General features: G+C 48.2%; 1 long non-coding RNA gene across 1 annotated transcript; it reads right to left on the reverse strand.

The window, feature by feature from the left end:
* Window positions 1-23287: 23287 nt before the first annotated feature.
* On the reverse strand, window positions 23288-100561 carry LOC140403452 (uncharacterized). Its single transcript, XR_011938320.1, has 2 exons — window positions 100373-100561; window positions 23288-23541 (listed from the first exon to the last, which is right to left on the reverse strand). It is a non-coding gene; the product is annotated as an uncharacterized lncRNA (long non-coding RNA).
* Window positions 100562-144179: the final 43618 nt, after the last annotated feature.

A 144179-nucleotide genomic window follows, 5' to 3' on the forward strand; every position in this document is an offset into this window, starting at 1 on the left:
ATACCTGTCAGTCCACAGTTTGATTGACAGCTCCAAGTTGTAGAAATGTATTTGAGTGAAGGTGTAACTAAAACTGCTTGTTGTTAAAATGCTTGTTGTTATTAGGGATCAGGTTGTTGAAGGAATTTAAATGTGGTGAATGGGGTTTTAGCAATTAAATAGTGAATCAGCGGCGTGAACCGCTCCAGCGCCGTGGGCCAGAATCGGTAGTCCCCACGCCCGTTTCACGCCGTCGTGAAACGCGAGGCCGTTCACGATGGCGCAAACACTCTGTCTCCATTTCGGAGAATCGTGCCCAGAGAGAGAGAGAGAGAGAGAGAGACAGAGAGAGAGAGATACACACAGACAGAGAGAGAGAGACAGACAGAGAAAGAAACAGAGAGAGACAGACAGAGAAAGAAACGGAGAGACAGGCAGAGAAAGAGACAGAGAGGGAGAGACAGAGAGAGAGAGAGAGAGACAGAGAGATGAAAGAGAGAGAGTGAGGCAGACAGAGAGACAGCGAGTGAGAGAGACAGAGAGAGAGAGAGAGAGAGAGAGACCGAGAGATGAGAGAGGGGCAGACAGAGATTCAGCGAGTGAGAGAGATAGAGACAGAGACAGAGAGAGAGAGACAGAGAGAGACAGAGAGAGAGAGAGATAGAGAGAGAGAGAGAGAGAGGCAGAGAGGCAGAGAGGCAGATAGAGAGGCAGCGAGAGAGAGAGACAGAGACAGAGAGAGGAAGAGAGAAACAAGTTTGGCAGGTTGAGGAGTTTAGGACTGGAGGACTTGTCTAAACGTTAGAGCCACACTTGCTGGAAGTGAAATTTAAAAAACAGAAGTGTGAAACTCTGTTCCGCTGGCAATTCATGCAAATCAATTGTTAATTTTTAACCAGAGGTTGATAAATTATTGCTAAGCAAAGGTACTGAGGGACATGGGGCAAAGATAGGAGATGGAATTTGATCGGAGATCAATCATGAGGCAGAACATGCTTGAGGGCTAAATGGCTAACTGCTGTATCGTTCTATGTTCTATGTTCCTGTTCCTATGTTCCCAGGATGAGAATGCCAGGTAACCAATGATGGGTCATGTGACAAGACCGCCAGCAACCCATTCAACCTGAGTTGGCAACCCTGTGAATAGGATACCTCACCATACATGTCCATTTTCTTATAGCAAGTGCCTTGTTCCGTCAGTGACATGTATTTAATTTAACCGCCAACAAATAAGGATTATTATTATCGTGAATAGAAATAATTTTAACCTCCTCCAACCACCTCGTCTTTGCCTCCAAGCCCCAGTGCAGGATGACAATCTAGGGCAGGATTGAGAGAATACAGTTTTGTTGGAGGGGCCATCTTTAGGGTGACACGTTGAACTGAGATGATAATTGTTATAACCTGCCTGCTTACCATTGGCTGGGGACTAATGACAATCCCACAATCCTGTGGGAGTATGAGCTTCCCCAATGAGGGGGGCGGAGAAACCATTAATAAACTCCATGTATAAATAAACCTGGCCAGTTTGGAACCAGCAGGAAGGAGTGTGCAGCAAGGGAAGTTGTTGCTGCTGTTATATATATATGTTATTGTAAATAAATGCTATTACTTTGTATCCTTAAAACTCATGCTGGATTCTTCGTGGCCCTTACAAAACTGGCGACGAGGGTTAAAGTGAATAGCTGTCTACACTGCTGAAGCCACCTCCCTGGATTTTTGTTGGATACAGTTTGGAAGTTGTTTTCTATTATACCATGCCTCTGTACGGACGTTTGGATGATTTTGATGCTGCGCTGGAAAGCCTGAACCAGTACACAGAACGGATGCGTTACTATTTCCTGGCAAACAATATCACTGAAAACGGGCGCCAGGTGGTCATATTGCTCACCGCCTGCGGCCCGCATACGTTTGGGGTGATGAGGAGCCTTAGGTACCCAGCTGCGCCAGACACCGAAACGTTTGATGAACTTGTGAATATAGTGGGGCAACATTCTAACCCAACCCCGTCCACGATAGTCCAGCGTCACCGGTTTAATACCGCTGAGAGGACCCCTGAAGAATCCCTTGCCGACTTTCTATCCAGGCTACGCAGGACTGCGGAGTACTGTGACTATGGTGAGACCTTGTCAGAAACGTTACGCGACCGTTTGGTTTGCGGTATTAACAATGCGGCCACCCAGAGAAAGTTGTTAGCTGAGCCAACATGGACTTTTCAACAGGCCATTCAAATAGTATTGCCCAGAGAGAGCGCAGAACGAGGAGTGCAGGAGCTACAGGGAATGGAAGTGCATGCCTTGGGGCGCAACCCCTTCCGTCCGAAAATGTCCCCCCGCACTCCTGCGGTACCTTGGGCGAGGCAACGTCCGGACCGACGCCAGTGGCCGTCGGACATTCCTCCCCTAGGGGAGCCTTCTCCAGAACCAATGGATGAGGAGCCATGTCCGTGTCAGACTTGTAGGCGCCGACCCTGTCGCGGACGCCGGTCCTGGGGGCGCCAGAGGCGCCGTCGTTCCGACTGAAACTGGGACCAGCCCAGGGGCTGTACCTTCCATGTGGATGAACCTGCGGCGACTACTCCTGAGGACGTGGAGACGGAGGACGACTGCCTGCAGCTGCATTGTGTGGCAGCTCCCAGTGTGGCCCCCATTAAGGCGACAGTACGGGTCAATGGTCACCCGCTTGAGATGGAGTTGGACACTGGCGCAGCGGTCTCCGTGATTGCCCAGAGGACATTCGACAGCATCAAGCATAGTATACAGACCCTTACATTAACCGACTCACAGGCCAGGTTGGCCACCTACACGGGGGAACCACTGGACATTGCAGGAACTACAATGACCCCTGTTGTTTATGGACGCCAGGAGGGGCGTTTCCCACTTATTGTGATGCGCGGCCAGGGGCCCAGCCTGTTGGGTCGGGACTGGTTGCGCCATTTGCGGTTGCAATGGCAGCACATCCTCCAAACAGTTTCTGGAGGGTTGACTGAGGTGCTAGGACGATACCCAGATATATTCCAGCCTGGTTTGGGGAAAATAAAAGGGGCCGTAGCCTGTATCCAAGTCGAACCAGGAGCCACGCCGCGCTATTTCCGGGCGCGTCCGGTGCCTTACGCCTTGCTCGAGAAGGTAGAAGGGGAGCTCACTCGTTTGGAGAGTTTGGGTATTATCAGGCCCGTCCGTTTTGCTGACTGGGCAGCACCAATTGTACCTGTAATGAAGCCAGATGCCACAGTTCGCTTGTGTGGCAACTATAAACTTACAGTGAATACGGCTTCCCGACTTGACCGATATCCAATGCCTCGCATAGAGGATCTCTACGCGAAGCTTGCAGGCGTACTCTCGTTCACAAAATTAGATATGAGTCACGCCTACCTACTGTTGGAGCTGGACCTTGCCTCCCAACCATATGTAACAATTAATACACACCGGGGCCTGTATGAATATACACGGTTGCCCTTTGGAGTATCCTCTGCCTGTGCTATATTTCAACGTACGAAGTCTTACAACATCAGGTTAAAGTCCAACAGGTTTGTTTCGATGTCACTAGCTTTCGGAGCGCTGCTCCTTCCTCAGGTGAATGAAGAGGTCTGTTCCAGAAACACATATATAGACAAATTCAAAGATGCCAAACAATGCTAGGAATGCGAGCATTAGCAGGTGATTAAATCTTTACAGATCCAGAGATGGGGTAACCCCAGGTTAAAGAGGTGTGAATTGTCTCAAGCCAGGACAGTTGGTAGGATTTCGCAGGCCAGATGGTAGGGGATGAATGTAATGTGCCATGAATCCCAGGTCCCGGTTGAGGCCGCACTCATGTGTGCGGAACTTGGCTAGAAGTTTCTGCTCGGCGATTCTGCGTTGTCGCGCGTCCTGAAGGCCGCCTTGGAGAACGCTTATCCGGAGTTCAGAGGCTGAATGCCCTTGACTGCTGAAGTGTTCCCCGACTGGAAGGGAACATTCCTGCCTGGTGATTGTTTCGCGATGTCCGTTCATTCGTTGTCGCAGCGTCTGCATAGTCTCGCCAATGTACCACGCTTCGGGACATCCTTTCCTGCAGCGTATGAGGTAGACAACGTTGGCCGAGTCGCACGAGTATGTACCGCGTACCTGGTGGGTGGTGTTCTCACGTGTAATAGTGGTATCCATGTCGATGATCTGGCACGTCTTGCAGAGATTGCCATGACAGGGTTGTGTGGTGTCGTGGTCACTGTTCTGAAGACTGGGCAGTTTGCTGCAAACAATGGTTCGTTTGAGGTTGCGCGGTTGTTTGAAGGCAAGTAGTGGGGGTGTGGGGATGACCTTGGCAAGATGTTCATAGTCATCAATGACGTGTTGAAGGCTGTGAAGAAGATGACGTAGTTTCTCCGCTCCGGGGAAGTACTGGACGATGAAGGGTATTCTGTCGGTTGTGTCCCATGTTTGTCTTCTGAGGAGGTCGGTCCGGTTTTTCGCTGTGGCGCGTTGGAACTGTCGATCGATGAGTCGAGTGCCATATCCCATTCGTACGAGGGCATCTTTCAACGTCTGTAGATGTCTGTTACGCTCCTCCTCGTCTGAGCAGATCCTGTGTATACGGAGCGCTTGTCCATAGGGGATGGCTTCTTTAATGTGTTTAGGGTGGAAGCTGGAGAAGTGGAGCATCATGAGGTTATCCGTGGGTTTGCGGTAAAGCGAAGTGCTGAGGTGACCGTCCTTGATGGAGACGAGTGTGTCCAAGAATGCAACTGATTTTGGAGAGTAGTCCATGGTGAGTCTGATGGTTGGATGGAACTTATTAATGTCATTGTGTAGTCGTTTCAGTGATTCTTCGCCGTGGGTCCAAAGGAAAAAAATGTCATCGATGTATCTGGTGTATAACATCGGCTGAAGGTCCTGTGCGGTGAGTAGGTCCTGTTCAAACTTGTGCATGAAGATGTTGGCGTATTGGGGTGCGAATTTGGTCCCAATGGCTGTTCCGTGCGTCTGAATGAAGAACTTGTTGTCGAAGGTGAAGACGTTGTGATCCAGAATGAAGCGGATGAGTTGCAGAATTGCGTCTGGAGATTGGCAGTTGTCGGTGTTGAGTACTGAGGCTGTTGCAGCAATGCCGTCGTCATGGGGGATGCTGGTGTAGAGTGCCGAGACGTCCATTGTTACAAGGAATGTTCCTGGTTCAACTGGTCCATGGGTGCTGAGTTTCTGTAGGAAGTCCGTCGTGTCACGACAGAAGCTGGGTGTACCTTGTACGATGGGTTTCAAGATGCCCTCGATGTAGCCAGAGAGGTTCTCACACAGGGTCCCATTGCCTGAAACGATAGGGCGGCCTGGTGTGTTGGCCTTATGTATTTTCGGGAGGCAGTAGAGATCTCCAATGCGGGGAGTACCTGGGATGAGAGCACGTAGGGTGCTCTGAAGATCTGGATCCAAGGTCTTGATCAGTCTGTTAAGCTGGCGGATGTGTTCCTTGGTCGGATCTGCGGGTAACTGTCTGTAGTGTTCTTGGTTGTTCAGTTGTCGGTATACTTCTTTGCAGTAGTCCGTTCTGTTCAGTACGACAGTGGCCCCCCCTTGACGTCAGGAGTCGCGTCAATGCCAGATTCATCAGTCGCATTCACAAGACAACCCCGAACGTCACCCAAGCACAACGCAATGCCATCCGCGCTCTCAAGACCAACCACAGCATCGTCATCAAACCAGCAGACAAAGGGGGGGCCACTGTATCAGCTCTCAAGACCAACCACAGCAGCGCTCCGAAAGCTAGTGACATCGAAACAAACCTGTTGGACTTTAACCTGGTGTTGTAAGACTTCGTACTGTGCTCACCCCAGTCCAACTCCACATCATTTTTCAACATGTTATGGAGGGCATTTTGAGAGGTTTACCACATGTCGCTGTCTACTTAGATGACGTTTTGATTGCAGGGACGTCGGAGCAGGAACATTTGGAAAATCTGGAGGCAGTCCTTAGACGCTTTTCGGAGGCTGGAGTCCATTTACGTCGCACAAAGTGCGTATTTCAGGCAAAGGAAGTAGTCTACCTAGGTTATCGGGTGGACCGCGAAGATTTGCACCCCGTCGCAGAGAAGGTGCGTGCGATTCAACAGGCCCCCGCCCCGACTGACACTTCGCATCTTGGTTCTTTTCTCGGTCTCGTAAACTATTACGGGAAGTTCCTCCCCAATCTGGCAACTACGCTGGCCCCGTTGCACCTTCTGCTAAAGAAAAATCACACCTGGATTTGGGGTCAGCCGCAAGGAACCGCTTTCCGGCGGGTAAAGCAACAATTGTCGTCGTCTGGGTTACTAACCCACTATGATCCTGGAAAGCCTTTGATCGTCACATGTGATGCTTCCCCGTATGGTATTGGGGTCGTCCTGTCCCACAAGATGGAGAACGGGCCCGAGCAGCCGATAGCTTTCGCCTCTCGCACAGCGGAAAAAAAGTACGTGCAGATCGAGAAGGAGGGCCTGGCAGTGGTTTTTGCGGTGAAACGCTTCCACCAGTACGTGTATGGCCGCCATTTCACTATCGTGACTGATCATAAGCCTCTGTTGGGACCTTTGAGAGAGGATACGCCAATACCTCCCATTGCTTCCGCACGGATCCAGCGCTGGGCTTTGTTGCTTGCTGCACACGAGTATTCTCTGGAGCACAAACCAGGAACGCAGATAGCAAATGCCGACGCACTGAGCCGATTGCCTTTATCGACCGTCCCCATGTCGACCCCCACAACCGGTGAGGTGGTTGCAACCCTAAATTTTATGGACACCTTGCCTGTCACGGCATCACAGATCAGTGAGTGGACCCAGACGTAGCCAGTCCTGTCAAAGGTTCGGCACATAGTCCTGTATGGTGGGCAGCATAGACAGCTCTCAGGCGAGATGCGGGCATTTTCCTCCAAGCTGTCAGAATTCAGCGTGGAAGACGGCATCCTCTTGTGGGGGACACGTGTGATTGTCCCGGAAAAAGGCCAGGAGCTGATACTAAGAGACTTGCACAATGGGCATCCAGGTGTGACCAAAATGAACATGTTGGCCCGGAGTTATGTCTGGTGGCCAGGCCTCGACACCGACATTGAGAAGGTGACCCAAAACTGCTCCATTTGCCAGGAGCATCAGAAGCTTCCGCCGGCCGCGCCCCTACATCACTGGGAATGGCCAGGGCGGCCTTGCGCACGCTTGCATGCAGATTTCGCAGGCCCTTTTCAAGGATCCATGTTCCTTCTATTAATCGACACCCAGCCTAAATGGCTAGAGGTGCTTAAGATGCAGGGGACAACGTCCTGCGCAACAATCAAAAAGATGCGTTTGACTTTTCGTACGCATGGCCTCCCCGAGGTGCTGGTCACGGATAACGGCACTCCATTCACGAGTGAGGAGTTTGCGAGGTTCACGAAGATGAACGGCATACGCCATATCCGCACTGCCCCTTACCACCCGGCTTCAAATGGGTTGGAAGTGCAGACATTCAAAAGAGGCCTAAAGAAGCAGTCTTCCGGATCAATGGACACAAGACTGGCTCGCTTTTTGTTTACGTATAGGACCACCCCCCATGCGGTGACTGGGGTAGCTCCTGCAGAACTCCTACTGGGCCGGAGACTTCGCACCCGCCTTAGTATGGTTTTCCCGGACATTGGCGCAAAAGTATGCCACACACAAGAACGGCAGGGACAGGCATTTTCTCGGCATCGGCCGATTCGGCAGTTTGCGCCCGGTGACCCAGTGTTCGTTCGGAATTTTTCTGGTGGTGCCCAATGGGTTCCTGGCGTAAACTTTTCGCCAAACGGGCCCTATATCTTACCAGGTGCAAGCCCAGGGTCGTCTCCAGCGCAAACATGTAGACCACGTTCGGTCCAGAAGACTATCCCCTCCAAAGATTCCCCGCCCCCGGAGCTCATTCCTACAGCCGCAGAGACCAGAGACAAGGGAAGGTAGTCCTCACAATCTTCCTCTGGTGCCTCACTCAAAGCCTGCGCAGGTCGTTACAGAACCGCGCGGAGATAGAGACGCTGACATGACGGAGGCAGCAGACTCTGACTCCGAGATGGAGACACAGGACGCATCAGAAGGGGAATCCTCAGCCCACGGGCCGTGGATGTACAACCGTTATGCCGTTCATCACAGAAGTGCCGGTCTCCGTCTCGTTACACGCCGCCTGATCCAGCGCCGCGTGTAAATGGTGTCCGGCCTGTGGCAAAACGAGTCCGACGCCCTCCTTCGCCAGGGTCTTCGGTGGATTCCTTGGACTTTGGGGGGGGGAGTGATGTTATAACCTGCCTACTTATCATTGGCTGGAGACTAATGACAATCCCACAATCCTGTGGGAGTATGAGCTTCCCCAATGAGGGGGGCGGAGAAACCATTAGTAAACTCCATGTATAAATAAAGCTGGCCAGTTTGGAATCAGCAGGAAAGGAGTGTGCAGCAAGGGAAGTTGCTGCTGCTGTTATATATATATATATATGTTATTGTAAATAAATGTTATTACTTTGTATCCTTAAAACTCGTGCTGGATTCTTCGTGGCCCTTACAAAAATAATAATGATAATCTTTATTATTGTCACAAGTAGACTTACACCACAACAAAGTTACAGTGACTATGCAAAGATAGTGACCCAAGCCAGGAATCGAATCCGGGTCCCTGGCGCTGTGAAGAAACAGTGCTAACCACTGTTTCCTGCCTGTTCCGATTGATGCTAAAATCCTATGACATTGGTATTCCCCCAGCATCCTGGCCAACATCTATCCCACAATTAACACCACTTAAAGCAAATTAACTAATCAGTTATTTCATTGCTGTTTGTGGCACTTTGCTGTGTACAAATTAACTGTTATATTAGCTGACATAACAACAATGGCAACTCTTTGGAAGTAATCATTCATTGGCCATAAAGTGCTTTGCAATGTCTCGAGATAGAAATAAAGACTTGCATTTATGTGGAGCCTTTCACAGCCACAGGACATTCCAATACACCTTAACCAATGAAGTGCTTTTCCAATGCAGGAAACGCATCAACCAATTTGCTCCCACAGACAGCAATGTGACAATTGTTATATTACCACTACTGGTAATATATTATATTCTTTTACCTTTTCCTCGATATTCTCCTGGATAGCCAGATGTGTAGCGTTGACAAAGAATATACAATAAGAAGATTGATCAAAACTAATTTATTTAACACTACTAAACTAAATGGAGTTAGCACACTCTACTGAGTTACAGATAATAAACTAATGATACTGAATCTGTAGTACAGTATTCAATATTCTATCTAACTAATAAACTACACTATGACTTAATCTCGTGCTATATTCCTCTATTCAACTTTCACTCTGCTCTCTTCATGTTCTCCTCAGCTTCTCCCAGAATTCCTGGAGATTCTGCCTTATATACAGCGAATTAGTGACGCCCTCGAGTGTTTGATTTACACATAGATTCCATGTATAATGCCAGTATAGTAAAGGGTTAATATCTATCATTACAACAATGACCGGACAATCTACTTTTGTGATGTTGATTGAAGGATAAATGTTGCCCGGGACGCCAGCGGAGAGCACCTGTGCGCTTCTTCGATACAGTGCCATGGGAACCTCTACATCCAGCCGAGAGAGCAGTCGGGGGCTCCAGTTTAATATCCCATTGGAAAACTGGCACCTCTGGCAGTGCAGCACTCTTTCGGCGCTGCACCTCAGTCAGCCTTGATTTGTGCGCTCAGGTCCGGGGACTGGGACTTGAAGCCACAACCTTGTTGCTCAGAGTCAAAACTATTGCCAACTGAGTCCCAGCTGGCACTGAGATTTGTGAAAAGTCCAATGCAAATTATTTATTTGCCTCTTCTATTTATAACAGCAATACACTTGCGTTTTCTCATTGCGTATTGTTATTCAGCATTGCCTTCAATTAATTGACTATGCCCCAGTGGGGACACTTGATGCAGGATGATTGTGATATTACTGTGATGTGGTTCTCCGGGAGCTTGTTGCTGCAGACTGGAGGCTTGTAATTCCGTGGAAGTGCCCAAATTGTTTTAAACGTATTTGTAACATCAGCTGAATATGATCAAAAGTTCAAGGCATGCAAAAGTGTTAGATGTTTGACAGAAAAGAAATATTAATCGGTAGGGGTGGTGACAGCTCTAACTTGATTGCTGGAAGTTGCATTGACTGTCAATGGAAATGGTTGTTTTAAATGCAACACTTTTATTGTTCAGGTTCTACCTAAGGGAGAAGAGAGTGCTAATTATTAATTACATAGGTGGTTGGGTTATGATGTGTTAACTACCTATGAGTAGCGATTATTTTTATCATCACCATAGGTAGTTGTCACTTAACTGGTGGGTATCATGTAACATATTCCAGGAACCACCCACAGAGTGCTCCTGCTTCAGTGGATGCACAGAGGGACTGTAACAAATAAAAGGGCAATTTTCTATCTGACTCTTGAGCAGTAACACAAAACACGCTGTAATAAAACAGGCAAGGTGGGTGTACTCAGTTTTAATTCTATACCATGATAGGGGAGCCTGAGGCAGTAATGCTTGCTGCGGCTGTGAATGTCTTTCATATTCATGAATGAAAAAACACAGCAATGCCATTAGAGGTGCGATGTTATTATAAATATACATCGGTTGATGCAAGCAACAGTCTTTGGAGATTGGTAAGTTATTACAATAAGGATCCTGTTCCTTATTTTCCCTTGACGAAGAAGTGAATGTGGGCAACAAAGCCAGGAATCCGAGTTATTCCCCATGTCTGAGCTTCAAGCTACTGCAAAGTATTTCCAATGCTCTGCAGTATCTGAATTCTGGTTAAATCCGTTTCCTTTTGACACACCAGCCACTTTTAATTCAATCTCAGATCTGCAATGGGGTCATGGCATGTGCTATTTGGCCTATTGATGACATGGACATTGTGGTAAACCACTGTGTTCTGATATGAGAGGTTGTACGGAAGAACCTACACTACAGGGGCGAAATTCTCCGGAAACGGCGCGATGTCCGCCGACTGGCGCCCAAAACGGCACCAATCAGACGGGCATCACGCCGCCCCAAAGGTGCGGAATGCTCCACATCTTTGGGGGCCGAGCCCCAACATTGAGGGGCTAGGCCGACGCCGGAGGGATTTCCGCCCCGCCAGCTGGCGCGGAAATGACATATCGGGGCGGCGCGGGAGCGGCTGCGGCCGCTGTCAGTTTCCCGCGCATGCACAGTGGAGGGAGTCTCTTCCGCCTCCGCCATGGTGGAGACCGTGGCGGAGGCGGAAGGGAAAGAGTGCCCCCACGGCACAGGCCCGCCCGCGGATCGGTGGGCCCCGATCGCGGGCCAGGCCACCGTGGGGGCACCGCCCGGGGTCAGATCGCCCCGCGCCCCCCCCCCAGGACCCCGGAGCCCTCCCGCGCCGCCTTGTCCCGCCAGTAAATAGGTACTTTAATTTACGCCGGCGGGACAGGCAATTTAATCGGCGGGACTTCAGCCCATCCGGGCCGGAGAATCGAGCGGGGGGGGGGGCCGCCAACCGGCGCGGCCCGATTCCCGCCCCCGCCGAATATCCGGTACCGGAGACTTCGGCAATCGGCGGGGGCGGGATTCACGCCAGCCCCCCGCGATTCGCCGACCCGGCGGGGGGTCGGAGAATGACGCCCCTGATTGCAGACTTGGCAGTGTGATGACGCACACCATCAACTGGCACAGAGCATGTGCACTGCGGTCCTGAACGTCATTGCCGGTTCCGTTCTGCTGAGCGGGAACGACTCAAGATGAGGAGGTAAACGGAAGCAGCACTGGGCTGCTAGCTAGAAACATTACAAAGCTAAGCCCAAAGAGCTTTGTTCCCACTGAGACGCAAGGTAAGAGGAGCTTGGATTTTCACAGAATCCCTACACTGCAGAAGAAGGTCCATCGAGTCCTGCACTGGCCCTCCGAAAGAGCACCCCACCTAGGTCCACTCACCCGCCCTAGGCCCACTCACCCGCCCTAGGCCCACTCACCCGCCCGAGGCCCACTCACCCGCCCGAGGCCCACTCACCCGCCCGAGGCCCACTCACCCGCCCGAGGCCCATAACCCCACCAAGGGGCAATTCAGTATGACCAGTCCACCTAACCTGCACATCTTTGGACTTTGGGAGGAAACGGGAGCACCCGGAGGAAACCCACGCAGACACAGGGAGAATGTGCAAACTCCATACAGTCACCCTAGGCCGGAAATGAACCCGGGTCCCTGGCACTCTGAGGCAGCAGTGCTAACCACTGTGCTGCCGTGCCAAGCTGACTTTCTTTCTTGTGAGAATATGCAGGAAATTTTAGCTAGTGTGAAACTGGATTTTCGTTGGATTTGATAGAGGTCTCGTTATGTTTTCCTTTCTCATACTCCCTTAGAATCCACTAGAACCACGCCAGTGGCTTTCTGTGATGCCATCTGCACCGATATCTCCTGCTAAATGGCCAGCCAGAACTGAAAACACCAAAAGAGTTTAATGAGCCAAATGATCTTTTTTAAAATCTTGATTTTCGCCCAGTCACGAAGGTGATGTTCGTTGTCCCACAGCAACACTTCATAAGCTGGCAGAGGACAAGGTTTCTATCACCACTGGGTACTCAGGAAATGTGCCTGTGTTCCCCGTGGATCTGTGGGATGGCGCACTGTGTTTGCATAAGGGATGTAGGAAAAATCAAATATCCTTCAGGACCTTTGTGAACATGCAAATTTCAGGGTCTGAAATTGGTCCTCATGAAGATCAATTGTCTGCTTGTGATTTACTGAAATGCGCTGGGATCTTTGAGGTTCCGCACAATTCATCCGATCGTTCACTCGGTCAGTTTGCAACTTGGCATTTAGCTGACTAAGTCTCAAGAGCTGGACTCCCCTCCCTAAGCCCCTAATTCTCCTCCTCCATGATGCCCCCGAAAATATGTTTCTCTAACCAAGCAGCTGCCCCGATCTCTCTTGCCGTGGATCAGTGTAAAACATTGTCCGCTAACACTCCTGTGGAACAACTGGGGAGTTTTATTATGTTAACGACTCTAATATAAGCGCAAGTCTTTGACTTGGCATATGTGGGCGGCACGGTAGCACAGTGGTTAGCACTGTTGCTTCACAGCTACAGGGTCTCAGGTTCGATTCCCGGCTTGGGTCACTGGCTGTGCGGAGTCTGCACGTTCTCCCCGTGTGTGCGTGGGTGTCCTCCGGGTACTCCGGTTTCCTCCCACAGTCCAAAGTCGTTCAGGTTAGGTGGATTGGCCATGCTAAATTGCCCTGAGTGTCCAAAAAGATTAGTTGAGGTTACTGGATTACAGGGATAGGGTGGAGGTGTGGGCTTTAGTAGGGTGCTCTTTCCAAGGGCAGGTGCAGACTCGATGGGCCGAATGGCCTCCTTGCGCACTGCAAATTCTAGGATTCTACGAAGTAGAGTTTTCAGAATGAGCTGAATTCTCACCTGCACCAGAACAAGATGGAGGTGGGGACTGAGTCTCGCACTAGATTCACAGTACTGCCCCCTGAGGCAATGGTGTAAAGGCATCTTCCCTGGTCCAGTAATCCAGAGACTCAGGGGAATGCTCTGGGGACCATCTTTAAAGGTGGCGCTGGGCATTGCCGGCCCTGTCAGGCCCCGCCCCAGTGACAGCGCAAACCCCGCCCCTTTCTCTCAGAGTGCCTGAAAATCCGGACTAAAAACTCGGCTGTGCAGCTGGGGAGCCACAGGCCAGTTTCCAAAGAAATCTGGTCAAAATCCCGGCCAACATGTGCTTGAGGAGGCCAGAGAAGAGAGGATAAGAGAAATTGGTACCTATAAGAGGTTCTTCCGGAAAGCAGTGAGGAAGGTCCTAACAATTAGGAACCATCATTTTACAATGAGCTCCGTGTGTTCAAAAAAATGTTAACAGCCCCTTTTAATGGATGCAATTAGTTAAAGACTTTTGTTTCATCAGATTGGTTTAATTACTTTGCAATTAAAATTGCCTACTGAGGAAGAATACAATGAGCAGTTTCTAAGCAGATTTCCCAGGACAGTTCTCGTTAAGTTAGACTGCCCGGCTTACAGTCCAAAGGCTGGTTAAGCTTTTCAGGATAGATTCTGATCAAGCCAGTGATAACCTCAACCAACGTTAATCCTGAATGCTTCGCAGCAGGGTTTCCACCTAAGCTTTCTCTAATGCTTCCCACTCCAAATTTTAGCAAGCCCATTTTCCTAATTGTCTTAATTTTCTTATTGTTCTGAGCTTCTGACAGGGAGTAGCCACACCTTACTTCAACTGAATATCCATTGCTGCATTTTATTGGTTCTTAGTTCGATGCAAGTTCTCTACCTGGGAATCTATTGCAAATGTTGATCACCCTGCATGTGGTCAAGAACTTTGATATTAGTCTTCAATTAACCTCTGCTCTTTGATCCAGTTTACCCTTTAACAATGACAACACAGCGGTTAGCACTGCTACCTAACGGCGTCAGGGACCCGGGTTCAACTCCGGCCTCGGGTGACTGTCTGTGCGGAGTCTGCACGTTCTCCCCGAGTCTGCATGGGTTTGTTCCGGGTGCTCCGGTTTCCTCACACAAGTCCAAAGACGTGCAGGTTAGGTGGATTGGCCATGCTAAATTGCCCCTTAGTGTCTAAAGGTGCGCATGTTAGGTGGATTAGCCGTGGGATTATGATATTTAATGTCATAGCATCCCTACAGTGCAGAAGGAGGCCATTTGGCCCATCGAGTCTGCACAAACCCTCTGAAAGAGCACCCATCCCAGGCCCATTACTCGTAACCCCACCTAACCTGCACACCTTTGGACTGTGGGAGGAAATTGGAGCACCTGGAGGAATCCCAATACCCCTGGATAGTGATGCAGAGAGAAAATGCTCTCAACCCTGATCAGGTTATTTTTGTTTAAGGAGTGTCTGAGACCTCTGTCTACTCTTACTGTTTGCCTTTTCAAGTGATCATGAGCAGTGTATGAGCAAATGCTCTTCTTGAAGAAATGAAATCGACACATGCCTGTAAGCTGAAAGGGGAACCTGATGATACTGTTGGATGGCAAACGCAAACCAAGGCTCAGTCTCTCCACAGCACCTCCAACATCTTTTGCCCTCTCCCCACCCACCCGCACCTCCAATGTCAAGAGCAAATAACATGATGCACCTCACTGCCTCCAAGTTTCAGTCTCCAACGGCACCTCCCAAACTCGCAACCTCAACCAGCGAGAAGGACAATGTCAGTAGATGCATGGGAACACCACCGACTGCACGTTTCCCTCCATCTCGTGTACCAGACTTGCGACTATATCCTCGTTCCGTCACTTGTCACTGGGCCAAAATCCTGGAATTCCCTCCCTCCCAGCACTGTAGAGAGGGCAGCTCACCACCAGCTTCTTGCGGGCGATTTGGGATGGGTAACAAACCCTGGCCTCGCCCTATCCCACGAATGAATTTTAAAAAAGTTCCTCAAACCCCATCGCTTAAATGAAGTTCAAGGTCGAGGGGCCCAGGGGCATGGGAACATCACCGCCTCATAAATCCCTTCAAAGTCACACATTGTCCTGGCTTGGAAATATATCGCCGCTCCTTCACTGTCACAAGTCAAAAATTAGAACTCCCTCCCTAACCTCAGTGTGGGAACAGTGCAGTAGTTCAAGAGTGTCCCATCGACGGACCTTTTTTTATTGCTTCCCTGCCCCTCTGTTCAACCCACATTATTGCAACTACTTCAACTTCATTCTTTCCTCCACCTTTCCGCTTCCTTCCTCCTTTGAAAATATCCTCTGAACCCACCCATCGATCCAAAATATGGATCACCCCTTCCTGGTCTCGCTGTCTCTGGGGTAACATCCTTTTGTGAAGGGATAGAGCTGGAAATACAATGCGTTAAGAGAATCCAGACATAAATAGGGAGTTATCAGATTAAAAAGAGCGATTATCCTGTGAAGTAAGGATTAAAAATTAAAAGCAGAGGCCATTTGTTGGCCAAAGGTTTCAAAGTTTACAAACATTTCTGTGCATGGCTGTGTGCTCAGACAACAACATCCTCCGCCATATTCTCCAACACAAGACCATTGTGAAAAAAACTCTTTACATCACCTCAACAAGGTGTTGATGAAATAATTATAATAACCTTTTATTGTCACGAGTACGCAGTTACTGCGAAAACTTGCTACATTCCAGTACCTGTTTGGGTAAGCTGGTACGGGAATTGAACCCGCGCTGTTGGCTTTGTTCTGCATCACAAACCAGCTGTCTAGCACACTGAGCTAAACCAGCCCTGCGTAGTACAATCTAACAATGGAATACCTTAAGGAATGACTCGAAATAACTCAGTAAAATGTCTCTCAACACCAGGTTAAAGTCCAACATGTTTATTTGAAATCACAAGGTTTTGGAGCGCTGCTCCTTCATCAAGTGAAGTGGAGGGAGGTTCACAGTCACAGCATATATCAGAGAGACATAATTGCAAGAGAATTACAGATTGGAATGTGAAGAATGGTTAGAATGAGAGTCTTTACAGGTAAACAAGTCTTTACAGGAACACGCAGTGTGGGTGGAGTGAGTGATAATCACAGGTAATCGAGGTTTGAATTGTCTCAAGCCGGGACAGTAATTCTGTACAGGGATTCTGTACACCCGGACGGTATGGTGGGGGTTACGTGAACCCGAGATCCCGGGATCGCACTGCTTTTTCCTGTAAATACATGGTTACTTGTAAAGACTTCTGCATCCTAACTTAAAAACCCCGGTGGGATTCTCCCAGCCCTGGGCCGGGCCGGAGGATCCCCACGACCGGGCCACGCCGCCCCGATGCCAGCACGCGATTCCCCGCAGAGCAGAGAATCGGTGGCATGGGCGCCGGCGTGGTTGGCGCGGCGCCAGTCGCTCCACGCGGCCGGCCTGCCGATTCTCCGGCCCTAACGGGCCGAGTGGCCGTAAGAAAAAAAACGAGTCCCGCCGCCGCCGTTCTAACCTGCTCTGGGCGAGCGGGGCCTCGGCGTTGAAGGGTCGGGTGGCGGCCTGTGGTGGTGGTGGGGGGGGGGTGGCGGCCCCGGGGGGGGGGGGGGGCCTCCTATGTGGCCTGGCCCGCGATCGGGGCCCACCGATCGGGGCCTCTCTGGCTGGGGGCCTCCTTTCCTATGCGCCGGCCCCTGTAGTCCTGCGCCATGTTGCGTCGGGGCCGGTGCGTTGAAGGAGGCCGCTGTGCATGTGCACGTTCACGCCGGGATCGGCAGCCGGAGCGGAGTGAACCGCTCCAGTGTGGTGCTGGCCCCCTCCAGGGGCCAGAATTAGCCCTGGCAATGGCCCATTCACGCCGTTGTAAAACGCGACGGCGTTTACGATGGCGTGGACACTGCTGCCACTGCTGTTGGAGCGGTACATTATTGGGGAATATACCCAGACTCTTATAATATCCAAGTTGTTATAATCTGGCTAAAACCTGTTCGGCTAGTTGGACAGTGGTAATTTTCCCTGGTGGTTCCGTTCCTTCAGTGAGAGCCACAGTCGCTCCAGCACAACCTCATGGGAATTTGGACTGGCCAAGTTCTAATACACTTAGAGGACAGACAGGTGAGAGGTGGCAAATGGAGTTTAATGCAGAAAAGTGTGAGGTCATTCATTTTGGAAGGAATAACAGGAAGACAGAGTACTGGGCTAATGGTAAGATTCTTGGTAGTGTGGATGATCAGAGAGATCTCGGTGTCCATGTACATAGATCCCTGAAAGTTGCCACCCAGGTTGAGAGGGTTGTTAAGAAGGTGTACGGTTTGTTCGCTTTTATTGGTAGAGGGATTGAGTTTCGGAGCCATGAGGGCATGTTGCAGCTGTACAACACTCTGGTGCGGCCTCATTTGGAGCATTGCGTGCAATTCTGGTCACCGCATTATAGGAAGGATGTGGAAGCATTGGAAAGGGTGCAGAGGAGATTTACCAGAATGTTGCCTGGTATGGAGGGAAGATCTTATGAGGAAGGGCTGGGGGACTTGAGGCTGTTTTCGTTAGAGAGAAGAAGGTTAAGAGGTGACTTAATTGAGGCATACAAGATGATCAGAGGATTAGATAGGGTGGACAGTGAGAGCTTTTTTCCTCAGATGGTGATGTCTAGCACGAGGGGACATAGCTTTAAATTGAGGGGAGATAGATATAGGACAGATGTCAGAGGTAGGTTCTTTACTCAGAGAGTAGTAAGGGCGTGGAATGCCCTGCCTGCAACAGTAGTGGACTCGCCAACACTAAGGGCATTCAAATGGTCATTGGATAGACTTATGGACGATAAGGGAATAGTGTAGATGGGCTTTAGAGTGGTTTCACAGGTCGGTGCAACATAGAGGGCCGAAGGGCCTGTACTGCGCTGTAATGTTCTATGTTCAGTGAGATTGATCATCCGAGATGTACACCTGATCTGGAATGGTCCCAAAAAGGAGATAGGATTATAATCCACTTCATCTTTTTTTGTCTATTAATACCTGTGCAGTGCTTTGCGAATTTCTCTGAATGCACGTTCTGGTTGTTCACTTGGCAATTGATTGACGCCAATGATTATCGGGGCCCTCACACCAACCATCTGAGTTCTCACAGGATTTGTACCCCTTTGGGTTAGGGGTGCTAGCACTTGCGGAGCTGCAGACCAGTGTAAATCAGAACCTGCAGGAGAGGATGCTGAAAGCCTTCTCTTCACTTGGGGAATACGCAGAGGAAATGGAAGCTGGTTAGCTCTCTCAGAATGTTCACCTCAGAGCAAAGGGCTGAATGGCCTCCTTCAGAGATGCGAGTGCTTTGTTAATAAAAATGGTCACCATGTGCGGCACGGTGGTGCAGTGGTTAGCACTGCTGCCTCACGGCGCCGAGGGTTCGATCCCAGCCCCGGGTCACTGTCCGTGTGGAGTTTGCACATTCTGCGTGGATCGCACCCCCACAACCTAAAGATGTGCAGGGAAGGTGGATTGGCCACGCTAAATTGCACTTTAATTAGAAAAAAATAATTGGGTGCTCTAAATTTATTTTTTTTAAAATGGTCACCATAACAATGACCGATGCAATCGAATTAAGGGCAGGATATTTTGTTTGGGATCAGGATCCCATTGACAGGAATAATTCTGGATCCTGACCTCGTAATAGTCAGCCGACATAGTTTTGGCAGGACTGGTCAAGTGATGACCGTGGTGCTGGTGGGAGGGGGGGTGTGAATGAGTATTGTTGCCAGACAATTAAACATGGCAGATAGCCTCTTGAAGTTGGAGGGCCAATCAGGAGGCATTTCAGCACCAAAGAATTGCATCCTGACATTGTGGGTAAGGGAGAGAATGCCTCCATCTTGAGACCCCCCCTCTCCGCAACCTTTCACAAAAAGAGAAGAAAATAAATGGCCACAGTTGCCAACATTATGTGGGGGGAGGGGGTGCACCCAGCTCTGGCTATAGGAGCATAAATTAGCCTCAGTTATCCTGGAGCACTGGTGCCCTTGAGGCCACCTCCAGGCATCAACTATAACATCCTCAATTGATTTTTATAATTTAGCCACCACTTGTAGGCCAGATGGCCACTCAGCTCCCGATCGGGACTCCTGAGCCAGGGGTTTAAGCCCCTTCCCACTCGGCGACCTCCTACAAATGGGAAATTAAACAGCTGAGCACGTCCACTGACGGGAGTCACAAGGTGGCAGGGCTGTGAAATCCTGGCCCAAGAAATGAGCCGGGGGTTGGGATGGTGGTGTGGGGCCTTCATGCTGGCTGGTGTCAAGAAATTCGATACATGCCCACCTCCTTTCCTGCCCCCCCCCCTCCTATTGGCACCAAAGTCCTGCCATGCTTCCACCTCTGATTGTTCTAATAATCAAACATTCATTGAAAAAGAGAACCATGCACCCATTTTCAGAAATTGATTTGCTCCCAGTTGCTTACAACAGTGTTCAGGAGATTAGTCTTTTCGTATTAGCATTGGAGATTCTAGGACAATCCTAGAGATTTGGCACTTTGAGGTATACAGTTGGCATAAAACGAATTAGGTTTTACCTCCCATTTCTAATGGGAGGTATTGAAATTTCTTCATCATTTCCATATCTACAGCAGAGTAAAGGTAACTGGGAATCAGCCCCTGGATAATGAGTACAGATAATGAATAAATATGTGAACGAGCTGGGAGATGTCAGCTAATAAACTGAATGAAAATGCTCTCAAACCCAGACAAAAAAGTGCCAGATAATAATAAATCCCACAGAGGCAAAAACTCACCAATCCCGAAAGCAGCAAGTGACCCAGAGGACACCAGGATATAAATCGGAGCAGATTTTAAAGGCATGGAATCAATTGAATGATCCAGTTGAGCACAGGTAGGAGCCGATCTGATCAATTATTTAAATAACAATCCAATTAACTTGAATTGAATAATTAATAACTCTGACTACAGGACAAAGCAGATCAGTGAGGGACATTGCAGTTGGAAAGTAAATACTCCTAAGTGGAAATAGCTCAATTTTAGTAGGTATTTAGCGTTCTGTACATAGAATCGGGGCAGGATTTGTTATAATGGTTCATGGAGCAAAACTTCTTGTCAGCAGAAACAGGCATTCGCAGCTCTCACAGCAGCATGAATCATTCATTGGCTCTGTACCATTGTTCCACTGTGCAATGAAAAGGGAAGACATTCTCCCTCACAACATCTCTCTGCTATTGTGGTGAAGTGTAACATCAATAATATGTTAACAAAATCATGATTATTGGCTCTTTAGTGATAAGCATACTTACGCCGCATATTTAACCTGGCATTAAGATAGATGTAATAAAGGCCACCACTCTCACTCTGATTTTATTTCCCCTTAAGTGTGTCAGCTTGCGGCTCAGTTGGTGGCACACTCGCGTCAGATTCGCAAGCCTTTTGGTTTCAGGTCTCGCTCCAGTGGGACAACGCTCCGGTTCGGCACCGAGGGAATGTGGCACCATTGGAGGTGCCGTCTTTCAGGCAAGACATCAAACTGAGGTCCCACCTTCCTGGTCGGGTGGATGCAAAAGAACACGGCACTTGAGGAGCAGGGGGGTTTATCCCTAGCATCCTGGCTAACATTTATCCCTCAATTTATCCCTGAGAAAGACATGACGGATGTTGAGATCAGGGATAGGTGTCTGAACTCTCTTGAGAACATCAATATATCAAAGGAAGAAGTGTTGAGTATCCAAAGTTGCATTAAGGGTAGACAAGTCCTCGGGGCCGGCTGGGATCTATCCCAGGTTACTGCGAGAGGCAAGGGGAGATATAGCTGGGGCCTTAACAGATATCTTCACATCCTCTTTGGCCACAGGCGAGGTTCCAGAGGACTGGAGAATAGCCAATGTCATTCTCTTGTTTAAGGAAGGAAGCAGGGACAACCCAGCAAATTGTAGGCCGGTGAGCCTGACATCAGTGGTGGGGAAACTTTTGGAAAAGATACTGAGGGAAAGGATATATGCACATTTGGAGGAAAATTGACTAGTTAGTGACAGGCAGCATGGTTTCGTATAGGGAAGGTCATGTCTCACCAACTTGATTGAGTTTTTTGAAGAGGTAACAAAGAGAATTGATGAGGGAAGGGCTGTGGATGTAGTTTATATGGACTTTAGTAAGGCGTTTGACAAGGTCCCACATGGCAGACTGGTACAAAAACTAAAATCACATGGGATTCGGGGTGGGTTGGCTAGATGGATACAGAACTGGCTTTGTTATAGAAGACAGAGAGTAGTGGTGGAAGGGTGTTTTTCTGAATGGAGATCTGTAGCTAGTGGTGTTCCACGGGGATCAGTGCTGGGACCTGTGTTGTTTGTAGTTTATATAAATGATCTGGAGGAAAATGTGGGTGGTCTGATTAATAAGTTTGCGGAGATGCAGATAGTGCCGAGGATTGTCAGAGGATACAACAGGATATAGATACTTTGTAGACTTAGGCATAGAAATGGCAGATGGAGTTTAGTCTGGACAAATGCAAGGAGATGCATTTTGGAGGATCAAATCTAGGTATCAATTATAATGTAAATGGCAGAACCCGTAGGAACATTAACATACAGAAGGATCTGGGCGTGCAAGTCCACAGTTCCCTAAAGGTGGCAACACAGGTGGCCAAAGTGATTAAGAAGGCATATGGCATGCTTGCCTTCAACAGCCGGGGCATTGAGTACAGGAGTTGGGCAATCATGTTGCAGCTATATAAAATAATTGGCATATTTGGAGCATCGCGCGCAGTTCTGGTCACCACATTATCAGAAGGACGTGGAAGCTTTGGAGAGAGTGCAAAGAAGGTTCACCAGGATGTTGCCTGGTCTCGGGTGTGTTGGCTATGAGGAGAGGTTGAATAAACTAGGATTGCTTTCACTCTAAAGATGAAGGCTGAGGAGAGACCTGATAGAGGTCTACAAAATGATGACAGGCATAGACAGGGTGGATAGTCACCATAGACAGGGTGGATAGTCACCATAGACAGGGTGGATAGTCAGAGGCTTTTTCCAAGGCAGGAAGTGTCAATTATAAGGGGGCACAGGTTCAAGGTGAGAGGGGGAAAGTTTAAGGGAGATGTGCAGGGTAAGTTTTTCATGCAATGAGTGGTGGCTGCCGGAGGATGTGGTGGAAGCAGCACATTAGCAACATTTAAGAGGCATCTGGATGGATACATGAATAGGGAGGAATTAGGGGCATACGGACCGAGTAAGGGCAGACGCTTTTTTTAGGTAAGGCATCATGATTGGCACAGACTTGAAGGGCCTGTTCGTGTGCTGTACTTTTCTTTGTTCTTCTTTGTTCTCATTCAACATAACAAAAACAGATAATCGGGTCATTATCACATTTTGGGAATGTGCTGTCTGCATTTTGGTTTCCACATTTCCTACATTACAACACTGTCTACACTTCAAAGTACTTCAAAGGATTCGATTCCAGCCTTGGGTGATTTTCTGTGTGGAGTTTGCACGTTCTCCCTTTGATGGCATGGGTTTCCTCCGGGTGCTCCGGTTTCCTCCCACAGTCCAAAGATGTGCAGGTTAGGTGGATTGGCCATGATAAGTTGCTCCGTGGAGTCCAAAGATGTGCAGGTTAGGTAGGGTACTGGAAAAGGGCGGGGGTGTGAGCCTGGGTCGGGTGCTATTTCAGAGGGTTGGGTGCAGATGCGATGGGCCAAATGGCCGCCTTGAGTGTAAATTGCTATAAAAATGCAAATCTTTTTTTCTTTGCTCCTTCCACCTCCCCATCGACAGTGCCTGACCCCAGCCCATAGTAAAGGCTGAGATCAGTCAGGCAATGTACATGTGAGGAACTCCCTGCCGACCCTGCACGATTTTCATGGCAACTCCAGACGTCAAGGCGAGGGTATCTCGGGTGAAAGAAAATCATCGGGTCAGCAAAAGAAATGTTTTTTGTTTTATTTGAACATTGGCACCTCTAACTGACCTCAAGAAGCCTAATCCACAACACTTAATTCTGGTGTAGGATTTTCCAGCCCTTCCTGTTAATGGGATCTTCCAGCCCCGCCGAAGGCAATCCCTCCACCTCACGGCGCCGAGGTCCCAGGTTCGATCCCGGCTCTGGGTCACTGTCCATGTAAAGTTTGCACATTCTCCCCTTGTTTGCGTGGGTTTCGCCCCTGTGGTGATATGCATCACTGTAAATACACAAGGGGTTAATGCAGATACACTAGAACTAAATAAACACTAGAGGGAGCACCAGAGACAGCATGACACACAGACATTCAACCAATAGGTCAGTAAGATAGGACACGACCAATGGGCAGTCAAGACACACCCAGAGGTGACACTATCACAAGGGGGCTACCCATATAAAAGGAAAGGGCACACATGCTCTTTCTCTTTCCACAGGCGACACTCAGAGGGACAGGGGCAGATCAGGAAGCATCACACCCACCATGTGGCTTAGAGCAGACTGGTTAGTTAGATTGAGTTACTATAGCAAGATCAGCAGGAGAGTCGAACTAAAGTAGGAGAATTGTTAACTGTTCAATAAATGTGTTAAATCTATCTCCAAGTCTGAACCTTCCTTTGTCAGGGCATACATCAAAGAAGCCGCTTATGCTACATGAAGAAGCAGAACACAGCAGTCCCCACAACCCAAAGATGTGCAGGCTAGGTGGATTGGCCACGCTAAATTGCCCCTTAATTGGAAAAAAATGAATTGGGTACTCTAAAAATTTTTTTTTTATAAAGGATGTTTCCTTTAAAGGAAGATTTCGAAAAAGCTAAGATATTAACCAGCAGGAGTTATGCCCATCAGATTGTGTGGGCTGTGTATCATTCTCCTAATTATTAGCTATTAATTGATGAGAATTATATTTTTAAAGAATTTACATAGTGTTACTTTGTTGACATTCCTAGCCTTCTTACTTCCTAGCCTCCTACATAAATGTACATTCACTCTATTCACCTGAGGTGAGCATTATCAAGGAATGAAGTAATTTACAGGATAGTATTATTTTTTCTGCTTAATAGATTGAAATGCAAACGATAAAAAATAATCAACAAAGCAATTAAAACAAAAAAGATTCACCCATGGTGATACTAAATGTTGCAGTTATCTGGTAATTATCATAACCTCAATGGTTATTTCCAAATCTCGAATGCTCAGGTTTAAATGTTTGGATGAATTATTTTCACCAAGTTGCCCACCAGTTCAATACCCTTCTCCAAATCACAGAATTGTTACAGGGTAGAAGGAGGCCATTCGGCCCGTCCTGAGTGCACCGGCCCTCCGAATGTGCATTCTGACCTGGCGCCATCTCCCCCTCCCCTTACACATAGCACATTGAGCTAAATCGTTGGCTTTAAAAGCAGACCAAGGCAGGCCAGCAGCACGGTTCAATTCCTGTGCCAGCCTCCTCGAACAGGCGCCGGAATGTGGCGACTAGGGGCTTTTCACAGTAACTTCATTGAAGCCTACTTGTGACAATAAGCGATTTTCATTTCATTTCATTTTCATTCTTTCTATTCAATTAAACATCCGACGCCTCCTTGAATGCCTTGGTCTCCACCCTGCTTCCCGGCAGCGCGTTCCAGACTTGGACCACTCGCTCCGGCCAACTAAAAACTAGCAGACCTCCCGTGACATTGCTGGAGGCGAGACACAAGGTGGGCTGAAGTGTGAGAGCTGAAGTGTGACAGGAAGTAAGTGTAGTGTTTACAGGAAGTGCACCATGTAGTACAGATTCTGTGCCTGTAATCTTTCAATCGTTACCGTTGAAGCTTTCCTTATCTTACTCCAGCTTCTGTTTTGTCATGTGGCTAAAGGGGGTGTAGACAGAATCAGTGGATGGGAGGCGGGTTCGCGTGATGGACTGGGCTGCGTTCACGACTGTTTAATTCTACTGCAGAGAACTCAAATTCTGCAGACTTCCACACTACCAATGAACGCTAATGTCCCATAGGCATAAAGTTGCCATGTCTATGCTCTTATTTTTTATTTTGTTTATTTAGAGTACCCAATTATTTTTCTTCCAATTAAGGGGTAATTTAGCGTGGCCAATCCACCTAATCCTGCACATCTTTGGGTTGTGGGGGTGAAACCCACGCAGACACGGGGAGAACGTGCAAACTCCACACGGACAGTGACCCAGGGCCTGGAATCAAACCCGGGTCCTCAGTGCCGCAGTCCCAGTGCTAACCACTGTGCCACATGCCCACCCCTCCATGCTCTTATTTGAGGCTCTTATTCAAGGCTGTAGTTGAGGCATGTAGCATAGCTCGATGGTAACCCCCTTGGTGAAGTGAAGGCACCCCTTGCATTTCTGCTCAGTGAATCTCAAGCAGGAGTAGTGGTTAACACGACGTGCTCCCTGAGTACCTGCTGTAGGTGTGGTCTCCTGTGCAGTTCACCCTCTTCTCCCAGCTGCTCACACTCTCTCCTGCCTTCTTCGTTGCTCCCACATGGACCGCGTTCCCAAAAGTGGATCCAGCAGGCCGGCACGGCAGAGAAAGTATTTTGATGTCAAAGTCACCCCAGCAGAATAATAACCTCGCAGCAGAACCCGCACACCAGTTGTAACATGCAAGCCTCACACCAATCTAGTTTGGACAAGTACCACATTCATTCATAATTACTGGGCCAGAATCCTGGAGCTCCTTACCAAAAAGCACTGCACTGTACCTTCACCAGCGACCGTTCACGATGAGCTCTCACCACCACCTTCTCAAGGGCTGTGTTACAAAACCATACTTTTTAGAAAATTAACTTGCGTTTTAGTGAGTTGAAAACCACTGAGTGAATCGTAAAGAGAGAGTAAGGCAACATTTCTGAAACTTCAAACCGCAGATTCCAGATGGCTGAATATTTGCATCACTGCACGTGACAAATTCAAAAACCATTAAGAGGAGCCAACCAGTCTAGGAAATCCTAGCAGAGACAATTACCTTGAAGTCAAGTGAATGGTGCCATCTCCGAACGCACTGACAGAATCCTCAGACAGTTATCTGGGTGGTGACTACTCATTAGATGTTATTAGCTCAGACAATGAATTCATCCAGCCATAATTTAACTGCTTCAAAACCATTCGCCTGGAATGGACTCGCTGTGACCATAGTCGGGTATATGGGCAGTTGATGAGAGAGAGAGAGAAGAGAGAGAGAAAACGATCAGTGGCAAGCCAGCCAACTCACTTTTTTGTCTTAAGCGACTGCTTTCTCCAAACCCGAGGCAGAAACCAGGGGACGGAGTCTCCCGTACCAGGCGGGGCGGAGGGTCCCGGCGGGACGGAGTGGCGTGAACCACTCCGGCGTCGTGCTGTCCAGAGGTGCGGAATCTTCCGCACCTTCAGGGGTTAGGCCTGCCCCAGAGTGGTTGGCGCCCCGCCAGCCGGCGGGAAAGGGGCTTGGCGCTATGCCAACCGGCGCCGAAGGGCCTCCGCCAGCCAGCGCGAGGCGGCGCAAGCGCGGGAACGTCAGCGCGTGCTGGCGTCATCCCCGCTCATGCGCAGGGAGGGGGTTCATCTCCGCGTCGGTCATTGCAGACGAATAGCAGCCGACACAGAGGAATAGAGTGCCCCCACGGCGCAGGCCCGCCCGCGGATCGGTGGGCCCCGACCGCGGGCCAGGCCACCGTGGGGGCACCTCCTGGGGCCAGATCCCCCAAGAACCCCAGAGCCCGCCCGCGCCGCCAGGTCCCACCGGTAAGGCACCTACTCTAATTTACGCCGGCGGGACCGGCAACAGACGGGCGAGACATCGGCCCATCGCGCGCCGGAGATTTTGGTCAGCCCCGTGGGCCATTGAGTCGCGCCGGACTCCACCATTCTCCGAGGGGGGCGGGAGAATTCGGAGGACGGCGGGGGCGGGATTCACGCTGACCCCCGGCGATTCTTCCCCCGGCAGGAGGTCGGAGAATCCCGAGCGTGGGCCTCCTTCACTCTCCATTTAACTTTTAAGGTCGGATCCTGCATGTTGTTTGAATATTCACGGAGTGAGGCAGCAAATTTTAAAGAACCCTACCCAGCCACTGCCGCCTCCAGAAGGACAGGCAAATCGTTTGTCTCCATCAATAAATCACCCCATTGCTGAAACTGTCGGGAGCACCGAGACAGCCTGGAACTATCCAAGTCATCAATCGACAGGACCCGGATATCTTTAAATTTTATCGGACACAAAGGACGCATCTTTTTAAAAGATCTGCTGTGGTCACTGAGGAGTGGGGAAAGAGGGGAGTCAATCGACCACACCCCCCTGTCCCCCACTCACCTAAACCAACATCGGTGACTGTCGTTACTGCGCACAATAAATGCTGAACTGACCAATGACTCGGTAATAAGAATGGCTAGAAAGACCAAGGGCGGGATTCTCCCTGAACCGGCAGGGCTGGCCACTCCAGCATCCGGCCGCCCCGAAGGTGTGGAATCCTCCGCACCGTCAGGGGCTAGGCCGGCACCAGAGTGGTTTGCGCCGTGTCGGCTGGCGCGGAAGGGGCTTGGCGCCATGCCAACTGGCGCCGAAGGGCCTCCGCCGGCTGGCGCGAGTTAGCGCATGCGCGGGAGCATCAGCGTGTGCTGGCGTCATCCCAGCGCATGCGCATGGGGGGGGGTTCATCTCCGCGCCGACCATCATGGAACATTACACTGGCCGGCGCGGATAAATAGAGTGCGCCCACAGAACAGGCCCGCCCGTGGATCGGTGGGCTCCGATTGTGGGCCATGCCGCCATGGGGGCACCCCCCCCCCCCCCCCCCAGGGCCAGATCCCCCCGCGCGCCCCCGAGGACCCCGGAGGCCGCCCACGGAGCCAGGTCCCGATGATAAGTACCTGTCGTAACATACGCCGGCGGGACCGGCCTAAAACGGGCGGCCACTCGGCCCATCGCGGGCCGGAGAATCGCCGGGGGGGAGGGTCGCTGCCAACGGCCCCTGACTAGCGGGCCGCGATTCCCGCCCCCGCCAAATCCCCGGCACCGGAGAATTCGGCAGCCGGCGCGGGTGGGATTCACGCCGCCCTCCCCCGGCGATTCTCCGACCTGCTGGGGGGGTCGGAGAATCCCACCCCAGGAGTGAACCAGAGGCCTAAAAGGATTAAACCAGAAACAAAACTTTCTAACGTGGATGAGTCCTTTACAAACTAACAGCAAAGGCTTCCTGCATCTTGTTACCACCACGAGTTACTTAGTGCATTTTACCCAACTGCGAGTCAGGCACTGGGGCAGATCAATTGGACAGCAATGTCCGACAAACATAGCACTTTTTTAGTTAAAAAGGATAACTGGTTTTTAAATGATTTCCGTGTGCCCTCTGCACATCCATGACAAATGTGGCTGGTGGCACACTCAAAGTGCACGGTGGGCAGTGCCCACCATATCGCGCTCTTAGTTGTCCATTATCTATCTTTAAAACAATGGAATGGGACTTCTGGGAACCCTAATGCACTCCTAAAGGAATGTAAAAAGACCATCTGGTCGATTTTCATCCTGCCCACACCCTAATAATTGGTTTAATTGGTGTTTTAGTCAATGCGGACTAATTAATTAAAGTTGGGAGTACGGGAAATAGAGATGTGCAGTAATTACCACAAGTATTACATTACTGTCAGTTTAGCACAGTACACAGTGAAATCACCATTCACTGCGTCACCCGGGGAAAAATAATAAAATCTAAATAAGTGTTGGCTAGCGCAATACTCCTGAGAGAATATAATCCGGTTTTCTTTATCCTCAGTAACATTGCCCCACTCTGAAAGCGGGAACTCTGTGAGATCCTAATAAGAAGCGGAGATCAATCATTGCTAAAGTATTTCTAACCCAGTCAGGTGCATTGCATGCAGTCTGGAAAAGTTTACCCCCATGCTCATGGAAGGTACAAGGTTTATTCAAGCAGGCACGATTTGCAGCTCTATCGCTGTCTGATTGGCAGCTTATTTGACTCTGATTGGAAGAAAAATGCAGTGCAACAAAGTGTGATGTCTTGAAAGGACCTGTAATTGTCGACCACTGTCTCGTCTCTCCAAGCTACAGATTCCTGAGGGTCTGGTTTCAAAATCACCCAGCATCCATTTACTTGAACTCGCGCTTGGGATATGAGCGACATTGGTAAGGCCAGCATTTATTGCCCATTCTGAATTTCCCTTGGGTAGATGGTGCTGAGCAGTTTTCTTGAGCCATTGCAATCCACATGATGTAGGCACACCCACAATGCTTTCTTCTGCCATGTTTTGATAAACGGAATGGCCTTAAGAGTCAACCACATTGCTATGGACATTGTGGTGTTTTGATTGTCCAGCTGCTCTGAGTTTTATCAATATAGTCTGGCAACCGATCTATGCTCACTGTGCTTGACTGGTTAAGCCTAGGTGTGGAGAGGGCAGCACGGTGGCGCAGTGGGTTAGCACTGCTGCTTCACAGCACCGAGGTCCCAGGTTCGACTCTGGGTCACTGTCCGTGTGGAGTTTGCCCATTCTCCCCGTGTCTGCGTGGGTTTCGCCCCCACAACCCAAAGATGAGCAGGGTAGGTGGATCGGACACATTGGGCGTCATTCTCCGACCCCCCGCCGGGTCGGAGAATGGCCGCTGGCCGCCGTGAATCCCGCCCCCGCCCCCGCCGAAGTCTCCGGTACCGGAGATTGGGCGGGGGCGGGAATCGGGCTGCGCCGGTTGACGGGACCCCCCGCTCAATTCTCCGGCCCGATTGGGCCGAAGCCCCACCCGGAAATTGCCTGTCCCGCCGAGGTAAATCAAAGCTGGTATTTACCGGCGGGACCAGGCGGCGTGGGCGGGCTCCAGAGTCCTGGGGGGGGGGGGGGGGGGGGGGGGGGGGGGGGGGGGCGCGGGGCGATCTGACCCCGGGGGGTGTCCCCACGGTGGCCTGTCCCGCGATCAGGGCCCGCCGATCCGCGGGCGGGCCTGTGCCATGGGGGCACTCTTTCCCTTCCGCCTACACCACGGCCTCCAACATGGCGGAGGCGGAAGAGACTCTCCCCACTGCGCATGCGCGGGAAAATGTCGGCGGCCGCTGACGCTCCCGCGCATGCGCCGCATTTCCGCGCCAGCTGGCGGGGCAACAAACGCCATTTCCGCCAGCTGGCGGGGCGGAAATCCCTCCGCCGCCGGCCTAGCCCCTCAATGTTGGGGCTCGGCCCCCAAAGATGCGGAGCATTCCGCACCTTTGGGCCGGCGCGATGCCCGTCTGATTGGCGCCGCTTTTGGCGCCAGTCGGCAGACATCGCGCCGTTGGGGGAGAATTTCGGCCATTATCATTGCCCCTTAATTGGAAAAAATTAATTGGGCACTCTAAATTTATTAAAACAAAAGCCAAAACGTTGACTTTTAAAAAAGCCCAGGTGTGGAGTCAAAGCAAAGTAAACAGACACCGCAGAAAGGCTTGGAAACTGAGCTGTCAGAATGAGCGCAGATATTTTGTGATTGCAAAGATTTTTTTTAAACACGGTAAATAAAACCTGTTGCACATTTAGAAGCTCGTGTCATCATTGTATTACTCTGAGATATGTAAAATATACAACAAACTGGCAAAATACAAATTGGCTGAAGAAGCTTGTAGGTCAGACCAGGTAAGGATGGCACATTGCAACCCCCCCCCCCCCCCCCCCCCCACCCCATACCCAATAAAAGGTGACAATGAAAGATTATTATTAAGAGAGAGGTGATTGTTTTTCCGATGGGAGAGTGCAGAACAAGGGGCATAACCTAACAACCAGAGCTAGACCAATCGGGGGTGATGTTGAGAAGCCCTTCTTCACACCAAGGCCAATTAGAAATCTGGAAGGCTCTCGCTCAGATGTCCTTTGAGGCCGGGATAAATGAAAAATTCAAGACTGAGACTGGTAGATTTTTATTAGGCAAGGATATTACGGGATATGGAAGCAAGGCGGGTAAATGGAGTTACAATAACCAAATCAGCTAGATCCAAATTCTTTTTATTCATTCATTGAATGTGGGTGTCGCTGTGGCTGAGCCTTTATTTATTGACCATCATTCCATTTAATTAAGAGTCAACCACATTGCTGTGGGTCTGGAGTCACATGTAGGCCAGACCAGGTTAGGATGGCAGATTTCATTCCCTAAAGGACATTTGCGAACCAGGGGCGAGATTCTCCGACCCCCCGCCGGGTCGGAGAATCGCCGGGGGCTGGCGTGAATCCCGCCCCCGCCGGTTGCCGAATTCTCCGGCACTGGAGATTCGGCGGGGGCGGGAATCGCGCCACGCCGGTTGGCACGCCCGCCCCCGTGATTCTCCGGCCCGAATGGGCCAAAGTCCCGCTGCTAGAATGCCTGTCCCACCGGCGTGGATTAAACCACCCCTCTTACCGGCGGGACAAGGCGGCGCGGGCGGGCTCCGGGGTCCTGGGGGGGGTGAGGGGCGATCTGGCCCCGGGGGGTGCCCCCACGGTGGCCTGGCCCGCGATCGGGGCCCACCGATCCGCGGGCGGGCCTGAGCCGTGGGGGCACTCTTTTCCTTCCGCCTTCGCCACGGTCTCCACCATGGCGGAGGTGGAAGAGACTCCCTCCACAGCGCATGCGCGGGGATGCCGTGAGCGGCCGCTAACGCTCCCGCGCATGCGCTGCCCGGAGATGTCATTTCCGCGCCAGCTGGCGGGGCACCAAAGGCCTTTTCCGCCAGCTGGCGGGGCGGAAATCAGTCCAGCTCGGGCCTAGCCCCTCAATGTTAGGGCTCGGCCCCCCAGAGATGCGGAGGATTCCGTACCTTTGGGGCGGCGCGATGCCGGACTGATTAGCGCCGTTTTTGGCGCCGGTCGGCGGACATCGCGCCAATACTGGAGAATTTCGCCCCTGGTGTGTTTTTTTAATGACAACCGACAATGGTCATCATTGGACTTTTAATTCCAGACTGTTAAAAAAAATGTAATTCAAATTTAATTGTCTGCCTTGTTGGGATTTGAACCCTGGATTGCAACAATACCGCTACATCACTGCCTCACCTTGAATGGTAGTACAGGATTGAGGGGATAAGTGGCCTACTCCTGTTCCTGTCTGACAATGTTCGTAATTTCTGTTCCATTTTGCAGAGTGGATGTTCTGCTATCAAGTTCAAATTCTGTTTAGTAGGTACTCAGATAATGGAACTAAGATACAGGTCTGAAGTACAAGGAGACTGAATAGTTACAACACATTTTCATCATATCAGCTCATGTCAATTCATGCTCTAACATGTTTTACACTGGAATACAGGAGCTTGAACACAAAAGGAATTGATTGTGCCTGAGGCTGTGACCAGCTATCTCTCCTCTCTGTTACTTTAAAATGTAGAGACAATTCATTTATTAGCACAAGGAAGTGTGTCTCCCAGGGAAGGTACTACAAGTCAATGGAGCTGTTTTGTTAGTCTGCGTAATGGCTGAACATGATGAGGAGACAGAACAATTGTTTAGCTCATCACCGTGACTCACTCATTAACTGTCCTGATGCAGCGATGTTGGTAATGTGGGCGAGAGGCGTTGATGTGCGCCACCCTACGATCAGTGTGTAGCCTTCTCAGTCAGGTCATTATTGGTTCAAGCCCCACTCCAGTGGCATGCACACATAATCTCGGCCGAAAGTTACCGACCAGTCCTGATGGACTGCTCCATTGTCAGACGGTCAGTACTGAGGTGGTGTTTACACCGCTAAATCCAACTCCCAGTGTTTACACAGCCAAATTCAGCTCCCAATATTGGTGTCGCCCTGGTGACAGCAGAGTGCAGTGAACAGTCAACGTGCCTCAAACAGTTAAGTTGTTACAGTGGGAGGGGACAGCTTCCTGCTCTCGCTGCATTGCCCCATTAGAGGTTTGGGCAACGGCCGTAATTGTGTCTGTGGAGTCCCTTCAGTGTAGTGATTCTGGAGCCAAGCGCTGGGAAATGGTGGCATTGAAAAGGGGGAGAGCAGACGAGCGTTCTGAGGAAGCATTGGTCTTCTTCTGCACTGTGACGTTTGTGTGATACCCCGAACCTGGTCAGAGGGTGTTAAATGGAGTTTTTTTTAAAAAAGCCTGCAACTGTGCAATGAAGAAAGAACGAGGCAAGTATAGGTTTGCTCAAACTTTCGCTGGCAAAGAAAGTCCTGCTTTAAGCACTCAGGGACGAGGAAAGGAACATTGGTTGATATATCTGAGAAGAGCATCAGGCGGACATGGGCATAGAATATGTGGTAAACCACTGTTACTGTATTGTAAATATTGTTTGTTGTCTCTGCTGGCTCCGCCTCTGGCTCCTCCCCTCAGGCTCTGTATAAACGTGGCCGACCTCTGGCCCTGCCCCAGTTTGGGATCAGTTTGCCAGCAGGTTCTCGTTTAGCTTATTAAAGCCACAGTTTCGTTCCACAACTCGTCTTTGTTATAATTGATGGCACATCAGAATGTACAGCACAGGAACAGGCCATTTGGCCCACCAAGTGTTTATGACTGGATGAGCAGAAATTTCCTCCAACTGGGAGGACTTCTGATTAAGCGACGACTCCATTTCAAAATTCTCATCCTTGCTTTCAAATCTCTTTACCGTCTTGTCCCTTGTTATTTCTCTAATCTCCTCCAGCCCCATCACCCTCCCAGGTACCTGTTGGATTGGATTGAATTGGTTTATTGTCACATATACTGAGGTACAGTGAAAAGTATTTTTCTGCGTGCAGCTCAAACAGATAATTTAATACATGAAAAGAAAATACATAACAGGGCAACACAAGGGACACAATGTAAATACATAGACACAGGCATCGGGTGAAGCATGCAGGAGTGTAGTATTAATCAGGTCAGACCATAAGAGGGTTGTTTAGGAGTCGTAACAGCGGGGAAGAAGCTGTTTTTGAATCTGTTCGGGCGTGTTCTCAGATTTTTGTATCTCCTGTCCGATGGAAGAAGTTGGAAAAGTGAGTAAGAGAGTAAGTGAGTCGGATGGTGGGGGGGGTCTTTGATTATGCTGCCCACTTTCCCAAGGCAGCCCAGTTGAACGTGGAGATAAAGCCAATGGATGGGAGGCGGGTTCATGTGATGGACTGGGCGGTGTTCACGACTCTCTGACGTTTCTTGCGGTCCTGGGCCGAGCAGTTGCCATACCAGGCTGTGATGCAGCCCGATAGGATGCTTTCTATGGTGCACCTGGAAAAGTTGGTAAGAGTCAATGTGGACATGCCGAATTTCCTTAGTTTCCTGAGGAAGTATAGGCGCTGTTGTGCTTTCTTGGTGGTAGCATCGACGTGGGGGGACCAGAACAGATTTTTGGTGATGTACACACTTAGGAATTTGAAGGTGTCAACCATCTCCACCTCGGCCCCGTTGATGCTGACAGGGGTGTGTACATGGGTAGTGCCTCGCTAATTGGGGCATTGTCAGCATCTCCAATTTTAATTGCCCCAACACTGGCAATCATACCCTCAGCTTCTTGGGCCCTTGGGACATTTATTTTTTTATTAAGGGGCAACTTAGGACACCGTGAGGCAGCAGTGCTAACCGCTGCGCCACCCTGCCATCTGCCTTGGGACATTTCACGATGTTAAAACAATGTGCACATACACTAGACTTCACCACCGTGTCAGCATGACCTGCCGTTCCTTTCTATCTCATGTACTTACTTGTTAGGTACAGCATGGAGAAGCATTTCTCGAAGCTCAAGGTCTCACAATGTGCTCCACAGCAATGAAGTATTTGGAAAGTACCGCTGAAAGGTCGTCTGTCGTGTCAATACATTGGAGAGGTGCAAACATTGGCTTCAATTGTGCTTTCTGTCAGTGGGCAAGTGTCCAGTCTTCACTCTCTTCACTCCACCTCACTCTCTGTTCCCAGCACCCAACGCCATTTCACCCATTTTCAGCAACAGCAAACCCATTGCCATCTCATTGATGTTTAAATATCAGGGTTTTCTGTTATTCATTTATGGGATGTGGGCTACACTGCCTGGGTCAGTATTTTTCACCCTTCCATTCAGAGGGCATTTGAGAGTCAATCACATTGCTGTTGGTCTGGTGTCACCTGTAGGCCAGACCGGGTAAGGACGGCAGATTTCCATGAGTGAACCAGATAGAACATAGAACATTACAGCGCAGTACAGGCCCTTCGGCCCTCGATGTTGCGCCGACCTGTGAAACCGCTCTAAAGCCCATCTACACTATTCCCTTATCGTCCATATGTCTATCCAATGACCATTTGAATGCCCTTAGTGTTGGCGAGTCCACTACTGTCGCAGGCAGGGCATTCCACGCCCTTACTACTCTCTGAGTAAAGAACCTACCTCTGACATCTGTCCTATATCTATCTCCCCTCAATTTAAAGCTATGTCCCCTCGTGCTAGACATCACCATCCAAGGAAAAAGGCTCTCACTGTCCACCCTATCCAATCTTCTGATCAGCTTGTTGGGGTTTTTACAGCAATGGTTTCATGTGCATCATTTTAATTCCAGATTTTTTTTTTATTGACGTCAAATTTCACCACCTGCATGGTGGGATTTGAACCCGCCCACCAGATCTTGTCCTGATTCTCTGCATTACTAGTCCAGTGACAATACCACTACACCACAGCCTCCACTATAATTCATAGAATCAGAGAATTTACAGTGCAGAAGGAGGCCATTCTGCCCATCGAGTCTGCACCAGCCCTTACAAAGAGCACCCTACTGAAGCCCACGTATCTACCCTATCCCCATAACCCAGTAACCCCCACTTAACATTTTTTGGACGCGAAGTGCAATTTATCACGGCCAATCCACCTAAACCGCACATCTTTGGACTGTGGGAGGAAACCGGAGCACCCGGAGGAAACCCACGCAGACACGGGGAGAACGTGCAGACTCCGCACAGACAGTGACCCAGCTGGGAATTGGACCTGGGACCCTGGAGCTGTGAAGCAACTGTGCTAACCACTGTGCTACCGTGCTGCCCTGATTGCCTTGATTCAATTTGGATATGACGGAATTTTAACCGCCAATCATGGAAGTGACTCTCAACGAATGGGTCTGACAGTGAAAATCTGCCGCCAAGTCTAACCTAGGCCTGAAAAGGCCGCCTGAGCACAGAGCTCCCGCTTGGAGGAAAAGACGGGGTCACAGTAAAGATTGTGTTCGAAAGAGAGGATGAAGGGAAGAAGTAGGTGAACAATGCTCATTGCCTGCCAAATCCTTTCTGGAAATAGTCCTGCAGAACGGTGTTTTGCTGTAAATAGCCAGGGGGTCAGCAAATCACCCAGCCCCCACTGTGGCCACTGGTAACAGGAGGCCTCAAACATGCCGGTTGACACTACATCCTTCAACTCTAAGAAGACTGAGCCACAAACATAGCCGCAGAACAGGGGCAGATAGTCAGGCCTGGGGACCCCTTCAACTACCCACTCCCTGGATCTATTGTTAGCTAATTTTGCCAGGCCCAGCAGCAAGCCTCCAAAGATGTCCATCCCCGCCCACACCAGGTGAGTCCTAGAAATACTCTTTTAGTTCAACCAAAGTGGCTCCTGCAAATATGGGAGCACAAGTAAATCCCCAATAAATAGCTATCACCTGAGCACAATTAAGCACTCACTAACTGCACAACTAACATTGTGTGAATCAGTGAATAGTCACCATGTCTGTAGTTATGACCAGATTGGAATAAACATGGCTTAACACTGTTGCTCAGCGCAGAGATGGTGGATGTTACACTTCAAGTTAAGTAGAACCATGAACTGCAATATGTGATGAATACTAACAGTATATCACAAATATTAACTTTACAGGAGGCATCACTTATTACCCGTAATAAACAATTCTCATGAAGTGAAAATCTCCTAAACTGGTGATGTTGGAATCAATAAAAATGTCCTCACTGGCTGAATAAATTCACCTCACGGAAACATTTTGTAACTTTGTAATTTTGTGCTTGAAATGCATAAGTGAGGAATTATGAGCTTAAATTCCCCATGTGATAAATAATTTTCAACACCCTAAATCTGCCAGTTTTAAAATACATCACTCCCTATTTGCCTAAACCTCCAGGAAGAACATATTTGGCCCTTATCTCTGAAAGCAATTCAGCTGACGGTATGATTACGGTTGAAAAGCTGTTTCCGGATTTAAAAAAAAAAGAACAATGGTTTAAAAGCCATTTAAAAAGAAATGCATTTTAGCTCAAAGTGACCCATCGTATGTGACGATGCAAATCCCAAATTATGCCCAGGCATGCGACTGGATAGCGCAAAATGTGGTTTATTTCAAGAATGCAGTGCTAATGCAGATCTTCACCTCGCTGAAAGAAAGCAGTTGCTTGGGAGACTGCAACAAGACAGTAATTCAACTGTATGGTTTATAGATGTCAGCTGTACCCAAAGAGTAAATGACTGCCTGTGACACAGCGATCTGTTATTCTTTATAATACAGTCTATGAAGGTTTGATTTTCTCCAAAGCTCATTTCTGACTTGTGAGCAAATCCAGATGATAGCATAGAACAGCAGCCAGGTGGAAGCGTTGGACAAAATACATTCAACAGAATTCTGTCCCTTGAGCACCCTCCTTCGCAATGTGAATGAGGCGCGGGGGCGAGACGCGTCTTGCCGACGTTATCATCCCCACGCTGACCATGCTTGCATCAAGTTCCTCCCGTGTCTGTTTTAATAGGCTGTTCCACCAGCTGAAAATGCATAGGACTTGACCTTTTTTTAAAGTGGCGATGAGGGGAATTGAGAACACATGAGTTAGCCCTTCGATATTACACATCTTGAATATATTGTGCAGGATCTGTCGCGAGCTGAATCTGACTTGGTAATGAACATTTCTAAGATTTGAACTGAAAGGGGACGCAATTCAATAAAATCTTTGCTGTTCATGTGGCAGACTGTTTGGAGATAAGAACACAGGAGTGACTCATTCAAGCCTTTGAACCAATTCCACCATTCATTTCGATCACGGCTTAATCTGTACCTTGGCTCCATCTTAGTTCCCTAACCCTTACGTCCCTTGCCTAACAAAGGCTCAGCTTGGAAATTAGCAATAGCCCCCCATTAACCTGAATAATATTTAATAGGAGAGAGCTCCAGACTTGCACCTTCCTTTGAGTGATGAAATCTTCTCAGACATCACTCCTGAATGAACCTTCTCTAACTTTATGCCCCCATTAGGTATAACAAAGAGTTGTTGGCCTATTGTTTAATAATGTTGTGAGACTTTTGAAACATAATTTATAGGTACTGCATTATATTTCTTTGTATTGACATCCACAGGTCTCATATACTGGGAATGGCATTGCTTCTTAACACATGCTTCTCTTTCGTGGGGTTGGATCTGGTATGTTTTCGGGTCAATGAGGTTCAGGTACAAACGCGAAACAGGCTTTGGTAAAGTGAAGATCTACCGTTCAATATACCACTCTAACAAAAAAGCAACTGCATTTTAGACGTATGTCCTCTATAGGAAACAAAGAACTGAGGGGGAAAATAGTTTTGCTTAAAATATATTTGAATTTGATTGTTGCCAAGATTGGGGTGGAACGGTGACACAGTGGTTAGCAGTGCTGCCTCACGGCGCCAGGGAATCGGGTTCAATTCCGGCTCGGGTGACTGTCTGTGTGGAGTTGGTACATTCTCCTCGTGTCGGCGTGGGTTTCCTCTGGGTGCTGCCATTTCTTCCCACGGTCCGAAGGTGTGCAGGTTAGGTAGACTGATCAGGCAAAATTGCCCCTTATTGTCCAAAAGGTTCGGTGGGGTTACTAGGTTACGGGGATAGGGTCGGGCTGTGGGCCAAGGTAGGGCACTCTTTCCAAGGGTCGGTGCAGACTCGATGGGTCGAATAGCCTCCTTCTGCTTCAAAAGGCAAAGGAGCTGAAGAGACAGCAGTGGTCAAGGCTGAGCAACATCGACATGCTTTATGCCTCCTGGGTTAAGTTTCCAACTCCTAAGGCAGCATGGTGGCACAGTGGGTTAGCCCTGTTGCCTCACGGCGCCGAGGTCCCAGGTTCAAATCCCGGCTCTGGGTCACTGTCCGTGTGGAGTTTGCACATTCTCCCCGTGTTTGCGTGGGTTTCGCCCCCACAATCCAAAGAAGTGCAGGGCAGGTGGATTGGCCACGCTAAATTGCCCCTTAATTGGAAAAAATGAATTGGGTACTCTAGATTTATAAAAAAAGAAAAGAAAAAAAAAAGTTTCCAACTCCATATTCTAACCAACACAAACATCTCTTGTTTTAAAAATCTCTTTGTGAAGTCAATCATGCCTGTACACTATACTGAGCCTCACAGTGCTGACACATTGCTATACCAGTATCAGAATGGATAATGTTGAAAACCATAGCATTGTGTCAATGGAATACTGGAGGATGGAGGTGCGAGGGGGCGGGGGCGGGGCGGCGGCAGTGGTTTATGGTTGCAACCTCCCTTCAATCCACAATGAGTTAACGCAATGCCGGGGAGGACACTTGCTAATCATACCCCACATGCCTAGTGTATCTAGAATGTTTGAAGATTGCCGAAGCCAAGTGCAGTCTCAGACAACCTGTTCCCACACAATGCAGACAGATTGATGTCTGCTGCGGAAATGGTGGAATGTGAAAGATCTCTGCCTCTTGCCATTAAAGGGACACCGTCACAGAGATGCTAAAGTAGAGGAGGTGCACCATGACGCAGCCAGCTCCCTGTGCAAAGTCTACTACAGATTTGCCACCAGAGAACGCACCAAACTCACTCTGCGGCACCAATGTACCTGTTCCTTCAATTCAGATTTCAATTCATGCCTCTTGATGGGACTGCAAGCTGCACTGTGATCTAGATTATGTTTATGGGAGCATATTACTGTGGAATCCTTTTAATCTGCTGCTTAGCAAAAGCATTAACCTATTTATTGCAAATAGCTTAAGGCCAAGTATTAATGATGAGCATAAGTGTCACGGACTCTTCAATGAAGTTTTCTGCCCAAAGTTGCCGTGTGAGTGTGTGTATGTGCGTGCACCTGTGTATGCGTGTGTGTACATGTGTATGTGTGCGTACATATGTGCTGGTGCGTGTGTGTGCATGTATCTGCGTGTGTAATTTCTCACCCATGCAGTGAGAAATTCATTTTAAAATAACCCGGCAGAAAAACCATTTCACTTTAAAAAGAAAAAGGTTTGTTTATTCCCCTCTACGTCTATGGAAGTTGCACAAGAAACGTGTAAGAGGGGGCGAGTCTCTGGCCACATAGCGCCCAGGGCAAAGCCTGCTATGTGGAGAGAGGGGAGTCCATTAATCACCCATGGATCAAAAATGATAACGGCAAAATAAAAGAAAGAGGAAATGAAGGAACAAAGAGGAAGGCCCCTGACAGATAATTGGGCACCTCAACCAAAGAAAGATCTGCAGTTACATAATGCCTTTCCAACCTTGGAAAGTCCCAAATGCGATGAATGTAGGAATTTCAGATGTATTCAGTGCTGTGTGGATTGAAAGCCTGGGTTAGTGTATGTTTGACTGGGCGGCGCAGTGGTTAGCACTGCTGCCTCACGGCCCCGATGACCCGGGTTCAATCCCGGCCCCGAGTTACTGTCCGTGTGGAGTTTGCACATTCTCCCCGTGTCTGCGTGGGTCTCACCCCCACAACACAAAAGGTGTGCAAGGTAGGTGGATTGGCCACGCTAAATTGCCCCTTAATTGGAATAATAAAATTAGGTACTTTAAATTAAAACAAATACTGTGTGTTTGCCTGCTGCAGTAGTGTTTTTAAAAACTCTGGTTTAAAAGGCAACAATGCTTTTGGGAGCCAGACGTGCATGTGAAGCATCATAAAAGCTTGGGCTGATCGATTTTTGTTTGGATTAAGACGGGTCCCTGTGGAGTTGTTTCGGAGACATGGATAGAATAGGGACAGGAATGGTTGTTACATGTGCCGGGGTTTAGATATTTCAGTAAGCTCAGAGATGGTGGTGTAAGAGGGGGAGGGGTGGCATTGTTAGTCAAGGACAGTATTACGGTGGCAGAAAGGACGTTCGATGAGGACTCGTCTACTAAGGTGGTATGGGCTGAGGTCAGAAACAGGAAATGAGAGGTCACCCTGCTGGGTGCTTTCTATAGGCCTCCGAAAAGTTCCAGAGATGTAGAGGAAAGGATTGCAAAGATGATTCTGGATAGGAGCGAAAGTAACAGGGTAGTTGTTATGGGTGACTTTAACTTTCCAAATATTGACTGGAAACGCTATAGTTCGAGCACGTTAGATGGGTCCTTTTTTGTCCAATGTGTGCAGGAGGGTTTTCTGACACAGTATGTAGATAGGCCAACGAGAGGCGAGGCCATATTGGATTTGGTACTGGGAAATGAACCTGGACAGGTGCTAGATTTGGAGGTAGGTGAGCACTTTGGTGATAGTGACCACAATTCGATTACGTTTACTTTAGCGATGGAAAAGGATAGTTATATACCGCAGGGCAAGAGTTATAGCTGGGGGAAAGGCAATTATGATGCGATAAGGCAAGACTTAGGATGCATAGGATGGGGAGGGAAACTGCAGGGGATGGGCACAATTGAAATGTGGAGTTGGTTCATGGAACAGCTACTGCGCGTCCTTGATAAGTATGTCCCTGTAGGGCAGGGTGGAAGTGGTCGAGCGAGGGAACCATGGTTTACTAAAGTAGTTGAATCACTTGTTAAGAGGAAGAAGGAGGCTTATGTAAATATGAGACGTGAAGGTTCAGTTAAGGCGCTCGAGAGTTACAAGTTAGCTAGGAAGGACCTAAAGAGAGAGCTAAGAAGAGCCAGGAGGGGACATGAGAATTCTTTGGCAGGTAGGATCATGAATAACCCTAAGGCTTTCTATAATTATGTCAGGAATAAAAGAATGACTAAGGTAAGAGTGGGGGCAGTCAAGGACAGTAGCGGGAAGTTGTGCGTGGAGTCCGAGGAGATAGGAGAGGTGCTAAATGAATATCTTTCGTCAGTATTCACACAGGAAAAAGACAATGTTGTCGAGGAGAATACTGAGATACAGGCTACTAGACTAGAAGGGCTTGAGGTTCTTAAGGAGGAGGTGTTAGCAATTCTGGAAAGTGTGAAAATAGATAAGTCCCCTGGGCTGGATGGGATTTATCCTAGGATTCTATGGGAAGCTAGGGAGGAGATTGCTGAGCCTTTGGCTTTGATCTTTATGTCATCATTGTCTACAGGAATAGTGCCAGAAGACTGGAGGATAGCAAATGTCCCCTTGTTCAAGAAGGGGAGTAGAGACAACCCCGGTAACTATGGACCAGTGAGCCTTACTTCTGTTGTGGGCAAAGTCTTGGAAAGGTTGATAAGAGATAGGATGTACAATTATCTGGAAAGGAATAATTTAATTAGAGATAGTCTACACGGTTTTATGAAGGGTAGGTCGTGCCTCACAAACCTTATTGAGTTCTTTGAGAAGGTGACCAATCAGGTGGACGAGGGTAAAGCAGTTGATGTGGTGTATATGGATTTCAGTAAAGCGTTTGATAAGGTTCCCCATGGTAGGCTATTGCAGAAAATACAGAGGCATGGGATTCAGGTTGATTTAGCAGTTTGGATCAGAAATTGGCTAGCTGGAAGAAGGCAAAGGGTGGTGGTAGATGGGAAATGCTCAGCCTGGAGTCCAGTTAGTAGTGGTGTACCACAAGGATCTGTTTTGGGGCCTTTGCTGTTTGTCATTTTTATAAATGACCTGGAGGATGGCGTAGAAGGATGGGTGAGTAAATTTGCCGATGACACTAAAGTCGGTGGAGTTGTGGACAGTGCGGAAGGATGTAACACGTTACAGAGGGACGTAGATAAGCTGCAGAGCTGGGCTGAGAGGTGGCAAATGGAGTTTAATGCAGAAAAATGTGAGGTAATTCATTTTGGAAGGAATAACAGGAAGACAGAGTACTGGGCTAATGGTAAGATTCTTGGTAGTGTGGATGAGCAGAGAGATCTCGGTGTCCATGTACATAGATCCCTGAAAGTTGCCACCCAGGTTGAGAGGGTTGTTAAGAAGGCATACAGTGTGTTAGCTTTTATTGGTAGAGGCATTGAGTTTCAGAGCCATGAGATCATGTTGCAGCTGTCCAAACTCTGGTACGCCCGCATTTGGAGTATTGCGTGCAGTTCTGGTCGCCGCATTATAGGAAGGATGTGGAAGCATTGGAGAGGGTGCAGAGGAGATTTACCAGGATGTTGCCTGGTCTGGGGGCAAGATCTTATGAGGAAAGGCTGAGGGACTTGAGGCTGTTTTCTTTAGAAAGAAGAAGGTTAAGAGGTGACTTAATTGAGGCATACAAGATGATCAGAGGATTGGATAGGGTGGACAGTGAGAGCCTTTTTCCTCGGATGGTGATGTCGAGCACGAGGGGACATAGCTTTAAATTGAGGGGTGATAGATATAGGACAGATGTCAGAGGTAGGTTCTTTACTCAGAGAGTAGTAAGGGCGTGGAATGCCGTGCCTGCAACAGTAGTGGACTCGCCAACACTAAGGGCATTTAAATGGTCATTTGATAAACATATGGATGATAACGGAATAGTGTAGATGGGCTTTAGAGTGGTTTCACAGGTTGGCGCAACATCGAGGGCCAAAGGGCCTGCACTGCGCTGTAATGTTCTATGTTCTAGTTAGTTAGAAACAGCGTGTTTGAGCTTGGTGAGGTGCTGTAACTAATGGGATCAGCTGGATTACCAGACGTTTTGCAGAAAGACAGGCAGTTTGGCTTTAGATTGGGATGTGAGCAGAAGTCAAGCATCTGCTCTCAATACAGTTGAAAGACATGTCTGCAGACAGATTAGCAGTTTCTTTCCAAGCGGTTCGGAGTTGGTTGTTGAAAGTCAAACCATGAAGACAGTTTCAGCCAGAGATCCTGCATTGTTCTGGCAGAATTCAAGTCTATTTCTTAAAATATTCTCAAAAAACATCTGTAAAGCCTGGGTCTGCTAACTGTATTTAAAAGTGGATTGAGAGCTGAGATGATTTTGTTGTTTGAGTGGGAATAAAGATAGCAGTTAAGGGTTATTGTGTCACTGTGTTAATTAGCAATGTTTATGGAGTAATTGTAAGCTATATTCTTGTGTGATATTAAAGATATTTTAATACTGTGTTAGTAAGAAAGTTTGTTTTAATCTACCATAACCCTATTTTGTGGGAAATCCACAGTGGCACACTGGTTAACACAGCTGCCTCACAGCACCAGGGTCCCAGGTTCAATTCCCAGCTTGGGTCACTGTCTGTGAAGAGTCTGCACGCTCTTCCCGTGTCTGCGTAGGTTTCCTCCGGGTGCTCCTGTTTCCTCCCACAGTCCAAAGATGTACAGGTTAGGTGGACTGGCCATGCTAAATTACCCTTAGTGTCCAAAAAGATTAGGTTGGGTTGCTGGGTTACGGGGTTAGGGTGGCGGCGTGGGCTTAAGCGGGGTGCTTTTTCCTAAGTGCCGGTGCAGACTCGATGGGCCAAATGGCCTCCTTCTGCACTGTAAATTTTTTGATTCTACTTGTGACAATAAAGATTATTATTATTAAGATTATTGTTAAATCCCTCCTGGAGCGAGGTGACCTTTCTTCACAGTCTTACAAAATTAAAATAATATATTGGGGATACTGTCCAGTAACCTAGCTACTGTTGGAGGCTGGTCCAGGACTGTAGTACAAAGCACTTTGTAGCCAATTAAGTATTTCTGTTGTATCAGCCTTTTTGTTACGTAGGAACAGCAGAAGCCAATTTGTGACCAGTAAGCTCCCATAAACAACGGTGTGATAATATGCAGTCCCTACATGAACTTGTGTAAATGTCAACCCTATGACTCCTGACCTAAAAAAAACATCATTTTTCATAGACCCCGTGTAAAGGGTCAACAGAAATCAAAATGTTTGAGAACCAAAATATTATCCTTGAGGTGTTAATAATTGGATTTTGTCGTAAAGGTAGAATCAAAATGACTTCCGGTAAAAAAATGAATAAATGTTTGGTCATTAATGGGGATGAAATGTATAGAATTTGCAATGTTATAAAATTAATGAATGTTAGAGAATTAATATGAATTATTTCACGTTGTTGGTTTTTACTTTAATGCACGAAGGGAGTCATTTTTGCATCTCACTGATGTCCAAATCAAACACGCAAGACCCCCCTGGACAACATTGTCTGTGTAAACATCGGCCCCATGTCCTGTGGCCCAAAATAATTGGGCTCCGGAATCTGACTTTCACACGGGTATATACAGTAATCTGTTTCCAGTGATGTTGATCTTGAGGGATGGATATTGGTCCAAGGGCACTAGCGGTAACTTCCCTGCTCTCCTGCGAGGTAGTGTTATGGGATCATTTATATCCACATGAGAGGGCAGGTGGCGGGCTGGCCTGGTTTGATGTCTAATCTGAAAGATTGCACCTCCGGCAGCGCAGCACTCCTTCAGTACTGCACCGGGAGCCTGCAGCTTTACCTCTGGAGTGGGGCCTTTTGTCATCAAGATGGAAGGGGAGGGATGATAAATGGGAAAGATGCATATTTGACAACCAAATCAGGATAATCCATGTTGCTCGATCACCAAAAATCAAAATCACTGCCAATAGATGAATGGTTAAATGATTCGGTGCAAATGAATTGAAAGCTGCACGGACAGACACTGAGGATCAGTTACCACGATTGGAGCTATTTGCTCATCTGGAGGGCTGATCCATGGTTGGGGTGAGTGGCCTATTTTCATTTTTGTGTTATTCTATGTATTAAGCAAATCCATTCAGCAGTCTCTGCCATTTTGGTTGGGACAATCTCAAGGGTGGGCCAGACATCTTCCTCTGCCAGGGGGATCTTCACATGTAATATGCCAATCAGGTCCCTGCGATGTGTATAAGACCTTGCTGCAATTTTGAATGCTCCTCTTGGCCTCACAGAGGTTGTCCGATCCCCTGCCTGTCCACCCGCATCCTGTCCCCCACGATCGTCTGCCCCCTATCCATGTAGGCCTCCCCCTTCCAACTCAGCTTTCTGATTTGCCGCCTCTCCCGCCCACTTCAGTTGGTTAGCCGGCTGAATGCTCGCAGGCAAACTCTTACGGACTCGGGATTTTCACTAAGGACGTAGGAGAGGGTGGCATAATCACACGGCCTATCACCGGGGCCAGAGTGGCGACCACCCCCTTTAAGTCGCCTTTCGGAATGAAGGCCTGTTTCCCTACTGGGTCACCTGCTCCTGTTAAGGGACTTAGTGAATCACAATCACACTGTGAAGTCACTGACAATTTTGGAAAAAGGCTTTTGTGTGATAATGTTATCAACAAAATGATGACAGCACACCATCAGTCGTCGCTGTTCCGGTGTAATGATCAATTTTAAATGCCAATGAAACACTCACTTCCCCCCACACAAAAATCACACAGCAATGGTTTACCCTATTACGCGGATCCGGTTTACAGTGACAGAGTTTTGAGAGTAACTTTTACTGCTCGTTCCATCTCACTATGCTGCATTATCCCAGCAAGCAATATCCACCAGTTACTTGCAACAGAGATCAGCTTGGAAAATGATGCTTGTTTGTTGCGAGGCAGTTTAAGCTGAAATGATTGAATAGCGAGCTGGGTGTTGAAATGGACAACGTTACATTAATCAGCACCAAGCTTCGGCGAGTTTATTTTCTCTCATGTAAATCAAAGTTATCTGATGACTTCAAGATATGAATCCTTCAACCTTTATTCAGCTAAGTTGCAAAAAATCTTATTGACCAGACATATTGTATGGAAGGTGCAGATGGTCACCTCATATCTTTCAGTTACAGTACATGATGCCATTGATCTTCTGCATTTATACCTCATCAATAACACATTTGTACTTTAATAGAGCTGGTTCGTTTTGCACAACAAACAACAGGGTTCAATTCTACATGGATTAGGATCACACTGTGCTAAGGTTCAGCTCCACCACTGCAACCAGATCGATGAGTGCAATGCGGTTCCAGGCAACAGCTCCCAACTGCGCACCTGCCTGGCTGGGCAGATCACTCTCCCGCCTGTCGTGGGGAGGGGGGGGGCACTGCTCATGAACCCTGCCTCAACTTGTGCAGAGCTCTTCTTCCAACTGGTATATCAGAAAGGTATTGGGCGCATTGGCACTCTCCAATCATGTGGAACCCCCAGGACCCTCGGCTGCTGTTCGCTTTTGACAGAGAGCTGACTGGTGGTGATTTAACCTGAGGCTCACCGCACCTCACCACACAGGGCGGCACGGTAGCACAGTGGTTAGCCCTGTGTCTTCACAATGCCAGGTACCCGGATTTGAATCCCGGCTTGGGTCACTGTCTGTGCGGAGTCTGCACCTTCTCCCCGTGTCTGTGTGTGTTTCCTCCGGGTGCTCCAGTTTCCTCCCACGAGTCCCGAAAGACGTGCTTGTTAGGTGAATTGGACATTCTGAATTCACCCTCCGTGTACCCGAACAGGCGTCGGAATGTGGCGACTAGGGGATTTTCCCAGCAACTTCATTGCAGTGTCAATGTAAACCTACTTGTGACACTAATAAAAATTATTATAAAAAATTATTATTACCTCCAGCGAGGGGAGAGGTTGAGAAGGTGGGGCCTTCATGAATAACCATATAGACTCTCCTTCAATGTATAAAATGCGAAGTGTTCCCAGTGGATCATTGGTGGATATATCCACTTGACTACCTGATGACGAGACAGGCAGTTCCCCCTGAGATTCCCATTGGGATTTTTGCCCAGAGTTATACTGTCAATTTTATGGCAGGAAGCTCTATGCTGCAATGCAAACCTGGGTGTGTAAATGTGTTTTTGAGGGAGGACCTGCCACAAGACCCCCATCCCGGAAAAGACCCCCCTTACCTGAGCTAGGAAAATCACCCCCAATGTCTGTTTCTCACGTATGGTAATAGAAAATTGCCAATACTTGTGGGTTACCTTCCAAGATAACTTTGAACGCTACAATTTGGCAGTTGATGGCATGATGCCCAACATCTCAAACTGGTTTAGTTCAGAGTGGTTACTTACACCATCCGTGCCAATCCCAAATAGTTTTATTTCGCTCAGAAAAGTTTTTTAAACTTAATTTCTGGGGATGTTAGGTTTACTAGCTGGGTCAGCGTTTGTTGTCTGGCGCTAATTGCCCTTGCTAGACCATTTCAGAGGGCATTTGAGTATCAACCACATTGCTGTGAATCTGGAGTCACATGTAGGCCAGACCAGTTAAGGATGGCCGATTTCCTTCCCTAGAGGACATTTTAGTGAACCAGATGTTTTTTTTTTAAACAATCGACGAGGATTTCATGGTCATCATTAGACTTTTACTTCCAGGTTTTTAAAAAATTCAAATGCCATAGTAGGATTAGAGCCTGTGTTCCCAGGTATCTGGATTACGAGTTCAGTGATGGTACCACAATGTCACAGCCTCCCCTGAAGTCCACTGTGATGTGAAGCATTTTTAGAAAGAACCTGAAGAATTTGTTCTCTTTGTTTTCCTGGAGCTATAATTGGGCAAACTATGCCTAAGATTTTATTCTTACTCAGATTAAAGCAGGAACACGGTAGGCTGGATTTAATGGAGGTGTCGGGCGCCCCGCCCCACTAGCTGGAGAGCTGTCAAGTGCCCCACATCATCTCTCTACGGGAGGCCCATTGCACCACGTCCCACTCAGGCACTTAGCTTGGCAGCGGTGGGCCTTTCACCAGGATGAAGGACCCGATTGGTGGAAGTCCTGGTCTTCGAGAGTTGCCAGCCAATTAGCGGTCACTGGCGTTTGCCTGTCGTGCTCCCTGCATGGTGACTGCCCCTCCCTCTGCTGGGTGGTCCCAGCGATGGTGGGATGAGAGCCTTGGATGGGCATTAATTATTAACTTAACTGGCAGCGGGCGGGACAGCCACCCATGAACTCCGTGCCACAAGATTTAAAGGGTGGAGGTGTAAAGGCGGCAGGGTCCTCACCTAACTTGACTAAAATGACCCCACCCCCACCACAACAGAGGAGGAAACTCTGCCTAATGTGTGATGATCGAGGGGCAATATGTGATGACGGGACACGGAACGCAACGTTCAAGGCAATTCCCCACCGTTTCTCACTGGCAGTGTCAGTAATGAAGAGATTTAAGGAATTAGGTAAGAATTCTCAACCACCATGAAGGAGGAGCGAACCACATGGATTAAGGCAAACCATGAGATGAGATAGAAGGAGGTTTCTTGGATGGAAACATACGGGGCTGAATTCTCCGTCTCCCAACCTCGGCAGCTAGAATGGCGATTGGGCGGAGAATAGCGGGTAATGCAGAAATCGAGTTTTGCGCCCGACGCGAATTCCGGCGCCACGCTCTAGTCCCCCACTGGCGGCGTTAGTGAGGTTTGTACCCACGCAAAACCATCATTTGCATGGATTTAAATCTCATTAGCGGGTTGCACACAAGTATGCTCCACCCCGCCACAATGCTCCACCCCTCTCGGATGGAAGACACACATCCCAAATTGATGCAAGTATTGAGTGGGGCCTGGGCACCATGGCGTTGGAGGGGTGCAAGAGGGTAAAGAATACTCTCAAAAACTCTTGAAACATTTTGGGCTTGCTGGGGGCTGGTTGCCTGGGCCGGGGACAGTAGTAGGGAATGGCTTGGTGCCAAGTCCATGCACTTGGGTGTCACCCTCGGGATCAGGGCGGCCTGGTTCAGACCACTATTGCTGCAGTATCTGATTTAAGTGCATCCCTTTGATGCTACTTACAGGCTCCTGGTTTCTCACACAGCTGACTGCTCACTGTGTCCTGTAAATGTCCAGAGAGCCTCTGGTCATGCGAGAGCCCACCCTGTCCGTCCTTCTGGTAACCCTCATACCCCAACTGTATCATCAAGGGGATGGGCATGGTCAAGCTCAATCAGTGGCCCACCAGGTGTTGGCACTCCGAAGGGTGCAGTCCCACTGAAGAGGAAGGGGGATTGGTCGAGCTCACATCAAACAAAGGACCAGTGAACCTCACCCCTCAGGATCATGAACTGTCTCCTCCTGGTGAGGCTGGCAGCGCTGACTGCATCTGCCACCTTCTCCCAGACAGTGTTCAGGAGGGTGGGTTTGAGTCTGCGGCCCTGGGGAACAGGGTGTCACTCCTCTCCTCATTGGCATCGAGCAGTGGGTCCACTTCAGACTCCTAACGTCGCGGGGGGGCGGGGGGTACAAGCCTTCTCTGAATCATTTTCGTTGCTGGAATGAGTGGAATGGAACGGGCAGCACGGTAGCATTGTGGATGGCACAATTGCTTCACAGCTCCAGGGTCCCAGGTTCGATTCCTGGCTTGGGTCACTGTCTGTGCGGAGTCTGCACGTCCTCCCCGTGTGTGCGTGGGTTTCCTCCGGGTGCTCCGGTTTCCTCCCACAGTCCAAAGATGTGCAGGTTAGGTGGATTGGCCATGTTAAATTGTCCTTAGTGTCCAAAATTGCCCTTAGTGTTGGGTGTGGTTACTGGGTTAAGGGGTTATGGGGATAGGGTGGAGGTGTGGGCCTCGGTAGGGTGCTCTTTCCAAGAGCCGGTGCAGACTCGATGGGCCGAATGGCCTCCTTCTGCACTGTAAATTCTATGAAATTCTATGAGTGTGTGTGGCGAATGGAGCGCTTTTAATCATCTCCACCTTGTCAGGCTCTTTAACGCACATTCTGCCCCCAGCGACTCCTCTGCCAGTGGGGATGGGAATTGCTTCCAACTCGCTCTGGCAGAGTGCTGGCCCATTTCAATCTCCTGAATCTCGAAGCAAAGAGCGACCCCAATGGGAATGCGAATTGCAGGCTATTCAGTTCCGGCAGGAACACTTAGGGCTGGGTTCTCTGTTTCAGCGGCTAAGTGCCGGCTCGAATGGAGAATCCGCGGGCGCTTTACGACGAACAAATCGGTCCCGACCTCTCGCCGATTCCGGGACCGGTGAGCAGCTAGGAGCGGCACCCGGTGAAATTCCTGGCTCCTGTGCCAGAAACGGCCAGAGAATGGCCGTGTCCCTGGCATCGCAGGAGGGCCTGCCGATGATGCATCAACGGCGTTGCAACGGCGCACGTTGCGATGATGCCATTTCGGAGAGGGCGGAGAAAGTCTGACTGGCGACAAACCCGATTGGGGCGTCGGAGTCGATTCTCTGCCCGGTCGCTGATTACAATATCAGGGTCGGGCAAGGGAGAATCCCACCCTTACTCTCCCAAATGGAGAACTCAGTCAATGATTGGGCGGTATTCCATAATGGTCTACGTAGGATCTGTTCTTAGTACCATATAAATAATCTGGAATGAAAAACTGAGAAAACAACATCAACATTTTCTCAGCAAAATGTGGGTGTGAAAATGGTGAAATAATTTCATACCCACAGAAATAGGTCATAAAGCCAAGGTTGAAAAATGTAAAGTGATACATTTTGGAAGTAAAAGTAGAGAAAGAAAAGACACCTGAGGTGGTAAAACGTTAAATCCAGTAGTGATGCAGAGTGACATTGGTGTGCAAATATACAAGCTGATAAGGCAATTGAAAGAAAATAAATTGAATTTTTGTTTGCATCTCGAGGCATAGAATACAAAGAGCTTGTTGAAATGTTCTTTGTTATAGCCACAAAGGGAAAGAATCAGAGGTAACACACATTGAGTTTGTGTAATATAGAGCAAGGGGTTTATTCACAAGATACTGCCCAACAGGGGACATTGATGAACTCCACCAAAACCCACGAAACATTCCAATGGCCTCATTGTGTAACATGTGACGTTACACCAGCCAATGGTATTAGTCTGATACGCTACAGTATGACCGACACTAGTATGAGGCGGCAGTTGGAGTATTGTGCAAAGCTTTCACCAATCAAAAGTTATCAAAAGTTTATAAAAGCAACTGGAATACTGTGGTCTAAGTCACGAACAGGATTGATGAAGGGCAGTCAGAAATCGTTTGATAAAGTTCCCCACAGGAAGTGGGTTATCAAGTTTGAAGCGCGTGCATTAAGAGGCAATATCCAGGCATGGATTAAGGATTGATTAACACACAGAACACAGAGAGTAGTCGGCTCATTCTAGTAGCGGCAGGCTCTGACTAGTGGGGCATCGCAAGAAACAGGCCCCACCTGTACACAATATAGATCAATGATTTGGAGGTGGGTACCAAATGTCATATTCCCACGTTTGTGGGTGGCGCAAAGCTGGACAGGAATGGGAGTTGTGAGAAAGATGCAAAGTGGCATCAAAGGGATTTGGACAGAATTAAAGAGTGGGTAGGAAAGTGGCAGATGGAATTTAACGTGGAAAAATGTGAGGTCTTCCACTTTGGTACATGGAACAGATGGACAGTGTGTTTCTTAAATGATAAGAGGTTAGCAAGTGTAGAAGTGCAAAGGGACCTGGGTGTCCTTGTCAATAAGTCACTGACAGCCAGCCTGCAGATGCAGCAAACTATTTGGAAGGCTAATGGTGTGTTAGGGTTGCAAATCTTTGGAAACCTCTGGCCCAGAGGGCTGTGGAAGATTTACAAAATTGTTGAGATCTTTTTTTTTTAAAAACACATCCCAACACATTAGCGTCCTTTGCCAAGGCTCCAGGGCCAGAAATTGAAAAGTAAATAACAAAAATAAAAGGAAAACAAATGTGCAGTTTGAAGCCACAACTGATTGAGCCTGTCACTTGCTGTGCGCTTGTGTAAGCATCATAATATCCTGATTCTAGAGGCAAATGTTTCTTCAATTCCTTACTTAAAAAAAAAATTGGGAGAATGTGCAAACTCCACACGGACAGTGACCCAGAGCCGGGATCGAACCTGGGACCTCGGCGCCGTGAGACTGCAGTGCTAACCACTGTGCTGCCCTTGTTCCTTACTTTTTTAACGTGGGTATATATATATGTGTCAAAATTTTCCAAAGATGGATTTCTCCTCTGGCCGGTGAACGGCTGCCATGTTTCCTTATAAATGACTACACTTCCAAAAGAAATTCAGAACAATAGGAAGCACTTTGGGATGTCAGAGATCAGAAAAGGGGCCACCCCAAATGTAAACTCTGTCGCTGTCTGTTCAGATCAACACAGACGCTCTGTTTTCTGTCACGTCCGGGGAAGAATGCAGCTTTGCTCCCTGAATGTCAAACTTGGGGAGAACCACCTGAGGTTTGCTGCTTCCAAACGACAACAACAACAACAATTTGCATTTGTAAAGCGCCTTTAACGTCGGCAAGTTTCCCAAGGCTCTACACGGGAACAGTTATGAAACAAAGCTTGACGGCCCGAGATGCGATTATTTACGAATGAAATGCACGCTCAGAACATCAAAGAGGAATGGCCACGTTAAGTCATTTCCAGTAGACCTGTTTTTTGGCTTGGGTTAGATGGAAACCTCGCTTCGTTCACCCTTGTTATGCACTTTTGCAAATGCCTCCCTGTAATGTCATCCTCCCCATGCCACCGTGGCACTGATGGACCATGGAAGACACAAGATAACCTTTGCAAACACAAAGGCTTATCTTTGGTCATAAAACATATCAGTGGAGCCATTAGCAATGATAAATTTTTCATTGTAAACGCTGGAATCCTGCCAGGGAAAGAAAATGTCAGGGCTGCATATTGTGATGAATGTGAGAATTTCAGCTAAATTGTGTAACAGCTATTCAGTGTAGTAAGGGTTGAAAGCCTGGGTTAGGATTTGCCAAGTTTTTTAAAAAATCCTAGTTTGAAAGACACCCAAGGTTTTGGGAGCCGGGAGTGCAATTAAGCCATGGTTAAAAAGCTTGGGTTAATGCAGTTTTGTTTGGATTAAGGGGATTCCCTGTGGAGTTAATTAGATTTCAGCTTGGTAAGGTGATGTTGTCACTGGGTGGAGCTAAGGTATCAGGCATTTTGCGGGTAAAGCAGGCCGGTGGAGTTCTAGGTGAAACAGTGAACAGAAATGAAAGTCGCGTATTGTCACAAGTAGGCTTCAAATGAAGTTACTGTGAAAAGCCCCTAGTCGCCACATTCCGGCGCCTGTTCGGGGAGGCTGGTATGGGAATTGAACCGCGCTGCTGGCCTGCCTTGGTCTGCTTTAAAAGCCAGCTGTTTAGCCCCAGAAGTCAATCAGTTTGTTCTCTGCAGTTCAGGTGAAGATATGTCTGCAGGCAGAGTTGCTGTCTTTCAAAGCAGCTCAGACTTGTCTGATCAGAAGGTGAGCAGAAGCAGCTTCTGAAGAAATAAAGCCAGAGTTTCTGCACGGTTCTGAGAGGAGTCAGAGCTTTTCTTTAAAGTAGTTGCACAATGTCTTTCTTAAAGAACATCTCTGTACTGCACATATTCCTATGTGCTAATGGTAGCTTAAGAGTGTTGAGAGCTGCGATGGTATTTGTTGTTTGAGTGGGAATAAAGATAGCAGTTAAGCATATTGTATTCATTGTATTGAGCAGCGTGATTTAAGGGGTAATTGTAAGCTATTTTCTCATGTGATGTTAAAGATATTTTAATACTGTGTTTGCAATAAAGTTTGTTTAATATACCATATCCCTATTTTGTGTGAAATCACCCCGAGAGCGAGGTATCCTTTCTGTACAGTCTTACAAAATTAAACTAAAATATTGGCCTTCTGTCCAGTATCCTATCCACTGTTGGTGTCTGGCCTGGGCTCCTAATAGAATCAAAAGGAAAATCAGTGTTGAGAGCGTGTGCTGCTTGTTATTCACATTCCAGTTAGGGGTTCACACTCTAAACAATTCGCAAATAAAGACATTTGATTGAATATACGATTAGTCATCATGCATTCTTCACTGATTGGAGCAATGAGGCATACCCCTGCGGTGAGGATCGATGGGGAAGCATTAAATGGAAATACACATTTTATTTTGCGCAAGGTTGTCAAATTCCCTCACCACAAACTCTTGTCCTGACACACGTGTAGCTTTGTGTTGTGGAGGAACGCAACGTTGTTCTATTTATTGGCTTCAGGGAGGGGGATATGTTGTTCCTTCATCCTCCAGCAGCGTTTCCTTCGGATGGCCTATTCGGGATGGGTTTATGATCTGCAGCAAGGCCTCCATAACTTACAACAGAGTTCTGCTTCTCCCTCATAAATAAAATCAATATCTATTATTATTTTTTTCGTCTGAGCTGGGACGGGTATTTTTCTTGTGAGCAAAATGTCCAATTTCTTTTTCCATTTAAAACAGGGCGGAGGTCCCACTTCAGTACAAAATGAAAACAAATGAGCCACGTTCCAGTAGGTCTGGCCTTATAAAGATCTGAGCACTTTGTCTTGCGTCCTTCACGGAATTCAGTGACAATCTGGATAACATTTCAAGGGAGCACACCTACCACTACAGAATGTGAGATCAATGATCCATGCCATGCAATATCCACGGCATGTTTATCGAGGTATGGGAAGCTTGATTTGGAGCAGATTATTTGCAAATCAATTCCAGCCTTCAATAAATAATTTCACTATTTTAAATGCATTACCTTTCGCTGTGCCCGTGCTCTTTGTTCAATCTTTAGACTGCCGAGAATCCTCAAAAATGCATTTGAGTGCTACAGCAGAAATACATCACCAGCAGTGTGGAGGGTTTAGTAATAGGTTATTACACAGCGCGTGGCTCTGGGATCACTGAGTCAAGGACACAGTTAAGTGACAGAGCTCAGCAGTGTGTCAAAAGCACAAAAAACAGGTATTGTATTTAGAAGCACAGGTGCAGACGGAACTCAGCACCAACCTTTTTTCTCGTTGAACCGTATATTTCATTATTAAATTATAGCAGTTAAGGCCTTCATCTCTCGAATGCCATACAGATGTAATAGATTCACTGTCAGCCACGATAATGCATTTCCTTCCAAATCACCTGGAAAGTGGAATGTATTACTTCAGCTCCCTTCAGTCCGTTCTGGCTGGGAAGATGTCACTATGATAACCCTAAGGCTTGCCGCACTGCAGAACCTAACACAGCCTCTCTGCCCTGCAACAGAAGATCAGTCGGAACTATTTTTATCTTGCGACCTACAGAAAGGTTCAATGGGCAACTGGCTCCCTGAATACCCAAGGGGGCCATCGCTAGCGTGACATTCAGCTATAGATATCAACAAGCTGCCAGATTTCATTCGCAATCCATGTCGAGGTAGTAGTCCTAAGCAAGGGAGCTCAAAGAGTCTGCATTTGGTACCTTGCACCTAAGGCTAGGGCAGGAGGGTAACATAAATCCAACAAGGGGCGGCACGGTGGCACAGTGATTAGCACTGCTGCCCCACAGCGCCAGGAACCCGGGTTGCTTCCAACCGTGACTGTGCGGAATCTGCACTTTCTCCCCTTGCCTACGTGGGTTTCTCCGGGTGCTCCGGTTTCCTCCCACAGTCCAAAGATGTGCATTTTAGGTGGATTGGCCATGCTAAATTGCTCCTTAGGGTACAAACGTAAGGTGGAGTTATAGGGTTACAGGGATAGGGCGGGGGATTGGGCCTAGGTCGGGTGTGAAGCCGATGGCTCGAATGGTCTCCTTCTGCACTCGAGGGATTCTACGATTCCAAGGTTTTCTCTCTGTGTTAACTGCCAGGGACCCCGCGGCAAAGTAGATATGTCACCATTGGGTGTGGGGTTACAGTTAAGTTGAGCACTCTGGCTCTCAGAGTGTACCAACATATTGCCAAGGTTAGTAGAGGTTGTGCTGGCACCTATAGAACTTCCAAACCAAGTAGCACTGACCTCAGCAGAGGATGCACGGTGAAAGGGAAATAAGTAACCCTCATTTTAAAGTTATCATTTGGGTCAACCACTGGAATGACAGGGTGTGCTGCCTTTCCACACGGCTAAACCAGTCAGTGGAACACAACATAGAATGCTGTAAATAAAACAGCTTAGTAACTGGAAATGGCCCACACAACCTTTGCTAACAAGTGCTCGCCCTGTCAACAAATGAGAGAAAATGACTTGGCAAAGCCCTTCAAGGCGTCAATCACATTTCAGGGACTGAAGTTTCACATTTTAGAAAATCGATGCAGCAAGAGGAAAAGAAACAAAGAATGATATCCTTGAGCCATTTAAGCCCACTTCACACGCATCTAAGAACTTTAACAGTAAGAGACCCCAACAATTGCAAAGCTTTCGAGGTTGATGGAGCAGCCCACAGGAAGTCCAAGGTACAAGAAAGAGTAAAGTAGCACATATTGGAGGACGTGTAGGGAAGCTGTGCCGTTAGAATAAATTTAATATCTGCAAGGGAAACTGGTCAAGCTTTTCAACATCCAAGGGGAAACCTGTCTGATTAGTCTTCAGATAGGACATGTTCTGTAACATTGTAATGTAGCATTCACTGAACAAAACACATTCTAATGCAATGTAGGCTATCAGGGCAGACAAATGTTTGTTATATTCAAAACAATTTCCCATATATTAAACGGAAGCAAACAAGATCTGAAACAGCAGCTTTTGGGGGGGGGGGGGGGTGAGACCCACGCAGGCACGGGTCGTGCGATACAGGCTGGTCGGCTGGAGGAGGTAGATATTCGGAAGGAAGATGTGTTAGAAATTTTGAGGAGCCTGAGGATAGATAGGTCCCCTGGGCCTGATGGGATATATCTTAGGATTCTTTGGGAAGCGAGGGATGAGGTTGCAGAGCCTTTGGCTTTGATCTTTATGTCCTCACTGTCTACAGGAATAGTGCCAGAAGACTGGAGAGAGGCGAATGTTGTCCCCTTGTTCAGGAAAAGGAATAGGTATAACCCTGGGAATTATAGGCCGGTTAGTCTTACTTTGGTCATAGGTAAATTATTGGAAAGGGTCCTGAGGGATAGGGTTTATGATCATTTGGAAAGATACAGCTTAATACAGGATAGTCAGCACGGATTTGTGAGGGGTAAGTCTTGCCTCACAAGGTTGATTGTATTCTTCGAGGAGGTAACTAAGTACATAGCTGAAGGTAGAGCAGTTGATATCGTATACATGGATTTTAGTAAGGTGTTTGATAAGGTGCTTATGCAGAAAGTAAGGAGGCATGGCATAGAGGGAAATTTGGCCGATTGGATCAGTAACTGGCTATCACATAGAAGACAGAGGGTGTTGATGGTAAATGTTCATCCTGGAGCCCAGTCACCAGTGGTGTACCACAGGGATCAGTGCTGGGTCCTCTGCTATTTGTGATTTTTATAAATGACTTGGATAATGGAGTTGAAGGGTGGGTCAGTAAATTTGCTGATGACACCAAGGTTGGTGGAGTAGTGGATAATGTGGAGGGCTGTTGTAGGCTGCAAAGAGACATTGATAGGATGCAAAGCTGGGCTGAAAATGGCAGATGGAGTTTAACCCTGATAAGTGTGAAGTGATTCATTTTGATAGGACAAATTTGCATGCGGATTACAGGATTAACGGCAGGGTTCTGAAGAATGTGGAGGAGCAGAGAGATCTCGGAGTTCATGTCCATAGATCTCTGAAAGTTGCCACCCAAGTGGATAGAGCTGTGAAGAAAGCCTATAGTGTGTTAGCATTTATTAACAGAGAGATTGAGTTTAAGAGGCATGAGGTTATGCTGCAACTGTACAAGACCTTGGGTAGACCACATTTGGAGTATTGTGTGCAGTACTGGTCACCTCATTATAGGAAGGATGTGGAAGCATTGGAAAGGGCGCAAAGGAGATGTACCAGGATGCTGCCTGGTTTGGAGGGTAGGCCTTATGAGGAAAGGTTGAGGGAGCTAGGGCTTTTCTCATTGGAGCGAAGGAGGATGACAGGTGACTTAATTGAGGTTTATAAGATGATGAGAGGGATAGATAGAGTGGTCGTTCAGCGACTTTTTCCTCGGGTGGATGTAGCTATTACAAGGGGGCATAACTATAAGGTTCATGGTGGGAGATATAGGAGGGATGTCCGAGGTAGGTTCTTTACTCAGAGAGTGGTTGGGGCGTGGAACGCACTCCCAGCTATGATAGTGGAGTCGGACACTTTAGGAACTTTCAAGCGGTTATTGGATAGGCATATGGAGTGCACTAGAAAGATTGGGAGTAGGTTGATTTGATCTTAGTTTCAGACTAGTTCGGCACAACATCGTGGGCCGAAGGGCCTGTACTGTGCTGTACAGTTCTATGTTCATCACAGTCCCAATTCCGCTGTTTCCCCATTACACATTCTAGCCCTTTTTGAAATGAACCCTCTGACCTCAACCTGTATTAAACTGCCCCAGGTGTTGATCACCGTTGCCAATTTGGGAATACACTAGCCTTTCTCCCCAATTTATTACTGTCATTGTTCAATTACTCTCTCAATTTGCATATCAATGTCTCACAAATCTCAGTTGCTATTTCTCTAAGTGCGTTGGGTTTGCCTCCTGGAGATTTATTGACTTTGAATCGCAAGCTACTGCCTTATTCATGTCAAATCACGGGAACAGAGCCTGACCTTGAGGTTGCTCAATGCATTGTTCAAAACAAATTCAGGAGGTGTCTGTGTCGAATGTCTTCACTTTTCTTTGCCATGCATACATTCCAACACAGGAAGAGCTTAAGAGTTGATCAGCAGCTTCAGAAACACCGTCTCAGCTTGCGTTTAAGTGTTACATCCAGTTCTGCTGTGCGGGACTTCAGGGAGGATGTGAAGGCATGAGAGAGGACGCAGAAAGGATTCACGAGAATGGTTCCAGGGGTGCGGAGTTCCAGCTACGCGGGCAGATTGGAGAGGTTGGGACCGTTTGCCTTTCAGAAGAGAAGGTTGAGAGGAGACTTGATCGAGCTAGTCAAAGCTATGACAGGTCTGGGCAGAGTATGTAGGCGTGGCTACAAAATGGGTCATATGAGATAAGCGTGGGCAGAGCACAAACATGGAACAGCTGGTCAGCTAGTAAATAAAGTGTCGTTTGTGATATGAACCTGGCTGATGTTACCTGCGAGGGTGTCTTAAAACCCCGATAACTTGGAACACTGGTTGCTAGAGCTGAATATTTGTTTGGAATTATGTGAGGAACCATGTACAGCCCAATGAAGAACCTGTTCAGTCCTTGTGTAAACAATTACAAAGAATATTGAAAAAAACACACGACAAAAGACTAACCTACACCATGACACTTCAATATATCAATAATTAAACACACTGTACTATCTGAACAAACATAGAGCATAGAACATACAGTGCAGAAGGAGGCCATTCAGCCCATCGAGTCTGCACCGACCCACTTAAGCCCTCACTTCCACCCTATCCCCGTAACCCAATAACCCCTCCTAACCTTTTTGGTCACTCAGGGCAATTTATCATGGCCAATTTCCCTTAGTGTTGGGTGGGGTTACTGGGTTATGGGGTTATGGGGATAGGGTGGCGGTGTTGACCTTGGGTAGGGTGCTCTTTCCAAGAGCCGGTGCAGACTCGATGGGCCAAATGGCCTCCTTCTGCACTGTAAATTCTATGATAATCTATGATAATCTATGAATCCACCTAACCTGCACATCTTTGGACTGTGGGAGGAAACGGGAGCACCCAGAGGAAACCCACGCAGACACGGAGCGTCAGGACAGCATGGTAGCATTGTGGATAGCACAATTGCTTCACAGCTCCAGGGTCCCAGGTTCGATTCCGGCTTGGGTCACTGTCTGTGCGGAGTCTGCACATCCTTCCCGTGTCTGCGTGGGTTTCCTCCGGCTGCTCCGGTTTCCTCCCACAGCCCAAAGATGTGCAGGTTAGGTGGATTGGCCATGATAAATTGCCCTTAGCGTCCAAAATTGCTCTTAGTGTTGGGTGGGGTTACTGGGTTGTGGGGATAGGGTGGAGGTGTTGACCTTGGGTAGGGTGCTCTTTCCAAGAGCCGGTGCAGACTCGGTGGGCCAAATGGCCTCCTTCTGCACTGTAAATTCTATGATCTATGATAACGTGCAGACTCCGCACAGACAGTGACCCAGCGGTGAATCGAACCTGGGACCCTGGCGCTGTGAAGCCACAGTGCTATCCACTTGTGCTACCGTGCTGCCCCCCCCTCTTACTCCCAACATATACCCATGATCCCTGGACTCATTTGAGGCACTCTTTTTCCCAAGCATCATCCAATGTTAGTAACTCTATATGTCAAATCCAGTTATTAGTTACCACACAATATTGCTTCGGTGAACACATCTGTGAAAACGTCCCTTCCTGGCTCAGGGAAGACACATATCTGCTTCTTTTAGAGGAGAATATTTATAATCTACAGTGGCTCTGAATGTGAGATGGGACAGGCATCCATGGCTCAGATCGTCGCTGGAGCTGGCCTGTCTGGCTGTTGGATGGAGAATTAGCATGCTTCCACAATGACGGTGATAGCTGCTTTACTGATCACTCTCTTTGATATTGCTCTCTTGTAGATTCTGCTGTCTACCTCGCTCAAATTCCTTGTCCTTAGATGCTATCATTTGTATAATCCCACTGATCTGTTGTAAACAATATTCCTAATATGGCCATTTGTACCTCAATATCTCTAGACATCCACTAATCCTGTTACTTTGCTGTTATTTAATTTTCATCTGAAATTTGTTGTTAATCTCATTAACTTTCCACATTCCTGACTTCTGTCACAAGTCCTCATTGCCAGTGTTTGGGAACCCTGCACTGCTACAGAGTACATAGGGAGAAAATGTTCCTACCTGTGGAAGGGTTGAGAAGAGGGCACAGATTTAAGGTGGTCAAATGACGAAATGGCAAGATGAGTGTTATGGGCCAGGGTATAGAGAACCCCAAAGTGTATCATGGATTTCACCTGACGCACAACTTTTAATAGATTGTGGTTATGGGGAGCACATGGCCCATTCTACAGGTGTGGTACAGCAGAAATGGAAAAGTATTTTTTAAAGCAAAACAATGTTTATTCTATGAACTCACGTTAACCTTTTTAAAACATACAGTGAACATCTTAGCAACCATTAAGTCAAATACAACCCTCAAAGAATACAACACTAAGTAATCCTTAAGCTGTCCTTTTAACATCCATAAAACTTAAAAATCAGCTTTTAACAGAAGCACATCAGGTTAAAGTCACCACTGAGAGCAGTTATTAGTTTTAAATCACCAAAGGATCGATTTACAGTTTTTAGATTACAGAGAGATAGACTAATACCTCTTCCGGCTGTGACTGCAGCTATCCAGCTCTGAAAACGAAACGAAAACACACCCATAAGACCATAAGACATAGGAGTGGAAGTAAGGCCATCGAGTCCACTCCACCATTCAATCATGGCTGATTTCAACTCCATTTACCCGCTCTCTCTCCATAGCCCTTAATTCCTCGAGAAATCAAGAATTTATCAACTTCTGTCTTAAAGACACTCAACGTCCCGGCCTCCACCGCCCTCTGTGGCAATGAATTCCACAGACCCACCCTGCAGCAAACAGCCTAAAACAAAAGTAAAAAGCTGACAGACAGCCCAGCTCCACCCACACTCTGACATCACTGATAAACACCCATTTCTTAAAGGTACATTTCTTAAACACCCATGTCTTAAAGGTACTCTCACATGACATGAGGAAAACGCTTTTGTTTCCCCCATGCAGCGGGTGGTTAGGATCTGACTGCACTGCCTGAGAGTGAGGTGGAGGCAGATCCAGTCATGGCTTTCTAATGGGAATTAGATTTGAATTGTGCAAGGTTTCTAGAGAAAAGGCGGGTGAATGGCATTAGGTGAACTGCTCATTTGGAGAGCCAAAAGGGCGGAATGACCTCCTGATGTGCTGTATCGATTCGGTGAAAAAAGCTGCCGCAGACCCTAAAAACTAAATTAAAATAAAATAAATCTATGACATATGAAGACAAATAATAATACTGAAAATGCAGTGGGATCCAATCTTGTAGAGTAATACATAATTATATCTATAATTCCTTCACGTTAATTATCGGCTTTAGGGCAGCATGGTGGCGCAGTGGTTAGCACTGCTGCCTCACGGCGCCGAGGTCCCAGGTTCGATCCTGGCTCTGGGCCACTGTCCGTGTGGAGTTTGCATATTCTCCCCGTGTCTGCGGGGGTTTCGCCCCCACAACCCAAAGATGTGCAGGCTAGGTGGATTGGCCACGCTAAATTGCCCCTTAATTGGAAAAAATTAATTGGGTGCACTAAATTTAAAAAACAGAAAAAAAAGCTATCGGCTTACAGGGTCTGATATAAGTGTTCAAGGGACAATATTTACTTTATAGATTGATTGGGGCTTCAGACCTTCAATCTGTCCAATTTTTGTTTTTTATAAATTTAGAGTACCCAATTAATTTTTTCCAATTAAGGGGCAACTTCATAGAATTTACAGTGCAGAAGGAGGCCATTCGGCCCATCGAGTCTGCACCGGCTCTTTGAAAGAGCACCCTACCCAAGCCCACACCTCCACCCTATCCCCATAACCCAGTAACCCCACCCAACACTAAGGGCAATTTTGGACACTAAGGGCAATTTATCATGGCCAATCCACCTAACCTGCACATCTTTGGACTGTGGGAGGAAACCGGAGCACCCGGAGGAAACCCACGCACACACGGGGAGGATGTGCAGACTCCGCACAGACAGTGACCCAAGCCGGAATTGAACCTGGGACCCTGGAGCTGTGAAGCAATTGTGCTATCCACAATGCTACCGTGCTGCCCAGAGCGTGGCCAATCCACCTAACCTGCACATCTTTTGGATTGTGGGGGCGAAACCCACGCAAACACGTGGAGAATGTGCAAACTCCACACGGACAGTGACCCAGAGCCGGGATCGAACATGGGACCTCGGCGCAGTGAGGCAGCCGTGCTAACCCACTGCGCCACCGTACCGCCTTCAATCTGTCCAATTTTGACGCTATTTGGTGACTTTTGTTTGAGTTTGCACCAATCCGCTGTCAAAATGTTACATTTTCTAGCTTTCCTGGGCTGTCCCTTTTCTCCGCCGACTAATTGTTTCATGCTGGAGGCATGAGCGACAAGGAGACATCACACCTTCCCTCCTTCACGTGTTCCACCATCTCCTACAGACCCATCTTTCAGGGCTTCAATCTGGCTTCTGCAAAACAACAACAGAAATGTCTGAATGTTTGCTCCCGGTTCGTGAGAGCGGACTCAGAATCTTTCCCAGTTCTGCAAACCCCACCTGGGAGATGTTCTCCTGGAAATTGGGATTTCAGGGAAGGCGGAGGTCCCTGGGAGTCGGTTTGGGTGGAACAAGTGTGGAGGTGCCAGGTACAGAGGCAGGCTGGGTGTAAAAGTGATCTCTGCCCTCTGGCACTGGTGTCCAAGACTTTTAAAAAGCAATAAAACAAAGAAGCAGTCTTCACAACTCATGCCCCTACACACACACTCCCCATGCTCCATCCGTGCCAACCCATGGCATCACCTCCCATTGCCCCATACACTGTCCATGCCAACCTATGCCCCTTGGGTAAAGTAAAATAAAATGTTCTCCTGTATATATTTTAAGAACTTCACTCCATCTAAGACTGTCCCAATTAATGTTGGGAAAGTTGAAATCACCCAATATAATTACCCTATTATTATTTCTACACACCTCTGCGAATTGCCCACATATTTGCCCCTCTAGGGGTCTATAATAAACACCTAGTAATGTGGCCGTGAACAGACTGGTTAATTTCGGACAATTGTTGGGGATACACACCAGGGAACATTGCCAAGAGTCTCCCAGCATTCTGCCAATATTTATTCCACAGGTTTTCTGAGGACTTCATCTGAAAAGAGTTGTGCGGCTCCAATGGGTGCACACCCTGTGGGAGTCACCAGAAGAAAGAGTGGCCCTTTTGTCTGAATAAGGATGGGAAGAGGAGGTCATGAGACCAGACAGAAGAGAGCAAGTTGCTGCCGGAGAAAGAGTTGGAGAAGGAATAACCATTTATTTTTCCCAGTTGATATTGACTTGGACCTCATTGTGACTATAAAACAATAGCTACAGTTCAAAAGTATCTCATTGGCCATGAAGAACTTTGTGTGTGTGTGTGTGTGTGTTGTGGGGGCAGCACAGTGGCGCAGTGGGTTAGCCCTGTTGCCTCACGGCGCCGAGGTCCCAGGTTCGATCCCGGCTCTGGGTCACTGTCCGTGTGAAGTTTGCACATTCTCCCTGTGTTTGCGTGGGTTTCACCCCCACAACCCAAAGATGTGCAGGGTAGGTGGATTGGCCACGCTAAATTGCCCCTTAATTGGAAAAAATTAATTGGGTACTCTAAATTAATTTTTTTTAAAAGAACAACTTTGGGACATTCTGAATGTGTGTATCTTCCCTTTTCTTAATATTTCAGAGTGTATTCCCTCATATTTAACTGTGTCTTATATTTCCTCCTCTTCATACCATTCTGACCTTAATTGACTGGACACATCAAAACTCTCCTCCCAGGTTTGATCTTGAAGCCATTAGGAGGCATTCACACATGCCCTAGTGATAACCACTCTCTGATTTCCCCCCTCCACATTTTCCACATCAAATTTACTCCGCTGGCTCAAACCAACACGAAATTCATAGATTCATAGAATTTACAGTACAGAAGGAGGCCATTCGGCCCATCGAGTCTGCACCGGCTCTTGGAAAGAGCACCCTACCCAAGGTCCACACCTCCACCCTATCCCCATAACTCAGTAACCCCACCCAACACTAAGGGCAATTTTGGACACTAAGGGCAATTTAGCATGGCCAGTCCACCTTGTGGTGATGTGCATCACTGTAAATACATGTAAGCTAGACAGACACTAGAGGGAGCACCAGAAACATCACACACACACACTCAACCAATAGATAAATTAGACAGGAGGTGACCAATGGACATTCACGATACACAAGGAGGTGACACAACCACAGGGGGGCATTACACCAACCCATACATAAAGGACACCACACACATGATCAGCCCTTTGGCCAGTGGAGACAGTCAGTGAGGAGAGGCACAGGGTTGATTCATTATCACACCCACCACGTGGAAGACAGCAGCTGGTTAGTCAGCTTAGGTAGCTACAATAGGATTAGCAGTAGTGTCGAACTCAAGTTATAAAAGTGTACATAGTGTAAATAAATGAGTTGAAGTTATTTACACGTCTCGACCTTCCTTGACAAATGCAACACAAGGAAGCCGCTTATGTTACAAGGGAAACATAACAAAACACACCTAACCTGCACATCTTTGGACTGTGGGAGGAAACCGGAGCACCCGGAGGAAACCCACGCAGACACGGGGAGAACGTGCAGACTCCGCACAGACAGTGACCCAAGCCGGGAATCGAACCTGGGACCCTGGAGCTGTGAAGCAATTGTGCTAACCACTATGCCCACCTGCCCCACATTTTTATTCGAAATGCCTCGAATAAAAGAGACTGCCATTGTTAATTAAAACAGGAAGTGTTTATTGAATAAAAATGGGCCCAAGTGATTAGTAGCTTTGAAGAGCTTGGACCAAAAGCTTCAATTTAAGCTCTTCAAAGCTACCAGAAAGATCACAGTCGTTCAGAGTTTACCTATGGTGGCTGCAGACTCTTTGTGTGACCAGAGATTCTGTTCTACATGACACCAATGTGCCTTTAATAGTTGTACTTGTTATTGTCCTAAACTCTCAAATTCTGGACTCATAGCGCAGGACAGATGAACCCAGTACCATTTTGATTAAACCACAATCTCCTCCTCCCCCCCCGCAACCCCAGCAAGTGTGATCAGAGTCCTTCAGTGTGCTGGAGCAGGTGAGCGAAGATTAGCTTCCGTCAGAGACAAGAGCCTACAGTCCCAGACACAACTGAGCAAGACATTTATTACAGCCGTGGCCGTATCAATTGGTTAAAAAAAAAAAGCTCATCTTTATCTACCGAGAAAACATCATTTGAAATTCCACTTGTTGGCAAGTTGGAGACAGCAGCAATAGAAAAAGGCAGGCTGTGAAATTCTTTTTCATTTCATGTGGACCCCAGCAAAATCCTGAAGCAGTGATCCATAGCTGGTGCCATTGAATCGGGAGATCAAGTAAAGAAATCCCCATTTATAAATTATACATACAATCTCACTCATTACAGGCTTATCGAACACTCATACACAGTGTTATACCCTGCCGTCTAAGAGTTATCTGGTCAGTCTCATTGGCAAGCTGCTTCGTTTAATGTGTGTGTCAGTGAAAGGCTTGGGATCTGAGTGCATTGTAAAGTTGTCTCCCATCAAAGGTAGGATCAGAAGGCAAGGTGGAGAGCGCAGTTTATTAAGCGGCTAGCTTGACTGATCTCATTTTCCTTCCCCCTCATTGATACTGATAGACGGTGAGTATTTTTACTCCATGCCTTTTAACTGGCCATCAGCACTCCCTGGCTACCCCCCTCAGTCATTGCTGTCCCCCTCACCTTGTGTGAGAGGTGATTTGACCAATTGTTTTCAGGAAGGATTGCAAACCAGGGGCAGAGCAATCAAACTCCAGCATAATCCAGCACGGAAGCACAGTGGTTAGCACAGTTGCTTCACAGGCTCGATTCCGGCTTGGGTCACTGTCTGTGCAGAGGCTGCACGTTCTCCCCGTGTGTGCGTGGGTTTCCTCCGGGTGCTCTGGTTTCCTCCCACAGTCCAAAGATGTGCAGGTTAGGTGGATTGGCCATGCTAAATTGCCCTTAGTGTCCAAAAAGGTTGGATGGGGTTACTGGGGATAGGGTGGCGGTGCGGGCTTAAGTGGGGTGCTTGTTCCAAGGGCCAGTGCAGAATCGATGGGCCGAATGGCCTCCTTCTGCTTTGTAAATTCTATGATTCTATGATAATTGTGTGTCACGCAAACCGGATGTGGAGTCCGGTGATAGCATTCCCGTTACCTTTCACTCCCGAGGGGTACAGCTGGAACTGAGTGCTGTCTGGCCTCTGAGAGACTAGCTCCCATTGGGCCAAGGCAAAAAGAAACCCAGAATTAATTTTTATCTGGGCAACGTGTTCATCAAACCAGAGTAGCCCTTGCCCATGAGATGGGGCAGACAATGCAAGCAGCGTAGAGATGAGGAAGGTTTGACATCTGAGTGAGGTGAACGTCACGTGTAGTGCAGCCAGTGGTCTTGCTGCTGTATGGGCACTGCAAATAGCCAACTGTGACTCGATGATGTTGCATTTGGACACTGGGTGACGAGGAATCTGCCCAGACTGGGCTAGCCCCACGACAGTCGGAGGGCACGCGGATTGTACATAAGACGCAGGAGCTGAATTAGGCCACTTGGCCCATCGAGTCTGCTCCGCCATTCAATCATGGCCAATATTTTTCAATTTTTGTTTTCCAATTAAGGGGCAATTAAGCGTGGCCAATCCACCTAACCTGCACATAGAATCATAGAATTTACAGTGCAGAAGGAGGCCATTCGGCCCATCGAGTCTGCACCGGCTCTTGGAAAGAGCACCCTACCCAAGGTCAACGCCTCCGCCCTATCCCCATAACCCAGTAACCCCACCCAACACTAAGGGCAATTTTGGACACGGAGGGCAATTTATCATGGCCAATCCACCTAACCTGCACATCTTTGGACTGTGGGAGGAAACCGGAGCACCCGGAGGAAACCCACGCACACACGGGGAGGATGTGCAGACTCCGCACAGACAGTGACCCAAGCCGGAATCAAACCTGGGACCCTGGAGCTGTGAAGCAATTGTGCTAACCACAAGGCTACCGTGCTGCCCTCCATCTTTGGGTTGTGGGGGTGAAACCCACGCAGACAGGGGGAGAGTGCGCAAACTCCACACAGGGCCGGGTTTTGGACCCGGGTCCTCAGCGCCGTTGTCCCAGTGCTAACCACTGTGCCACATGCCGCCCTTTTCTACCATTCAATTATGGCTGATATGTTTCTCATCCCCATTCTCCTGCCTTCTCTCCATAACCCCTGATCCCGTTATTGATCAAGAAGCTATCTATCTCTGTCTTAAAGACACATGAAGATCTACCCATTGGATGAGATACTGAAATGAAGTTGCGCTCCCAGCATTCAGAAGCGCAGCAGAAAAAATAGGCTGTGTGAAAATAAAAACATTTTCTGCACCATTTTAAAAAAATATAAATTTAAAGTACCCAAATCATTTTTTTCCAATTAAGGGGCAATTTAACGTGGCCAATCCACCTAGCCTGCACATCTTTTGGGTTGTGGGGGCGAAACCCACGCAGTCACGGGGCGAATGTGCAAACTCCACACGGACAGAGACCCAGAGCCAGGATCGAACCTGGGACCTCAGCGCCATGAGGTAGCAGTGCTAACCACTGCGCCACCATGCTGCCCTCAGTTTCTGCACCTTTATGGAGCATGAGAGACATGAAGTTAACCTGACAGTTTACAAATACATTTTCCACAAGTTTGTTCTGGAAGAAACCCCACTCATTTTAATATCACAACACAATAGATCATCGTCGTTGAATTTACAGTGCAGAAGGAGGCCATTCGGCCCATCGAGTCTGCACCGGTTCTTGGAACAAGCCCCCTACTCGAGCCCACCCCTCCACCCTATCCCCGTAACCCAATAATCCCACCTAACGTTTTGGACACTAAAGAGCAATTTTAGCACGGCCGATCCACCTAACCCGCACATCTTTGGACTGTGGGAGGAAACCGGAGCACCCGGAGGAAACCCACGCAGACACGGGGAGAACGTGCAGACTCCACACAGACAGTCACACGAGGCCGGGTCCCTGGAGCTGTGAGGCAGCAGTGCTGACCAAATATCTTCCTCAGATATTTATAATGGCAGTGAGGGTTTTTGGAAGCCATATTAGGTAGAGCTAGCCACGCTCCCCTAAATTTAAACTTCCGAGCCCCCTTCACCAATTCCAATCCACCCACCCCTGGTTGCCAAGTCTATAACTCTGTGGGCCCTCAGCTGTGGAATGCCCTCATTGCACCGCTCCATCTCTCTCACTCTCCTTGCTCCTCTCAGACACTCATTAAAATTTACTTCCTCAACTGCGTTTTCGCACATTTTCCCTAATATCTCCTTAAGTGGCTCAGTGTGATACTGTAGCCATCTGGGATGGCCACTTACAAAGGAAAACATGGCCACTTGCAAAGAATCATGGGAAATATGGCCAATGCAGATCCAGACGAACTCAGAGCTTAAGTGTATATTTGCCACTAGATAACCAGACACTATCGAAACCCCCAGCCGATTTGCATTCTAATGGCCCATCTCCCCAGAACAAAAGGCTTGCACTCAAGTATCAGATACAGACTCAACGGCGCCACTCCCTTCACCCAGGAAGCCCAAACAGGAAGGTCAATGACCACTCAGGACACGCCCAGCGATCAAGGCACCCGCCCCTTTATTGGCTAAAATCGAAGGCAGTAATCGAAGCCTGTCGAATTATTGGGTCCAAAGCTAAGGACCGCCCCAAAGAGCGCGAAACCCCCGAAGGATAAAAAGAGACACTGTCATGTGTTCAGTCTCTTTTGGCCCTGGCACACCGGCACTCTCTTGGCCCCGGCTTGTGCCCAAAACCAATTGCAGCACCACGACCAGAAGCAAGTTCAAGACCAACGATCACTACCAGACGGATGAGCCCAGCAGAAACAAAGTCACTTCTCCAGACCCAGCCACGCAAGATCCTAACAAAGGCCTTGTTCCTCTGCATAAAGCCGGGTGCCTGAAGTTAAGTACAGGTTGTTGTAGTGTGAGGTGTAATTTAGCTTGTAGTGTTTTATGTTTCATGTTGAAGTAATTCTTGTGTAAATAAACTATCATTGAACTTGAACTAACGAACTGGTTGTTGGCTCTTTGATCAATATTCGGCTAAACTTTGTGGTGGTATCATTTGATACCTGGCGACTCTGAAAGGCAATATCATCATTAATAACTGTCATATTAGTATCCAGTTAAAAAGAGCAACATTATTGGCATCTCCGGTGCAAACTGGCAACAATACCTTATTCTATAATGAAGCACCTTAGGACATTTTAGTATCTTATGGGCACAATGCAAAGCCAAGTGATTGTGATACAGCTGAGCAGGAGATTATCCTTCCCCTCCAGGTCCGAATGTGTTGAATGTAGCAGCTGGAAGGAACCAAAAGGAACCAAAAATAGGCTTTTTGCGGCCATTTCTGGTTGCATGCAAGGCCACAGCATCAAACTGTTTATATTCTGCACTAATTAGCATCAGCTTGGGTGTCAGGTTTGGCCAGCTCACAGGATTGCTTCAGAACCAAATGGGAATGTTAACTTGATTCAGGAACCACAGAATCTTCAGAGGTTGGAGTTAAGATGTATTGTTGCGGCAGAGTAAAGGAAGATGCACTCTGCACCTGGTCTAGGCTAAACCTTACCCCGGTCCAAAGCTAAGGACCGCCCAAAAGAGAGCAAAACCCCAGAAGGACTGTTTGAGGTTTGTGACAAAGTATTCCATTGTACTGCTCTGACATGTTGAACTCATCTAAGCGGCAAAAAAGTAGATACCGGTCAACGAGCACTGAACGGGTTTGAGCAAGGGTGTTACCCTGTTTTGGTTCCCTTTATTCTGTCATGGGATGTGGGCATCACTGACAAGGCCAGTATTTGTTGCTCGTCACTAATTACCTTTGAACTGAGTGCCTTGTAAGGCCACCTCGAGCGTGCAGGTAAGAGTCAACCACATCTGGGGTCACATGTAGGCCAGACCAGGTAAGGGTGGCAGATTTCCTTCCCTAAAGGACATTAGCGAACCAGTTGTGTTTTTATTTTATTTTTTGAAAATCTTTTTATTGGCATTTCTCATATTTATAAACAGTTGTTACTTATATACATTATATTTTTCTTGCCCGCGCTAATTTGCTTTATTTTACAGAGAGGTTTGTTCTGTCCTTCATTTGACTAACTGTACGTACATTTTGCTGCCCTCTGGATCGGTCTATGATATCCCCCCTTCCTCCTCCCCCCCCCATTGGTTTCAGCACCCTTCCTCTTCTCTTGTGGTTTCCCCATAACCCCCCCCCCCCCCTCCCCGCCTGGGTTGCGCAGTCCTTCGGTTCTTCATCTTTTTTTTTCCCCCTGGCTTACTCCTCATTGCTGGCCTTGAACAGGTTTTGGAACAGGCCGATGAACTGCCCCCCAAGTATCCAGGAAGCCTTCCTGTGACCCTCGGATGGCGTACTTAATCTTCTCCAGGTGGAGGAATTCCGAGAGGTCAGCGAGCCAGGCTGCAGCTGTGGGTGGTGCTGCCGATCGCTAGCGGAGCAGGATTCTCCGGTGTGCAATTAGGAAAGTGAAAGCAAGGGCGTTGGCCCCCTTCCCCATGTGTAGCTCTGGCTGCTCCGATACCCCGAAGATTGCCACTATTGGGCATGGCTTCTGTTTTTGAAAACTCACCACTATTCTTAGAAGTCCCCCTATACCAAAAAGGGCCAACATTCTAAATGGTGAACAGAGATTCTCTCTCCCCAACTCCGATGCAGGCTTCAGTGGGTGCTATTCAGGTCAAACTATGTTTTCAAGTTATCCCCCGGTATAACCCATACCTTCACCGAAGATTTCATCTACTTACCACTTAGTAGCATCAATCCTGGATCCCGCATTGCTAAGTAAGTAAAGTAGACTTTGGAATAACCACTATTTCAGGTTAAATTAAGTTATTTTATTATTATATTTTTTCTTTTAAAAGCTGCAATTACTGTCTTTACAGAAAGGTAAAAAGATCTTGCTTCTGCATATTTCTGGTTGGTTGAAGGGACCTTCAGGCCCAACTTGACAATCAATCTTCTTTTTAAAATCTGGTCTTCTTTAGATGTATTCGCTGATGAGCTCGGTTGCTGTGTCCTATCTTTCCCATGTACCGAGCTGTGAGAGCTGGCTCTGCTGGCTGTCTCTGAACTGACTCTGAGCTGACTCTGCCTCCTCTTTAAATTCTAGTCTTCCTTAGATGTATTAGCTATTTTAGCTCGGCTGCTTTGCCCTGTCCTTTTCCCATGGCCGAGCTGACTGTAATCTGACTCTGAGCTGCTTATTCCGTCTCTGCTTCTCCGCCTCTCTGCTTCTCTCTGAGTTCTGGTTCTGCCTGCTGTCCCCTTTCTTCGGGTTTATATATTTTTCTAACAGTTATCTAGTTTTTATGACTTTATTGTAAAGTAACTTTTATCACTTTGATTGTAAAAAGTATCTTTGATCTAAACATTCTAATCCAACTAAGTATTCATTTTGACATGACCTCTTCTCATACATCTGATTACATTGTGTCCTTTGTGATGTTCAAAGTTCCTTTGTGATATTCAAAAATGCTTTGGTTTCAAGAGGTGTGAATTGTGGTTTGGTTCCTGCCATTTCTATAGTTTTATTTTCCAATTGTGTCCTCAGTTCATAATTTTGACTTTGATTTTGGCTTTGAATTATGTTTCTCGTAGACTGATTGTCTCCAGTTTTCTTTAATTTACCTGGTATTAGCAAAATTTAGGCTCAGCCTTGCGCAGGAGGAGGTGGAGTTCGCCCTGCTCAGTGCTTCACTCCAGAGTCCCCATCCTACCTCTGTCCCCAGTTCGTCTCCCATTTTTGTCTGGTCCCATCCAGCGGTGTTCGGGCTCTGTCCAGTAGCTGTCCGTATATTTTCCCACATAGCCCCCCAACTTCTCGCTGCTTGTGCCTATCAGGTCCTCTAGTAATGTGCTTTCTGATGCCCCGGGGTACCCTACTGTCTCTTTGCGGAAGAAGTGCTTTATTTGGAGATGTCTCAATTCCTGTCCTTTTGCTAGTTTCCACTTCCTCGTCAGTTCGTCCAGTGTCGCCAGTCTGTGCCCTACGTAGAAGTCCCCGACCGTCAGTGTGCCCCCGTCCCGCCTCCATCTTTTGCAGGTGGTATCTAGCATGGCTGGGGGGAATCTGTGATTGCCGCAGATGGGGGCCATAAGGGACATTTTGGTTATCTCGAAGTGCTGTCTCAACTGGGTCCACGTTCTCAGTGTGGCCGTTACCACTGGGCTCGTTGTGTACCTTGTTGAGAAGGATGGGAGTGCTGCTGTGGCCAGGGCCGGAGGGTTGTTCCTTTACAGGATGCCTTCTCCATTTGTACCCAATCTGTGTCGGGTTCTTGTACCCATCCCCTCACTCTTTCTGCCGTGGTAGTATTGTGGGTTTGGTAGAGCCAAGCCCCCTCTGACTCTCCCTCTTCGCAGTGTCCAGTTGGGTTTTTATGACAGTCAACAATGGTTTCATGGTTGCCGTTACTGAGACTAGCTTTCAAATTCCAGACTTTGGTAATTGAATTCAAATGTTACCAGCTGCTACGTTCCTGGAGCTTGTCTGGGACTCTGGATTATATGTCCAGTGACACTACCAGCACACAATGCCATCATTACGCTATTTTGTAATTCACGGTGTTTTTAAAGGGAAGAGTGAAATTGGCCGGGAGGAGAGTTGCTTAAAGCATTTAATGAGATTTTGCGTTGGAGATCTTACATCTTGGCATCATGATCATTTGTAATTAAGTGAACAACAAAATGTTGCTAAAACACTGTCACTCGTTGTTGCTTTATCAGTGAAATGGCGCAGTTCCTTTCACTAACAAAACTGGCTTAGTTGATCAAAAAAGAACCTCAAAGCCCTGATTGAGAAATATTTTGCAGTCAATATCAACCGATTGAACATTTTTCAACAGCAGATATTTCTTTTCATTCCCAAATGATTCCCAATCGCTTTAAATTGAATTTGCAGTCCTGTCATCTAACAGAATTGAGGTAGTAATGCTCCAAGAATGGTTGACAATGACCAATGCCCGCCTCCCCCCCCCCCCCCCCCCCCCCCCCCCCGTTACCTCCCTCACTGAGCCTACTGTGCTTCAATATTTATCCATTTTTCCTTTTTTATTCTGAGCCTCATCTCCTCATTGTGACAAAGCAACTATCCCTACGAGAAAAGACATTTCTCATAACCTGCTTTAGTCACAATGTTAATTAGAAAGCGCCCCTTGTTACACTCCAAGCTGACATGTGTGTGCAGTACTGAGGGACAGCTGCACTGTCGGAGGTGTCAGCCTTCAAATCGCGGGTCAAACCGATGTCCCTTCTGTTCTCCCAGGTGGACGTAAAAGATCCCAAGGCAATATTTTGGAGAGGAGCTGGGGGACTTCTCCCCGATGTCCGATCCAATATTCATCCCCCATCAACACCACAAAACAGATAATCTGGTCATTATCACTTCTGTTGTGCGGGAGTTTGCTGTGTACAAATTGGCTGCCACAGTTCTCACGCATTACAACAGTGACTACACTTCCAAAGTACTCTTGCGCATTCAGGACCCTGGCCTTCCCGTTGCTTGCCATTTTAACACAAGACCCTGCTCCCATGCCCACATGTCTGTTCTTGGCCTGCTGCAATGTTCCAGTGAAGCTCAACGCAAACTGGAGGAACAACATCTCATCTTCCAGTTAGGCACGCTACAGCCTTCCGGCCTGAACATCGAATTCAACAACTTCTGATGATCAGCTCTACCCCACCTCGACCCATTTGTTTTCATCCCATTTCATTTTAACTGTCTTTTACCATTTCTTTCTTTCTTAATATATATTTAATCCCCCCCCAATCTTATCCACCTTTCCTTAACCTTTCTCCTCTTTGCTTTCCCCTTCCCCTCCGCCCACATCTACAGTTCACCCTCTGATGTTAGTTTTCCTGCTGTTTGGCCTCTCACACCTTTTGTTCTCTCTGGGGACTGCCAGGCACTCTTTCCATTGGTTTCTGTGGCCATTGGCACCGGTTTCCCTGGGTTTCTGTGGCTATGACTCATCTTTCATTCTCACTCCACAGTATAAATATTTTCCACTTTCTCGGTCTGTTAGCTTTGATAAAGAGTCATCAGACTCAAAACGTTGGCTCTTTTCTCTCCCTACAGATGCTGCCAGACTTGCTGAGATTTTCCAGCATTTTCTCTTTCGCTTCAGATTCCAGCATCCGCAGTAATTTGCTTTTGTCCAAAGTACTCTTACTGGCTGTAAGAATTTTGGGATGCCCTGAGGTTGTGGAAGGTGTTATATAAATGCAAGTATTATTTTCGACACCTGGTGAATACGTAATCGAGGAACAACGTCAAACTGTAACTTGTTCCGCGGGCAGGAGCTGCGGAGGGGTATATATTCTTGCCTCTCGGCATACAGACTCGAAACATTAACTCTGGGCTGGATTCCCAGCCGCGTGTTTATCGACAGCGGGAGGCGGGGTGCCGACTGCTGGTGGGGGGATTCTCTCTTCTCGCTGCTGTCAATGGGAAACCCACAGGTGGGGGTTCACTGCCTGCGGTACCAGAGAACCCCCCCCCCCCCCCGCCAGGGGGAACGGCCAGAGAATTCCAGCCTCTGTTTCCCTCTCCACAGGCGCTGCCAGACCAGCACGTGTTTTTCCAGCATTTGTTGTTTTTATTTTCTATTCTTGTCCGGTTTGGGACATGTCCCGATGGTAGCCAGTGCTTTCTGCCAGTCACGCAACATTTTTGTACGGAGAACCGGTAGATTCCTTCACTTTACTTTTGGCAACGTTCGGAGCACCAACCACGATTAAAAAACATTTTTAGTCTACTTGAATCCCCCCTGAGCACAGTTGGTGCTGGATTGAAGCGGCATCAACGTACAATCCACCTGATGCACACACATGACTGGTAAGGGTTGGCATTTCCTCAACGGGAGATGTTGGCCAAAACGGGATGACGTCCAGCATTCCCAAGTTCGCAGGCTTACTTGCCCTCAGGTTCCGGGATTGTTTGAATGAGATAATCAGATTCTGGGCCCAGTTTTAAGAGTCAGGAGTGATTGGTCTCAGCAACACTGCAAACACCTCTATCTGGTGCACGTGAGTGTACAAGATCTCTCAGCTGACCCCAATGCTCTCCTGTCCTCTCATCCCCCATCTTTCATTGTTTTCAACTCAGCTAAAACAGTGCTGCCTGTATCATAAAGGTAGCAAATTCCTTTCTCCCAGAGAGGTGGCACAGTAACACAGTGGTTAGCACAGTTGCTTCACAGCTCCAGGGTCCCGGGTCCGATTCCCGGCTTGGCTCACTGTCTGTGCGGAGATTGCACTTTCTCCCCGTGTGAGCGTGGGTTTCCTTCGGGTGCTCCGGTTTCCTCCCACAGTCCAAAGATGTGCAGATTGGGTGGATTGGCCATGCTAAATTGCTCTTAGTGTCATAAAAGGTTAGGTGGGATTACTGGGTTGCGGGGATGGGGTTGCGGGGATGGGGTGGAGGTGTGGGCTTGGGTGGTGTGCTCTTTCCAAGGGCCGGTGCAGACTCGATGGGCCAAATGGCCTCCTTCTGCACTGTCAATTCTATGATTACCTCTGTGCTTACTGACTTACTTTGGGGCCCAGTCCTGCAATACTCCAAATTTAAATTTGTCATGCCTGTGTTATGATCACTCTGTGACCCTGCCCAGCTTTCTAACCTCCTTTAGCCCTGCATTGCTTTGTGAGCTCTCTGATTCTCGACCTCGAGCACACTCCACATCCCCCATTTCCTCTGTCCCAACCTGAGAGCCTGTCTTTCAGCTGTCTGGGTGCTGCGCCCCTCTAAATCTTGTCACCTCCCACTCCTCCTTCACGGCACTCCTTAACATTCATCTCTCTGACCTGGTTTTGGTCCGATAATCGCTCCTGTTAAGAAGGCCTTGTGACATTTTACTGCTTTGTAAGTGCTGTGCAAATGCAAGTTGTTGTTGTTACGATCTCGAAGCAGCGATTCGGTGTCACTGGCCGGTCAGAGGGTGTTCTGCATTATCAGGCTGTGGAGGCCCAGTCATTGAGGGTCTTTGAAACAGAGATAGATTGGTCCTTGATCAATAAGGGGATCAGGGGTTATGGAGAGAAGGCAGGAGAAATATATCAGCCAGAATTGAATGGGAGAGAAGGGCGGCATGTGGCGCAGTGGATAGCACTGGGACTGCGGCGCTGAGGACCCGGGTTCGAATCCCGGCCCTGGGTCACTGTCCGTGTGGAGTTTGCACATTCTCCCCGTGTCTGCATGGGTTTCACCCCCACAACCCAAAGATGTGCAGGGCAGGTGGATTGGCCACGCTAAATTGCCTCTTAATTGAAAAAACAATAATTGGGTACTCTAAATTTAGAAGAAAAATGATTGAATGGGAGAGCATACTCGATGGGTCGAATGGCCTAATTCTGCTCCGACGTCTTATGGCCTTATCCTGCCGAGTACAAACTTTTCTTGCCCTGTTGTATGGTAGATTATTGGTCCACCTGTCGGGTCATTCCGCTTGGCACTGTAAAAGGAAGATCCTGCCACCTGGTTATGGAGGTGAATAGATTGGGGGCGATCTTCCAGCTGCGTTGCGCTCGAAATGTGGCGCAGTGCGGCCAGTAGATGCCGGAATATCCCTCTTCCCGGCTCGCCACACCTCACGAGATCTAACGTGATCTCGCGAGAGACATTGCAATCTGAGCCCCGCCCATTGTGGGCAGGACCACGACCGGGCAAATCTGCATATTAGAGCGAGACAGCTATTCTCACTCTAATGTGTACTCCCCTCATCTAACCAAGGTGTGGGGTCCAACCCTTTCACCTCGGAGACCTCGGGCAAGCGCTGTACTGATCCCCACAAACAGGGACCGGATGGAACGGCACTCTTGGGGGTCACCCAAGGGAATGAAGGTCCCCAGCCGCTTGCCCTTTGGTCTGGGTGGTACTGCGGGAAGGAAACGGGACTAAGTGCGGCCTCGGTGGGGTGTTCCCCGCTGAGACCCCGAATTGCAACAGAGTCCCGATAGCGTGGTGTTTCCCAGTGCTGCGAGTGTCGTGACTGTGTTCCGATTTGGTTAGATCGCGCCCATTATGTCTACCTGAGGAAAATGAGGAGGTGTCATTGTTTTTTTTCTATAAATTTAGAATGTAATTTTTTCCTATTAAGGGGCAATTTAGCGTGGCCAATCCACCTACCCTGCACATCTTTGGGTTGTGGGGGCAAACCCCATGCAAACACGGGGAGAATGTGCAAACTCCACATGGACAGTGACCCAGAGCCGGGATCGAACCTGGGACCTCGGCGCCGTGAGGCAGCAGTGCTAACCACTGTGCCACCGTGCTGCCCAGGAGGTGTAATTGTTAAAAGAAATTAGTTGCAGCAAATCTCATCGGGTATGAAGTTGACACATTGCATAAACATCCCACGATGATAGATTCTTGTCTACATCATGTATTACATGCTCCTGTCTAATCAGCTCAATAAAACAGAAGGGCCAGTATGAGTACATTAATAGCTGCAACGATTATCAGTACGTCAGCAAAACATTACCGCTGCCATGTGACACTCAGAAGGGCTAATATAGCTATCCATTCTTAAGATCACAGGCATTTTACAGCAGTTTCTGATTTACGAACGGCACATGTTCCTGTGTTACATACAATAACATACAGCCTACAGCACAGCAACAAGCCATTCAGCCCAAGTGGCTGTGACAGCATTTCTCGTCCACATGAGCCTCCCACTACCCTCCCTTTATCTAACCCTATCGGAGAATGGTTAAAAACAAATACCGTATCCTGGGCGTTATTATTACAGACATAGAGTACAACAGCAAGCTAGCTACGATGAACCTTTATAAAACAACCGGAGCATCCTGTCAAATTTTGGGCATCGTACCTGAGGAAGGATGTGAAGGTTTTACGGAGCGCAAAGGAATGATTTAGAAAAATGGCTCCAGGGATGAAGGACTTCAGAATTGAGGATACGTTGGAGAAGCTGGGACTTGTTCCCCTGAAAGAAGTGACGATTGAGAGGAGATTTGATAGGCCTGTTCAGAATCACACGACTCTGCATAGAGATAAACCGTTCCCATTGGCAGGAGGATTCATAACCAGATGATGGCAATCAAGGTGACCGGCAAAAGGAATACACCAGTGATTGGTTAGGATCGGAATGCACCAGTGATTGGTTAGGATCGGAATGCACCAGTGAGTGGTTAGGATTCGGAATGCACCACTGAGTGGTTAGGATCCAGAATGCACCAGTGAGTGGTTAGGATTCGGAATGCACCAGTGAGTGGTTAGGATCCGGAATGCACCAGTGAGTGGTTAGGATCCAGAATGCACCAGTGAGTGGTTACGATCCTAAAATAACCAGTGAGTGGTTAGGATTCGGAATGCACCAGTGCGTGGTAAGGATCGGAATGCACCAGTAAGTGGTTAGGATCCGGAATGCACCAGTGAGTGGTTAGGATCCAGAATGCACCAGTGAGTGGTTAGGATCCGGAATGCACCAGTGAGTGGTTAGGATCCGGAATGCACCAGTGAGTGGTTAGGATCCGGAATGCACCAGTGAGTGTTTAGGATCTGGAATGCACCAGTCAGTGGTTAGGATCCGGAATGCACCAGTGAGTGGTTAGGGTCCGGAATGGACCAGTGAGTGGTTAGGATCCAGAATGCACCAGTGTGTGGTTAGGATCCGGAATGCACCAGTGAGTATTTAAGATCCAGAATGCACCAGTGAGTGGTTAGGATCCGGAATGCACCAGTGAGTGGTTAGGATCGGAATGCACCAGTGAGTGGTTAGGATCCAGAATGCACCAGTGAGTGGTTAGGATTCGGAATGCATCAGTGAGTGGTTAGGATCCGGAATGCACCAGTGATTGGTTAGGATCCGGAATGCACCAGTGAGTGGTTAGGATCCGGAATGCACCAGTGAGTGGTTAGGATCCGGAATACACCAGTGATTGGTTAGGATCCGGAATGCACCAGTGAGTGGTTAGGATCGGAATGCACCAGTGAGTGGTTAGGAACCGGAATGCACCAGTGATTGGTTAGGATCGGAATGCACCAGTGAGTGGTTATGATCCGGAATGCACCAGTGATTGGTTAGGATCCGGAATACACCAGTGCGTGGTTAGGATCGGAATGCACCAGTGATTGGTTAGGATCCGGAATACACCAGTGAGTGGTTAGGATCGGAATGCACCAGTGAGTGGTTAGGATTCGAAATGCTCCAGTGAGTGGTTAGGATTCGGAATGCGCCAGTGAGTGGGTAGGATTCGGAATGCACCAGTGATTGGTTAGGATCGGAATGCACCAGTGAGTGGTTAGGATTCGGAATACACCAGTGAGTGGTTAGGATCGGAATGCACCAGTGAGTGGTTAGGATTCGGAATGCACCAATGATTGGTTAGGATCGGAATGCACCAGTGAGTGGTTAGGATCCGGAATGCACCAGTGAGTGGTTAGGATCCAGAATGCACCAGTGAGTGGTTAGGATCCGGAATGCACCAGTGAGTGGTTAGGATCCGGAATGCACCAGTGATTGGTTAGGATCCAGAATGCACCAGTGAGTGGTTAGGATCCGGAATGCACCAGTGAGTGGTTAGGAGCGGAATGCACCAGTGAGTAGTTAGGATCCAGAATGCACCAGTAAGTTGTTAGGATCCAGAATGCACCAGTGATTGGTTAGGATCCGGAATGCACCAGTGATTGGTTAGAATCTGGAATGCACCAGTGAGTGGTTAGAATCCGGAATGCACCAGTGATTGGTTAGAATCCGGAATGCACCAGTGAGTGGTTAGGATTCGGAATGCACCAGTGTGTGGTTAGGATTCGGAATGCACCAGTGAGTGGTTCGGAACCGGAATGCACCAGTGAGTGGTTATGATCCGGAATGCACCAGTGATTGGTTAGGATCCGGAATACACCAGTGCGTGGTTAGGATCGGAATGCACCAGTGATTGGATAGGATCCGGAATACACCAGTGAGTGGTTAGGATCGGAATGCACCAGTGAGTGGTTAGGATTCGGAATGCACCAGTGAGTGGTTAGGATTCGGAATGCACCAGTGGTTGGTTAGGATTCGGAATGCACCAGTGAGTGGTTAGGATTCGGAATGCACATATGATTGGTTAGGATTCGGAATACACCAGTGAGTGGTTAGGATTTGGAATACACCAGTGAGTGGTTAGGACCGGAATGCACCAGTGATTGGTTAGGATCGGAATGCACCAGTGAGTGGTTAGGATCCGGAATGCACCAGTGAGTGGTTAGGATCCAGAATGCACCAGTGAGTGGTTAGGATCCGGAATGCACCAGTGAGTGGTTAGGATTCGGAATGCACGAGTGAGTTGTTAGGATCCGGAATGCACCAGTGAGTGGTTAGGATTCGGAATGCACCAGTGAGTGGTTAAGATCCGGAATGGACCAGTGAGTGGTTAGGATCCGGAATGCTCCAGTGATTGGTTAGGATCCAGAATGCATCAGTGAGTAGTTAGGATTCGGAATGCACCAGTGCGTGGTTAGGATCCAGAATGCACCAGTGAGTGCTTAGGATCCGGAATACACCAGTGAGTGGTTAGGATCGGAATGCACCAGTGAGTGGTTAGGATTCGAAATGCTCCAGTGAGTGGTTAGGATTCGGAATGCGCCAGTGAGTGGGTAGGATTCGGAATGCACCAGTGATTGGTTAGGATCGGAATGCACCAGTGAGTGGTTAGGATTCGGAATACACCAGTGAGTGGTTAGGATCGGAATGCACCAGTGAGTGGTTAGGATTCGGAATGCACCAATGATTGGTTAGGATCGGAATGCACCAGTGAGTGGTTAGGATCCGGAATGCACCAGTGAGTGGTTAGGATCCAGAATGCACCAGTGAGTGGTTAGGATCCGGAATGCACCAGTGAGTGGTTAGGATCCGGAATGCACCAGTGAGTGGTTAGGATCCGGAATGCACCAGTGAGTGTTTAGGATCCGGAATGCACCAGTTAGTGGTTAGGATCCGGAATGCACCAGTGAGTGGTTAGGATCCGGAATGCACCAGTGAGTGTTTAGGATCCAGAATGCACCAGTGAGTGGTTAGGATCCGGAATGCACCAGTGAGTATTTAAGATCCAGAATGCACCAGTGAGTGGTTAGGATCCGGAATGCACCAGTGATTGGTTAGGATCCAGAATGCATCAGTGTGTAGTTAGGATTCGGAATGCACCAGTGAGTTGTTAGGATCCGGAATGCACCAGTGAGTGGTTAGTATTCGGAATGCACCAGTGAGTGGTTAGGATCCGGAATACACCCGTGAGTGGTTAGGATCCGGAATGCACCAGTGAGTGGTTAGGATCCGGAATGCACCAGTGAGTGGTTAGGATTCGGAATGCACCAGTAATTGGTTAGGATTCGGAATGCACCAGTGATTGGTTAGGATCCGGAATGCACCAGTGAGTGGTTAGGATCCAGAATGCACCAGTGAGTGGTTAGGATCCGGAATGCACCAGTTAGTGGTTAGGATCCGGAATGCACCAGTGAGTGGTTAGGATCCGGAATGCACCAGTGAGTGTTTAGGATCTGGAATGCACCAGTGAGTGGTTAGGATCCGGAATGCAACAGTGAGTGGTTAGGGTCCGGAATGGACCAGTGAGTGGTTAGGATCCAGAATGCACCAGTGAGTGGTTAGGATCCGGAATGCACCAGAGAGTATTTAAGATCCAGAATGCATCAGTGTGTAGTTAGGATTCGGAATGCACGAGTGAGTTGTTAGGATCCGGAATGCACCAGTGAGTGGTTAGGATTCGGAATGCACCAGTGAGTGGTTAAGATCCGGAATGGACCAGTGAGTGGTTAGGATCCGGAATGCTCCAGTGATTGGTTAGGATCCAGAATGCATCAGTGAGTAGTTAGGATTCGGAATGCACCAGTGCGTGGTTAGGATCCAGAATGCACCAGTGAGTGCTTAGGATTCGGAATGCACCAGTGAGTTGTTAGTATCAGAATGCACCAGTGAGTGGTTAGGATTCGGAATGCACCAGTGAGTGGTTAGGATCCGGAATGCACCAGTGAGTGGTTAGGATCCGGAATGCACCAGTGAGTTGTTAGGATCGGAATGCACCAGTGAGTGGTTAGGATCCGGAATGCACCAGTGAGTGGTTAGGATCCGGAATGCACCAGTGAGTGGTTAGGATCCGGAATGGACCAGTGATTGGTTAGGACCGGAATGCACCAGTGAGTGGTTAGGATCCGGAATGCACCAGTGATTGGTTAGGATTCGGAATGGAACAGTGAGTGGTTAGGATCCGGAATGCACCAGTGAGTGGTTAGGATCCGGAATGCACCAGTGAGTGGTTAGGATTCGGAATGCACCAATGATTGGTTCGGATCCGGAATGCACCAGTGATTGGTTAGGATCCGGAATGCACCAGTGAGTGGTTAGGATCCAGAATACACCAGTGATTGGTTAGGATCCGGAATGCACCAGTGAGTGGTTAGGATCGGAATGCACCAGTGAGTGGTTAGGATCGGAATGCACCAGTGATTGGTTAGGATCGGAATGCACCAGTGAGTGGTTAAGATTCGGAATGCACCAGTGAGTGGTTAGGATTCGGAATGCACCAGTGAGTGGTTAGGATTCGGAATGCACCAGTGAGTGGTTAGGATTCGGAATGCACCAGTGATTGGTTAGGATCGGAATGCACCAGTGAGTGGTTAGGATTCGGAATACACCAGTGAGTGGTTCGGATCGGAATGCACCAGTAATTTTTTAGGATCGAAATGCACCAGTGAGTGGTTAGGATCCGGAATGCACCAGTGAGTGGTTAGGATCCGGAATGGACCAGTGATTAGTTAGGATAGGAATGCACCAATGAGTGGGTAGGATTCGGAATGCACCAGTGATTGGTTAGGATCAGAATGCACCAGTGATTGGTTAGGTTCGGAATGCACCAGTGAGTGGTTAGGATTCGGAATGCACCAGTGAGTGGTTAGGATCGGAATGCACCAGTGAGTGGTTAGGATCGGAATGCACCAGTGATTGGTTAGGATCGGAATGCACCAGTGATTGGTTAGGATCGGAATGCACCAGTGATTGGTTAGGATCGGAATGCACCAGTGAGTGGTTAGGATCCGGAATGCACCAGTGAGTGGTTAGGATCCAGAATGCACCAGTGAGTGGTAGGATCCGGAATGCACCAGTGAGTGGTGAGGATCGAAAATGCACGAGTGGGTGGTTAGGATCCGGAATGCACCAGTGAGTGGTTAGGATCCAGAATGCACCAGTGAGTGGTTAGGATCCTGAATGCACCAGTGCGTGGTTAGGAGCGGAATGCACCAGTGAGTGGTTAGGATCCGGAATGCACCAGTGAATGGTTAGGATCCAGAATGCACCAGTGAGTGGTTAGGATCCGGAATGCACCAGTGATTGGTTAGGATCCGGAATGCACCAGTGAGTAGTTAGGATCCAGAATGCACCAGTGAGTTGTTAGGATCCAGAATGCACCAGTGATTGGTTAGGATCCGGAATGCACCAGTGATTGGTTAGAATCTGGAATGCACCAGAGATTGGTTAGGATCCGGAATGCACCAGTGAGTGGTTAGGATCCGGAATGCACCAGTGAGTGGTTAGAATCCGGAATGCACCAGTGATTGGTTAGAATCCGGAATGCACTAGTGAGTGGTTAGGATTCGGAATGCACCAGTGAGTGGTTCGGAACCGGAATGCACCAGTGAGTGGTTAGGATCCAGAATGCACCAGTGATTGGTTAGGATCCAGAATGCACCAGTGAGTGGTTAGGATTCGGAATGCACCAGTGAGTGGTTAGGATCCAGAATGCACCAGTGATTGGTTAGGATCCAGAATGCACCAGTGAGTGGTTAGGATTCGGAATGCACCAGTGAGTGGTTAGGAACCGGAATGCACCAGTGAGTTGTTAGGATCCAGAATGCACCAGTGAGTGGTTAGGATCCGGAATGCACCAGTGAGTGGTAAGGATCGGAATGCACCAGTGAGTGGTTAGGATCCGGAATGCACCAGTGAGTGGTTAGGATCCAGAATGCACTAGTGAGTGGTTAGGGTCCGGAATGGACCAGTGAGTGGTTAGGATCCGGAATGCACCAGTGAGTATTTAAGATCCAGAATGCACCAGTGAGTGGTTAGGATCCGGAATGCAGCAGTGATTCGTTAGGATCCAGAATGCATCAGTGAGTAGTTAGGATCCGGAATGCACCAGTGAGTGGTTAGGATCCAGAATGCACCAGTGAGTGGTTAGGATCCAGAATGCACCAGGTAGCGGTTAGGATCGGAATGCACCAGTGAGTGGTTAGGATCCGGAATGCACCAGTGTGTGGTTAAGATCCGGAATGTACCAGTGAGTGGTTAGGATCCAGAATGCACCAGTGAGTGGTTAGGATCCAGAATGCACCAGTGAGTGGTTAGGATCCAGAATGCACCGGATGAAGCATACAGGATATAGTGTTAATGAGGTCAGTGCATAAGAGGTCCTTTAGGAGTCTGGTAACAGTGGGGAAGAAGCTGTTTTTGAGTCTGTTCAGATCAGCAGTTGAACAGAAAGAATTTTCAGGGGTGCAGGGAAGGGACAGGTGTGTGGGATTAGTTTATTTCTTCTTCGAGTCATAGTGTAACAGGATGTGATTTAATTTTTAAAAAACAGAGTCTGTTCTGGGCAGGATTAGAGAGGTCGTTCCCGGGCGCTGCAACCCACCAGCACCCAACTCATCTATAAGGGGTTCCTCATGGCCCCCTGCACCCCACCTCACATGGGCAGGGCACTCCCCCAGACCCAATCCTTGGACGTAGGCAAATGCCAGCCTGGCAGTGCCATATGGGCACCCTGGTAGTGCCAGGCTGGCAGTGCCCAGGTAGCACTGTCAGGGTGCTAGGCTGGTAGTGCAAGATGCCAAGGTTGCACCTGCCCAGAGAATGACCATCCAGGGCCTCCAATCATCTGGGAGACCCCCCATAAGTGCAGTTCTGCCTGATCCCTGTTTGTGGGGACCGGTGCTATACGGCGCCCAATTGGGGTCTCCTCGGCAAGACCGAAAGGTGGCGGGTGGCCGTTTGATCTGCCGTTGACATAGATAAATAAGTTTCAAAACTCACATAACTATGCTAGTCTGGGTCCTGCCCATTGAGGCCCCTCCCAGGATTGACCGGTCATATCCCATCCTGATTCCGGCAGGACACCATCGTTAAACCGGGTCCATAGAGTTTTTACAGGATGGACAGAGGCTCTTTGGCCCATCGCGTCTGCGCGGGCCATCAAGCACCTATCTACTAATCCCATTTCCCAGCACTTGGCCCATAGCCTTGTATGTTGTGGCATTGCAAGCGCTCATCAAAATACTTCTTCAATGTTGTGAGGGTTCCCGCCCCTACAACTCTGTCAGGCAGTGGGTTCCAGATTCCCACCCCCCTCTGAGTGAAAAGTTTTTCCTCAAAACCCCTCTAAATCTCCTGTCCCTTACTGTAAATCTACACCCCCTGGTTATTGGCCCCTTTGCTAAGGGGAAACATTCCCTCCTACCCACCCTATCTCCCCCCCTCGTAATTTTATTCACCTCGACCAGGTCGCCCCTCTCAGCCTTCTCTGCTCCAGGGAAAACAACCCTTGCCTATCCAGCCTCTCTTAATTGCTGAAACACTCCAGCCCAGGCAACATCATGGCCAATCTCCTCTAGTGCAATCACTTCCTTCGTATAGAAAATTAGAATTTTTTTCATACTCCCTTGCAGAGTCACGGCACAGACAAAACATGCTGAATGGAATCCATCTGGTGCTGTAGCCATTATGTATTTCGTCTTCCTCAGATGAGGCCTCTTAATTTCCTCAACCTGCTCCCCGTGGTAGCGAGTTTAGTATTCTTAACACTCTGTGGGTGTAATGATAGCATGGTTGTGTTGTAATCCACCGACTGACCACGAGGAGTCTCATTAGTGTATAAGTGAATGTTAGAGTCAGGTGACCTCAGACTGACTAGGGAGCTGGGAGAGAGAGGTTGCTTATGCGTGTTCATACTAATGTTCATCTGTTGTTTTGTACATATTTGACCCACAGTTAATGTTAATAAATCATTTATAGCTTTAGCTACAAGTGTTCTTGTAATATAAATCAGGCCATCCGACAAGAACATTACAGTGGGTTAAGACGTTTCTCCTGAATCCCCGATTGGACTGAATGGAGACAATTCCACGCATAAGACTACTGGTTCTAGGCTCCCTCAAAATTAATACCGATTAGACAATATAAAATGTAGATCTATCTCCACTGATCACAGTAGCCCTCACCAGGATTGAACGAGCAGGAATGCTCCACATGGCTTCTGATGAACTGTACTGAGGGTTTTCATGGATCTATTCCCTGTAATCCTGAGTGATCCGCATGCTGCTACCTCTGTCTAGTTAACACCTGCTTCCTCCTTGTCCTCTTGCTCCTTTAGTAATTATTTTACATTGACCAGACTGAACCATATCTGCCACCCATTGGCTTGAGGTTAAGTCCTTCTGAATCTGGTTGGACTTTCCTTTCATGATTGTCACCCACTTTGGTGGCGTCCACAAGCTGCGAGGTTTTGCTTATGATACCCATGTCCAGGCCATGCATCACAGTCAAAAATAAGGAGGTTGAAATGGCAACTTCGGAATACCTGGGGCGGGATTCTCCGACCCCCCGCCGGGTGGGAGAATCGCTGGGAGTCGGCGTGAGTCGCGCCGCCCGCCTCGGAGAATGGCGGGGTCCGGCGCGACTCAATGGGCCCCGGGGCTGTCTGGATTCTCCGGCCCGCGATGGGCCGAAGTCCCGCCCATTCTATGCTGGTCCCGCCGGTGTAGAGTTGGTCCCTTACCGGCGGGATCTGGCGGCGCGGGCAGGCTCCAGGGTTCTTGGGGGGTCGCAGGGGGATCTGGCCCCGGGAAGTGTGGCCTGTTCCTGTGCGGTACTTTTCTTTGTTTGTTCTTTGTTCTTGATCATTAGGTGAATTCTGAATTATAAATGTTCTCAGTAGTGAATGTAAACCTGATGTGCTTCTGTTAAAAGGTGTTTCTTCTGTCTTCTGGATGTTGTTTGGGAAGTTACTAAGGATTACTTTGTGTTGTATTCTTTGGGGGCTGTATTTGACTTAATGGTTGCTAAGATGTTCACTATGTAAAAAGGTTAACTTGAGTTCATAGAATAAACATTGTTTTGCTTTAAAAAATACTTTTCCATTTCTGCTGTCCCACACCTGTAGAATGGGCCGTGTGCTCCCCATACCACAATCTATTAAACGTTGTGGGTCAGGATGCACTTTGGGGTTCTCTAAACCCTGGCCCATAACAAAAGTTAAGTCATACCCAGTAAAAAAGAAGATGCTTGCGGTTGTTGGAGGTCAATCATCTCAGCCCAGGACACTGATGCAGGAGTTCCTCAGGGCAGTGTCCTAGGACCAACCATCTTCCGCTGCTTCATCAATTACCTTCCCTTAATCATAAGGTCAGAAGTGGGGATGTTTGCAGATGACTGCACAATGGTCAGCACCATTCACAACGCCTTAGATACTGAAGACGTCCCTGTCCAAATGCAACAAGACCTGAACAATACCCAGGCTCGGGCTGACAAGTGGAAAGTTACATTTGCGCCACTCAAGTATCAGACCATCTCCCAACAAGAATCATTTCCCCATGACATTCAATGACATTACCATCTAAATCCCCCACTGTCAGCATCCTGGGGTTTATCAGTGACCACAAATGGAACTGGACTAGCTATGTAATTATTGTGGCTACAATTTGGGCAGCACGGTAGCATTGTGGATAGCACAATTGCTTCACAGCTCCAGGGTCCCAGGTTCGATTCCAGCTTGGGTCACTGTCTGTGCGAAGTCTGCACATCCTCTCCATGTGTGCGTGGGTTTCCTCCGGGTGCCCCGGTTTCCTCCCACAGTCCAAAGATGTGCAGGTTACGTGGATTGGCCATGGTAAATTGCCCTTCGTGTCCAAAATTGCCCTTAGTGTTGGGTGGGGTTACTGGGTTATGGGGATAGGCTGGAGGTGTTGACCTTGGGTAGGGTGCTCTTTCCAAGAGCCGGTGCAGACTCGATGGGCCGAATGGCCTTCTGCTGCACTGTAAATTCTATGAAAAAAATGAAAAGAGCAGGTCAAAGGCTGGGAATCCTGCGGTTCGAAACTCATCTCCAGACTCCCCAAAGCTTGTCCACCATCTACAGGTGACAGCACTGTGAGTGTACCTACACCACCCACACTTCAGTGGTTCAAGCAGCCGGCTTTCCACCACTTTCTCAAGAGCATTTGGGGATTGGCAATAAATGCAGGCCTAGCCAGCAACACCCACATCCCATCAACAAATATATTTTTGTAAATCTCAGGACTATTAGGTTGCGTAAACAGTTGTACTTTAAACTGGCTAGTTAATTTCAAGTTAGAATGTATTTGGGAGTCTAAAAGGTAGCTGATTAGCATTTTTGACCGGGATGAAAGGCCCATTTGCTTTGCGTTGCCATGGAGATTGGCTTTGAGAGACGAAAGTTGCATAGGATCGGGTTACAGGTTTCCCTAAAAGCATTAATGAATCTCAGACAGGGTCAGTTTGCAAGAATCTGAGAGAGAGAAAGTGAGAGAGAGAGAGACAGGGAGTAGTTATAAAGGCAATAATTCTCTGTGGTTCGCCACACAGGAATGTAGTTGGGAGCTTGTGCCCAGATTGAAGAGACAGTGGGCGAATCGTCCCCTCCTGGAGGGGTTCATGGTGGATGTGGGGAGGGGGGGGGGGGGAGGGGGGTGCAGGCAGGAGCTAAAAGAATCAGTTTCCCAATGGCGGGAAATGGTGGCGCAAACATTTGGTCCCAACCGCCATGGCGTGATAATGGCGGGTTGTCATTCCCACTGGACGCTATCAGGAAGCTGTTACTCATCTCATACCCAGGATTCAAATAAACCCCAACTGGAATCCCCCCTCCCTCCGCCGCCACTGTCGCTGTCCAGTCGACCGTCCTTCCTGCCAGCAGGATTTCACGTCGGTCCGGGATATTTTAGACCAATGGGGCGTGCACAATTCAGGACTTACCTGGATGGAATTCTGAAGCTGCAAGTGGAGCCTCTAGCCTTGGTGCGCCTTTGTTGGGGAGGGAGGGGTGGGTGGGAAGAAGAGGAGAGGGACAAAGAGGTGGGGTGGGTTCGGATGCCAAAAATGGCATGTGGGAGGGTGGGGGGGGGGTAGATGGAAGTCTTGGTTGGGACTTTCATTTGACATATAGGGTGGCAGTCAGCACCGGAAGGTAACCACTTTGCAGATAAACATTTTCATTCCAGGGAGTCCAACTCAAGACAGAGGATAGAGGTCTACAAGATTATGAGTGGCATGGACAGAGTGGATAGTCAGAGGGTAGGCGAGTCAAGTACGAAGGGACATAGGTTTAAAGTGCGTGGGGAAAGGTTTAGAACTGATGTGCGAGGCAAGTCTTTTACACAGAGGGTGGTAAATATATGGAACGCGCTGCCTGGGGAGGGGGTGGGAGCAGGTACGACAGCGGCATTTAAGGGGCATCTAGACAAATTTATGAATAGGGTGGGAATGGAAGGATACGGACTCCGTAAGTGCAGACGGTTTTAGTTTAGGCAGGTACCATGGTCGGCGCAGGCTTGGAGGGCCGAAGGGCCTGTTCCTGTGCTGTATTGTTCTTTGTTCTTTGTTTGATCAGGTTCATCGTCTTCGGAGGAACAAAAGATGGTTGCTTACCTATAGGGTCATGTACTGATGCCATCCATGGTCCTTCTCAAAGCACAGGTCGAAAGAAAGGTTTGATTATGATTTCTTTTATGAAATTTGCTCCTCGTCAAACATCAAAGGATCTCATACCAGCTCAGAGATTTTGCATCTTATCTCTGCAACTGTCCGTTTTGTTTCTTCTGATCACTTACTTCAGATATATATTTTTAACAGGGCATTTTGTTTCACACCAATGTTATGTTGTCTCCGCATCCTGGTCAAGATGCGTCGCAATTTTGGACAAGCTGTGTTTGTCGCCAGGAAAGCGAGTGCTGCATTAAAGTCCATTCACCTTCTTCGAGGCAAGTACCAAAAGTGAACTATTTCGATGCAAGCCGTTTTGAGTTACATCTGCTCTTTTGGAATCTGTTACCCCTTCTTGATGCACTTGTAAGCTTTGAATCTCACGGACGTTACAATCAGTGGATCACCTAATTCTTCCCTATGTAGCACCCTGAGGTTATTGCCGAGGCCTGGATCCAAAATAGTGTTACCACAGGCCCCAGCTGATGTTCCCCAAAAGTTGTTGATCCGAGCGAGTCCAGAATGGTCTCCAAAAGTAAGTAACCACAAATAAAAGCTATCAGGAATGCCCGTTGAGTTGCGAGGAGTAGGTGATGAAATGTTACGGCCATTAAAAGTCGACCCCAGTACAGTTGACCTCTGCAGGTCAATGGTTGACTCTTGAATTCGGATGTTCGGTGGTTTGACTTCTTTATTCCAGCTTTTTTTGCTGGCTGGCTGATTTACACAGTTAGAGAGATTTGTTTGGTGGTACCTGTACCAGTAGGCTTTGTACCCTGGTATTTTAATCTCCTAGATTTGCTTTGTCTGCCCAGTGAAATTCCGACTCTGGTTTATGATTTTGCTGTGCTCGACGTTTGGAGGGAATCTTCAAGCACCATTATTTCACCATCTCGATTTACCTTTAACATTGACTTGTGCGTGCATTCTGCCCCTGTCAAGAAGTCGACCCCTCCCCTTAGTATTTCAGCAGCAAGCTCAGGCTCCGAATTTAAAGGTAATGTGTGTTAATATTAAAGAGGTAGACAAGATGCTCTCAACATTGTGTGGGAATTGTGTCGCTAGAGTCAGCGAAAAATCTCAGGGTGTGTTCCAATACGATCCACATCCCTGTTACCCCCACAAAGGGGTGTCCAGGTTGGCCGCTGCCCACTTGAGGTTCTTCCAACAATTCCATTGGTGCTTGACTGAGACATATCAAATGGAAGTGGCTAACAATCGCAACCGTAAGGAGTGCCATTCTCCAGAACAAAAAGAGCATTGTGTGGTAGCACTTGCCTGGAATGTCACTCGAGAAAGCTGTGTTACAAAGGGCATCAATATCCAGCACTCATTGTGCAGCAATTCCATTCTGCGGCTGTTCACATTTGTCATTCCTACCCCCAGTCAAGTCTGCAGGCACATCAACTCGCTGGCTAAGTCTCTGTTTGACCTCCAGTAATAAAGACAAACTCGTCACTGGTGTGGAACTAAGAGGGCAGATCAGTCTCTAGCTACAAAGGAATCCTTGAACTTACTCTGAACCTCAGGCAGGCACATCTTACCAGCAAACAAACTGGACGCAATTGCTCCTCGAGTTGTTTAAAAGCGTCGCTGGGATGAAAGAAATACCGAATCTCTTTAGCTTCTGGACTTCATTAACTGCAAGACCTGTCATTTCCTGACTCTGCTGCATGTCAGCGTGTAAAGCTGACATGGGTTTAATCCATTTTCCTGGCATTCATTGACAAATCCATCGCCTGGATCACATTCTCCATTTTAACAAGGCTCGCACTCGGTTCCAGAGCTTTGGGAAAGGTCTCCCGAAGACACAGGCTATCGCGCTTTTACTTAGGTGATCGTCTCTGTATCAGCTAAAAAGAAAAGTCAAATGTAATGCTCAAGCTCTTAATGTACAGGTTTGCTTGTGAGGCAAGAACATATTAATCCCCTCTCCAAATAGTGCACGGTGAAGTCTCCACCAGTGAGCCCTGCAGATCATGCCTATCCACCGCTTTGTCAAAGTTACCGAGTCTCAAGCTTGACCAGGTTAATGTGCAGGTTCAGTCAGCAGTTAGGAAGGCAAATGCAATGTTAGCCTTCATGTCGAGAGGGCTAGAATTCAAGACCAGGGATGTACTTCTGAGGCTGTATAAGGCTCTGGTCAGACCCCATTTTGAGAATTGTGAGCGGTTTTGGATCCCGTATCCAAGGAAGGATGTGCTGGCCTTGGAAGGGGTCCAGAGAAGGTTCACAAGAATGATCCTTGGAATGAAGAACTTGTCGTATGAGGGACGGTTGAGGACTCTGAATCTGTACTCATTGGAGTTTAGAAGGATGAGGAGGGAATCTTATTGAAACTTACAAGATACTGCGAGGCCTGGATAGAGTGGACGTGGAGAGGATGTTTCCACTTGTAGGAAAAACTAGAACCAGAGGACACAATCTCAGACTAAAGGGACGATCCTTCAAAACAGAGATGAGGAGGAGTTCCTTCAGCCAGAGGGTGGTGAATCTGTGGAACTCTTTGTCGCAGAAGGCTGTGGAGGCCAATTCACTGAGTGTCTTTAAGACAGAGATAGATAGGTTCTTGATTAATAAGGGGATCAGGGATTATGGGGAGAAGGCAGGAGAATGGGGATGAGAAAAATATCAGCCATGATTGAGTGGCGGAGCAGACTCGATGGGCCGAGTGGCCTAATTCTGCTCCTATGTCTTATGGTCTGACCATAACATATCTACCAAATCTTTCCATGTTCGCACTCTTACCAACGACTCCTACTGAGGTAGTTATGGAGGATGGGTGAGAATCGGGTCAGGATTGTTGGATAGACTGTGTTTATCATCAGGCCCCCTGGAGGTGGAGCAGGGCAGCTGGGGATCATGAAACTCTCGTCTTTGTGGAAGAGAGAACTTACTTTAAATTAAGAAAGCGATGGAACTATAAGAAATATCTTGGGCCGCTGCTGTGCAAGGCACCATTCCTGGATTACTACTGTCATTGGCTATCTGCAAAATAAGAGGTGTTCAATCCAGAACCACATGCGTCATCTCATATCTATTTGAATTTACATCCATTAGTGCCTCTTTGTGGGCCTGAAAGATTGGAAAGAGTTGTTCTTAGTCCCATCACCTCATTTGGTGGGTTGATCCTATCGCAGGACACCCACAATCTGCCTGTATTTGCAGCTCAAGTAAATGGAAATGAAAAAGAACACTGAGTTAAACTTGTGCACCCATGGGATCCAAGAAAATATCGGAGATGCCTGAAGGGTAAGACTAGGCCTGGATTGCCCACCTCTACCTTGGTGCCAGTTGGATGATATATCGATAACGGATCTGATAACTGATCATTCCGATCAAAATCGTCTACAACAGACACAGGTGTGGAATGAGAAAAATGCATCAGCGGTGAAACGCTTGGGGAACTATGGGTTCAACATCACCTCTTTCCTTAAAGCAGGCTATCTCATACCCAAAACAACTCCATCAATAAGCTTGGGCTTACCAGCTCTACAGCAATAGTTACAGGAATTGGTCTGTTTTCTTGTTTTAGAGTTGAGGTTTTAATTTATTGTTCAAAGCGTATGGTGACAGCAGTGCTGGCTATACCAAAGATGCACAGAAACACCCAGGGCGGGATTCGGGCGAGCCAACGCCCAAATCGGGAAAGGTGATTGGGCAGAGAATCGGTTCCGATGCCAAAATTGTGGACGCAGTCCGCAGCCACCGCGCAAAGTTGACGAAAACGCAGAGCACACAAGTCCCACGCCATCGGGAAGTCGGCCCATCGGGGGCGGAGCATCGGGGGAGGGACTTCAGGTGACTTCCTGAGGCCGTTCCAACGGCGGGCGGCGGGCGTACTCACCGATGATGCCGTGTTGGAGGGGGCGGAGCATCTGAAAACAGGCGCCTCCCCCGGTTTCGGCGTCAAAAGGGATTCTCCACCCGATCGCCGAATATGGGATGGGCCGAGCGGCCGTCGCAAAAAACCCAAGTCCTGTCAGCGCCGTTCTAACCTGCTCTCAGCCAGCAGGACCTCGGCGTGGAAGGGTCCGGGCGCGGCCTGTGTGTGGGGGTGGGGGGTGGGGGGGATCGACGCCGGGGGGAGCCTCCGTTATGGCCTGGCCCGCGATCGGGGCCCACCGATCGGCGGGCCGGCCTCTTGGGCTGGGGGCCTCCTTTCTTCCGCGCCGGCCCTTTAGCCTTACGACATGTTGCGCCGGGGCCGGCGCAGGGAAGGGAGACACTGCGCATGCATGCGTTGCCGCCGGTGCCACTGCGCATGCAGAGCCGCTGCAGCAGCGTGAGCCGCTCCAGTGCCGTGTTGGCCCACTCTAGATGCCAGAATTGCTGATCTTGAGGCCATGATGACGCCGTTGAGAAACGCGATGGCGTTTCCGACAGAGTCAACACTTAACCTCAGGATCCGAGAATAACCACCCCCTATTTCGGCGTTGGCAAGCAGAGAATCCCGCCCTTAGTCCCAGAAAAGGAGAAACCCACTTTTGTGAGGGCCACGAAGAATCCAGCATGAGTTTTAAGGATACAAAGTAATAACATTTATTTACAATAACATATATATATAACAGCAGCAGCAACTTCCCTTGCTGCACACTCCTTCCTGCTGGTTCCAAACTGGCCAGCTTTATTTATACATGGAGTTTACTAATGGTTTCTCCGCCCCCCTCATTGGGGAAGCTCATACTCCCACAGGATTGTGGGATTGTCATTAGTCCCCAGCCAATGGTAAGCAGGCAGGTTATAACACCCACCCCTATAGTTGGCCAATGGTGTTGCTTTAATTTATAATGCCTCACAATCTTTCATTTTGAACATTATACAAATGATAGTTGTTTGATTCTCACTGCACTGGGTGAGGTACATGAATGCAGGCCCCTGTGAATCTCCATTCTGTTCAGACCTGGCAATTAAACCATCGTCCGTTCTTAATCTTGTCCTGGTCGGAATTTTAGACGTCGGGATTTTCCGACGTTGGGATTGGCTGTTCCTGCCGGCGGTGCACCCCCGCCCATAGGGAAGGTTCAATGGAAAATCCCATTGACAAGTGGTGGGAAGAGGGAATTCCCCCCGCTAGAGAGCGGCACACCTCCGAGTAACACGCGTCTGGGGAACCGGACAATCCTGCCCCTCAATTTAAAAAAAAAGTACAACCAACGTCCCTCGCTGCGTAACTTGTGGGACACCTCCCTGCTTCAGTACTGAGGGAGCGCTGCACTGTCCGAGGTAGATGTATACACTCTAGGATTTGAGCTCCATAATCCAGGCCGACACTCCACCCGGTGCCAGTACTGAGGGAGCGCTGCGCTGGCGGAGGTAGATGTTGAGTGTGCTTGGCCTTTTCTCATTAGAATGGAGAAGGATGAGGGGCGACTTGATGGAGGTTTATAAGATGATCAGGGGAATAGATAGAGTAGACAGTCAGAGACTTTTTCACCAGGTGGAACAAACCATTACAAGGGGACATACATTTATGGTGGATGATATAGGGGGGATGTCAGAGGTAGATTCTTTACCCAGAGAGTAGTGGGGGCATGGAATGCACTGCCTGTGGAAGTAGTTGAGTCGTAAACATTAGGGACCTTCAAGTGACTATTGGATAGTGTCATAATATACACCAGTATATCATGGTGCAGACACACACTGATGGACACACAGTGGGACCAATCAACATACACAACACCGCAGCCAATCACCAGTGAGAGCACAAGCACTATAAAAACAGGGGACAGGAGAGTTCCCGCTCATTCTAGTAGCAGCCAGAGCTCACAGCCTGCAACACAGACATTCAACATGAGTGCATCACCTGGTTAGGACTAGGCAAGGGTCAACAGTTAAAGCTGGTATTGTATTTACCCACAGTTCAAGTATTAATATAGTTAACCTGACAATAAAATAGAGTTGCACCACTTCCAGTGTTGGTGATCTGATTGTGATCCAGAACACCCAACACATCAGATAGGTACATGGATTACGGTAGAATGATGGGGTGTAGATTAATTTGATCTTAATCTAGGACAAAGATTTAGCACAACATTGTGGGCTGAAGGGCCTGTTCTGTGCTGTATATTCTGTGTTATAATGTTTAAAACAGCCGGGTAGCACAGTAACAGGATTTTAAAGGAAGAGTGATGTGGCAGAAAGGTGTTTGGCAAACCTCATCCTGTTTGTTAATTAATACACAAGGCGTGGCACGAATCTTGTCAAAACAAATCAACAGGACACTCCAACACAAATGTCACATCGTAATGAGCCAGTGTCAGTCGCCAACCCCCCATTTCCCCAAAGCAAAACACCAGCACTACGCAAAAGACGCCTCTTTCCTCTCAGGAAGTATGTGCCCTTTTAAAGATCTCTGGTGCTGTTTGTTCGGACTTTGTTCTTTGTGCCCGAGGAAAGGCAATGTGATCCGAATCTCGGAAGCAGCCTGTTTCTTTTCATTCCTATCCACCACCATCTTTGATGTTTCCAATTAGCCTCCTGTAAACAAAGAGCTGCTTCCTGTTGACAGAGGGGCTTGAACAGCTCGGGACTGCGTCTCATTAAACCTCTGCCTTTTGCTCTTCACTGTAGGCATTTCTTTGCCCTGAAACCGAAATTAAAACCTGCCTCCCCCCCTCCCCCTGCCATGATAAGAGGAAATGGTTAAAGCAGCATTTGTTTGCAAATCCCTCTGCTTTCCAGCATTCTGGGCACTTTCAGTCTTTGACAACCTATCTGAGGCTGAAGCTGCATTCCTTTATGCATCGTCTATCATGAATGTCCTTAACCCATTTTCTCAACAAAAACAGTTCAATGTCCATTTCCCCCACAATTCCTCTTGATGCCGCTTTTAAAAACAAAAGCCTTATCGATTGGATGCGTGCATCAAGGACAGCTGTTCCTGAGAGCAGACAGGTTGAAATAATCATCAAAGAACAAACCTCCGTGTTGAAAAAATTCATATTTATTATACTTGGAAAACACTAGAGATTCAACTACGCAATTATCATAACTCAGAGTCTGTGGAGTTGCGTTTTGTTTTCTAAAGGCAATTGGAGTGAAAAATCTTTCGTGAAGGACCCATGTTTTTCCAGATTCAGGGCCGAAGGAAATCAAAGAGGCCGGGGCCTCCTGAACTTAGGCCGCAGGCTTTTCATGACAACGCTTTCAGGAGTTTCAGTATTTGTTCCATGCTGGCCAGGGGGTTGAAGATGTAGAGGAGCAGGTCATCTGCATAGAGTGAGACTCGACGCTCTGTCTCCCCTTTTGGATACCTCTCCGCCCCTTCGCTGCTCTAAGGGTGATGGCCAGTGGCTCGATCGCCAGGGCAAACAGCCGCGGGGGCAGCAGGCAACCCTGCCTCGTATCTCTGTGCAGTCGGAACTATCCAGAGCTGGTAGTGTTTGTCCACATGGAAGGACTGTACAATAGTTCCTCCCAGCTGGTGAACCTCCATGAGCGAGGTATCCTTTCCTCACAGTCTTACAAAATTAAATAAAATTTGGGGTTTCTGTCCAGTCTCCGAGCCACGGTTGGGATCTGGTCCGCGATGGTAATAAGAAGCTGGAATGCTGTGGTATCTCACCTCCTGACACCCCCAAAGCCTGCCCACCACCTACAAGGCACAAGTCAGGAGTGTGATGGAATAATCCCTACTTTCCTGGATGTGTGCAGCTCCAACAACACTCAAGAAGCTCAACACCATTCTGGTATAAGCAACCCGCTTGATTGGCACCCCTTCCAGAAGCATTCACTCCCTCCACCACCTACGCACAGTGGCAGCCGTGTGTACCATCTGCAAGCCACACAGTAGTAACTCGCCAAGGCTCCTTAGGCAGTACCTTCCAAAACTCCCGATCACTACCATCTAGAAGGACAAGGCCAACAGATACCTGGGAACACCACCACCTGGAGGTTCCCCTCCAAGGTAGCACAATGGTTGGTACTGTTGTTTCACAGCACCAGGATCCAGGGTTCGATTCCCTGGCTTGGGTCACTGTCTGTGCGGAGTCTGCACGTTCTCCCCGTGTCTGCGTGGGTTTCCTCCGGGGGCTCCGGTTTCCTCCCACAAGTCCCGAAAGACGTGCTTGTTGGGTGAATTGGACATTCTGAATTCTCCCTCTGTGTACCCGAACAGGCGCCGGAGTGTGGAGACTCGGGGCTTTTCGCAGTAACTTCATTGCAGTGTTAATGTAAGCCTACTTGTGACAATAGTGGACTCGCCAACACTAAGGACATTCAAATGGTCATTGGATAGACATATGGACAATAAGGGAATAGTGTAGATGGGCTTTAGAGTGGTTTCACAGGTTGACGCAACATCGAGGGCGGAAGGGCCTGTACTGCGCTGTAATGTTCTATGTTCTATGTTCTAATAACAAAGATTATTATTATTATTATTAAGTCCCTCACCACCCTGACTTGGAAATATATCGCCGCTCCTTCACTGTCGCTGGGGCAAAATCTTGGAACTCCCTCCCGAACAGCACAGTGGGTGTACCTACACCTCAGGGACTGGAGCGGTTCAAGAAGGCAGCTCACCACCACCGTCTCAAGAGCAATTAGGGATGGGCAACAAATGCTGGACTAGCCAGCAACGCTCACCTTCCTTGAATGAATTAAAAAAATATAAGATGCTACATAAATGCAAGTTTTTGCTGTTCAATTCACTGCTCCAATTAGGACTCCAAATGACGAACAGAGCGATGTGGTGTGCACCGATTGATGGATACCTGGGCATGTTTACAAGGCTGTCAATTTATAAACATCACAGATCACGAGTGCAGCAGTTAATAAGAGACAACTGATTGAATTTACTTACACTTGATCGTGAGTTGAGTTCACCTTTGGTCAGCTTCGACGTGAACAGCCACTGTGCTTTGTAATTCTGATGTGTGCGAAGATTAATGATCATCATCATCATGACTACATCAGGAGATTCTGTATCCAACGCATCGGTCACTGGTTTAAATTGGACACGATCGATAATTTGAGTTTCTTAGCAGGATAACTGGCCTGAAGACAATCAATAATTTATAACACGAGCTTAATAAACATTGCATCACTTCTCATAAACATCATACATTTGTGACAGCAAATAGTTTGAAAACTTCTGAACATATTTGTCCCTCCGCCAACGTCGCTAAAACAGTCGTGGCCGTCATATCACCTTTTTGGTTGTGGGAGCTGTGGTGATGTGCATCAATGTAAATGCATGTAGGCTAGCTCGACACTAGAGGGAGCACCAGAAACATCACACACACACACTCAGCCAATAGATCAAGTAGATAGGAAATGACCAATAGTCATTCACGATACACAAGGAGGCGATACCACCAAAGGGGGGCATTACACCAACCCATATATAAAGCACTCTTTCCAGTGGAGACAGTCAGTGAGTAGAGATACAGGGTTGATTCAATATTACACCCACCACGTGGATTGCAGCAACTGGTTAGTCAGTCTGGGTAGCTATAGTAGGATTTGCAGTAGTGTCGAACCCGAGTAATAGAAGTGTAAATAGTTTAATAAACGTGTTGAAGTTATCTCCACGTCTGAACCTTCCTTTGTCAAGTTGCACCACAAGGAAGCCGCTTATGTTACACCTACAACATAACAAATCAGGAGCTTTCTGTGCAAAATGTTGCATTACAACATTTAATTGCATGCCCTCCAGTAACGGACTCAACTGCCAGCTGGATTGCACACTTTAAACCTGGAATGAATCCCAAACTCATAAACCTCAGATTCACAATCGGTGCTGCATTGCCAAAGCTTTCCGGACAAACACAAGAATGTCAAATTTCAAACAGTCACAACAATGTATATTACAGGAGAAGAGGGCGCTGATTGGTTGGCAAGTTGGCTCTGATTGCCCGACATGTTTCCATGGAGAAAGCTACAGGGAGCGAGGCTCCCCCATGCTCACGGGTAATTCAAAAATGTTGCGGGGCTTGAGCATATTCCTCTTGTTTGCCGAGCATGAATCCCTCTGTATGAATTTCTGTCATTTCCAGCAAGCGTAAGTAAGGTGTGTTATGAGCTGAACTGATTGTCTTAAATTGGTTATTTGCGTAGCAGTCAGCGCACTCTGGGTTGTTCCACAGGTGCTGCCTAATCTCGGAATCACATGCAGATGGCTTGTTTTGCATTTTGCAAGTGTTGTTCAGCACGTTCAGTACTCTACCTATTACGAACAATGGGAGGAACACACCGCTTGATTCAGTCAGCCAATCGCTGGAACGTAGGGCTTACGTATGATGCTAGCAACTGACCCAGCCTGGCACTGCAATCTAAAATGAATTTGTCCTGCAAAGCGCCTTCTGGTTGGGCCACCTCTCCAAACCTGGGAGGCGATATCGCAAAACCATGGCCACCCATATTGGGTCATTGCAAAATAAAAATACTAAGTAAAAATAATGATGATTTTTTTTGTGTTGGGACCAAACTACAGGGTTGACTTTAATGTCCACCAGCTGGTGTCAGCAGGGCAGTAATGGCCTTCACACTAGATCACTGTTATTGCCATTGATGCTGCCAGCGCCTTTTAAAAGGGGGTGGTGTCCAAACCGCCAATTTGATTCATCTAACAGATCGCTTTTCCGATGGAAATCAGTGTCTGAGGAAGTTAGGCGGACACCACTTACTATTTTCGATGAGAGCTGGTTGGATACTTCACAATGGCGCCAGTGCATTCGAAGGCCACCCCTGGTGTTGCACGGAATGGGGCTGGATCTGTGGGGGGGCCATGTGGTTGGGCCTATCCAGTGCATGACCCACATCAATACCAACCCTGCCCCCCCCCCACCACAGACCACCCCCCCCACCCCCACCCCCCCCCCGCCCTCCCCATCACACCATGCGATGGAATGGCCAGCACACATGCAGGGATGACTCGGGAGGATGGTGGAAAGTGCGACCAAGGGCAGGAGTCAAACGATGCAGAGCTCATCATCACGGAGCAGGTCTTCATCGTCCTCCATCCCATGGACCAGGCCCACCGATATTGCCAACTCAGGGCCCGCACACTGTAGTGAAGAAGGTAAGAAGCGGGGTGGGGGGCGGGGAGGGTGCCGGTGGTGCAGGGAGGGTGGGTAGAGGAGGGGGTGACTGGCAGGCGGGGTGTGGGGGGGGTCGGTGGTGCAGGGAGGGTGGGTAGAGGAGGGGGTGACTGGCAGGCGGGGTGTGGGGGGGGGTCGGTGGTGCAGGTAGGGTGGGTAGAGGAGGGGGTGACTGGCAGGCGGGGTGTGGGGGGGGTCGGTGGTGCAGGGAGGGTGGGTAGAGGAGGGGGTGACTGGCAGGCGGGGTGCGGAGGGGGTCGGTGGTGCAGGGAGGGTGGGTAGAGGAGGGGGTGACTGGCAGGCGGGGTGCGGAGGGGGTCAGTGGTGCAGGGAGGGTGGGTAGAGGAGGGGGTGACTGGCAGGCGATACGCTCGGCCTGGCGGGTCCCCGAATGACAGGTGCTGCCGCCACACATGAGGGCTGATGCGGCGTCGCCTTCCCATCTCCACCTCGGCCTCTCTCCATCCTCACCGACTCCTGAGGGATGCAGCACCCTCGTGGTTCCTGCTAGTACACTCTCATCGCGGTTGGCAGGCCTGTGGCAGCCAGGCAGACGCCAACCACTCCTGGTTGGATACCGAAATCCTGTTCTCTAATATCCACTAATACAGAGACACCGGTATAGTCACATTGCAAAATGTAATTACAATCCCAGTGACAGCTCCAAAATAAACAATACAGTATTTGTGCTCAGCTTAAAGGGGCAAGGTTGATGTGAACGAGAAATTCCCGCTGGCCTTACTTTTCACAAAGAATGTTAATAGGGATTCTTATCCTTGTTTCCTTTACTTTTTAACAATCCTTACTCGATAAACTTTGCCATGAATGAGGCAGTGGCCATCGAAATAAGGAGAAGCTAATTATTTTGTTCTGTTAGGAGGTTCCCAAGTGGATGTAAGGAACTAAAGACCCATTATCTTCCCGAACACTAATGGCAGCTGTAGGATATGTCACTGGATAATTGTTAGACGACCATAATCTATCAGATGTCTTCGCCTTATCCGACCCGCGCAGATTATTTATGTCTTGTTTATAGCAATGATAATACGGAGCCTTATTGCACTCGTACCTGATCCTCACCATCAGAAAAAGTCAAAGACACGCGAGATTCACAAACAGCTGAGAAAAATAAATATTACTCCTCTAGAAAAATACGTACATAGATCAGATGTAGAGAATGATATGTGGCTCGAGATTAAACATTCATTCCATATGCCTCTGACGCACAGTGGCAGCAGGGTGTACCATCTACAAGGTGCAATGCTAGAAACTCGTCAAGCCTTTTTTGGCAGCGCCTACCAAACCCGCGACCTCTACCACCTAGACGGTCAACGGGTGCAGAAGGGTTGGAACATCACCGCCCGCAGGTTGTACTCCATGTCTCACACCATCATGACCATGGAAATATATCCTCGTTCCTTCACTGTCGCTGGACCAAAATCCTGGAACTCCCTCGCTGGCAGCACTGTGGGTGTACTTTCACAACATAGGCTGTAGGGGGCTCACTACCACCTTCTCGAGGGCAATTAGGGATGGGTGACAAATGATGGTTTTGCCAAGAACACCCACATCTCACGAACCAATCAAAAAAAATGCAGAAAAACATTTATTATCATTTGAAGAATTGCAGAGTACGCTCTTACTGAGGGGTGGTGAAGTGTGTAATAGCACACACACTTCCACTCTCACCAGGCTGACCAAACCAACGTAGGGTCAGGGTACGCGTCTGAGACCTTGGAATGGGTGACCACCACCTCAACCTATGCAACCACTGAGGACGTGGGAGGGTCCTCAAACATTCTCAGCTTATTTCTTTTCTTTCAACCTTGAGGCCACATTAATTAACAATTTTTCCAATTGTTATTTCCTCTTTGCTGGAAGCAGGGAGACCTATTAGAACATTCCAGCAGCCTACCATATCCCTTCCCTAAGTGTATGCTCCTCAGTTATCATCCCCGGTGATGACTTCAAATAGGGAGGTCAGTCACTCTGGGGCAGAGACGGAGGATGGGTTAGATACTAATCACTGCTCTGACCTCACCCCTCTACTCTCAGCAGCACTCACCGGCTAATCACCCAGTTATTCCCCCTCTCACGGTGAAATTTAGTGTAATGTCCAGTGTAGTCTCCACTCTGACTCAAAGCCGCTCACTCACCCATAGATCTTCCGTATTGGTCGATGCCTCATCACATGGCTCATTTGCATGTCAAGCCAGCAGGGATCTGGAAGCTAATGGCCACACCTCCTCCTGTCTTTGTAACCTTATCCAACCCTCCCTAAACCTCTGCACTCCTCCAATTCTGGCCTCTGGTGCATTCCCATTTTAATCAAGCCATCATTTGCGGCTATGTCTGACATAGAAACATACATGGAAGCAGGAGGAGGCCATTCGGCCCTTCGCGCCTGCTCCGCCGTTCATTATGATCATGGCTGATCATCAAGTTCGATACCCTGATCCCACCATCCCCCCCCTCCCAATCCCTTAATCCCTTTAGCCCCAAGATCCAAATCTAATTCCTTCTGGAAATCACACAACATTTTGGCCTCAACTACTCTCCGTGGTAGTGAATTCCACAGATTCGCCGCTCTCTCTGGATGAAGAAATTTCTCCTCACCTCAGTCCTAAAAGGTTTGTCCCTTATCCTCACACTATGGCCCCTATCTTTGGCTGCCTGGAGCCTTAGCTCTGGAATTCCCTCTCTAAACATCTCCACCTCTCTCTTCTCCTTCAACATCCTCCTTAATACCTACGATGCTCTTACCACCTGTCCTAATATCTCCTCATGTGGCTCTGTGTTAAAGTTTGTTTAATGACAAATGCTCCCATGAAGCACCTTGGGATGTTTCGCTATGCTCACGGTGCTACATCTATGTAAGTTGTTCTTACTAATCCAATTTATTTTCTATTCCATCTCATCCGAATTTCGGGTGGGATTCTCTGTGCCACCTACATCTGAAAAACAAAACTTCAATTTGCACATTAATCTCTTTCCAATTTCCATCGTTTGCAGCCTGTAACTCCACATCCAAGTCTCTAACTAAAACTCTTGACTTATTAAGAACCGAGGTGATTCAACGGGTGCAATGTTCTTTGCTGATCTTCACAGCGGATCCCCCCCTTTTCCCACCCCCACCACCATTCCTATTGTCTCCTGAAATATTCAACATCGGTCTGTTCTGCTGGGCAAAGTGTGAGAGTCCTCCTCGCCAATGTGAATTCGAACCAACACAACCCTTAAACTGGTTAATTTGCATCCTCTTCCAACAGGGGCAACTCGAAGCAAGGCGCGTTAACTCCGGCTTTTATTTGGAGTGAAGCAGTTTTCAGTGCTGTCAACGGAACCCTTTCTTCAAAGCACTCCTGCAAGTCGGGCCCTGATGTGGTGGCTACGGCATTAATACGTCATGAAACCGAGGTTCATGGTTTTTAATAAGAAGAAGAATCACTTATTGTCACAAGTCGGCTTCAATGAAGTTACTGTGAAAAGCCCCTAGTCGCCACATTCCGGCACCTGTTCGTGGAGGCTGGTGCACGAATTGAACCCGCGCTGCTGGCATTGTTCTGCATTACAAGCCAGCTGTTTAGCCCACTGTACTAAACTTTGACTCAGGCTGTGAAAATATGGCATTATAAATAATTGTTCAAATCACAGCCTTTTCATTCGGCCTTTTGGCGAGGGTCAATCATCGGGTGAGCTCGGGATCTGGTGCAAGGCCTGTTCTCGTCAGCTAGAACCTCACATGCCCCTTTTGCGGAGGACATGAATCGGATTCGATTCGAATTTGAATTGGTCTTTGGAGCCAGCAAGGAGACGGATTAAAGGCTTGCCCCATCCACTCTGCAGATTGCCTTTGTAACTGTGAGAAAAGAATATCATTTTATTTTTTATCTCATTAAATGCCAGTGAGGGCGAGGAGCCTTCTTTACCCATGTGAATGAAAAGTGGAAACACACACTTGATCCCTTGCACCAGTGAAGAATTCTATTTATATTTTCAACATACAGGCCTTGTCAAAAGATTCAAAGCCAGTTTTGTTGGAAAAGGAACAAGTTCAGACGCTGTGGTTTCTCCTCTCGCACCTACTGGCGCACAAGGCAGACTTTCATTTGTTTCCACAGCTGTTTATCTGCTGGAACAGGTCACCAGAGGCTGATAGCTCGAGGGGCACCACTCTGCACCAAGTGTGACTGACCAGGAGTCTCTCCCACTCTGACTCCCCCAGCCATTGGCAAGTTTGGAAGGATTTGCAAGTCGACGCGTTATGAACGCACCTTCCTCGGCCATCAGGTCCTGGGGTGGGACTTGAACCCAGAGTTCCTGGCGCAGAGACACTAACCACTGCCCCACAAGGCCTCTAAGTTGTAAGACATTTTAAAATTAAATGATTAGAATACAGCAACAGAAGTTTTTTTTCTTGATTTTCATTCAAACGAGCAAATAATTTGAATGAAGAAATGTTGCACCGGGTGTGTTGGGCAACAGCGCCATTTTAAAACTTTTATCCCTGTTCTTCAATTTTCTCTCCCCATCTCTGTAACTTCCCTCGGCCCTATAACCGCGTTCTCCTTTCATTCTGGCCTCTTGTGCACCTCTGATTGTCATCAGTCCATCACTGGTGGCTCTCCCTTTAAGCTGGGGAATTCTCTCCCGAGACCTTTCCATCTCTCTCCCTCCTTTGAAGTGCTCTACCTCTTCGATCGAGCTTTGGTCATCTGCCCCTATATCTCTGGACTCGGTTTGATGTTAAAATTTGGTTTGATAAAACTCCTGTGAAGTGCTGTTTGACATTTTACTACATTGAAGCTGCTATAGAAATACACGCTGTCGCTACCAGCGAGGAACACGGCTCAATGCTGAGACCTTTCAGGTGAGGGCAAAAGGACTCAACACGAGCGTCCAGGCGATTGTGCCGCTGAAACGCGAGAATTAGTGAAAGCTTACTTTTTGGAGCTGAATTGGGTCAAGCTGTGTTGCCGAGTTGACAGGAATTAAATGCAGTGAGGCACCAGTTTCCTCCAGTGTCCTTCATTGTCTCCTTGATTAACGCTTTGCTCAATTAACTTTCTGAATCTTACATTGTTGACCATTTTATTCTCGAGCTATTTACAATGGCGAACGTGCCACCTGTCTGTCACCTGGCCTGCTGGCGGATATCGGTTTGGTGATGTTGCACGGGTGTGTCTCAAGAAGGGCAACTTTCAACTATGGCCCCTGGTGGGTAACCTGGATGGGCTGCCTGGTGTAGAACCCACCCAGCATCGATTCCACTGAGTTGCTGTTCCCTCGACAATTTACCCTCTAATAACAGGGCACCTCTGGGCTGGGGCATTTTCTTGTGGTGCCTTCATGGCTGGTGCCATCCTACCTTCCCCTCCATCCTCCGGCGTGTGGTTGTTGTGTGTGACTGAGTGTGTGTACATGTGGGCAGGTACAAGGTCGAATTCCCTTGTTGAAAAGGGCGCCATAAAGGTGACCCAGACTTACTTATCAATTGCTCCATTAGAAATAAGCCACCATTGGAGGACCCCCACCTCGGCCCACTCCCCCACCCTATCAGGGGCGGAACGATAGCACAGTGGTTAGCACAGTGCCAGGGTCCCAGGTTTGACTCCAGGATTGGGTCACTGTCTGTGCGGAGTCTGCACGTTCTCCTCGTGTCTGCGTGGGTTTCCTCCGGGTGCTCCGGTTTCCTCCCACAAGTCCCGAAAGACGTGCTTGTTGGGTGAATTGGACATTCTGAATTCTCCCTCTGTGTACCCGAACAGGCGCCGGAGTGTGGCAACTTGGGGATTTTCACAGTAACTTCATTGCAGTGTTAATGTAAGCCTACTTGTGACAATAATAAAGATTATTATCCCCATAACCCCACCTAACCTAATATAGGGGCACTCAGGGGCAATTTAGCACGGCTAATCCACCTAACCTGCACTTCTTTGGACTGTGGGAGGGGACCATAGCAGCTGGAGGAAACCCACGCAGACACGGGGAGAACGTGCAAACTCCACACAAACAATCACCCAAGGTCGGAAATGAACCTGGGTCGCTGGTGCTGTGCGGCAGCAGTGCTAAGAATTGTGCCACCGTGCACTCAAGTCTTTGGGTAAAGACTTGGAGGAGGTGTAGTATAAGGGTGTTTGGGCAGGGCAAGGGTTAGTGTTGGTCTGAAGAAACAGTACACTCACATAGTGATGGAGAGAGTCACATGATGGTTGACTGGTTGCGGTAGGAGCCCAGTAGGAGCCAACATGGACACAGCAGCCATGCAGAGGTGTGCCTTGGAGGCGTACATAGTTCTGAGTTGTTAGTAAACACTTAACGTTCAACCACCTAGCCTCCAGACCTCTCAGTAGAACACCGAACAATCCTTACCACGATCTACATGTGCAACTGGCAAGAGAATAGGACCAAGTGGATGCCCAGGTCATCGGCTTATTTGCTTCAATACTTTCAACAGTTTTGAAACCCGGCCGAACATGGAAGAATTACTTCATGAAAATGGACACAGGATCAGAAGGAGCAAGTGTTTGAGATTAAACATAATGCTGATTTGTTTTGGCTGGTGGTGTGATGAGAGGGAATACAAGGATATATAAGATGGCACTGATGTTAGCGCAGAAGCAGCAGCTGTGCCCTCTGGCCTGTTGAAGAGTGGGTCTCTAACATTTCTGGTTGAAGGGTCTCTTTCCTTTCTAAAACATTTTCAGAGTACGCAATTATTTTTTCCAATTAAGGGGCTAAATTGCCAAAACACCTAACCTGCGCATCATTGGGTTGTGGGAGTGAAACCCACGCAGACACGGCGAGAATGTGCAGAAGGGTCCCTTTTCAAATGGATTCATAGAATCATAGAATTTACAGTGCAGAAGGAGGCCATTCGGCCCATCGAGTCTGCACTGGCCCTTGGAAAGAGCACCCTACCCAAGCCATACCTCCACTCTATCCCTGTAACCTGTAACCCCACCTAACCTTTTTGTACACGAAGGGCAATTTAGCGCGGCCTATCCACCTAACCAGCACATCTTTGGACTGTGGGAGGAAACCGGAGCACCCGGAGGAAACCCACGCAGACACGGGGAGAACGTGCAGACTCCGCACAGACAGTGACCCAGCGGGGAATCGAACCTGGGATCCTGGAGCTGTGAAGCAACTGTGCTAACCACTGTGCTACCGTGTCGCCCAAACTCAGACTTCCCCATCTAAAGTATACCACATAATATTTGCAATCTGAAAGTGCCGGATGTAAGGGGTGTTTGAAGAATATTTTAAAGATAACTTCTCATTCAGAATCTGGTGTAATATTTATACAATATTAATCAAATTTAAATTCAGGTTATAATTTGGTATAATAGTACGATTGATAATATATAAGATGAATGCCATCAGGACCAGCTAATGCACAATTGTGTGTGTTTTGGAGGTGTTGCCACATGACCAGACTCAAAGAAACCAAGGCCTGTTTGACAAATTTGTGATTGTCTTATTGGAGCGTCATTTATCATCTTTTTTTGTCATTTTCCCATTTACATCAAAAGCCCACTTCATTTGCATTCAGGTTCAATTCCCCCAGCCACTTGGGTGGATATAAAAGGTCGAAGGATTTGTGACCCGCAAGAAACTGTCTGCGGAGACGCACTTGATGGATGTGGCCTCAACACACCAGTCAGTTTGACTGGTGCAGCCGGGGAACTGCAGGATAAGCAAGTCAGAGTCACTGGCACGTTTAGACGGCACAGAACTGCAGCCTTAACACAAGCCTTCCGACCCGTGTACACTCCGTGATTTGGAGATGCTGAGGCACTGTCCCCGTCCCCTATTACCAGCAGCTGTACAAAGCAAAAAAAATAGTGAGCATCGTTCCACCAGGCCACTGCTTGATGAGTCTGTAGGTCTGCTCTACTCATTTTGGCACAGTTGTGAGTGATGATACTAATGAATAGGACCTTTCAGGGTATGTCTTTATCGTGTACCCTAATCAATGCTTTATGCTTATTCTACTTTTGCCTAAGTGGTTTGATACAACTGAATGGCTGGCTTGGCCATTTTAGAGAAGGGGCTATTGTAGACCAAACCGTGCAGGACGGTTTGCTTTCCTAAAGGACTTTAGTGAATCTGATGGGTTTTTACATGAATCTAGTCATTGTGTGGTCACCATTACGGACATTAGCTTTTTATTGCGGATTCATTTAATTAAGCAAATTCAAATTGCTCCAGTTACTGCGGTAGGATTTGGGTCAGGATTTTCAGGATGGCGAGATTTCACTTCCTGCTATTCGAATAGTCAGCAGAGAACCATATCCGCACCATTACTCCTATTTTGGGGTGAAAACAAATAATAAATTAAACTAAATCAGATAAACCGAGGAACAAATTAAAGGGGCATGCTTCAACAAAACACAAATCAAATTGTGATTGAGAGGGTCAATAAGGCACCCCAGTGCCCGCGGTGCGCACTGGACATGGAAGGCCTCAATGGTGCTCATCCCTGCCCGCCCCGCAGCCATTTTACGCTCCAATGCGCAGTAATTGGTTGCAGACAGGATTTCCGCCCCTCACTGCGGCCAGGCCACCGTGGGTGCCCCCCCCCACCCCAGGGCCGGATCCTCCCGCGCCTCCCCGAGGACTCCGGTACACGGCCTACCAGCCAGGTACCGCCGTGATGGGCCATGTCCATTTCACGCCGGCGGGACTGACCGAAAACGGGCGGCCGCTCGGCCCATCGGGGCCCGGAGAATTGCCGGGGGGGGGGGGGGGGGGAGAACCGCTGCCAACGGCCCCCGACCGGCGCGGCGTGAACCTTGCCCCCGCCTGAAAACCGACGCCGGAGAATTCGGCAGCCAGCGTCGGAGTGGTGGGGCGGGATTCACGCCCCCCCCCCCCCCCCGGGGATTCTCCGACCCGGCGGGGGGTCGGAGAATCCCGCCCCTGGTCTTTGGAGATCAGCGCTGCCAGGGTGGTACTGCCAGGGGGAAGTGCCAGGGCATTGCCCTGCCATGTCCCTGACCAGCCAGGGCCTACACTGGCCTCCAAGCCCCCGGTGTGGTCTTTAGGCCTGGTCTCCGTGTTTGGAGATCGGTAGTGATTCCGCCGGCGTTACGTCAAGCTGATGGGAACATCTGACATTTCCGGAAGATTCGGATTTGTTCGGCCGATTTTTAATCTTAAAATTAAGCAGTTGGGGGGCGGCACATGGCGCAGTGGTTAGCACTGGGACTATGGCGCTGAGATCCCGGGTTCGAATCCCGGCCCTGGGTCACTGTTGGAATTCGATGAAAATGTGAGATACTTGCAAAAGAACTGTCTGACAGGAATAAGGGCGTGGTCACCTTGTAAGAACCCACCTCGTGGATCACTTCAGCCGCCAAGCATATAATTCCCAAGTACCAACTCACTGTAAGCAGGGGTAATAAGACATACAGCCTAGCCACCTACATCAAGGAAAGCCTCACCAAACATACAGTGACCTAAAGTCAGACAAGCCCTCCTCCATCTCCATCCAAGTAGGTAAACTGATCATCACAAATAATCTACAGGCCACCAAATGACTCCAACAGCCAACTTCAAATGTGTGGGAGCCTCCACAACAACACCGTGGAGAACAATTGTGTACGATGCACTCCATTCTGCCTGGTTAGATTACTCATCCGATCTTTGCTTCAAGACCCACAACAGAAATGGCATCCTACTTATGTCCTCCAATTAGTGCTGCCCATCTTTGCCCACACCCAATATTGTCCAAGCCACACTCACATCGGCTCAAATTACCATTCACAAACACAAAACCGTGCTGGCATCTTGCCTGGTGAAGGCATGCCCTATTCATACCTTTAAAAGTAAATAATTCTCTGAAATGTCTTTTATTTCAAAATGGACACTAACAAGGTGGCTAAGATGGCTGCCAAGGGTCAGGTGACTTTTGTAATTCCTGCCCAGACAATGTCTGTGTGTGCCTCTAAAACAATCTCAATGCAAACTGTCTTATCAGTTCAACGGAAGAGACCTAACAAACGATGGCTATCGGAGCTGTGAAGATTGAATCGCAAATAAGGTCCTCCAATGAGCTAATCGTAGCTGGTATGTTGACGGGTCATCAGTCATTCCTTGTCCACAGATCCTTGAAGGCGACAGGACAGGTGATTAGGGTAGTTAAGAAGGCAGTTATCAGACGTGGCATAGATTATAAGAGCAGGGAGGTTATGTTGGAGCTGCACAGAACTTTGGTGAGGCCACAGCTGGAGCACTGTGCGTAGTTCTGGTCACCTCACTATAGGAAAGATGTAATTGCACTGGTGAGGGTGCAGAGGAGAGAGGCTGGATAGGCTTGGGGTGTTTTCTTTGGAGCGGAGACGGCTGAGAGGGGACCTGATTGAGATGTATAAGATTATGAGGGGCATGGACAGGGTGGATAGGAAGCAGCTGTTATCCTTAGTTGAAGAGTCAATAACGAGGGGGCATCATTTTAAGGTGAGGGGTAGGAGATTTAGAGAGGATTTGAGGAAAAATATTTTCATCCAGATGCTGGTGGGAGTCTATGACTCTATCCCCCATTGGTTAGCAATCACCCTGGCTCCAAATGATTTGGTGGAAAATCAAAGTTCATCATGTGAATGAAACTATCTTCAGATAACAAATATATTATTCCACCAACCAGAGAGAAACAATTTTATCAACACAAGAACAGCAGCTGCTGAGAACATCAGCAGCAGCTGCCTCAGGCAGTACGACCCGTGTCTTTTTTAAACCCTGGAGACTATTACATTTAGAGTATCCAATCCTTTTTTTCCCCAATTAAGTGGCAATTTATCATGGCCAGTCCACCTAACCTGCACATCTTTGGACTGTGGGAGGAAACCGGAGCACCCGGAGGAAACCCACGCACACACGGGGGAGAATGTGCAGACTCCGCACAGACAGTCACCCGAGGCCAGAATTGAACCCGGGATCCTGGAATTGTGAGGCAGCAGTGCTAACCACTGTGCCGTAGGAAATTATGCGACGGGAGCTGGCAGCTAATAGCATTGCAGATATTGGACCACAAAACCCGCGGGAAACTGGTCTTCTCGGTCAGAGTGAAGTAAGGCCATAGGTTTTGTTTTGAAAAGAGATAATCTTAGCCTGGTTTTGCAACTGCAGTGCTTTCTTTCTCTCTATAGAATTGAAGATTGAGGCAGTGCTTGGAGGCTACTGGATCTTCCCGCCTTGTAAAACCAACCTGGTCAGTGGGAGCTATAATCCTCTACAAAATTAACACAAGATTTCCAACGCGAGTTAGCCGCAGAGCCAGGCGGTGATACGCACTGCAGAGGTTTCCAGGATCAACAGCCTCTCAGAAACACAGGATAAACTTGGAGTTTTGTTCCACGTTGTACTCCATTTATTCAAAGGCTTCGATGTGCTTGTACAGGACCGTTCTGGTTGAAGCAGATCAAAGGAGTTCAAGGCAGTGAACTGGAATGCTTATTGATCGCCGTTGCTGACCTTATTTGTTGAGTTCAATGGGTGCCGAGTGCACCCAAGGGCATTTCTTTGTGCTCGAATCCAGTCATGCCTCATCGTTTTAGCCTCTCTTTTTTTCTCAAGTGCTGTAATCGGAAGTCTGGGATGAGACGCTACACCTGCAGTCATTCACTGAAGAATTCCCTTGTAAAAGAAAAATGACTATCTGTCAACATTGTTCAAGCACTGTCACTCTGCAACGGTCAGAGAAACATAGATCAATCAGTCCCTGTCCTTCACTGCCCAGGGGGCGAATCCAGCTCTCTTTGTAAGGGAAGGTGAGGGTGTGGGGGGTAGGGGGGGGGGGGATTTGCGGAGTGGGGGAGGGCGATCTCTCTCACTGCTAAGAAGGTAGAGATACCTTTTCAAACAATGTTTGTGTTCGTTCCCTGATAACTAGGTAGAGGTGGAGATTGTGGAGCAGTGGGAACGTCACTGGTCTAGTAATTTGGAGGCCAGGTCTATTGCTCCGGGGGCGATGGGTTCAAATCTCACCGCGGGGCTGGTGGAGCTTACATTCGACTGGCTAAAAAAAATAAAAAAATCTGTCATTGAAAGTTAAGACTCCATAAATGGCCGCCATGGACAGGAACGGAAATATCTTCGATTGCCATTAAAAAAAAACACCCGGTTCATTCGGGGAAGGAAATTTGCCGTTCTCAGCCGGTCTGACCTACACCTGACTCCAAACCCACAGCAATGTGGTTGACTCTTAACAGTTTTCTCGGGATGAGCAACAAATGTTGCCCTTTCCATTTATTCCCAAATAGTTTAGAACCTGGCATTTATGTAACCCCGTATCACCTCAGCTATGACTCAAAGCTCTTAATATGGAGTGAATTACTATGAAAAGTTGTGACTGTTAGAGGTGGACGATTTTCCCATTCTCAATACAGGTCCTGTCACCATTCCACATCCACCGGGCTGACGTCATCAACGTGCTGTCTGCAACGCCAACAATCTGTATTTGTATAGCAGCTAAAAACACCACATTGAGACATATAAGGCAATATTAGGACAGATGACCAAGCCTTGGTCAAAGAGATAGGTTTTGAGGATCATTCGTAAGATATAGGAGCAGAATTAGGCCATTCGGCCCATCGAGCCTGCCCCGCCTTTCTATCATGGCTGATATGTTCCTCATCTGTTACCTACAAGTTACAGACCAAGAGCTGGATTGCAAAATCAGCCAGAGCACCTCCTCCCTAGAACACATGACCTCGCCTCCTGAGCCTAAACACCCTCAATGTGATCATGGCTGATCCCATCCTGGCCTCAACTCCACCGTCCTGCCCGTTCTCCATAACCCTTCAACCCGTTACCAATTAAAAATCTGTCTAACTCCTCCTTAAATTTACTCCCTGTCCCAGCATCTGGTGTGAATTCCACAAATTCACAACCCTTTGGGAGAAGTAGTTTCTCCTCAAATCTGTTTTAAATTTGCTACCTCGTATTCGAAGATCATGACCCCTCATTTTAGAATGCCCCTCAAAAGGAAGCATCTGCTCCACGTCTACTTTATCCACACCTTTTATTATCATGTATACCTCAATTTGATCTCCCCTCATTCCTCTAAACTCTTGAGAGCATCGGCCTAAACTGTTCACTCTCTCTTCATATGACAAACCCCACAACTGTGGAATCAACCTAGTGAACCTCCTCTGAACTGCCTCAGAACTGTGTTCAGCTCTGGGCAACACGGTTTAGGAAGGATGCCTTGGAGAGAGTGGCACCACAATGCTACCTCGTCTCCAATGATTAATAGATAAGGAGAGATTACGCAACCTACAGTTGCTTTTCCTGGAATTTGGATAGTTAAAGGGTGAACTGCTCAAACTTTTCAAGAGTTTAAGGGGGGGGGGGGTCTTGGATGAGGGGGCATTGTGTATACATGAGAGCCAAACCTCTTGGGGATGAAATGAGGAAACACGTTCACACAAAGGGTGGCAAAAGTTTGGAACTCTCTTCCACAGAGGACAATTTATGCTCGATAAATTGTTGATTCTAAATTTAAGTTGCTAAGTTCTATTCGCCAAAGGTGATGGGGCGAAGGTGAGCATATGGAGTTAGGTCACATGATCCCACCGAATGGTGAAACAGCTTTAAGGGGCTAAATGATCGTCTGTGGTTTCGATGTGAGAGATAGTGAGAAATGGAGGCACTCCCAGCCACACACATTTTTAAGAGTGCAAACTAATTGATTTTCAAAGGTCACCATGTTCTAATGATGTGTATCAGTCCTCCTGCATCAATTTCAGGCAAATGCCCTTAATTGGAAGAAGCAAATCCACACACATTTATAACTTTGAAACTTAACCTAGCACAGCACATACCGGGCTTCTTCAAGAAATGGTATCTAAAGAGCTGGAATGTCCGAAATGCACATAGTTTGAAATTAGAAAGAGGGATTGTGATCCAGGCAAATGGCACAAAGCTAGGTAGGAGGATGAGCTGTGAGGAGGATACAGAGACCCTTCAATGTGATTTGGACAGGTTGAGTGAGTGGGCAAATGAATGGCTGATGCAGTATAATTTGGATAAATACGATGCTATCCACTTTGGTAGCAACAACGGGAAGGCAGACTATTATCTGAATGGCCATAAATTAGGAGAGGTGAATGTGCAACAAGACCTGGGTGTCCTCACACACCACCACTGAAGGTAAGCTTGCAGGTGCAGCAGGCGGTAAAGAAGGGAAATGGTTTGTTGGCCTTCATTGCGAGAGGATTCGAGTACAGAAGCAGGGATGTCTTGCTGCAGTTACGGAGGGCCTTGGTAAGGCCACACCTGGAATATTGTGTGCAGTTTTGGTCTCCTTATCTGAGGAAGGATGTTCTTGCACTAGAGTGCAGCAAAGGTTTACCAGACTGATTCCTGGGATGGCAGGACTGACGTATGAGGAGAGATTGAATTGGTTAGGATTGTATTCGCTGGAGTTCAGAAGAATGAGGGGGGATCTCGTAGAAACTTATAAAATTCTAACAGAAGTAGACAGGGTAGATGCAAGAAGAATGTTCCCGATGGTGTCCAGAACGAGGGGGTCACAGTCTTAGGATGCGAGGTAGACCATTTAGGACTGAGATGAGGAGAAATCTTTCCATCCAGAAAGTGGTCAACTTGTGGAATTCGTTACCATAGAAAGCAGTTGAGACCAAAACAAAAAGCAGTTAGATATAGCACTTGGGGCAAAGGGGATCAAAGGATATGGGGGGAGGGGGGAATCAGCCATGATCATAATGAATGGCGAAGCAGTCTCGAAGGGCTGAATGGCCCGCCTCTTGCTCCTATTTTCGATGTTTCCATGTTTCAGACCTATTGGTGACGTGCTCTCTCTAAAAGAAAATGGGGAGATGGCGTCTTAAGTTTGCAAGGGAATAAATAATGCAAAACAGCACAGTTTAATCTAACAATATCATTGTGACATATCACGACAAGTGTGGAAATGTGTATAAATGAAAGCTGCATTGCTCATTTTGCATAATACATGATCTGTATTGAAAAGGTCACCAATAAGCAGCCAGGACTATATTCCTGTAAGTGTTACTGGCAGGGGTCAATGCTGATTGGTCTTCAGGGAGCGTGCTGGACATCTTTAGCGTTCCAATCATTGTACTGTTAACCTGGGCTGTACCCACAATGTAAATGTTACATTTCAGAAGTGTCCATTGACGGGAAACGGTAAGAAATGTCAGGGACAAAACAATAAGATCATTTGATTCATCAAAGCTCAGCTCATAACACCCCCATGTTAGAACACGATAATATTCTGACCATACCCAACATTTTTATCTCAATTATCTTGTTTGGCAGAATGTTCTAAACATTTAACCTGACTTGAGTTACGTTCCTCTTATACCTATCCTAAACTTCCTGAAGTTCCTCCATACTGACTTCGGAGCCCGGGATTTACTTTGGGTGTGATATATTGGCCTCGTCGCTCCCGTCTCACTGGAGTTTTGAGAACCCTGGGTAGTCAGGGGCAGGGCAGGGTGGGTAGCCAGTCACTCCCCTGGCACATGGGAACCTTGGCTCTGCCAGGCTGGTGGGGGCACTGCCAGGTTGTCTGGCTGGTGGTGCCCAGGTGCCAGATTGCCGGTACCAGGGGTCGGGCCTGGGAGGGGTGGGGGGGGCACAAGAGGTGGTTAGCACTGCTGCCTCACCACGGCAGGGAATCAAATTCAATTCTGGCCTTGATTGACTGTGTGGAGTCTGCACGTTCTCCCCGTGTCTGTGTAGGTTTCCTCCGGGTGCTCCGGTTTCCTCCCACAATCCAAAGATACACAGATTGGTCATGCTAAATTGCCCCTTAGTGTCCAAAGGTTAGATAGGGTTACAGGGTTAAAGGGATAGGGGGGGGAGAAGTGGGCCAAATTACTTCATCTGCACTGTAGAGATTCTGAGATGCTATGAAACTCTGTTAGTTGTGTAACTGTCTTAATTTCTTTGCACACATTCTACTTTCCCCCAATCACACGCTTGCCTGCAAAGTTGACAATTTACTATTGGTTTTGCTATCCAGACCTTGGATGTAGATTAGAAGCAACAGCCATTCCGAGTACTGAGCTTGCCCTGCTCAGCTTGACACTGTTCTCCAAATTGATTGGGTAGGATTCATAGAGACGTCAGTCTCTTATTTTCCAACTAGCTTCTGTCCCGGCTACCGTCTGCCATGAATATGTATTGTTTCATTTGAAGTCTTTAAAATGGAACTTCGTGAAAAGACTTCAAGTTATTTGTAAGGTTGGTCAGATTGGAACATCGAAAACGAGAATACACCGTTGAGCCCCTCAAGCCTCTTGCACCCATTCAGTGGCAGATCCCACTCCATGGGCGAAATTCTCCAGAAACGGCGCGATATCCGCCGACTGGTGCCCAAAACGGCGCAAATCAGTCGGGCATCGCGCCGCCCCAAAGGTGCAGAATGCTCCGCATCTTGGGGGGCCGAGCCCCAACCTTAAGGGGCTAGGTCGGCGCCGGACGAATTTCTGCCCCGCCAGCTGGCGGAAAAGGCCTTTGGTGCCCCGCCAGCTGGCGCGGAAATGACATCTCCGGGCGGCGCATGCGCAGGAGCGTTAGCGGCCGCTGATGGTATTCCCGCGCATGCGCTGTGGAGGGAGTCTCTTCCGCCTCCGCCATGGTGGAGACCGTGGAGGAGGCGGAAGGGAAAGAGTGCCCCCACGGCACAGGCCCGCCCGTGGATCGGTGGGCCCCGATCGCGGGCCAGGCCACCGTGGGGGCACCCCCCCGGGGCCAGATCGCCCCCCCCCCCAGGACCCCGGAGCCCGCCCGCGCCGCCTTGTCCCGCCGGTAAGGTAGGTGGTTTAATCTACGCCGGCGAGACAGGCATTTTAGCGGTGGGACTTCGGCCCATCCGGGCCGGAGAATCGCGGGGGGGTGGGGGCCGCCAACCGGCGTGGCGCGATTCCCACCCCTGCCGAATCTCCGGTGCCGGAGAATCCGGCAACCGGCGAGGGCAGGATTCACGCCAGCCCCTGGCGATTCTCCGACCCGGCGGGAGGTCGGAGAATTTCGCCCCATATATCCATCCTTGCCCTATTATCCCATAATCCCTTTTGTTAGAGAAACATCTATCAGCTCGTAAGATCTAAAATTAACAACTGGTCTTCCACCAATGGCTATAATCTTGTGGAAGATAGTGCCAAACCTTGATGCCTCTTTGTGTTTCATAATTTAACTCTTGAAAGGTTTCGTTCTATTGAAACTCAGTCAGGCTAACTTCCCATTTGGTTGCCTTCCTTATTTCACACATCATCCTGATTGCTTTCTGACTTCCACAGGGCAGCTTCCTGCTGGAGATCAAAAACAAAATACTCGCTCGCACTATTGCGCCATATCTTCGAATTTAGCAAATACGGAAGTTGATAACTAAAATACCGCTTGCCCTCCTCCACTCCCCTCCTACTTACTTTTGGTGAGTTGTTGATATAATCAAAGGAACAGGTCACTAGCGTGCTTCTTTTGGGGTAGCCAAATAAACTGAATCAATAAATTGAGGGATAAGTTGAAAGGGTTACTGCATCAAAGTAAATAAGAATCTCAAAAGGAGCCTGCAAACATCAAAACAACATGTGATTAAAGGTTGCCATGACACCCTGGGCGACTGCACGGTCAATTCCAGCTCCACTTGGCCCAGAGTCACAGCACAGGTGAAATTAGACCTTATTTAAAATACCCGAGGACCTTGGTTGAGCCAATAAATTGCAGTAACCAGGTTTGTAACTTTAATACAAGTAACATTTTATCATGTACAGTGTTATAATTACATGGCAGGAAATGTAACTGACTATCTACTACCCCTTTCTCAACCTCCCCCTCCTAACTCATCCCACTCTACACACACACACACACACACACATGCACGCACACGGGAAAGTGTGGCAGAAAGGGAAATAAAATATTAATAAAAGGATAAGGATCCTTGATGCACTGGGGTGACTTCCAGTCAATGTCTTTCTGACGTTCACGCTTTCGTTTTGATACTTCTTCCTTCTTGGCTGGAGGTGGTTTTCTCCAGCAAGGTTGTACCTTCACTGCAGACTCAGCATCATTTCAGGTTCACAGCAGAGCAGTTCTTTCACTGCAGCAAGCAGGAGAGAGAGAGAGGAGAGGAAGGGAGAGGAGAGGGAGAGGAGAGGGAGAGAACAGCGGAAGATAGGGAGAGATAGGGAAAGAGAGGCGAGAGAGAGAGTGAGAGAGAAGGAGTGACACACAAGTTTCCGAATGTCGTTACCCAGATGCCCTTCCCAGAAGGTTGAGATATTAGAGTCAGCCTCACTTTTAATGCCCTTAATGGTCCCTTGCCCTGCTAACATAAACACTTGAATGGCTACTCGGGTGAGTATGCTGCAAGTCGCTCACCCTCAGTTACTGTACTGACCGTGAACACTAATCTTCAGGAGCCAAAGAGTTTTAAAAAAAAATTTTGCGTATCCAATTCTTTTTTCCAATTATGGGACAATGTGGCGTGGCCAATCCACCCACCCTGCACATCCTTGGGTTGTGGGGGAGAATGTGCATACTCCACACGGACAGTGACCCGGGATCGAACCCGGGTCCGCGGCGCCGTGAGGCAGCAGTGCTAACCGCTGTGCCGCCCTGGAGCCGAAGAGTTAAGCAATAAAAGTTAAGAGGCGAAATGGAGGAGAAAAAAACCAATCACATAGAATCTTAGAACAGTGAGAGCACAGAAGGAGACCATTCAGTCCATCAAGTCTGTGCTAGCTCTGTCAAAGAGCAATCCTGCTCCCTCAGCACGTTCCGTGCATCACTGTGATTTCTTTTACCCTGCTCAGATATTTATCCAGTTCCTTTTTGTATCTGCATCCAGCACTATACCTTTGAATTGTTTGATTGCTGGGACGATGAAAGGTGGTTCAGTAATCCTGTTTGGTGGGCAGGGAAATGGAGGAATGTGGACCTGGCTGTGTTGGGATGTGGGGGGTGGGGGGGGGTTGGTTAGGGCATTGGGGGGGGAACGATGTTAAATTAGGGAATCATGAATATTTCAGTCAAACCAATAAAAACCGAAAGCTCGACCGTTGGCCTCATTCATAGTTTTAATGCTTGAGCATTCGTTGTCAAAAACCTTTGAAGTGCCGTCACCAAAATAAAATGGCAAATGTTTCATATTTTGAGAAGGATCTAGAGGAGGCTTAAGCACAAACAACAGGGCTTGTTTCATCTCATGGGACCGAGCATTCGAACAGTTAGTGCACTCTACAATCTCACATAGCCTCTCTTCCTCTCCCCAGATTGGGATTTGTGGTGATATGCCTATGGACTATATTATAGATGGATGGTGTGCGACCTCCAACCAGCAGGTGGCAGTATGGACACACCATACAGTCTCTAGACCACGGTCATGCGGCCTGTGACTCGGATGTAAAGGGAGACGCATCCGGCAATCTTCAGAAGATGATTGAGAAGGTAATAAGACGCACATGCGAATGGTCGGTGCTAGGCGCAAGTTCCAGAGGAGTAGTTAGTAGACTCCATGATACCGTGCTCTGTATCAGATTGCTATCTTACCACACGAGACTGAATAAAAGATTCTGGTTTGGAGAAGTCAAAATGTTTGGTGAGTTCCTTTGTGATGTACAAAGGACCCAAACACAACAGGATTGTATTTGTCCATCTCCATACCTGTTGCACTCAGTGATGATGACTCCGATGAAGTAAAGCGTAGAAACCGTGCTAATTATTGGTGGCTACTGGATTGTTTCTCCACAGATGTAACTGTTAGAATTCCACAGAGCGCCGGAGTAAGCGAGACGCAATTGTGACAGTTTCCCGTCCATCTCAATGCGACTGGACGACATCAATCACCCAACGGAGGCGACATCTCCGTCTAATGAATATTTTTTAGTGCAGTAGCTCAGACTCTCATCAGAACATTTGACCTGCGGAAGGAAATTACTTTTCTTAAGCCACCCAAATTCTGCTTTCATCTACCCTCGGCATAAAGCAGATGCCACCAGATTTAGTAAGAAGATCAATGCTTCTTTGATAATAGTATTCAAAGACCTGAGTGCACGTTCTATGGTTCATTAAAGCAAGAAAGTCGTGCATTTAAGTAGCATATTTTGCACCCACCGGATGCCCCAAAGCACTTTACAGCCAATGACGTATTTTCAAAGTATAGTCACTGTTGTTATGTAGGAAATGAAGCAGCTAATTTGCATTCAGCAAGCTCCCAGCAACGAGACAATGATCATCTGTTTTGGTGACGTTGAGTGAGGTATAAATACTGGCTGGGACATTGGGGAAAATATCTCTGCTGTTCCTCTCTGCACGGGGGGGTTGTCCTGCCCGTTAACTTCACACAGATGCTGCCAGACCCGCTGAGCATTATCCAGCATTTTCTGATTCTATCCTCGATAATCTCAAGTTGTTATTTTCCACGAAAGAAAGTGAATCGGCCAATGACTTGAATTAAACCATGCAAATTGGTCAAGTGAGCAATCTCGTGCCAAGTACATTTGAAGTGTGAGATCACTTAGATCAAACAGCGCTGATTTAAGGACAGCAGGCTGTACGTTACTGCCAGGCTGGAGGAATGGTTCCCACATGCTTGTGTGGGGGAAGCCCCAGTAAATATGAACACGCTTCTGGGAGCAGGCATTTTAACTTGCTAAGGGATGCACTGTTAGAAACTGGATAGACAGGTGGTGAAAGATGGAATGGGAAACTGAGCGAAACACTCTCAAGCTTTTATTTACGGAGACAGACACTACGTAACGTGCACCGCCGATAAAACTGCGAAACCTTCAGCATGATCCTATGTATATGGACGCAGGTGAGCTAATGCCCACTATCTGAAACAATTAAGCCCCTCTGCGGTACGACTGACATATCATGCAAAAACATTTTCCATTAGTGTACGGTGACAGAAATAACGTGCTATCAAGGTGAACAATCGCTAAAAAATTCTGTGCAGAACCCACAGTATAAAGTTCATAAAGCCCCACAAACTCCAGGATCTCAAGGGTCCACAGACACCTATAGAAAAACCCATGATTGAGACGGACAAATCGCAATATCTTCTGTCATGTGAGAGTACCTTTAAGAAATGGGTGTTTATCGGTGATGTCAGAGTGTGGGTGGAGCTGGGCTGTCTGTCAGCTTTTAGTTTCACTTTGAGAAAAGCTTGGTAATATCTGTGTTTTTTGGGTTTCGTTTTAGTGTTGGGAGCTGCAGCCAGCCAAAGAAGGTGTAATGTTGTTCTCTCTGCCATGTAAAGATCATTTGGTGAATTCAAGAGTGATAACTGCTCTCAGTAGTGAATTTAAACCTGATGTGCTTCTGTTAAAAGTTTTTTTTAATATCTTCTGGATGTTAAAAGGAAAGTTTAAGGATTACTTAGTGTTGTATTCTTTGGGGGTTTTATTTGAATTAATGGTTGCTAAGCTGTTCACTGTATGTTTAAAAAGGTTAACTTGAGTTCATAGAATAAACATCGTTTTGCTTTGAAAAAAACATTTCCATTTCTGCTAGACCACACCTGCAGAGTGGGCCGTGTGCTCCCGATACCACAAAAGTTGTGGGTCAGGTGAACTCCATGATACACTTTGGGGTTCTCTCAACCCTGGCCCATAACACCTCCTATTGTCTGTTTTCCCAAATACAATTATGATAATCTGTGTGCTTTGACTAGAGGAATGAAATACTGAAGGACGAGGGGAAGACATATTTTGCATATTTGCACAGTGTTCCGACCATTTTCTTCCCTATTTTACAAGTTTTACATCTTCAGCATTTTCCTCTTTTTCCCCATACTCTCTGCTTTGGTATTGACACTTTTCATAAAACGTTTAATTCTCAATTCTAAAACTGCTTAAAGAGTTTTCACAGTTAATTATTTCACTCGCAATTTCTCCTTTTCCTTAATCAAAATGTTTCCCTGCACCCCCCCCCACTCCCCTTACATCCAATTATATGATCGACAAGGAATAATCTTCAAGGCTCTGGGGAATGAGCAGGGCAATAGGGCTATTGGGTTAGCTCGTTCAAAGGGCCGGCACAGAAATGATGGGCTGTACGGCCTCCAATGCGCGTGATTCTTCAATAAACAGAGAGTCACGAATACAGGAGGAAAACTTAACCTGGTCACTCCCCGTATTTCTTCTTGCCAATCCTACCCTGCCTGCATGACTCCCCTCCACATGCACATTAGCCGTGTCTCATTTGTTCTACCTTACTACCTAAACAGGCTCCTTCGCCTGTCTTCTTTCGATCAACAGCTTTCAAGGTTGACCTTGCATGACCTGAGAATTGGAGACAAGTTTCAGCATCCGCGACTGCATGGGCTTGAGTTGTGCTCCCGTTGGGCGCGCGCATTTGACGGGTGAGAAATCCGCTCCCGGCCCCGATCGGCCCCGCAATGCGACTTCACGCTGGCTGGCCAAAGGGCAGATGGGGTGACGCCCATTGGGAAAGGCTGAGCTCTACCCGGCAGAGCGGGAAGAGGGGCAGACTCAGAGAAAAGGGAGGGGGCAGGCTGGCGCTTCGAGGGGGGCTCCCTCAGGGGGACAGCTGCTGCGGAGCTGCCTCGGGGGGCTGCAGACCTGTGAAAAGATAAATAGATCCTGAAGTGAACAAGCTGCAAACCGTGCCCAGGTCGGCACATTCGAGCACAAACCTCAGTCCCCAGGAACCTTTTCAAATTTTACTTAGGCCCGGGACATTTCATCGAGGTCGCAGCTGAGACCTAAAGGCCGCCTGGCCAAACGGCCCGTCCACCAACCATAAAGGTAGACAGGTCAAACAGAGTTGTTTCGATTGGCCCCTTAATGGGCTGAATTGCCTGCTTGATTATCGGTGCACGCGCCTCCGACTCTTGCACGATGAAATCGGGGCATGTGCCCAACACCTTCTCACTCGATTTCATGTGCTTCCAGGTCAGGGCGCCCGCCATCCAGGGCAACATAAAATTCTGGCCATGAAACAGTGGAACAATCATTTTTTTAAAATAAATTTAGAGTACCCAATTCATTTTTTCCACTGAAGGGGCAATTAAGCGTGGCCAATCCTCCTACCCTGCACATCCTTGGGTTGTGGGGGCGAAACCCACGCAAACACGGGGGAAACTCCACACGGACAGTGACCCAGAGCCGGGATCGAACTTGGGACCTCGGCGCCGTGAGGCAGCAGTGCTAACCACTGCGCCACCGTGCTGCCCATCAGTGAAACAATCTATGAAGACTCTCCCTCATGCATTGTGCTGGCACCATATTAATTTATTATTGACTTTTTTAAGCGCAGTAAATTAAGTTTGTGTTAAACGTGCCGCTGCTGATGACTGTTTCGGCTTTCTAACTTTTACACACACTTCTGCCGCAGATACCATAAGGATGAGAAATGTTTTAAGATGCTTCATGCAGAGATATAGCGATACTTCGTTGGAGGCAAAGTATCAAATGCATCACTTTGCTTTAATGCTTCACTTCAACAACAAAACACCGCTGGTTTCTCCCCCCCCCAAAGTCCATTAATTATGAAGGAAGAGCGTGGATTCAATCGACCAAATATTCTCCTTCTGTGCTAATGACTCGATGACAGTCCTGTTGTAATACTTTCAAACTGACCAGCACCAATTTAATTGTCTTCAGCACTTACAAGTAATGTGTGTCTGGCCCGTTAGTACGTTTGCTAAAATCTGATTAAATGAATTTGTGTTGCACGTAATCTAAACGCAGCGGGTAAGATTTTAAGGATGGCAAGCGATCGGTGTCACCATCCTGAGAGCTGGCGCCGACACTCAAACTCCCACTGTTATTTTTTTTTCTTTTTTTTTAAATTTAGAGCACCCAATTCATTTTTTCCAATTAAGGGGCAATTAAGCGTGGCCAATCCACCTACCCTGCACATCTTTGGGTTGTGGGGGCGAAACCCACGCAAACAGGGGGAGAATGTGCAAACTCCACACGGACAGTGACCCAGAGCCGGGATCGAACCTGGCACCTCGGCGCCCTGAGACTGCAGTGCTACCCACTGTGCCACCGTGCTGCCCCTCCCACTGTTATTTAACGCTCACTTACACGTTGACTGGCAGTGGATAGGACTTCCCTCCATCACTGAGGAACAAATGGACTTATTAGTGATGGACAGCATGGTTTTCTGAAGGGGAGGTCGTGCCTCACTAATTTGATCGACTTTTTCGAGGAAGTGAGAAAGATGATAGATGAGGGAAAGACAGTAGATGTTGTTTACATGGACTTCAGTAAAGCCTTTGACAAGGTACCTCATGGTAGACTGGTACAAATGGTGAAATCACATGGAATCAGAGGAGAGCTGGCAAGTTGGATACAGAACTGGCTTGGGCACAGAAGACAGAGGGTAGCAGTAGAAGGGGCTTTTCTGAATGGAGGGCTGTGACTAGCGGCATTCCACAGGGGCCAGTTCTGGGACCTTTGCTGTTCGTAGTGTGTATGAATGATTTGGAAGAAAATATAGCTGGTCTGATTAGTAAGTTCGCACATGACACAATAATTGGTGGAGTTGCGGATAGTGAAGAGGATTGTCAGAGGATACAGCAAGATATGAACTGGTTGGAGTCTTGGGCGGAGAAATGGCAGATGGAGTTTAATCCGGACAAGTGTGAGCAAATACACTTTGGAAGGTCCAATGCATGTAGGAATTACACAGTAAATGGTAGAACTCTTGCGAGTATTGACAGGCAGAGAGATCTGGGTGTGCATGTCCACCGATCGCTGAAAGCAGCAACGCATGTGGATAAGGTGGTCAAGAAGGCATACGGCATGCTGGCCTTCATCGGTCGGGGCATTGAATATAAAAATTGGCAAGTCATGTTGCAGCTGTACAGGACCTTAGTTAGGCCTCATTTGGAATATTGTGTACAATACTGGTCGCCACACTACCAGAAGGCTGTGGATGCTTTGGAGAATGTTGCCCTGGCTGGAGAAGCATTGGGAAGCTTGTGTTTTATGCCGGGGAGATATGCAGAGATGATACTTACAGTTTTATTCGTTCGCGGGATGTGGGCGTCGCTGGCGAGACCAGCATTTGTTGCCCATCCCTAATTGCCCTTGAAAAGGTGTCGTGGTGAGCTGCAAACCTTGAACTCCTGCAGTCCAAGTGGTGTAGGTACACCCGCAGTGCTGTTAGGGAGGGCGTTCCAGGGTTTTCACCCAGCGACAATGAAGGAACGGCGATACATTCCCACGTCAGAATGGTGAGGGGCCTGGAGAGAAAATTCCAGATGGCGGCGCTCCCATGTATCTGCTGCCCCTGTCCTTCGAGATGGTGGTGGTCGTGGGTTTGGAAGGTGCTGCCTAAGGTGCCTTGCTGAGTTTCTGTGGTGCATCTTGTACATGGTACACAGGGATGCCACTGTTCGTTGGGAAGGAAGTGATGGAGGGAGTGAATGTTTGTGGATGGGATGCCGAACAAGCGGGACTAAACACTGGTAGTTGGGCAGCACCGACTTTTAGGACATTTTTGTCACTTCCTCGGGTTGGCAACTGCAGAGATAAAAATTCCACTTTGACTGGGCGTCTAACCAGGCAACGATATATATGAAGACTTACTCTTTCAGCCAACTAAAGTTACAAAGGCACATTTGGATGGCGAAGGCCATTTGGTCCATCCAGCTCTTCCGTGTAGTCATCACCAAAATTCTCCAATCCCGCGGCAGAGTGTCCACGCTGTCGTAAATGCCGTCGCGTTTTCTGACGGTGTGAACGGGCCTCTGCCAGGAGTAATTCTGGCCCCTAGAGCGGTCCGCGCCGCTCCAGCTGCCGATCCCGGTGCGAACTGTGCGCCGCGGGATCCGCACATGCGCAGTGGCCTCCTTCAATGCGCCGGCTCTGATGCTGGACTCAGGACTACAGGGGCAGGCGCTTAGGAAAGGAGGCCCCCAGCCACAGAGGCCGGCCCGCCGATCAGTGGGCCCCGATCGCGGGCCAGGCCACATCGGAGGACCCCCCCGGGGTCGGACCCCCCTCCCCCTCCACCCCCCCCCCCCTCCTGACCCTTCAACGCCGAGGTTCCGCCGGCTCAGAGCAGGTTAGAACGGCGGCAGCGGGACTCGGTTCTTTTCTTACGGCCGCTCGGCCCATCCGGGCTGGAGAATCGGCGGCCGGCCGCGTCGAGCGGCCCGCGACCGGCGCCCGCCAACCACCCCGGCGCCAATGGCGCCGCTTCTCCGCTCTGCAGAGAATCGCGTGCCGGCGTCGGGCGGCGTGGCCCGTTCGCGGGGATTCTCCGGCCCGGCCCAGGGCTGGGAGAATCCCGCCCTGGCTGTCAACTTGCAAGATAAAATAGGAAACCCTTCAATGTCTACTAAGCTTGTAAGTGCCTTCATTAGAACTGTACACTGTAAAACATATGTAACATTTTATGTTCAGCATTAATCCCCGAACAGGTGCCGGAATGTGGTGACTAGGGGCTTTTCACAGTAACTTCATTTGAAGCCTACTTATGACAATAAGCGATTTTCATTTCATTTCATTTCATTTCAATCATTAAATCCCCAAAACATTTGGATATATAACACAGGATGGAGGGCAGTGAATTTTTTATTCTGATCCATGGGCAGAACATAACACTCTCATGAAAATAAAAATCAAACGTCATCATCCTCCATTGAACACCAGGGTTCAGTTCAGCATTTATAAAGTTCACATTTGCTTCAGACAGCAGAATTACTTGCACCTTCCAATAGGATTACACACCAGCTATATTCTGTAATCAGAGGTGTTAATGAATACTTCCCTGGCACACTCTGTAATTTCCTTACACCTTCTTCGCAAGCACAGCTAGCAGCGTGCCAAGAGAACTGGCAATTCAGCAAAGGGTTTTCCAGATAAGGTTTCGCTCGTTACCCTGGAGTGTTCCTTCCTTTCTCTTTCCGTCTGCTGCCTCGCTCCGAGTGTTCATCCGTCCACATGTTTAGCCATAAACGATGCAATTCATCAGTCCTTCCATCTGTGGAGGTTGGACCCAATTCTGTTTTCATCCAAGTTCCACGCAGGGCGCTCACTCCACCGCAGCCACTGACAGCAGTCAGGCAGGCGACGTGCCAACCTTTAACCTGCTCCAAATCCAGGGACGTCGAGGGTGTTTTGGTGTCTGTTTACACATCCAGTTGAGATCAGCGAAGTTCAGTGGAGAGGATCACACGAGGGGACATTCCAAAACAGAAGTAACAACACTTGATTAATTGGCTGTCGCTTGCATGTGGTACTTCCTGTCGACAGGGAAGAAAGAATGTTTGTTCTTTCTTCGAGTCAACACCATTTTCGATTTTTGTTTCAGGTTGCCTTTTTTATCTCCAGCGTCATTTTTATCATTTTTATCCCCAGCGCTGAATATACACGGGGCCTAAAGTTTGAATTTGAGTCAAAGCCCTGCATGAACGGTACAAACGTGGCAAGTGTCAGTTTGAATCAGAGGTTAATATAAATTTCTTCACTCCTCATGTCGATAAACATTTGGATAAAACACAGATCAAAGAACAAGATGCTGAAAACGCCGCAAATGTGCCTCTGCCACTGCAGAGGGTTTAACCAAACTGTCATCATTGGAATTGACAGAGATGAATTTGTTGCTGCTATTTTTTGTCACACAGGCTGATTTCCCCTGAAGGACTAGATGTTGTGGTTAGTACTGAAGGCAGCAACAAAGCCAAAACACATTCCAGATGGTCCCTTGCTTTAATTTTAGACTCCGCAATTAGATTGGGCACAGCTTCCCAGGCATGCGCCGTCTCCTTCAAGATGAAACGGAGAATGAAGGGGCCAGATTTGTCAGTGACGGTGGGGGCCAGAGATGACCTGGCAAGCAGAAATCAGCCATCAATCCAAGAGTGACATTGAGCACGACACTTGGCATCTCTCCGCCTGGTATGTTTCAGGTTGTCATGGAGATTTGTGGGAGGATGTGGGACCTCCCCAGGAGCATTTGCTGTTGACCTCAGTTGGGTTACGAGGGAGTCATGTGGAGACGGTTTATTTTTCCAAGGGCGGAGGAGGGTACTCAGGATGAACCATCTCGAACCATCACATGGTTCGTTAGAGGTTGACAGAAGAAGAGGAGCAGATGAAGGCCCCCAGTTTAAACACCCTTGGGCACTTTGACATGGGTGGCTTGTTGTCACAAGGAGGGAAGCATGTGCCTTCAACAATGACTAGGAGCCAATGTCCTGTAAAACCTCAGCATGAAGATTGAAGCTCTTTTTTTCTTATTAGTCCTTCAGCAAAGACAGACAGCACTTTGGACCACCAAAATAGGCGAGGAACACTGAGAAGTTGCTGAATTACTGTACTCCTCGATTCTGCACACCACTATAGAGTTCCTACAGTGCAGAAGGAGGCCATTCAGCCCATTGGCGCAGACACTCTGAAAGAGCACCCTACCTTGGCCCGCTCCCCTGCCTTATCCCTGTAATCCCGCAGATTGATCATGACCTCCCCCACAACATGTGGTTCCCACTGGCTCTCCAACATAATTCCAATGCCAGAATTACTGGGCCCGGTATCAGCCTCTCCTGTGGACAAGGGAGACTAACTGATTAATCTCAAATAATGTAGAATCTGGAATTCCTAATTTGACAGGCAACAATGAATATCATAGAATTAAGGCCAAGCATGTGTAAAGACATGGAGGCCGTAGCCCTTCCAAATACTGGCGTTTGGATGCGGGAGTAAACATCCTTTCCGTTAACGACATGAACAACTGTACACGCCATGGTGCTGATCTCACATTCGTGAGGGGTGCCTGCATACTGCCGATTATCGGCAAGGAATGTGTGGGTTTTGGTTCTCTTTACCGTGATGTCCCGTCCCTGTAAAAGAAGGGTCCAACGGGCCGCGCGGATTTGGCTGACTGTGTCATCTTTAAGTCGGCTGTCTAACAATAGCTGTGTTGGGGTGTGTTCTGTGAGGATGGTGATGGCGTTGAGTCCTGTAATGTAGGCGAAGAATTGCATTGCCCAAAAAACTGCGAGCAGGTGCCTTTCACAGGCAGAAAATCCTTGCTCTACGGGGTCTAACACTCTTGAGGAGTATGCTACGGGGCGTAACTGGTCGTGGCATTCCTGGAGGAGCACAGCCGAAAGGGTTCGGTCGGTGCTTGCTACCTCTATAGCGTACGGGGAATGTGGATCTGGGACCTGTAGTGCGGGGGCTGTGCTGAGGGCCCATTTTAAAGCATCCACGGCATCTGTATGCTGTGGAAGCCATTCCCAAGGTGCCCGCTTCTTGAGAAGATCGGAAAGGGGCGCTTCTTTAGTGGCGAAACCGTCAATATGGTTTCGGCAGTAGCCAACCAGTCCTAAAAATGACCGGAGGACTGAGACATTGTGGGGAAGGGGCAATTTGACGATCAAGTCAACTCTCTTGTGCTCGATCTCGCGTTTACCATGAGTGATCACTGTTCCCAAGTAAATCACTTTTTCTTTCAGAATCTGGGCCTTCTTGGGGTTGACTTTGCAACCAATTTCTTTTAGGAGTGCTAGGAGCTCGGCGAGAAGCAAAATGTGCTCTCCCTTTGTGTCTCTCTTTAGTAACAAGTCGTCTACATACTGGACCAGACAATCGGGGCAGGAAAACTTTGCTAATCTATTTCCCAGCTGTCGGTGGAAAATGGAGGGGGAGTTGTGGAAGCCTTGTGGAAGGCAGGTCCACGTGTATTGTTGCCCTTGGAATGTAAAGGTAAATTTGTACTGGCACGCTTTAGCCAATGGAATGGACCAGAAGCCATTACTAATGTCCAAAACCGAAAAAAAATTTGACTGGAGTCCCTGTTTGAGCATGGTATCGGGACTCGTGGCTACGGTGGGGGCTGCTGCTGGGGTTACTTTGTTCAGTTCCCGGTAATCAATGGTCAGTCGCCATGATTCATCCGGTTTCCTGACGGGCCAAATCGGTGCGTTGTTTGTGGAGGCCACTGATCTGAGTACGCCTTGATCCAACAAACTCTCTATGACTTTGGAGATTTCTCCCTCTGCCTCCTGGGGAAATCCGTACTGCTTCTGGGGTTTAGGGTCGGGACCTGTAATGTTCACAAAGCCAGTCAAACTGCCGCAGTCGTGCTTGTGCTGTGCAAATGCTGCTTTATGTTCCTGCAGGACTGCCCTAACCTGTTTGTCTGCACTAATGGCTCGAGGGTCGAACCAGAAGTCTCCTACTGAGCTAATCCTATTTACGTATTCTCCTACTGTGAGCATGACGGGGGCTCGTGCTGCCTTTGCCATTTTCCAAACACACTTGTTAACTGGGTCAAAAGAAAGGTTATGGGAGCTCATGAAGTCGATCCCAAGGATAGTTCTGCTGTCTGGGGCAGATCAACTAAAACTACGGGGTGCTTGGTTGCGATGTTCCCTATCTGTATTGCTATAGGGGCTGTGATGTGTCCTTGTTGTAAATGGCCTGTAAAGCCGCTGAGTGTAATGGTGTTTATTGTGGGCCACGGGTCTCACTGGAACATCGTGGAGGAATTGAGTGTGGTGCGGGACCCTCCTGTGTCCCAAAGAAATTCCACGGGTTGTCCCCGAACTTTGCCTGCTACTACCGGTCTACCGGACTTGTCCCAAAGGGTGTCGCAGACCCAGGTTGGGGAGCCCGAACACCGTCAGTCGGTGCCGTTCATGTCTGTACTCTCTGAACGGGCGCTAACACTATGGATCGGCTTTGTGCTATTCTTGTTTTGGGTGCCTGACTGTTGGTTTCTCTGCTGCTTCTGGGGCGTGTTGCACTCTCATGCAAAGTGTCCCAGCTGTCCACAATTATAACATTCCTGAGCTTTGGGCTGGGGTTGGCTGTTTCTGCCCTCATTTACCCATGGGGGGTTCTGGTGTGCCATAACTGGATTCATTTCAACCTGCTCTTCATCGGGTGTTATAAATGCGGTTTTGCCTGCAATTGATTGCTCCCAAGCGCGGGCCAATCTCTTCAAACCCCATTTTTCATTGTGGGCCCCATCTGAGGGGTCATAATTTGCGCAAGCTTTTCGTCCTGCTTCTGTTTCCTAATTCTCACAGAATTCAATCCAAAGGGGCCATCCTTTCCCTTTGAGATATTTCCTGATCTCTTCTTCCCAAACGGGACACTGTCCTACTCTACTGCTGGTCGCTGCGACTTCGAAATCCTGGGGGTTCATAAGGCGTTCCATTGCCTTCATTGCCACTCTCTCTACTAGGATCTCTAACAAATTTGGAACAGGGGGTGATAAAGTGGTGATGTAAACACGGGTACGGCTTACGCTAATTTCTGGCCTACAAAACTCCCGACAGTTTTTCGCACCAAAATCCCTCAGGTTTACCTTATATCCCTGTTAGTACGCATGCATTAACACACTTGCGAATCTCAGAGGCTTGATCAGTACTGTTTTGACGCTTGTGTTTTTTCTTTCTGTTCCCAATTGGATTCTAATTCGCATTTTGGGTTCTCTCGGAGTGGTTAGGCCACGTCTAAATCGCGTCCCGTCAGATGTCGCCAGTAAATGTTACTAACTTTTGGTTGGCTCTTAATTTGGCTCTACTTAATCACGTTTGCTCCAGAGTCGCCAGGTATCTTTCGACACCGCCACAAGGTTCAGAACCGAATACTGATCAATGACCCGATACACCAGTTAGTAAATTCAAAAGCAATGCTCATTTATTTACACACCGTCAAATCTACTCATGCAGAAACTCTATGAACTAAACTACCACTATTACTAAGGCCTATACTTAGCTTCGGGTGCCCACTCAGTCAGAGGAACAATGGCCGTTGCTCGGTTCTGAGGCTGCTGGGTTGAGCTGTTTACAGGGTAGCAACTAGGAGCGTCTATCTCGGAGCGTGCGTTGACTTGGAACTTACTTGGTCTGCTGTAGCTGCTAGGCTGGTCTCTCTCTTCGCTGAGAGCCAGAGCCAAAGGAGGAAGATTCTCCCTTGGGTGATACCTCTTATACTGCAAAGGGCTTTGCGCTCTTTTGGACGGGCCTTGAACTTGGCCTCAACTAATTGGATCTTTCCCAATCATCGGTATCAATTTTCCTCCAATAGAGGGGTGGTCCCCTGATCGCTGGGCGTGTCCTAGTGACTGTTAGTCTGCTTTGTCTTAGCTTCTCCTGGCGCCGGGGAGTCTGTCCTAACATTGTGTATCTAAATGTTTCCCTTTTGTCCCCGGAGATGGCTTATTAGTATGTAAATAGTTTGGTAGTTTCTGTCCTGTCTGAGCGTTTAAGGTTCTAATCAACAGACACAGCTTGCACCTGCTTGTTTCTTTCGCATTGTCCAATTTTCCCTGCAGTCTTTGCAAGTGTCCATTTTGTAATCGGGACGTGGCCATCCCAGATGGCTACACATTCTGCCTTCTGCGCAGTTAAACATTTATCACATGGTTTGTGATTTCTGGCTACTTTATTCTCAAGTATGTGGAGGCTTTGGAGAGGGTTATGTGGAGAGGTTAGATGAACTCGGTTTGTCCTCACTGGAACGACGGAGGTTGAGGGGCGACCTGATAGAAGTCTACAAAATTACGAGGGGCATGGACAGAGTGGACAGTCAGAAGCTTTTTCCCAGGATGGAAGAGTCAATTACTCAGGGACATCGGTTTAAGGTGCGAGGGGCAAAGTTTAGAGGAGATGTGCAAGGGAAGTTTTTTTTCATACAGAGGGTAGTGGGTGCCTGAACCTGCTGTCGGAGGAGGTGGTGGAAGCAGGTACAATAGTGAAGTTTAAGGGGCGTCTTATAAATACATGCATAGGATGGGAATAGAGGGATAGGGACCCCGGAAGTGATGAAGGTTAGATGGACAGCACGGTCAGCGCTGGCTTGGAGGGCCGAAGGGCCTGATCCTGTGCTTTGTTCTTGGTATGTAAAGTATGATGATCTCAGGAGTCCCAAGAAGGATTCAAATCGAGAGGTGTATTCAGCAAGCCAAAGGCAAACCGCAAAGCGGCTGGGAGTACAGTCAGTCCCAGCCAAGAAACCCGAAGGTACCAGGTCCCTTCCTGACCGGATTATATCGGTGGGTTTTAATGAGCCCCACGGTGAGTCCCCGTGGGTCCCGTGGGGGAATCTTACATTGACGGATCAAATCCAGTTCAGGCACGATGCAGTTTAGGCCAGAAGAGAGACCATAGATGATTGACAGGAGCAACACAAGGAATAGGTCTTAGTCACAAATAACAAACCTCCTGTTTTGTAAGATCCCCCCATGAATCTGAATCTTCCCAGCACTCGTCACCTCTTGCTTGTAATTACACATGAATTATGGCAACTTTTCTGTTGCCAGACACAATCTTTCGCGAATGAAGAGAACTGGGTGATTTAAGTGGAGAAGATGTTAAAATGTGAAACTAGGAGCTACGAATTAAATCCATAAAAGAAATTGCATCTAAAATCCTAGTTCCACCCCATATGTGCAGCGGCAGAGCTCCATGGTGCTGGGGTAAGCTAAGTTTAAAATAATTTACTGCAGCAAGTTTTAATACCGTTTAAGAGCACCTTTACCATATGTACATAGAGGGAAAGAATTGGAATGTAAATGCATGGAGAAAGGACCTGACCTGAGAATGCATTCCCGTAAAACCTATCCAGCTCATTAGCCATGTCTCTAGTCGTTAGTTAGAAGCTCAAATGAGACAGTCCCGCCTGTCAGCTCGGGTGGAGATAAAGGATCCCATGTCACTGTTTCAAAGAAAGAGCAGTGGAAGTCTCCCGTGGAGGCCTGGCCCACTATTTATCCCTCAATAAACAGATTACCTGGTTGTGATCACGTTACTGTTTGTGGGGCCTTGCTGTGCAAGTACTTCCTACATTGCGCCAGTGACTGAGTTGCAAGCATTTCTTTGCCTGTGAAGCGATTTGGGGTGGTCCCGAGAGGCTATACAAATACAATATTTAACATGGCAACAAGTGAAGCACACTGCGGCACTGGAACACTTTCATTTTGTAAGTAAACCAGTAAACGGCAATACATGATTTATCTCAGGCGTAAACTGTGGCTGTGCAGGCGTAAAGAGTGTGGAATCACCGGCGCTGCAGGGATTGTAGGCTCCTCTCTGTCACAGATAGGAAAATATCCAAAGCCAGTAATTAATTTGGTTGATTTATATTGCCATGTGTACCGAGGTACAGTGAAAACTATTGTTTTGCGGACAGTCCATACATGACAACCCATAGAACATACATAAATACACAATGTAAATACATAAACATAGACATTAGGTGCAGATTTCGGAGTGTAGTGCTACCATTGTAGAGAAGATGTGTGGAGAGATCAGTTCAGTCCATAAGAGGGCCATTCAGAAGTCTGGTAACAGCAGCGGAAGAAGTTGTTTTAAATCTATTGGTGCGTCTTCTCAAACTTTTGTATCTTCTGCCCGATGGAAGAGGTTGGAAGAGGGAATAGCCCATGTGGGAGGGGTGTTTGATTATGCTGCCCGCTTTCTCCAGGCAGCGGGAGGTGTAGATGGAGTCAATGGGGGGGAGGCAGGTTCGCGTGATGGACTGGGCTGTGTTAACGACTCTCTGAACTTTCTTACGGTCTTGGGCCGAGCAGTTGCCATACCAGGCTGTGATGCAGCCCGATAGGATGCTTTCTATGGTGCATCTGTAAAAATTGGTAAGAGTCAATGTGGACGTGTCGAATTTCCTTAGTTTCCAGAGGAAGTATAGGCGCTGTTGTGCTTTCTTGGTCTTAGCGTTGGTGTGGGTGGACCAGGACAGATTGTTGGTGGTGTTTACACTTAGGAACTTGAAGCTGTCAACCATCTCACCTCAGCACCATTGATGCAGACAGGAGTGTGTACGATACTTCACTTCCTGAAGTCAAAGACCAGCTCTTTAGCTTTGCTGATTTTGAGGGAGAGATTGGTGTCATTATACCAGTGAGTTCACTATCTCCCTCCTATACTCTGACTTGTCATTGTTTGAGATCCGACCCACTACAGTCGTGACATCAGCAAATGTGTAGATGGAGTTGGAGCTGAATTTTGCCACAAAGTTGTTTGTGTATAGGGAGTAGAATAGGGGGCTAAGTACACAGCCTTGCGGGGCCCCGGTATTGAGGACTATTGTGGAGGAGGTGTTGTTGCTTATCCTTACTGATTATGGTCTATGAGTCAGGAAGTCAAGGATCCAGTTGCAGAGGGAGGAGCCAAGTCCTAGGTTTTGGAGTTTGGATATGAGCTTGGCTGGGATTATAGTGTTGAAGGCGGAGCTATAGTCAACGAATAGGAGTCTGATGTAAGTGTCCTTGTTGTCGAGATTCTCCAGGGATGAGTGTAGTACCAGGGAGATGGCATCTGCTATAGACCAGTTGTGGTGGTATGCGATTTACAGTGGATCAAGGCAATCTGGAAAGATGGAGGTGATGTGTCTCTTGACTAACCTCTCGAAGCACTTCATAATAATGAATAACAGGGCCACTGGGTGGTAGTCGTTGAGGCACTTTGTCATGTAACTTGCTTAAACCGTTGATGAAATTGTACTGGGCATGAACAGATAACACAGGAATTTCCATAGCCTGTCCCATAACTTGTTTAAGGCTCCAGCTATACATCTCCTCTGATCTTAGCAGCAAATTTTAAATCATCCAAATATTAAAGTATTGACGTCACTCTGTCAGCCAATGGGTTGTAGGCTGGGCAGGACTTGCAGCAGGATCTACACCAGTTTATTTTACAGCAAACAGAGTCTATTTTAATAGTCTCTACGAACTACGGCAACTAGAACTCATCACTGAAACTAAAGCAACATCTCCCTTCACAAGCAGGGCTAGTCCTCCAGCAACATGCAGTACGTGGAGGTTAGTTGCTGAATATGAATTAGGTGCAAAAATCATACCCAGTTACTTGCAACAGTTCCAGGTTTGAGTGACAGGGAAATTACCCAACGATCTCCCATTCCGGCTGGGAAAGGCGATCTCATTGTTTGTAGCCAATATAAAATGGAATGCTGGATGTCGCCTTCCACGAGCGAAGTCTGACTTTGGCCGTCTCACCAGCCAATCTGGAAAACTGGATAAAAACCAGACTTTGCCCTGCGATCTGCATTCTGAATGTAACAGAGCAAAAGTAAACAGGCTGCGGAACCCTCGCAATCGCCAAAATGAAAAGCATTAACAGTGGAAAATGGGACTCTCGCCCCCAACTCGGAACAGAAGATCCCACTGCATTGCCCCGGTCTGAGAAAGGCACCCTGTACCTGACCGGGGCCTCATTTTCCGCAAGGTCCACCTCATTCTCCTGCTCACTGGACGAGAAATGCCGAATGCAGGATCGTTTTGTCCTGCGAGCGGTAAACACGCCGTTGCATGTCCTGTGCTGTTATCTCTCTTTGAGCCAGGAGCGACAGGAGAACGTGATCAAGTGTGGATTTGGATTAAGGACTTATGGTGAAAGGGCCATTTGTGTACTCAAAGCCTGCCTGTATTCAGAGAGTTTTTTTTTCTTTTGAATTTGGAGTACCTAATTCTTTCTTTGTTCCCCAATTAAGGGGCAATTTAACCTGGCCAGTCCACCTATCCCCTGCAAACCTTTGGGTTGTGGGGGGTGAGACCCACACAGACATGGGGAGCATGTGCAAACTCCACACGGATAGTGACCTGGGGCCGGGATTGAACCCTGGTGCTCGGCGCCGTGAGGCAGCAGTGCTAGCCACTGCGCCACCGTGCTGCCCTCTCACTTCAGAGAGTTGACACGTATCAGTCAAAAGATGGCATCTGAACAAGCGACACGAAAATACGACTTCCAATAAAAAGAACAAATAACGCAGCCTTCGTTTTGAGATACTTGTGGGCGGGATTCTCCGACCGCCCGCCGGGTGGGAGAATCGCCGGGGGGGGGCGGCGTGAATCCCGGAACCGAAAATTCGGCGGGGGCGGGAATCGTGCCGGTCTGCTGGTCCCCCCACCCCCCCCCCCGGCGATTCTCCGGCCCGCGATGGGCCGAAGTCCCGCTGCTGTCATGCCAGTCCTGCCGGCTTGAATCAAACCACCTGCCTTACCAGCGGGACTGGCGGTGCGGGCGGGCTCCGGGGTCCTGGGGGGGGGGCCCGGGGCGATCTGCCCCAGGGGGTGCCCCCAAGGTGGCCTGGCCCGCGATCGGGGCCCACCGATCCGCTGGCGGGCCCGTGCCGTGGGGGCACTCTTTTCCTTCTGCCTCAGCCATAGCCTCCGCGATGGCCGATACGGAAGTGACCCCCCCTGCACATGCGCGGGGATGATGTCAGCAGCCGCTGATGCTCCTGCGCATGCTCAGACTTCTGCCGGCCGGCGGAGTCCCTTCCGCCCCGGCTCGCGTGGCGCCAAAGGCCTTTGCTGCCGGCCAGCGGCGGGCCAACCACTCCGACGCCAGAGTCGTTCCCGCCACTCCATCACGCCGAGACCACCTGCCCCGCCGGGTAGGGGAGAATCCCGGCCCTCTGTGCACAGTTTACGCAGCAAATCACGCATTTGTCCATTGTTATAATTACAGCTGTTTATTGCTACCTGCAAACATTGTCCTTAAAATATAAGAAAAACACGGAACCTTTTCTGGATGGGCAGTCAGAACCTGTTTGTACAGAAATCCCGAGTTACGGATCTTGCAACCAGTTCATGGTCAAACGTTCCGTTTGAATCTGGAAACAACAATAAACGTCATTGTCGGAATTGAATAGTTTAATGGTGCTCATGTAATTCACACCGCCAAAAACCAACAGGATAATGTCTTATACACTGCAGACATGAACAACTGCATTAAACCTTCAGGTTATAATTGAAACTGAATAAGGGCAAGTCTAAAGGAGGTCAATTAGATACAGTGTTAATCAATCTTATACCGGCAAAACTGCAGATCAGGTTATGCCATGATGTCGACCAGAACGTCTTAAAAAGATTATGAATAATGTATTTTGCAGGCATTTTCAATCAGGGTCTGTAAATCATGTGGGGCTTGCTCTAGCAAAGGTATTCTCGATTTGTTTCAAAACAGTTTGGCAATAAGGGAAGGTGCAGGGATTGGAAGGGTGCTGTCAAGAGAGAGAGTGGGACATGTGTGTGTCTGTACATACGCCTGTGTGTATCAGATGGCATGGTGGCACAGTGGTTAGCACTGCTGCATCACAACGCCAGGGACCTAAGTTCAATTCCAGCCTTGTGTAGAGTTTCCTCCGGATGCTCCGGTTTCCTCCCACAGTCCTCAAATGTGCAAGTTAGGTGGATTGGCCATGATAAATTGTCCCTTAGTGTCCAAAGATATGCAGGTTAGGTGGGGTTAGGGAGATAGGGTGGGGTAGTGGCCTGGGTGCGGTGCTCTCTCAGAGAGTCGGTGCAGACGCGATGGGCCGAATGGCCTCCTTCTGCATTGCAGGGATGCCATGGATTCTGTGTGTCCTGTTACAATCCCACAGACGTGACGATGTCAATTAAAAAAAAAAATTTAGAGTACCCAATTCATTTTTTCCAATTGAGGGGCAATTTAGTGTGGCCAATCCACCTACTCTGCACATCTTTGGGTTGTGGGGTGAAACCCACACAATCACGGGGAGAATGTACAAACCTGGTCTCACAGGTCGGCGCAACATCGAGGGCCGAAGGGCCTGTACTGCGTTGTAATGTTCTATGTTCCACACGGACAGTGACCCAGAGCCGGGATCGAACCCGCGTCCTCGGTGCCGTGAGGCAGCAGTGCTAACCCACTGCACCACCGTGCTGCCCGACTATGTCAATTTAACTAACTCCATTGAATCTGTGGACAAACATTTCTTTCTCGTATTAGGCTTGTGATACATGGAATAAAACAATACAGAGATAGGCTATTTGGCCCATTGTTTCTGTGGCGGCTCTTTCTAGAGATTTCCATTTAACTCCCCTCCCCGTTCTATCACAACATTCCAGAAAGATGTGTTCCCGTTGTGGATTTATCAATCCTCTTTGGCATGTCATTAAAAATCTACTTTCAAACTGCTTTCTGATGCAACATATCCTTACACACCAGGGTGAATGTTTCAGTTAGTAAAATATATTACATGATAAGTATGATAATTCACATTTTTCTACATCTACAGGACATGAGAACAAGCTCCCATGGTGCCCAATTACAGGAGGGACCTTCTGGAGAGGCAAACTATTTCCTTGGGTCTCGTGTGTAGAAACAACGTAAGCACGTTCAATAAGGACGAGATAATGACCTTGCTCCATTTAGTAATCAGAGCACTTCACCCCCCACGGAATCAATGGGTGGGTTTGGTTGAAGGTGATGGATCTCGGTACACCTGCACATTAATATATTTGCACCAGTAGATGCAAACCATCCTGAGGAGATGGGACAGGGGGGGAAAGGCGATGATAAGAGGAGGGCGTCACTAATTGGCCAAGCGATTGTTATTTTCTGACAGCAATAGAATGAACCAATTTAGGAATATAAAAATACGAACATTAAACGTGTTTGTTATAAATCCATTCCTCCACTATCCTAGTGGAAACGCCCATCTATTTAAATGAACACTTTGAATTTATGCTGAAATAGGGGGTCTTCCGCATGACGCCCTCAGCCAATAACCTAAAATGTAACTTCACGGTACCATATAGAGGGTGGTGCGCCAATACGTTGTAGTTAAATATATCTATTTTATTTACCGTATATACTTGTGTAAAAGTCGACTTTCCAAGAATAAAACTTTTAGCCAAAAAGTAGGTGGTCAACTTATACACGAGTGATATTTTCAAGAGGTTGAAATTCACCCTCCCCCGTCAGGTCGCTGGCTAATTGTTTATAATAATAATCTTTATTATTGTCACAAGTAGGCTTACATTAACACTGCAATGAAGTTACTGTGAAAATCCCCGAGTCTCCACACTCCGGCGCCTGTTTGGGTACACAGAGGGAGAATGCAGAATGTCCAATTCACCTAACAAGCATGTCTTTTGGGACTTGTGGGAGGAAACCGGAGCAAACCCACGCAGACACGGGGAGAACGTGCAGACTCCGCACAGACGGTGACCCAAGCCGGGGAATCGAACCCGGGACCTGTGGTGATGTGCATCAATGTAAATGCATGTCGGCTACCTAGACACTAGAGGGAGCACCAAAGACATCACACACACACTCATCCAATAGATCAGGTAGATAGGACACGACCAATGGACATTCACGATACACACGGAGGTGACATGACCACAGGGGGGCATTACACTAACCCATATATAAAGGACACCACACACATGATCTGCCTCTTTCCAGTGGAGACAGTCAGTGAAGAGACACAGGATTGATTCAATATTACACCCACCATGTGGATTGCAGCAACTGGTTAGCCAGTCTGGGTAGCTATAGTAGGATTAGCAGTAGTGTCGAACCCGAGTAATAGAAGTGTAAATAGTTTAATAAACGTGTTGAAGTTATCTCCCCGTCTGAACCTTCCTTTGTCAAGTGCACCACAAGGAAGTCGCTTATGTTACACCTACAACATAACAAATCAGGACCCTGGCGCTGTGAAGCTACAATGGTAACCACTGTGCTACCATACCGTGTTTACAGCGGTTCATTGGCTGAGTGAAGAGGCGTCCGGTCTGAGATTGCTTTCAGCAATGCTGCCGCCCCAAAACTAGCGCAAAAGGAGTCGAGAAGTATTGAATTATTCTGTGCAGACACAAAAGGAGCTGAACAGCTGTCTTCGGATGAGTAGGTTTGCATCAGGGCAAGTTTTACTTCAACGGCAGTCGTAAGTTGCAGGAGTTTGGAATTTGTTTGGCCCAAAGCCAAGGATTAACTCGACTGCATATGGTAGTTACGTTAGTCGCTTTCCTTCAGAAGAAGAGCTACTTCTATTCAGTTTTAAAATTGCAAGGAAGCTTAAACCATGAATGCACAATAAGTTAAATCCTGGAGGTAAATGATGTTTAGAGTCTGACAATATTAAAATCTGTTGCTTTCAGATACAGCAGAATAAAGTCAAGGAGAGAATTATTCCATTATCGCCTTTTCATCGTGCCTCAGCACAGTTTGATCATCAGCATATTAGTAAATCCTTTGGGTTAAAGAGTTATCTGGAATTGGAAGTAAAATGTCAACATATTTTGCTGACTGTTTGTTAATCTTCGAAGTTTGAAATGCATCAACGTGCACAGTCAGCTGTGCTCTGGATGGTGTCTGGCAACGGTTACTGTGGGAGCGCTCCGACTGGCTGATGTTTCTGGCCTTGGATCCTTCCCTCTGTCCACTGTGCAGTGGTTAGCTCTGCTGCCTCACGGCGCCGAGGACCCGGGTTCGATCCCGGCCCCGGGGTCACCGTCCGTGTGGAGTTCGCACATTCTCCCCGTGCCTGCGTGGGTTTCGCCCCCACAACCTAACAGATGCGCAGGGTAGGTGGATTGGCCACGCTAAATTGGCCCTCGATTGAAAGAAAAAGAATTAGGTAATTTATATTTTAAAAAATATCTCATGATGTAACCTCAGTGCACCACATTTTGAAAAGACCCCAATACCAAACAGTTAAATATATCTGAAACTAAAAGTGGGAATGTGGGAAAAACTCAGCCGATCTGGCAGCATCTGCAGGGAGAGAGAACAGACGTTTCAAATCCATTTGACTCTCCATTGGAACGATTAGTTAAATATAT

The sequence above is a fragment of the Scyliorhinus torazame genome, chromosome 28 (genome assembly GCF_047496885.1).
Source record: "Scyliorhinus torazame isolate Kashiwa2021f chromosome 28, sScyTor2.1, whole genome shotgun sequence".
Classification (NCBI taxonomy): Eukaryota; Metazoa; Chordata; class Chondrichthyes; order Carcharhiniformes; family Scyliorhinidae; genus Scyliorhinus; species Scyliorhinus torazame.